The sequence below is a fragment of the Oncorhynchus mykiss genome, chromosome 15 (genome assembly GCF_057628025.1).
Source record: "Oncorhynchus mykiss isolate SJ-2025 chromosome 15, ASM5762802v1, whole genome shotgun sequence".
Classification (NCBI taxonomy): Eukaryota; Metazoa; Chordata; class Actinopteri; order Salmoniformes; family Salmonidae; genus Oncorhynchus; species Oncorhynchus mykiss.
In genome coordinates this window covers 49,228,686-49,372,864 of record NC_143036.1, presented here as the reverse complement: position 1 = coordinate 49,372,864, position 144,179 = coordinate 49,228,686, and the positions used below count along the sequence as shown (strand labels likewise).

Genomic DNA, 144,179 nt, shown 5'->3' with positions numbered 1-144,179 from the left:
ATGTTCTGTCCTTATATTAGCTAGTTGTTTAAGTAATACAGTGTCCTGTCTACTGAAAATAATGAAAACAAACGTGAGAATGTTTCTTCCTCCTCGCCAGTTTTGTTGTATAGGACTAAAAACATTAAAAGCATTAAAAACTGAGTAAAAACACTAAAAACATTTAGCTGTAGAAAGACCCAATGAAAACGTTGAGCTAGCCGGTCAACAGTGATGATAGCTAGCTTCCGATGTCACAACAACAAGAGCACTGAGGGAAGAGTTTTGTTGCTGGAGAAAGTGGAATCACTGAGTAAAAAAAAGTCTGGGAGTAAGGGACTGTCTAAAAAGTGTGAGAAAGAAAGATAATTAACTGAATATGTCTGCACTGGTTGGAAAAAAAGGAACATTTGATGAATCTGTGGAACAATGGGAGTTCTTACACGTAACGTTTTGAGTACTTTGTGTTGGTGGCAAATGGAATTAAAGCAGAAATAGTTGTAACAACATTTTTGACTGTTATGCGAGGAAAAAAATGAAATCTACTCCGCAGCCTAATAATGCTTGAAAAACCTGGTGATAAATTATACGATGAAATTGTGGCTACCTTAAAAGGATTTTTTTTTCCCCAAACCACTGATCATCGCAGAGAGATTCAGGTTTCATAAGATAAATCAAGAGGGGGAGTCAATCTCACAGTTTGTGGCTGTATTGAAACAGTTATCTGAACACTGGGAATTTGGGGGTTCACTGACTGACACGATACGTGACATGTTAGTGTGTGGCGTGCACAGCGAGGCAATTCAGAAACGCCTTTTGACTGAAAGTAACTTAACAATGCAGAGAGCAATAGAAGTGAATATGTCAATTGAAATGGAAATGGCAAATCAAGACACACAGCAGCTAAGTGGATCGACCCAAATGCATAAGATGTCTATGGATTTAAAAAAACAAGGCAGTAGGTCGCAAGCCATGCTATCACTGTGGGAAACCAGGTCACCAAGCAGAGGAGTGTTGGTGCAAAGACTTCGAGTGCAGAAGTTGTGGAAAAAAGGGTCACACAACAGAGACTGAAGGAGTACGGTCTGAGGGTCCGAAAGGACACATACGAGTTGTTCCTCAATAGGCACCTAAACACCTTCCTGTCGACCTACAGAACCCCCCCCATGCTACAACCAAAGTGGCACCCACGTCAGCCATGATGAAAAGGAAGTTTCGTACAGACACAACAGAGAGCACAGGTGGAGAGACGGAGCAAAGCAAAATCTTCAGAGCTGGAGGGAGAGTTCTTGCCCGGAACTACTGCAAAGGTCCAAAGTGGATACCAGCAACAGTGGTCGCACAAACAGACCCTGTGTCCTACACCGTTCACACACCAGAGAACATCATCTGGAGGAGACACGTGAATCAACTGTTGCCAGGAACCAACCTCAGAGATGACTCATGTCAAGTGACAAACTAAGATCAGCTACTGGAGACCTACCATGACTACGAGGCATCACCTGAAACCTACAATGCAGCAACCTACAAATTTGGAAAATGTTCCAGACCCACCTGAGCCAGCCAGAGTGCCTACTCAGATTGCTGTTGCACCATAGTCTGGGCATACACCATCACCACTCAGACTCAGAGACAATGTGACTGTAGACTCACGTGTACAGTGCCTTGCGAAAGTATTCGGCCCCCTTGAACTTTGCGACCTTTTGCCACATTTCAGGCTTCAAACATAAAGATATAAAACTGTATTTTTTTGTGAAGAATCAACAACAAGTGGGACACAATCATGAAGTGGAACGACATTTATTGGATATTTCAAACTTTTTTAACAAATCAAAAACTGAAAAATTGGGCGTGCAAAATTATTCAGCCCCTTTACTTTCAGTGCAGCAAACTCTCTCCAGAAGTTCAGTGAGGATCTCTGAATGATCCAATGTTGACCTAAATGACTAATGATGATAAATACAATCCACCTGTGTGTAATCAAGTCTCCGTATAAATGCACCTGCACTGTGATAGTCTCAGAGGTCCGTTAAAAGTGCAGAGAGCATCATGAAGAACAAGGAACACACCAGGCAGGTCCGAGATACTGTTGTGAAGAAGTTTAAAGCCGGATTTGGATACAAAAAGATTTCCCAAGCTTTAAACATCCCAAGGAGCACTGTGCAAGCGATAATACTGAAATGGAAGGAGTATCAGACCACTGCAAATCTACCAACACCTGGCCGTCCCTCTAAACTTTCAGCTCATACAAGGAGAAGACTGATCAGAGATGCAGCCAAGAGGCCCATGATCACTCTGGATGAACTGCAGAGATCTACAGCTGAGGTGGGAGACTCTGTCCATAGGACAACAATCAGTCGTATATTGCACAAATCTGGCCTTTATGGAAGAGTGGCAAGAAGAAAGCCATTTCTTAAAGATATCCATAAAAAGTGTTGTTTAAAGTTTTCCACAAGCCACCTGGGAGACACACCAAACATGTGGAAGAAGGTGCTCTGGTCAGATGAAACCAAAATTGAACTTTTTGGCAACAATGCAAAACGTTATGTTTGGCGTAAAAGCAACACAGCTCATCACCCTGAACACACCATCCCCACTGTCAAACATGGTGGTGGCAGCATCATGGTTTGGGCCTGCTTTTCTTCAGCAGGGACAGGGAAGATGGTTAAAATTGATGGGAAGATGGATGGAGCCAAATACAGGACCATTCTGGAAGAAAACCTGATGGAGTCTGCAAAAGACCTGAGACTGGGACGGAGATTTGTCTTCCATCAAGACAATGATCCAAAACATAAAGCAAAATCTACAATGGAATGGTTCAAAAATAAACATATCCAGGTGTTAGAATGGCCAAGTCAAAGTCCAGACCTGAATCCAATCGAGAATCTGTGGAAAGAACTGAAAACTGCTGTTCACAAATGCTCTCCATCCAACCTCACTGAGCTCGAGCTGTTTTGCAAAGAGGAATGGGAAAAATTTTCAGTCTCTCGATGTGCAAAACTGATAGAGACATACCCCAAGCGACTTACAGCTGTAATCGCAGCAAAAGGTGGCGCTACAAAGTATTAACTTAAGGGGGCTGAATAATTTTGCACGCCCAATTTTTCAGTTTTTAATTTGTTAAAAAAGTTTGAAATATCCAATAAATGTCGTTCCACTTCATGATTGTGTCCCACTTGTTGTTGATTCTTCACAAAAAAATACAGTTTTATATCTTTATGTTTGAAGCCTGAAATGTGGCAAAAGGTCGCAAAGTTTAAGGGGGCCGAATACTTTCGCAAGGCACTGTATATGTCGGCATTACCCTGCAAGAGAAAGATGACCCCCTGAAAGGTTGAACATCTGGTTCCGACTGATGATTCCATATGTGTTATTTCATAGTGTTGATGTGTTCACTACTATTCTACAATGTAGAAAATAGTAAAAATGTAAGAAAAACCCTTGAATGAGTAGGTGTTCTAAAACTTTGGACCGGAGACACACTTCAAAACCTTGTTTTGTATTATTAATGTTTTGTATGAATGTGCTATTCAGTGGTTTCTCTGGGCTATAGAAGTCAAGGCCAAATCCATAATTTTATCAAATACTTTTTTTATATGGTCTTTATACATAATGGGGTCCAACAGTTCTAAATCAAATAACAAAATTATCCCTTTTATGACCATCTTAAGACAAACATCTTAAGATCCCCCCCCCCCCCCTATCCCCTCCCTGGCTTAGACTTTTAAGAATAAAATGTGATCTCTGCCCACTGTATGAACCTAGTGTCCTACAGACATACTGCACTGTGCATTGCCCTGAATGGGATATTGACTGGATGCATTCCACTTTTAAAGAATACAAAGATATCTCAGGATCTAAGTTACATAAAACTGTATCAATCTTTAATGCTATGTGATGTAATTCTACAAACACACTCTTGAGGAAAGCACTTCATATGTCTGTGTCCCAAACGGCACCAAATTCCCTATATAATGCACTACTTTTGACAAAGTACTGCACTAAATACATATTAGGGTGTTATTTGGGACGGAGGCTATGTATTTTAAGACCAGTGTGTGTGATAGTGGTGCAGTGACCGTGAGGGAACATTCCGGTACTCTGTGTACCCAACATCAAGTGATGCCTCTCTGCTCTGCACTCAGCCACTGACATTATGTAATGTGTGAAGTAAGGGTTGCTCTTGTCTCGAGGGTAAGTGTGTGTGTGTGTGTGTGTGTGTGTGTGTGTGTGTGTGTGTGTGTGTGTGTGTGTGTGTGTGTGTGTGTGTGTGTGTGTGTGTGTGTGTGTGTGTGTGTCGGGTATTTGAGATGTGTGTGTTATGCTTCCTGCTTTGGATTTTCTTTTAGGAACATGTTGTGTAACCTCGTTAATGTCAGAGTTTTGGCGCTGCTTGTGTGAGCTAAAAACCAAGCATTCTGATTGGCTCTCATGGAGCACTCCCCCTTCGGAGCCCCCTCTCCTCCCTAGCCAGGGATACTCAGATACTCAGAGGCGGGATCACCATGGAAACTGCTGCTCCCTCTCCGTCGCCACCACAGTGTTCCGCTTCTGGAACACTCCAGCAAGAGCTCCGCTCTCCTTCCCTCCTCCTCCTCCTCTCATCTCCTCTCCTCTACTCTCTTCCCACACTCTACACTAGGAACCACCTGTCTGGTCTAGAGGATACCTCCCTCTATAAACTATAAACTAGTTTATAAACTAGACCTGTCTAACAGAATAGCTATTCTACGATATTTCATTCAATATTTAGCTGTTTATATGCACTTAAATTTGGCTGTTTCCTATATGCACTGTGTCCATGTGCTGTATACATTTATACTATTACAGCTGCTTTATTGTTCGCCTTTGAAAAATAGGTATTTTAACCTCAATTGGACTTCTTGATTGAAATAAAGGTTTTAAAAAGTATCTTTAGCTACTGTAGGGAGTGCTGTCTGGGTATCAGGTCTCAAGGTCTTGTCTTCTTTAATATTAAAAACCTTTTAAGATGCCGTCCCTAGGAGGGGTGCGTCACTTGAGTGGGTTGAGTCACTGATGTGATCTTCCTGTCTGGATTGGCAAAAATAAATAAAAAACATCAAAAATAAATGTACGTCTGGTTTGCTCAATATTAGGAATTTGAAACGATTTAAAGTTTTATTTAAATACTTAAGTATATTTTAGCAATTACATTTACTTTTGATACTTAAGTATATTTAAAACCAAATACATTTAGACTCTTACTCAAGTAGTATTTTACTTGGTGACTTTTACTTGAGACATTTTCTATTAACGTATCTTTACTTTTACTCAAGATAACATCTGGGTACTTTTTCCACCACTGCTAGTACCAAAGTCAATAGGCTAGTACTTTTGCGGTTCGTTAGGCCTACTCATGTTGTTGGCTAACGAAAAGTAAATGCGGACAGTTCTTCCAACATCTTCAATATGCGCCTTGTCGCCTGTGAGAAAGACCCGATGACGTGACGGGCATTGGCTAATAAGAATTGAGCTATTTATGATGGTGTAGGCTATATTACATGGATTTATTAGACTTTTTAAAATGTAGATGTTCCAAAGGTCTGCATCAGTGGCTTGTAGGCTACGTGTGGAAGCCAGGAGATGCTAAATGTGTTTATGTTAATTAATGGTAAATTGACGTGAGACCGGCAGTTATTTGCTTGACAATCACCAGCTGACAAAATGTCATGACTGCCACAGCCCTAGTCCCAACAAGGTTGGTCAGAAACCATCAAAATCAGCTCAATCCTGATCGAACAACCACTGGGACATTGGTTGATAGCTTCCCACACACTGTCTCACTCCTCTTCCAGGAAAAGCAAATGCCACGATAATATTCTTAGAAACGTTGTGATGATGAAGATTATGATGATTTACCAGATGCTTGGCTGACCCTGAACTATATGTGACTCACTTCTTCTACCGGTTTCCACACCTTTCTTCCCACCACCTCGCCTTTGCGTACAGGGAAATGTGACACCACAGTTATCATGGTACTGCCCCCTCCCATCCCTCCTCTACCGTAGTATCACCTCCCCTGCCTGCATGCCTGCCTATGTGCTGGCCTGCCTGCGTACCTAACTGCCTGCGTGCCTGTGTGCCTGCCTGCGTACATGCCTGCGTCATTACTCTTTCTGGCTCTGATGCTGCACAGTGAATAGCTGCTTAGGATTGTGGTTGCATCAGGGTTGGAAAAGGATGGACTTCAGGACTTGTAGGAGGAAAGAGAAAGCAGGAGAGAAGAGGCAAAGGAGCTGTGGAAAGGAGGTGCGGGGGTGGGGCTGACATGATGATTATGGCGGGGTGTGTGAGTAGGTGGGGCTGGAATGTGAGCGGGAAAGCCCTGCTGCTGACTTGCATGTGTGCGTGTGTGTGCGCGAGGAGACACCACACCCACAGAAGCACCCTGTAGAAACACCCGGTGAATACTAAGCAGGAGGGGACCCCTCCCACACACACAAACACACCAGTAAAACTAAACTAAGAATCAAATATTAAAGACAAAGAAAAATAGAAAAGAGAGTAAGGAATAAAATAAAGAAAGACTTTTGAAAAAAAGATGATGAATTAAGATATTGAGGTGTAGGAAATGTGAGCAGCAGTACGGATGGGTTGGCAGTGGTGCAGAGAGGAGAGTAGAGGTGCCAGGTGGAGAGGAGGGAAACCTGCAGTGCAACACTGTGAATAATTAATGGGTGTCTGACTAGAGAGAGAGAGAGAGAGAGAGAGAGATGGAAGGAGGTGAAGACAGAGCGAGAGACTGCAGCATCAGAGAGAGAGAGAGAGAGTGAGAGAGAGACAGAGCTAGAGAGTGAGACAGTACTAGTCTGCAGTAGTCTGAACTCTCTGTCCCCGAGTCTCATCACGTTCACACTGTCTCATTTCCTCTACGTCTCCCCCCAGAGCACTGCGGGAGACTCACACACACACACAGAGAAACACACACACACACACACACACACACACACACACACACACACACACACACACACACACACACACACACACACACACACACACACACACACACACACACACACACACACACACACATACAATGAGACACATGCACACACACTTTCCCGGAGGAACTGAGCCATACTGGAGACCAAATGGCATCTTTTGAAATCTATCTGTGTGATAAAGATTAACATCAGGATCAGATTGATATCAGCATCCATGCTTCAAACATACTGTGCACCATCTGTATCAGCATTACACATACGCAAGCAGACACAGCTTAACAGACACACAGGTCTGCACAGCATCACACACATCATCATACCCACAGTATTAGAAATAAAGCAGCCTAAGCGGCAGAGTCGCAGACACAGAGACTGGGAAGGCTTTCCACTAGATGTTGGACATTGTTGCAGGGACTTGCTTCCATTCAGCCACAAGAGCATTAGTGATGTCGGGCATTGTTATAGGGCGATTAGGCCTGGCTCGCAATCGTTAATCGAATTAATCCCAAAGGTGTTCGATGGGGTTGAGGTCGGGGCTCTGTGCAGGCCAGTCAAGTTCTTCCTCACTGATCTCAACAAACTATTTCTGTATAGACCTCGCTTTGTGCATGGGGGCATTGTCATGCTGAAATAGGAAAAGGCCTTCCCCAAACTGTTGGAAGCGCAGAATCGTCTACAATGTAATTGTATGCTTGAACGTTAAGATTTCGAACCATGAAAAACCGCCCCAGACCATTATTCCTCCTCCACCAAACTATGCATTCGGCCAGGTAGTGTGCTCCTGGTATCTGCCAAACCGAGATTCGTCCGTCGGACTGCCAGATGGTGAAGCGTGAGTCATCATTCCAGTGAACAGGTTTTTAGCGGATGCCAGGAGTCCAATGGCGGAGAGCTTTACACCACTCCAGCCGGCACTTGGCATTGCGCATGGTGATCTCAGCACTCGGCGGTCCCGTTCTGTGAGCTTGTGTGGCCTACCCCTTCGCGGCTGAGCCGTTGTTTGTCTTAGACTTTTCCACTTCACAATAACAGCACTTACAGTTGACCAGGGAAGATCTAGCAGGGCAGAAATTTGACAAGCTGACTTGTTGACAAGGTAGCCTCCTATGACGGTGCAACGTTGAAAGTCACTGAGCTCTTCAGTAAGGCCATTCTACTGCCTATGTTTGTCTATGGAGATTGCATGGCTTTGTGCCTTTATTTTATACAACTGTTAGCAACGGGCGTGGCTGAATAGCCGAATCCACTCATTTGAAGCGGTGTCCACATGCTTTTGTATATATGGTATGTACGAGAAAAAGGGAGAAGAGTGCTATTATCCAGATGAGGAACTCTCCTCTGCTCTCCTCTATCCTTTGTGACATTGTATCAAGTATGACTCACAAGCCTAGAAGTTGTCCCTCTCCATTCAGCCTGGCGGTCTCACACACACACACACACAGACACACACACACACACACACACACACACACACACACACACACACACACACACACACACACACACACACACACACACACACACACACACACACACACACACACACACACTGCCTGGTGGTGACAGCCTGGCTCTGGTGACATTTAGCTGGTGTACAAGTTTCCATCCCTCATGGCCAAGAATGGACATGTTCCTTTTCCTCTCCTCTCACCCTCCATGCCTCTCATCTTAGAATGGTAACGGGAACTGACTGAAGTGCTTCAGCTGTGGATGACCAAATATGGCGCTGCCCACATGAAGAAATACTATAGTATACCATGGTATGAATAATATAGTATTCACTGTAGTGTTTTGCTAACTTTACTGTAGTAGTCACTGCAGTGACAATATAGACAATAGACTTTTTATAGCCCGGCTACTGTTGTGAAAATCCCTCATGTATTTGTGTTACATTACTCAAAACAGCCGTACAGTATTTTTTTCATCAACATCTTTATGCTTTCATAAATAAAATAAATTCATGACAAAAAGACATTCAAATGCGGAAGTTTATATAAACTACATTTTTTATATAAACTACAACCTTACTAAGATGATCAATGTATTTGTTGTATCATCAATTTCTCTTGCCAAAACATCTTGATGGCCTTGACCAGTTCGTCTTTGCCTGTCAGCTTGGCAGTTACAGATTACTGTTCTCAGTTGATGCCAAACAAGTTTGATCGGATTTAAATCAGTAGACCTATATGTAGAGATTTTTTTATTATTATTATATTCTGTAGGCCTACCAAAGGTGTTGTAGGTCTTTTATTTATTTTTATTTAACCTTTATTTTACTACATACCTTTTGCTTTGTAAACAGCCAAACTTACCATCAAAAATAAAGTATGGGCCTTAGTGTAACCTTTATTTAACTAGGCAAGTCAGTTAAGAACAAATTCTTATTTACAAGGACAGCCTACTCCTTCCTCGTGCTCTGTGGGGATTCTTTAGCTAAATAGCCCAATACTGTACTGCCGACCATCATGTTGTACAGCGCAATATTTTCCATTCCATCCTAATGGAAACCCTGAGGTTTTTTCATTTTTCTTGGAATAGAATATCATACTATGAATCAAATGAATTAAGCCAGTACCATTCAATAGTTTGGAAGGGACTCCCAGGAATCCCAGTTCGACAATTAATGACTGATTTGTTCCATAAAGTTCCATAATTTATGTCCAAATAGCCACTTGTTGTTAGCGTGTTCAGCCCAGTAATCCATTTTCATGAGGCGTGAGCATTTCATCCAGACAAAAACTCAAAAAGTTTTGTTACAGTCCTTTAGAAACATGTCAAACGATGTATGCAATCAATGGTTAGGATGTTTTTAACATAAAACATCAATAATGTTCCAACCGGAGAATTCCTTTGTCTTCAGAAAGGCACTGGAACGAGAGGTAACTCTGTCGGGAGCGCGCGTCTTGAGACCGAGGCTCTCAGCGAGACCACTGACTCAAACAGGTCTCATAGTAGAATCCTCATTCAAGTTTCAAAAGACGGTTGACATCTAGTGGAAGCCCTAGGAAGTGCAACCTTATCCATATCTCAATGTGTACTCGGTAGGCCAAGCTTTGAAAAACCACAAACCTCAGATGTCCCACTTCCTGGTTGTATTTTTCTCAGGTTTTCGCCTGCCATGTGAGTTCTGTTATACTCACAGACATCATTCAAGCAGTTTTAGAAACTTCAGCGTGTTTATGATCCAATACTAATAATAATATGCATATATTAGCATCTGGGACAGAGTAGGAGGCAGTTCATTCTGGGCACGCTATTCATCTAAAAGTGAAAATGCTGCCCCCTATCCCAAAAAGGTTAAGGAGAAGTCTATCTTTAATTATTTGAACAACACTAGTATCTTTTATCAATGTTTATTATGAGTATTTCTGCAAAATCACCGGATGTTTTGGAATCAAAACATTACTGCACGTAAGGCGCCAATGTAAACTGAGATTTTTGGATATAAATATGCACATTATCGAACAAAACATACATGTATTGTGTAACATGATGTCCTATGAGTGTCATCTGATGAAGATCATCAAAGTTTAGTGGTTCATTTTATCTATATTTCTGCTTTTTGTGACTCCTATCTTTGGCTGGAGAAATGGCTGTGTTTTTTCGACTTGGCAGTGATCTAACATAATCATATGTTGTGCTTTAGGTGTAAAGCATTTTTTAAATTGGACACGATGTGTAGATTAACAAGATGTTTATCTTTCATTTTGTCACAGTCGTCCTCCTCTTCATCTGAAGAGGAGAGGCGAAACGGATCAGAGGACCAATATGCGGCGTGGTAAGTGTCCATGGTAAATCTTTAATAAAGAAAGTACTGACACTGCATACAAAACAATAAACAAATGACGACTGTGAAGCTACAAATTAGACCTGTGCTGACACAAGCCACTAACATAGACAATCACCCACAAACAAACAGTGCAACCCAGGCTACCTAAGTATGATTCTCAATCAGAGACAACTAATGACACCTGCCTCTGATTGAGAACCATACTAGGCCGAAACATAGAAATCCCCAAATCATAGAAAATCAAACATAGACTGCCCACCCAACTCACGCCCTGACCATACTAACTAAATACAAAAACAAAGGAAATAAAGGTCAGAACGTGACACATTTGCTGTATTGGACTTGTTAATGTGTGAAAGTTACATATTTCAAAAACATATTTCTGAATTTTGCACGCTGCCTTTTCAGTGGAATGTTGTCGCTAGAAAGGTTAATAAAAAAATTATAAAAAATACTTATTCAAAATGCAGATGTTGATTTAGTTATGGATCCATAACAAATTACTATGGGAATAAATATCAGTGATTTACATAAATATTGGAACAAAGTTGTCTAATGAAGGCAAACTATTTACAATCCTCCAATCCGGTAGCTTACTCCCGACCGTCACGTTGTACAGCTCCCTATTTTACATTCCATCCTAATGGAAACCCTGACTGTTTTGTTTATCTCTGAAAAGAAACACCATACTATTAATTAATCCCATATACTATGTTGTTACAAAAAAAAGTTTTTAAATTCTCTGGTAATGCCAATACAGAATACTATTAAATGCTTCTCAAAGATGCCCGCTGGTGGTCAAACTAGCAATAACTTGCAGTAACAGAAAAAAATGGCTTACAATTAAATTACGTGCCACAGAATGCTGAGGCAGTACGCAAGGTGTGCCTCAGTTTGACACAACTTTTAAAGAAGGAACCACTGTAGATACTACTCTGGTAAATATTCTCTAGGGGGAAACCAGATCATTATGGTAATGGCAGGCCAGGCCACCATCAGCCAAGGGATTTGTAATTAATTCAGTTATTATTATGTTCTCCACTTCTCCCATTTCCCCCAATTCTTAGAAACAGCACAGCTAGGAGAATAAGGAAGGCAGCATGTGACTACACACACAGGAACACACGAAAACACACACACACAATAAGATGTCATGGAAACACTGAACACATGAAGAGCCATGTGACAAGATGTTTGGAGAATCATGACAATAACAATATCTCCTGACTACTGAGCAGCAGCAGGCTTCTGCAACTACACGATAGCTACTAGCTGCTCTAGCAGAACATTGTGGAGAAAGAATTACGACTTGTAACAGGATTCTAGGATGCCTTCTGAAAGGCAGAGCAATGCTGTATGACACACACACACGCACATGCACTCACACACATACACACTCATACACAGAGTTAGAGGGTTGGAGAAGCTTAGCTCCCAGCTAAGACAAAGGCTACAGATGGCTCCTTTTTCCTTTGTTGGGGTTTGAGTTGGAGAGCTGAAGTGCACCAGCATATACACACCAAACCCACAAAAATAAATTGACCCTCCTACAAAACACTCACACACACACACGCACACGCACACACATACCAACCATGTCAATCAAAATCTCCCATCAAACACCAAATCATGGCCTACCCCCGCCACCCTTTACCTCACTTCACCCCTACACTACATCAGTGGTTCTCAAGTGGGGGTCACGACCCTAGAATACATGTTTTCATACATATTTTAATTGGCTACTAAATTATTGTCTCAAACACAGCTGCGCATCTTGATTGTTGACCAATGACTACACTTCGACCAACTAACCCATCCATGTGTATAGTTAGGGATGACATGTTGTGTGACTTTTAACACAATCACTGTGTTGGCACAACATGATTTGTATAAATGTTTCAACACATTTTGTGTCAATTCCTGTAATTTATATCTTAAAAGCTGAAAATCACACAACACACCCTAGATGTGTTCGATTATTGACCAATCACATTGTGGATCCGAAGTTTTCATGCATCTCCGTCGCAGCCCCACACCCTGACCCTCAAGCTCTGAAAAATGAAGTGACAACTGACAGCCTGGAGTGAGCCTCAGCCAGCCAGCTGGAGGAATAAGAAACAAGGTACATTTACTCGTTATCTAAATGAGGTGACCATTTGAGGCTAAAGCGGAGCCGACATGGCAACATTTTAGCCATGTTTTTACATGCACATTGATTGACTGATTAATATTATGCTACACAAAGATAAATAACATATATTTATCTAAACTAATCCTATCAGTTAGTTAGAGTTATTTGCACCTGCTAGTGGGGGGCAAGTTTTGCATTTGAAAAAGTTTGTCATGGACCCTCAAATCCTCAAAAAGTTCAACAGCTGTACCATTGAGAGCTTCTTGACTGGCTGCATCACTGCTTGGTATGGCAATAGCACTGCCCATGATCGCATAGTGCTACAAAGGTTGATGCGGACAGCCCAGGACATCAGTCTGGCCAGCTAACTGCCTTCCAGGACCTCTATATCAGGCAGTGTGAAAGGAAAGCATAGAAAATGGTTAGACTCCAACCACCCAAGCAATAGAATGTTCTCTCTGCTTCGCACGGCAAGCGATACCGGTGCATCAAGTCTGACACCAACAAGCTCCTTCTATGCCTGCCATAAGACTGTTAAATAGCTAACAACACTTTGCCAGATACGTCTCGGAGCAATTCCTATCTCATATGGCTTGGTTTTTGCTCTGACATACATTGTCAACTGTCGTGACTTTACTTTCATTAATTTGATTGTTAAATATTTCATCCACTAACTATGTTTATTTGTTACCCAATTAAATTGATAATGTAACAATTAACTCATTAGAATTTGGGGCACCACGGAATAAGTTTTTAAACTCTTTAAACTCTCTCTCGATTTAAACTCTTTAACTATTTAATTGATAAAGTCATCTTATTAATCATTACCTATTATAATATCATCATTCTGAACAGTCGTAACCTTCTTGGATCTGCAAAAACCCCAGCCTTGCGCATTATTCAGTAATGCACAAATTGGTTGAATCATTTATTTACGAGCTAACTAAATAATAACACAGAAAACACACACAACAAAGGTCCCTAATGGACTAACAAAATATATATACAGTGCATTGCGAAAGTATTTTGCCCTCTTGAACTTTGCGACCTTTTGCCACATTTCAGGCTTCAAACATAAAGATATAAAACTGTATTTTTTTGTGAAGAATCAACAACAAGTGGGACACAATCATGAAGTGGAACGACATTTATTGGATATTTCAAACTTTTTTTAACAAATCAAAAACTGAAAAATTGGGCGTGCAAAATTATTCAGCCCATTTACTTTCAGTGCAGCAAACTCTCTCCAGAAGTTCAGTGAGGATCTCTGAATGATCCAATGTTGACCTAAATGACTAATGATGATAAATACAATCCACCTGTGTGTAATCAAGTCTCCGTATAAATGCACCTGCACTGCGATAGTCTCAGAGGTCCGTTAAAAGTGCAGAGAGCATCATGAAGAACAAGGAACACACCAGGCAGGTCCGAGATACTGTTGTGAAGAAGTTTAAAGCCGGATTTGGATACAAAAAGATTTCCCAAGCTTTAAACATCCCAAGGAGCACTGTGCAAGCGATAATACTGAAATGGAAGGAGTATCAGACCACTGCAAATCTACCAAGACCTGGCCGTCCCTCTAAACTTTCAGCTCATACAAGGAGAAGACTGATCAGAGATGCAGCCAAGAGGCCCATGATCACTCTGGATGAACTGCAGAGATCTACAGCTGAGGTGGGAGACTCTGTCCATAGGACAACAATCAGTCGTATATTGCACAAATCTGGCCTTTATGGAAGAGTGGCAAGAAGAAAGCCATTTCTTAAAGATATCCATAAAAAGTGTCGTTTAAAGTTTGCCACAAGCCACCTGGGAGACACACCAAACATGTGGAAGAAGGTGCTCTGGTCAGATGAAACCAAAATTGAACTTTTTGGCAACAATGCAAAACGTTATGTTTGGCGTAAAAGCAACACATCTCATCACCCTGAACACACCATCCCCACTGTCAAACATGGTGGTGGCAGCATCATGGTTTGGGCCTGCTTTTCTTCAGCAGGGACAGGGAAGATGGTTAAAATTGATGGGAAGATGGTTGGAGCCAAATACAGGACCATTCTGGAAGAAAACCTGATGGAGTCTGCAAAAGACCTGAGACTGGGACGGAGATTTGTCTTCCAACAAGACAATGATCCAAAACATAAAGCAAAATCTACAATGGAATGGTTCAAAAATAAACATATCCAGGTGTTAGAATGGCCAAGTCAAAGTCCAGACCTGAATCCAATCGAGAATCTGTGGAAAGAACTGAAAACTGCTGTTCATAAATGCTCTCCATCCAACCTCACTGAGCTCGAGCTGTTTTGCAAGGAGGAATGGGAAAAAATGTCAGTCTCTCGATGTAAAAACTGATAGAGACATACCCCAAGCGACTTACAGCTGTAATCGCAGCAAAAGGTGGCGCTACAAAGTATTAACTTAAGGGGGCTGAATAATTTTGCACGCCCAATTTTTCCGTTTTTGATTTGTTAAAAAAGTTTGAAATATCCAATAAATGTCATTCCACTTCATGATTGTGTCCAACTTGTTGTTGATTCTTCACAAAAAATACAGTTTTATATCTTTATGTTTGAAGCCTGAAATGTGGCAGAAGGTCGCAAAGTTCAAGGGGGCCGAATACTTTCGCAATGCACTGTATATATATATATATGAGAGAGCGAGAGAGAGAGAGAGAGAGAGAGAGAGAGAGAGAGAGAGAGAGAGAGAGAGAGAGAGAGAGAGAGAGAGAGAGAGAGAGAGAGAATATATATGTGGTGGATAACATTCGTTTTGTACATCTACCCACTGACCATTCCCCACGTTCTTCGGTTTAAAATATTGTTCGGTATTTGCAATTACCTAACATAACTCCCTCTATGTATAGCTCTAGAGTCTAGACGAAAGTCATTCCTCAAGGTTGTATACATTCTCTCTGTGTGTGTGCGTGTCTCAGACACTCACACATACACACACTGCCTCTCACACGGGCCCACAGAGCAGAGAAGCAGTGTTTACTGGCCTACAGCTAGACATTGACCACTCAATACAAATATGGGTCTGTAAACACAGGGACTCCGGTTGCCCTGAATTATTTATTGCATTTCTCATTTGTTGCATTTCTACACAATTAAAAAAACTCTCTTTCTGCTGTTCTCCAAATAGCATTTTTAACAAAAAATGACCCCAGGCATTAATTATCACCGCAATATTAGGTTTAAAGGTCGGTGCAACTGTGTGTACAGTGTCAACCACTAACCACTATTCAACGTCATCGTAAAGTGACTCATTGACTGGAACGGATGATACATCCGGATGATACATTACAACAAGAAATGCCAGATAAATTCTACACATGCATTGAAACTAAAAAGCTAAGCTCATATCAAAGGACTTACTTGGGCCTACAATCGATAAGGATGCAAGAAGACAAACAAACAAGACCCAAAAATGACAAAAATCACGAAGTACGAAAGGAAAATCTACACATTCCTTTTTAAAAGGACATTAAGGCCGAGCCCATGATTCAGAGCTGTTGAATGGAAACCGCCTCGGTAGCCTACAGCAGGGTTTACCAAACTTGGTCCTGGGACCCTCCAGGCTGTACCTTTTTTTTTTTTTCCTAGCACTACACAGCTGATTCAAATAATCCAAGTTTGATGATGAGTTGGTTATTTGCATCAGCTGTATAGTGCGGGCAAAAATCAAAAAGTACACCTAGGGAGGGCCCAATGACTGAGTTGGGGACACCGTGGCCTATAGGTAGGAATAGTGGAGCTCTGTGTTGTTTTGCTGAATGGACAGCACCTCTGTCTAGTAGCCAGCTATATAATTGTTTTGTTTGTGGGCATTTAGAAATGTTTTGGGCACAGTTAGATAGCCTACAATGCCTATATGAAAATCATATTGTCACACAGATTTTTTTAAATGGTAGGTTAAATTGTAAATTGGCAATCCACATGAAAAAGGTTGCCGACCCCCTGCTGAAGGCTACAGTGGTTCCTCCATTAAAAGTTGTGAGCTTACACCGCGGGACTTAGAGGTACCCAGCATCACAGCTTCATTGCTCCTGACCACCACAAGGGGGACTTAGAGCACACATTATGCATTTGGGTCCCAGGGTTTTTATTTGACCAATCATATTGAGTGGTCCCAATGATGAATTTGATGTGAGCCACCAGTCCCTGGTAACTTTCTTCAGTAAAGATGGCTGACAAAACATTACGGGGGATGCAAATGTAAGTAATTATAATGTCATAATGAGTCAAGCAAAAAAAAAAAAGGAATATATTGGTTCATTTTGTGTAAGCTTGCCTTGCCGTGCAATGCAGCTGAAGCAACATAGCTAGCTAACGATTTACTTGCTTATTGTGTAGTGGAGGATAAAAATAACTGTATGCCTATAGATGTGTAGCTAGCTACAGTATGTAGCCGATCTGTGTATGGACCCTAAAACATTAGGTTCTGAACTAATATTTGTTAGGTTATGAACTTATGAACCTCAGCTATCGTAGTTGTTGCATCAACTTCACGTCTGAATGGCATTAATGAAACCTATGGATTGAGTAGAATATAATAACTTTATTGTGCCAAAGATGCAAGTCCTATATACACATACTGTAGTTATTACCACGCATGAGATTCCCACATTGTAGCCTGTACATTGAATATATTCACTGATCATGTACTCTTCCTTAGAAAATAAAGGTGTGGTTCAGGTATGAATCTCTGTGAGAATCTTTTTCAGTCATATCCAATACCAGGTGTATCAAACTCCATTCGTTGAGTGATGCTGTGTCTGCTGTGTCTGCATGTATGTATTACAATTATACACTTCAACAGTCAACAGTGTTTACCACTCCTACTCCTGGGACATCAATGATTACACATTGTAACTATGCAATAGACTAGAAACAGGATTTAAGTAAAGGCTGATTTGTAATTCACATATACAGAAAAAAACTATGCACATCTAACTCCCTTCATTTGCATTAATCTGAGGACACAGGATAATATTTCAATGAGATACTTAATTTCGACCAGTGGAGAATGTGAAATGCTTTATTGAAAGAAGTTCATTATCCAGGTGTTATAAATACATAATAAATGCATTATAATTATGATAATTGTAATATTATATTATAAATACAAGTTCAATCTGTACTTCAATGCACATATGGTGTGCATTATAAAACAGGGAAGAAAGACGAGGTGGGGAGAGAGGTGTAGAAGACAGAAAGGGAAAGAGGTAAGAACAGAGGCAGACAGCATATGATTAATAAATTATAGTGCTACCCTAATATTCTCTCAGTTCATCACAAGTACAGTGTCTCTAGCGGTGTCTCCTTACCAGCCTTGGGCCCCAAGTTGGCCTGAAGGTTATCTTAAGAGCGGGTGAGGTGGCGATGACGGGACTGGCTTCCTCTCTCACATCAAAACATACCTGCAGATGAGAGACAGATGAATAGAGAGCATGATTAAGCCTTGTTTGTTTTATTCTAACACAGTCCGTCATCATAATCATCAGGTGAAATGCAAAACTGACCTTGGATCATTAACTCTGGGACTACTACATCTCTATCTGCATTTCAATGTAAAGTATCTCTTTAATAATACTTCCTGTTGACCCAACCAAGTGACCTCTCACTTATGATCATGCTGTGCCCTCTGTGTCAGCCAATTCAGATGTGGGAGGGGTTCACCAACACAGCTGATTTAACCTAAAGGATTTAGGGAGAAGGGGGAGAGGGATGAAGTGAAGGTGTGTGTGTGTGTGTGTGTGTGTGTGTGTGTGTGTGTGTGTGTGTGTGTGTGTGTGTGTGTGTGTGTGTGTGTGTGTGTGTGTGTGTGTGGTCTCACCTGGTGTCCACACTAAGTGGTTACAGAGTAATTTAGGCTGAATAACAGACACATGAGGACAAGCAATACAAGATAATGTCATTATTAGACATAAATACCACTTGAAACTTGATGATTACTTGATCATTTGAATCAGTTGTGTAGTGCTAAGGCAAAAACAGAAATGTTCACAGGTGTTTGGAGCATTCCGATATGCCACAGCTGGTGAGGTGTCAGGTTCGCCTCTGTACGGCGGTGATTATTCCAACTCTCTGTGAAATGCTGCAGATGAGGTAGGAACACATATCCCACACAGAAGAGGTGGTTAGAATTCGACAGGTCAAAGTATCCTTCTTCATCCGAACTGTGCAGGTGAGACAGGTTCCATGTACAACAAGACAGGCAGAGAGGAAGAGAGAAAAAGAACACAGAACAGTTTAATTACCTCTGGTTATGGACACTTTTGCCAGCAATAAAGCTTCCACGGCCTGTTCCTCGGATAGTGAACATCTGTCAATATCTACATTTTCGACCCCTTGATCAGCTCGCACTCTGAAAGTAAAGAAAGTAGCTTATTTTTTTGTAGAAAACAATAACTGAGATATGACCGTTCAAACCTAATGCAGCAGATGTCATTTTCAGGATGCGTCAATACAGCACAGAAAGCTTAACACCAGACTGGTATTGTACAAAATAATATACTTGCCTGTTGTATCTTGAAAAAAAGCATTGGAATTTAAAGTGAAATGTTTAACCTATTAACCTGCTGCATTATTTATGTATTACCAGTTGAGGAACAACTCCAATTTCATACATCATTGAAAATGTGTCTAGGAATAAGTAAGAATAAAAAAGTTAAAATAACTTCTTAGATTTGATGGAGACATTATACATCTTAGTACCTTATCAATGTATGATTTGTATCAATGTGGACGAGAGACAGGGGAGCAGGAACAGAGTATTTTTGCCGAGCAATGCAACGAAGCTGGATCATTCTGGAAATGATTCCTGCACCAAGACTCCCTAACTCTTCGCTATTGTACGCAATGGCCCATTGCTCTGAGACTTCCTTTGACCATTCTAAAGCCCGCATGGGGGCATCTTTGCCTTAATGGCGCTGACTTTCTGGTCAAACTCTTCATCTGACATATCAGAATAGTATTCCCTGACAGACTTAAAGTGTTCTTTCATCCTTCTGTAAAATAAAAAAAGCTAAGCGTTACACTGTCATGAAATAGGATTATATATTGACTATGAAACAAATAGGACATGGTCTGCTTATGAGTTTCCACGAAAGACATTTAGATTAATTCAACTGAAAATGGCAAGAACAGGCGTTCGTAGCTAAATGCTTTTGGTTAGCTTGAGAATAATAACTGCATGATTTATCATTCTACGGCATGTACTGTATGTATGTATGTATGTATGTAATATAGTGCAATGTTGTGAACTGACACAGGCTATGTAAAAGTTGGACGGAAGAACGCCCAGTGCCACTTACCTGAGATGCCTTCATCACACTGTCCTTCTTCGTAGGTGTTCGCTATGACTTCCTTTGTGTCGGAAAGAAAGGCTGAAATGGCCAAAATGGAGGGTGGTTGATAGCGAAATTAAATTGGAGTTTTGTTTTCAAATACATTTTTTGTTCTCTAAATATTGTGGGGGAATAAAATGCATAAAGTTTTGCGCTCTATTACAAAACATTTGATTGCAAAATGTTTGTTTTTTTACTTTGAAGCATTGTTTTTGCTTTCAAAACAATTATTTTTGATTGAAAATAAAAAACGTTTTGCTCTCGACAAAATACATCCATTTGTTGCAAGTTGGGGAGGGGGGATAATAGCTGAACAATATACTATTCAACCTTTACTAAAGAATAGTCTAATAGCTGAGCTAGGTGTGAAAAAACCCTGTCCTATCACAGACCAGATTTGCCCTAATGACCAAGGGGGAGGCTAAAGCACTGATTATGCTTTTGGGTCCCAATGCACTACTGTGTTTCTAACTGACAATATAAATCAAATAATAAACTGTTAATTGTGCTCAACTTCAAATGAAACAAGCAGGGAGCAGGTTTCGAACCCTCAACCTTCTTGCCCAAAGACCAGGGCTTTATCGACTGTGCACCATAAGCATGCTCAAGCCGCAATCGATAGAGCGCGTCCTTGCGGTAGCTTGCTACTCAATGTAAGAAAGTAATGCCTTTTCAAATAAGTTACCTTACACGTTATGTTGGCTGACAATTTGTTAGCTACGCTGTCCTTACGAACCACATAGCATATCATTACTGCTGTGTGTACCGGTATGTTAGCTATCTACCTAACGTTAGTAGTTATACATCAAACTTGACAGTATATTAACTATAGGCTATCTAACTATCCAACGTTTATTGACTTGATTATTCCCATCATTCTAAGCTTAGCTAAATGGTATAGTTGATGTGTGTTCTCAATGGACATTCGAGTGCTTCGTAAATTCGCTGTGGCTATTTACTCCAATATCAGAGCACTCTTGTCTGAGTGTACCATAGCGCAGAATAATTAATTTACGACCGCTAAACACCCGTTGAATATGGCAAGTGTCACTAAATTTCGGCAAAAAAGCGTAATTAAATAGTTTCCAGCAGCACAGTTACAGTCACCAACGCTCTTTTTAACACCAAAAAAGGGTGAGTAAAAGTGTCTAATTTGTGTCTGGAAGTAGCTAGCAAGCTAGCCAACGTCAGCTTGGGTGCTTCACTGCCGTAGTAAGACCAGAAAGCTCAAATCAACACTACTCCTCGGCCCAAACGTCCAGTGTGCGCTCCGAGAGTGAAATTTAATCAGAGTGTTTTTGGTTTTTCATGGAATAGAAACACCATAATATTAATCAAATTAATTAAACAAGTACCAGTCAAAAGTTTGGACACACCTACTCATGCCAGGATTTTCTATATTTTTACTATTTTCTACATTGTAGAATAAGAGTGAAGACATCACAACTTTGAAACAACACATATGGAATCAGTTAAGAACAAATTCTTATTTACAAGGACAGCCTACTCCTTCCTCCCTGTCGGAGGATTGATCCCCAGTCCCCCATTCAGTTCGCAAGACGCAGGGATTCTTTAGCTAAATAGCCCAGTACTGTACTACCGACCGTCACGTTGTACAGTGCCATGTTTTCCATTCCATCCTAACAGAAACCCAGAGGGTTTCTCATTTTTCATGGAATAGAAACACCATAATATTTTCTAATTAATTAAGCAAGTACCAGTCAAAGGTTTGGACACACCTATTTATTCCAGGATTTTTCTATATTTTAATTATTTTCTACATTGTGGAATAATAGTGAAGACATCACCACTATGACATAACACATATGGAATCAGTTAAGAACAAATACCTATTTACAAGGACAGTCTACTCATTTCTCCCCAGTTAGGGGAATTGAACCCCGGTCTCCTGCGTGCCCTCCCCATCTCTGGTCATGCCAATATGGAAGATCAAAGATGCCCTCTGGTAGTCACCTAGCACTAACTTGCAGTAACAGAAAAAATGGCTTACAATTAAATGACCTGCCATAGAATGCTGCTGCAGCTTGCAAGTTGTGCCGCAGTATGACGCAACTTTTAAAGGAGGAACCACTGTATATGAAGCCACCCTTTGTGGAACAGAGCATACAGTGTACTATGACAGTGTCATTGTCTCCTGCTCTTCCCTGCAACAAGAAGAAGAGTGATGGAGTGCTGCATTCGATGACATGGCCTCCACAATCACGTGACCTGATTGAGACGGTTTGAGATGAGTTGGACTGTAGAGTGAAGGAAATGCAGTCAACAAGTGCTCAGCATATGTGGGAACTCCTTCAAGACTGTTAGAAAGGAATTCCTCATGATGTTGGTTGAGAGAATTCCAAGACTGTGCAAAGCTTTCATCAAGGCAAAGGGTGGCTAATTTGAAGAATTTGAAATATATTTAGATTTTCTTAACACATTTTTGGTTACTACATGACTCCATATACAGTGCATTGCGAAAGTATTTGGCCCCCTTGAACTTTGCGACCTTTTGCCACATTTCAGGCTTCAAACATAAAGACATAAAACTGTATTTTTTTGTGAAGAATCAACAACAAGTGGGACACAATCATGAAGTGGAACGACATTTATTGGATATTTCAAACTTTTTAACAAATCAAAAACTGAAAAATTGGGCGTGCAAAATTATTCAGCCCCCTTAAATTAATACTTTGTAGCGCCACCTTTTGCTGCGATTACAGCTGTAAGTCGCTTGGGGTATGTCTCTATCAGTTTTCACATCGAGAGACTGACATTTTTTCCCATTCCTCCTTGCAAAACAGCTCGAGCTCAGTGAGGTTGGATGGAGAGCATTTGTGAACAGCAGTTTTCAGTTCTTTCCACAGATTCTCGATTGGATTCAGGTCTGGACTTTGACTTGGCCATTCTAACACCTGGATATGTTTATTTTTGAACCATTTCATTGTAGATTTTGCTTTATGTTTTGGATCATTGTCTTGTTGGAAGACAAATCTCCGCCCCAGTCTCAGGTCTTTTGCAGACTCCATCAGGTTTTCTTCCAGAATGGTCCTGTATTTGGCTCCAACCATCTTCCCATCAATTTTAACCATCTTCCCTGTCCCTGCTGAAGAAAAGCAGGCCCAAACCATGATGCTGCCACCACCATGTTTGACAGTGGGGATGGTGTGTTCAGGGTGATGAGCTGTGTTGCTTTTACACCAAACATAACGTTTTGCATTGTTGCCAAAATGTTCAATTTTGGTTTCATCTGACCAGAGCACCTTCTTCCACATGTTTGGTGTGTCTCCCAGGTGGCTTGTGGCAAACTTTAAACGACACTTTTTATGGATATCTTTAAGAAATGGCTTTCTTCTTGCCACTCTTCCATAAAGGCCAGATTTGTGCAATATACGACTGATTGTTGTCCTATGGACAGAGTCTCCCACCTCAGCTGTAGATCTCTGCAGTTCATCCAGAGTGATCATGGGCCTCTTGGCTGCATCTCTGATCAGTCTTCTCCTTGTATGAGCTGAAAGTTTAGAGGGATGGCCAGGTCTTGGTAGATTTGCAGTGGTCTGATACTCCTTCCATTTCAATATTATCGCTTGCACAGTGCTCCTTGGGATGTTTAAAGCTTGGGAAATCTTTTTGTATCCAAATCCGGCTTTAAACTTCTTCACAACAGTATCTCGGACCTGCCTGGTGTGTTCCTTGTTCTTCATGATGCTCTCTGCGCTTTTAACGGACCTCTGAGACTATCACAGTGCAGGTGCATTTATACGGAGACTTGATTACACACAGGTGGATTGTATTTATCATCATTAGTCATTTAGGTCAACATTGGATCATTCAGAGATCCTCACTGAACTTCTGGAGAGAGTTTGCTGCACTGAAAGTAAAGGGGCTGAATAATTTTGCACGCCCAATTTTTCAGTTTTTGATTTGTTAAAAAAGTTTGAAATATCCAATAAATGTCGTTCCACTTCATGATTGTGTCCCACTTGTTGTTGATTCTTCACAAAAGAATACAGTTTTATATCTTTATGTTTGAAGCCTGAAATGTGGCAAAAGGTCGCAAAGTTCAAGGGGGCCGAATACTTTCGCAATGCACTGTATGTTATTTCATAGTTTTGATGTCTTTTGTCAAGCCCTGATCAGTTTCATCTGTTCCTGTGATTGTCTCCACCCCCTCCAGGTGTCGCTGATTTTTCCCAGTGCATTATCCCTGTGTTTCCTGTCTCTCTGTGCCAGTTCATCTTGTATGTTTCCAAGTCAACTAGCGGTTTCCCTGTTCTCCTGATTTTTGCATTCTCCCTTTTCTAGTCCTCCTGGTTTTGACTTTTGCCTGACTTTTTACCGACCTGCCTGACCATTCTGCCTGCCTTGATCACAAGCCTGTCTGCCACACTTTGACCTTCTGGACTATGATCTGGTTTTGACCTTTTTACCTGTCCACGACCATTCTTTTTCCTACCCCTTTGGATAATTAAACATTGTAAGACTCCAACCATCTGCCTCCTGTGTCTGCATCTGGGTCTCGCCTTGTGCCTTGATAGTCTTCACTATTATTCAACCATGAAGATAAATGTAAAAATACAGAAAAACACTGGGATGAGTAGGTTTGTCCAAACTTTTGACTGGTACATAATAGATAATATATACACTACAGTTCCTTGTTTTGGAAAGAAAAGCACATTTTCTGTACATTAAAATAACATCAAATGGATCCGAAATATAGTGTAGACATTGTTCATGATGTAAATGACGATTGTAAACGGCTGATTTGTTTAATCTAAATAGGCGTACAGAGGCCCATTATCAGCAACCATCACTCCTGTGTTCCAATGGCACGTTGTGTTAGCTAATCCAAGTTTATCATAATAAAGGGCAAATTTCTCCTTAGAAAACCCTTTTGAAATTATGTTAGCACAGCTGAAAACTGTTGTGCTAATTAAAGAAGCAATAAAACTGGCCTTTAGACTAGTTGAGTATCTGGAGCTTCAGCATTTGTGGGTTTTGATTACAGGCTCAAAATGACCAGAAACAAAGACCTTTCTTCTGAAACTCATCAGTCTATTCTTGTTCTGAGAAATGAAGGCTATTCCATGTGAGAAATTTCCAAGAAACTGAAGATCTCGTACAACGCTGTGTACTAATCCCTTCACAGAACAGCGCAAACTGGCTCTAACCAGAATAGAAAGAGGAGTGGGAGGCCCCGGTGCACAACTGGGCAAGAGGAACAATACATTAGAGTGTCTAGTTTGAGAAACAGACGCCTCACAAGTCCTCCACTGGCAGCTTCATTAGATAGTACCCGCAAAACACCAGTCTCAACATCGACAGTGAAGAGGCGACTCCGGGATGCTGGCCTTCTAGGCAAAGTTGCAAAGAAAAAGCCATATCTCAGACTGCCCAATAAAAATAAAATATTAAGATTGGCAACAGAAGACAGACACTGAACAGAGGAACTCTGCCTAGAAGGCCAGCATCCCTTAGTCGCCTCTTCACTGTTGACGTTGAAACTGGTGTTATCTTTTGTTTATTTTAAGTCCCATCCTTCAGCTCCACTCAAACCCTCCCATCTCTAAACACCATAGCGTTTTGATTTCTATTTGCCATATATTTTTCAACAGTGCTGTGATGTTTCACCAAAGTTCTGAACCTTTCTATTCTCATAGTTTCTACAGATTGTAAATGAAAGATAAAAAAAATTGATAAGTATATTATTTTATTATTAGTCGATCGACAATGACTTTTTAAAATCACCCAGCACTGCTCTTTGCAGAGTTCGCTCCAGGTAAATATTGCAATTCTTCAGCCATTCCTGAACCTGTGACCAAAAAAAAGCTAACGCGGAAGTGGGAAGTTTACATACACATTAGCCAAATACATTTAAACTCAGTTTTTCACAATTCCTGACATTTTAGCCTCATAAAAATACCCTGTCTTTTGTCAGTTAGGATCACAACTTAATTTTAAGAATGTGAAAAGTCAGAATAATAGTAGAGAGAATTATTTATTTCATCTTTTATTTCTTTCATCACATTCCCAATGTGTCAGAAGTTTACATACACTCAACTAGTATTTGGTAGCATTGCCTTTATATTGTCTTCCACAAGCTTCCCACAATAAGTTGGGTGAATTTGGCCCATTCCTCCTGACAGAGCTGGTGTAACTGAGTTAGGTTTGTAGGCCTCCTTGCTCGCACACACTTTTTCAGTTCTGCTCACAAATGTTCAATGGGATTCAGGTCACGGCTTTGTGATGGCCACTCCAATACCAATACATTTCTTCAAAAAGTACGATCTTTGTCCCCTTGTGCAGTTGCACACCGTAGTCTGGCTTTTTTATGGCGGTTTTGGAGCAGTGGCTTCTTCCTTGCTGAGCGGCCTTTCACGTTATGTCGATAAAGTACTCGTTTTCTGTGGATATAGATACTTTTGTACCTGTTTCCTCCATTATCTTCACAAGGTCCTTAGCTGTTGTTTTGGGATTGATTTGCAATTTTCGCACCAAAGTACATTTATCTCTAGGAGACAGAACGCGTCTCCTTCCTGAGCGGTATGACAGCTGTGTCGTCCCATGGTGTTTATACTTGTGTACTATTGTTTATACAGATGAATGTGGTACCTTCAGGCATTTGGAAACTGCTCCCAAGGATGAACCAGAAATGTGGAGGTCTACAAGGTCTGATTTCTTTAGATTTTCCCATGAAGTCAAGCAAAGGGGCACTGAGTTTGAAGGTAGGCCTTGAAATAAATCCACAGGTACACCTCCAATTGACTCAAATTATGTCAATTAGCCTATCAGAAGCTTCTAAAGCCATGACATTTTCTGGAATTTTCCAAGCTGTTTAAAGGCACAGTCAACTTAGTGTATGTAAACTTCTGACCCACGGGAATTGTGATACAGTGAATTATAAGTGAAATAATCTGTTTGTAAACAATTGTTTGAAAAATTACTTGTATCATGCACAAAGTAGATGTCCTAACCGATTGTCAAAACTATAGTTTGTTAACAATACATTTGTGGAGTGGTTGAAAAACAAGTTAATGACTCCAACCTAAGTGTATGTAAACTTCCGACTTCAACTGTACATATGGACAGTACTACAACAAATGATCTAATGATTCTGTCTCTTCGCAGCAAAATCTGCAGAGCTGGGAAGTTTAAAAAAGTTAGCCTAAGCAAGTAATTGTTCATGATTTACATTATCTCATTCTGTCACTGCATGACAATTTACATTTGTTATAGCCTACATTTGTTGTTGCATTTTTGCTGTTGCATTTGAATCTAGTCTACTTTTTTTGTCTACTTTAAATTGTGGGTCTTGAGCTAGGTTATGGCAACTGCAATACCCTGCCATACCCAACAGACGCCCCTGGGAAGGGCAGCCCCTGTGTTACTACTGTGTCAGTCCCACGTGCTGGATGGAAAATTTCAACACTAACACATGCTTCTGTGTTCCTAGAGAGAGAGAGAGAGAGAGAGAGAGAGAAGCCAGGCAATATGGATTAAATTAGCCCTATTATCCTAATCATAATCTCTACATGACAGACTGCGCTGGAGGACCACAGAGAGCAGAGGGGAAGCAGAGAAAGGACGACAAGAGAATAAATTAGGAGGGGGAAAAAGGGGGGAGAGAGAAGTAGAGCAGCGAGAGTGGTTTGGCTTCCAATGAACAAAGGACTTATTATCAATCAGCTTTGATGCATAAGAAATCAATTTCTTGATTCCTCCTATCTCAGTCCCCCTGAAGAAGCTACTCAGGAAGGAGAGGATGATTATTGGAGAATGAATGGAGTGTGTTACGCCCCTGTACCATGTACAAGGGGCTCTGAGACCTAGTGAACAGCGCCATATGAATCTAATCCATTATGATTCATCCATTATTGCTCTGAGGGATATGTGTGGGTGTCACATGAACCATGACAGCTAGTGTAGTGTGACGCGACATGACCCTGTAGACTAGAGATGCATAGTAACGAGAGGAGGGGGGTTGTCCTATCTCTGTTTGGGTTGTAAAGAATGATAACTACCTTCTTTGTAGTAAAATGCTCAACTTTTTTGGTTACTTGATGTGGTTTATCAAATGTGTAAATGTAGCCTACATATGTGTAAGATAGGCCTACATTTGAAACGACTCACTTTTGACTGACAGAGGTCTGAAAAGGGTTGAGTGATGGGGGACAGATGATTTTGGGAGTAAATGGGTGTGACCCTGTCGCCCTACTGGACAGGCTCTGTGTCACTGTGGTCCTGAAGCTCATACAAACTCAATCCATCTGTCAATCATACAGGCCAGAGTGGGAGAGGCTGCCTGTCTCACTTCAGATAGAAGAACAATGCACAGGCACACAAAGAAGAAGCAGACACTTCTTACTAGAAGTAAGGGTGTGCATGCCTGCGTGTATGTGTGTGTCAAGTGCATGTGGCATGCATCATTTGGGAGGTGAATATAATGAGGGGTGTGTTCCTAGAAGGGAGGCGGCAGGCCGTGACACATGGGATCCTTTTCACTGCAAAAGAAAGAAAAGGAGGGAAAGAATGAAGTGAAGGGAAAATCCCCAATGGACCTTGAGAAGATGGTGAGGTGAAGGGGGAGGGGTTCAGGAGTCGGAACAGATGGCAGGCCAGGCCGCCTCCCCCACCTTTCCCCCTCCTGGAAAACTTAGAAATGTTGAGCAGGGGCAATTAGTGGCAGAAAAGGCAGGGGAGGGGGAGGCACAGATACAGTACACACACACACACACACACACACACAATGGCATATTAGCAACAGGCATTACAGTCACAGAGGGCCACTCCATCATCCCCCCCTCAATGGGGCTATAGAGCACCTCCCTCCCCCTCCCTGTCTCCAGTGGTGCTCACAGCTCCATTAGCCCACCAGAGACAGGTGCAAGGTGTCACCTGTCACTCAAACCTCCCCCACCCTCCTCACCCTATAGCACTTCTTATCCTTCACTCACTGCCCCCCCTTTCCTCTAACCTACCCTCATCCCCTCCTCACCCCCCTTCTGCCACCCTGATGATGACAAGACGCAGCCCTCCATAACCTCCTATATACTCTGCTAGTGACAGGAGAGGTGAGGAGAGGTGAGGAGAGGAGAGGAGAGGAGAGGAGAGGAGAGGAGAGGAGAGGAGAGGAGAGGAGAGGAGAGGAGAGGATGCAATAGTGTGAATATTGGAAAAAAAGCTCTACTATAGTGAAGCCACATAACAGGTACAGCGGCACAACACCTGAAGGTGATTATTGTATATTACTATAAACCCAAACAGAACCCCCTCCTCCTCCTCTTCTTCCTCCTTTTCCTCCATCCCATAATGGTTCAAGCCCCAGTTTCCACAGCAATTACCAGCAATCCATCAGCAAGCAGGCATTAATGGCCCGGCCCCATGGGAGTTGTAGGATAATTTCAAAATATTTCCCCAGAGGGACTACTACTGAAATGTCCAACGCCTACAGGTGTCCCCGGGGTCGTGCTCCTCGTAAAGTCCAAGGGCCACAACAATGTCCCAAATGTGACAGGAGAATGTAGGGATGACAATCAAAAGCAGGAGGGGAAAGGGTTTTACAATCAACCACTATCACAGAGGCTTTGATGCCCAAATGATGTTCATATTTTCTTATGATACTTTTATTAATTGAATTAGCTAGTTTTTTTTGTGATAATCAATTGAGATAATAATAATGACAGCTTTATTTTAGTACTTTTCATACATTGTGATCCTCAAAGCAATGACATGAATATCGCACGAGAAGAAGGCCCATACAAGGCAGGTGTATGCGGATATTGGAGGAAGCATTACTATGTGCAGCATCACACCTTCAGATGATTCTTGGCAGCCGGTTTTGCAGCAAGTTGAGTTGAGTTGAGTTCAGCTACTATAAGATTGTGCTGCTACTGCTGTTCTGTTCTCCATCCTCAGTACTGTATCTGCTGCCAAGCTTCATCTTCATCCTACTCCTCCTGCTGCTGGTACTCCTACTGTCATATGGCCGGATCTCAAATGGCACCCTATTCCCTACATAGTGCACTAATTCTGACCAGGGCACGTTTGTACTATATAGAGAATAGGGTGCCATTTGGGACAGAGCCTGTGAGAAATACTACATCATAAATACCATAAATACCATTACGATGAAAATAGTCAATGATGTATGTAAAAAAAAAAAAAAAGAAGTGCTATATAGAACCTAAAATGGTTCTTTGGCTGTCCCCATCGAAGAACCCTTTGGAGAACGCTTTTTGATTCCAGGTAGAAAGAACCCTTTTGGTTTCATGTAAAACCTTTTCCACAGAGGGTTCTACCTGGAACCCAAATGGGTTGTACCTGGAATCAAAAAGGGTTCTCCAATGGGGACAGCTGAATAACCCTTTTGGAACCCTTTTTTCTAAAAGTGTATACGGCTGTAATGAAATATCTGAGCTGCATGTGTCTCCATATACTCGAATACTTCCTCTAAGTCCAAATGGCAATTTTTTAAAATCAACTTGTTTCTTCTCTTCTTTTTTCTCCTCTTATCTTCTCCTCTCCCCTCTCTTTCTCTTTCTTTCTCCTCTCCTTCCCCCTCTCCTTCTCCCCTCTCTGTCTCTCTCTCTCCACCCCTTTGTGTGTGTTGATGCAGTAGCCTAGCAGTGTGTCCTGGCACGGAATGCCATTGTGCTGCCTGCGCTAGGAGGGCTCACGGAGCTGTGTGAAGCTATGCCAAGCCCACCACCAAAGCACCAAGCAGTCATTATCACCCTGGGTCTGATGATAACCATAGGGCTTGTAGAGAGCTGGCACAGGGCCTGGGATGCATCCCAAATTGCACCCTCTTCCCTGTATAGTGCACTACTTTTGACCAGAGCCCAGCCCTGATGATAACTATGGGGCTTATGGAGTGTTGGCTGGCAAAGAGCTGGCTCTGATACCCACTACACCCCCAGCTAGGCCCCAGCCGAAGGCTTCTTATAGCCAGCTCGTCTTACTCTGCCCGCTGTCAGCCTCCCTCAGCAGCATAATCACCTCATATTATACTCCCTCTTATCCTCTTTCTTACCATAGGTACACACACACACATGCATAGTTGCGCTCACACTCATTCAAATACACACATTGAAACATATACGCACACACTATAACCTCCTCAGTCAAAGCCTATCTACCTTCTTGCTAGAGAAAAGCTAACCTTCTTATGTTGGCCCAGGGTTTGGTTTATAATTATCATCTTATTTATCCCCTCAGTCAGCCCACTGAGTTAGTCAGTCAGTCAAATCTTCAGGGATTAACAAATAAATTACAGGTTACACGCATGCTGATCAACAAAAGGCCATGAAAGAGCATTAGCCCCTCTAGGCAGCTGACCTCAGCGGAGCTCAACATTGTGGCCACAGTGACCCCTGACCTTTGTGTAACCCCGGCACATGCCACACACTCCTGATCCTTGAGCTGTGTTTGTTGTCACGTTAGCCATGTGAACGCACAATGATAACTGGCAACCTCCGCTCCCCCTGCGACTTTCCCAACTGCTCCCCTCATACACGTGATAAAATGGTACACGTTAGCTGCCTCATCCTAACCTAACCAGGTGGTAGTGAATATTTCCTGTAACAAATGGCATTACTTAAAATAGGTCAATCTGGCCACCAGGGAGATATTTTAAACCTCCAAATTCAAGGATGACTTTGTTTCCCTTCACTTGGTCTGTCTCAGGTGCGGAGTGCCAGTATTGTACTCAAAAGGGTAACAACATATATGACAAAATCCTGTGTTTTTGCTTTTCCATTTCACGCACATCCATGTGTTTTTATGGAGAGAAGAGAAATGAGATCCTTACAACATGTAAGTTTATTGTACATTGTAACAAAAATAGTCTAAGAACTTTATAAACTTGTAAAATAGCTGTTAAGTGCAGATTTCTCCATAATGCTAGGTGGCAAACAACATTAAATCGACCGTTGGTTTAAACCCTGCTCGCAACAAGCGAGTTCATATGTATATTTTTTTTTTTACATTGTTTTCAACGTACATATTTGACACACATGATGTATGTTTATTTATACAGTAATTGTTATTCAACTTATCCTCACCTAGGATTTGAACACATAACCTCCTGGTTAACAGCATTCCAATCTTTCTGCTATGCCACCACACTTAATAGCTGATTTCGCCTGTATTCCTACACTTTGGACTGAATCTCAGCTTTGTTTAAAATAAACAACAACTGGCTGCGTACTCGTGCCGCGAGTGTACCCTATGACATGTGTGTGTGTGTTGGGGGGGGGGGGAGTCTGGTGTGTGTGCTCATGCAGGTTAGGCTATGTTATGTGAGCTAACTGCTAGCTAGCTAGTCGTCCATCTTGCCCCATTGCAATGGGACATTTTCTGATCAAGAGAAGAGCGCGGGTAGAAATTGAAAAACCAGACCCGAGGGGGCCAAAGAAGAAGAGGGAGATAAGAAAGATGAGTCGGAGAGAGAAACTCGTGAGCCACGACGTGAGGGAGCACCAGAGCAGTTCGTCACTGCTAGCTGCTCCACAGCCACTGTTAGCTGCACTGGTAGCACAGCCACCTGATTTAAGCCAGTCACCTGTTGAAGAACCAAGGCACCCTCTTTTTCAGCATTATCCAGCCACAAAAGTTGGACAGCAGGATCGCTACTTCAATCGTAGATGATATGAGGATTATAAATGGCTGGAATATTCTATTTCAAAGGACCGTGTTTTCTGCTTTGCATGCCTCCACTTTCAACGTCCAGGAAACCATGGTGGAGAGAAGGGGGCATTTACCCACAATGGCTACCAGAACTGGAAGAAGGCCACACACGTTTGTTCAAGACACACAATGTTAGTGTGGAGCATGAATATGCAATGGCAGCGTGGAATGAGTGGACTATTCAGAAAGAGTCTAGCTCAACAATATGCAATGCTCTGAGTGATGGACATTCGAAAGGGGGTATATGAGAGCAGTCGTGGAGTCATTGCGTTACTCTGCATACCAGGGACTTTCACAGAGAGGAGACATAGAAAACGACATGGCCGTCAACCAGGGGAAACTTCCTTGAACTTTTACAGGTCATAGACAAATTCGACAAAACAGTTGCACAGATCTGGATCTGGATGGAACAAGAAGACACATGCATATTGTCGACCAGTCGGCCTACAAGTATTTTTGCAATATAAATAAAAATCCCTTAGATTGTGGTGGTAGCCACCTCGTTCTACACCAGTGGACAAGCATAGGGTAAATGCACTTTTCATGTGGCTGCACTGTGGATATTATTACTTTCATTTCTGACGTTGTGATAGACATTTCATCCGTAACATTATAACCAATGCACAGCAGGACGCATGTGCTGAAGTCATTCACCTTTGCCACGTGAAAGACGTTTTTGTCGTTGTGGTCACTTGTATTAGGATTACAGCTATTTTGTTGAATATTCTTTGGCCAAATTCAATTAAAAACTACATTTATATAGAATGTGCTGTGTGCCATATCTGCTTTTATTGAAAAAACTAGTCAAGTCATAAAAATAAACTATTTTCTTAGCACCCCCACGTATTGTTCAAGCCCCCCCCCCCCGTGCCTGAATACATCTGTAGCCATATCTCTTTTATGATATCCACTGATGACACATGCACACACGCACGCACGCACGCACGCACACACACACACACACACACACACATATACACATATGCACACAGCCACACACACACATACACATATACACATATACACATATACACACACACATATTCACACACATACACACACACACATACACACACACACACACACACACACACACACACACACACACACACACACACACACACACACACACACACACACACACACACACACACTGATCTGGCTGCACTGTTTACATGGGGATGACTCAGAGGTTCCTTTAGCTCCATTTGTTCAGATATACAGTAATAGGATTTACCTATGGGCCAACTCACTCAATTTGCCTGTTGTGATGTGGTTTATTGATTGAGTGCCTCACACTAAGTAAGACAGTAACACAAAGCTTTGCTTTGTGGAACATTCCCATCCCTGTCAACAGCCCCTCACACACCTTCACCACCACTGCCTCACCCCTTCTCAACCCTCACACTTCCTCCAATCTCAATAAGCATGTCAACTCTCTTCCTCCAGCACCTCACCCCTGTCAACTCTCACCCCTTCAGCCCTAATCACCCTCTCCTCAACCCTTCACCACTGCCTTAATTTCCTCATCTGCTAAATTCCTGCTGTGTGACATCAATGTCCCCATGCAGCAACATGAGTGACAACCCGCTATGCTATCAGTTATCTATCCGATCTCCTTGTTTGTTTGATTGTTTTTGAGTACAGCTCTCCTGTTAGCGCTAGCGGTTAGCATCAGAACAGATTCCAGACTTTTCAGGCTGGAACAACATGACAGGGGGCAGAATGCCTGGAATGCTGAAAAACACAGATTAGCTCATTCCTGTTCTGTTGTCTCTGGACTGGAGTGGATGGGCTTGTGATTCTAAACTCTATTGTGTGGTGCTCAGGGCTTAGGACATCAGCGGCTGAACTCAGGGCCCCGGAGTGTGGGGCCACAGGACCTAAACCCTAAGCACTAAACCATAGACCATTGATCATATCCCATACATAGTGTTAATTTCAATATGTAGAGTTTCTTTGGGGCTTAGGACATCATGGCCAACTGAGAGCCCACAGCCCATAAACACAAAACACTAAACCCTGAACTCTGCCCACTGACCAGCCTCAATCCAAACAATATTTCAATATGTAAAGTGTGTCTTCTTGTCATCTGACTGAACCCACAAAGATGATTCAACGACTACATGTCAACAGTCTTAAGTGCCTTCCTGTCGTTGATTACTTTTCCATTACATCTTATTTGTTCCAGCCTGTACGTTTCCATTCGATTAACCACTGACATGTGCTATACAAACATAAATGGCTAGAAGAGTATTTTTTTTGACAGAAAAAAAACACAGAAGGCATGGCATTTGTGTACTGTTTTCTCTCTGTCAATAGTAATCAACACTGCCACCTTGTGGTAGATCTTTGCAGTTGTAAGAAAATTCGAACTATTCTCATAATATCCTGTAGATTGCACCATTTCTTAATAAAGAGTAAAAATCTATATTATGACTTCACTCAAGTATAGTATTCTATCCGATGTAACCACCACTTTTTAAGGGTGTCGGAAACATGTAAACTGTTTGCAAGTTTCATTGCTGAAACCTTTCACTACTGTGTTTCACATTTCACTGACATATGAAGCACCAGTATAATATTCTAGACACTAAAGAATCTCTCTCTCTCTCTCTCTCTCTCTCTCTCTATCTCTCGCCCCTATTTTACATTTGACCCTTCCTGTTCCTGAAAAAACAGGTAGCAAACAGAACCTGACATTTAGTACACTTCTTCCTCCTTTGCAACAAATGAATAGTTGTTCACATTCTTCCACCAACAGTATATAGGCCTACTGTAGTAGTTTGTCATATCTCTGATACTGTTTTAATCGTCACGGAATCATTCATTCAGTAACTTAAATGTAAACTCTGTTATCGTTGATAAGTCACTCTGATAATTGCATTCTGTCAAAATGAATTTCCCAATCACATGAGTAGTCATGTTTTACCATGTTATTTATGTAACCTTTATTTAACCATCAGTGAGAATCTATGGCCTATTATAGGGGGCACGTACGTCAAAACAAATCAGCCGTATTTGAATTTCCTGCTTAATTCCTGATAATCTCTTACGTGCTGAAGTGATCTGTGTATGCATGTTGATTCAAGAAATAATGTTATTTTTATTTTTTATCTACCTTACCAGACAGTTATTTGCACATCACAATTAACTACATACACTTCATCCCACAAACAAGGAAATAATCCATCCCACAACCTAGAAATAGAATCAATTCACTGCTTTCAGGAAGTAGTTCACAGGGTTGGTTTCTGCCAATGTGCACGTCAGACAACACTGCACGTCACCAGTAACGCAGACGGAACACTGCTCTCTTCCTGGTATCCTAGTTAGGTGGACCCTAGTTTGCGTGTGTCATTCATTTGCCTATGATATTCTCAGGGAAGTTGTAGAAACAAATGAGGTACAGTAATTCTGAATCAATTAACTTCCTTTTTTTCAGAGAATAGGCGATAAGACTCCCATGACCTGGCTCCATTTATACAATAGAAGTCTGTCTGATGCTGTGGTCAACAGTGGGAGAGGATGAGCAATGTGGGGGAGGAGAGGATGTGTGGTATTTTTGTCTGTCTTTGACAGTTGGATCTATCTCGATAGTCTAAATCAGCTTCCTTCGTCATCTCTTCTCCATCTACACAGATCTGAAATCACAGGTGAAGGCAACAAGTTGGTTGCTGACTGGGCATCTGCTGTCACCTTTTCCTTCACTGAAGGAAAGGAGATGATATAGTCATGTTGGACTATTGAGAAGTACTCTTGGATTTAGCAAAGTCATGTTTGTAGGTATAGAAAGACCATTCAGAGGACTGGAATTTCAACCTCCTCCACTTTGTGTATGTTTACCAATGTTTAAACTGTGGTAAAGGAACTCCATCACAGCTCAACTCAAGGAAATCCCAATGCTGAGTACACAAAGACAACACAGAATTCTGGTCAATCTGACCAGGAAGCTCATTTACTATACTGGAATTAAATGCTTCATCATTCTACTTCATGCCCACATGGTGGCTCAACCCTAGCCCTAGGCTCAATCCAAACCCTTACCTTAGTGTAAACATTTCCCCACACGTGTCAACTACACTGTTAAAATGAAGTGCTTTGTACCAAAACTAGCTGCAACTGAGCTGCCACCAACTTGAAGGAGACAAAACTTGAACTTTGCTGGAGTTTTGAAACACATCATCTTGAGATGTTTTAAAACATTGTAACACCACTGAATCAACTGTTGTGCAACACCTTGCCAGGGACTGGGAGCACTAACAGAAAAGGTTGAAACCCTATTTTGGTGTTTCGAGTCCTGTTCAGTGCAGCATTAAATACCCCCTATGTTGGTGGTGTTTCCACTCATTAAAGCTTCTAAACACCATTATGATGTTTTGAATCTTGTCTAGTGCATAATTAGATATTTTTTTCTGAAGCGTCTTAATGTTTAACATTATTTCATTGTTTGCCTTTATATACAATTTTGGCAGGCATTGCCAAGCACAGTTTTCAATCTACCAGCAGGAGCTGGCAATGGATCTGTATTAATTGAAAATGATACTCATCCACTGCCAATCAACAATGTGGGAACTGTTGCTGTCCACATTGAGCGTACATTTTTCTAACGGTTTCGATATTCGTTCCTCATGATCCATTTCACCTCATGGCACAGCAAGCTTAATACTAATATAGAAATATACTTTTCTTTCTTCAAACATGCATAGAACATTGTGTGAAAGAATCATGAAGTCAAAACATTTGGAATTACCCACAATCCTATAAAAACAGAGTCACGTGGCAAGATAGTGAATGCAAGGCGATTAAAACCAAAGACTTCCAATGAGTTCAATCACTCTATTGTCTCTAGCTTTGGTTATCCTCATGAAAGATGCTTACATTTTGAGCAACATGTTAAAGATGCACTACACAGAAATCACTCTGCCATTTCCTGGTTTGCTAAAATTCTAACAGCTCTCCTAATTTCAGTTTATGTGACAAAACAAGCAAGTATTGTGTAGAGAATCATTGCACAATAACCAAAAATATAGTTTGGTGTTGTGCTAAATCGAAAGTAAAAGACAAAAGCTAAACTTAAGAACGGGTAGCATAGAAATACCCCTTTTAGAAGAAATCTACCGCTTCTTAGACTTGCGTTCAATGATAATGACATATCTATATCACACATTTCTATGTGAATTTGGTCAGGTCACCCAAAAAGGTATATATTGCAGCTTTAATTAAGATGGATTTACATTATCTTGGTCAAATGAAATGAACAAATCATTGAAACCACGTGCATACATTTTTTAAAATACATTTTGGGGTTATTTTTAACACTTTACTGAGACTGTTATGAAATGACAGAGGGATTACAGATGGGTGGTAGAAGGGTTGGAGTGGGGAAATGTTCTTTGGGGAGAGTTGTGACCTGTCTAAGTCAGGTGCGACACCGCTAGACTAAGGCTCTGCACGACTTGCATTCATTCCCTATTAGATCATTTATTAAAATTAAGTTTATTAAAAGCATGTTCATTAAGACATTTTTCTGGGTTGAATTGAAATTGACATATTTTGTTGGTTGTTTTTTTGAGTCAATTTCAATTCACCCCAGAATAATTTCCTACTGTGTGGTTGAGCGGGTGCAATTTCAACGAAATGTACCATCTTACCCCTCCTTTCTAAACTGTCCAAATAAAGCTCAAAAAAATAAAGGTGGAATTCCACAAAAAAATATTTCCCATAGGCCTTTGTCAATCAATATCTAGGCTATAACGAATTAGAATTTCTAAACTATTCATTTCATGAGAAACAATGTATGTGTTTTGATGCTGCTTTTTACATGCACTGAAACCGTAACGTTTTTTCACCACGCTCTCTTAAAAACACCAATATTCAGGTTGAAGAACCAATTTGGGTGTTTCACATACTCTGTATTAAAACACTTACATTGGGTTTACATTCAAACACTCCCCAAACACCAGATCTCAGCTTGGGTGGACTACTTTTCATGATTTCATTACACAATCATGGTGTTTTGAGACTTTTTATTTTTACAAGGTAGACTCCATTGTGTAGGTTAAAAATCCAAGAAATAATTATGCAAGAAAGATAATGTATTGGTTTTCTTAATTTAACACTGAGGCAGGTTTGCTCAGGACAGCATAAAATAACTAGTGCTGGAGGGCTTTTATTACAGTTCTTCAAATGCACAGAAACACAGAAATGGCAGCAATATGAGTTTTTCTAGAATATAAATGCTAAATATTACAAAACATGTATTACAACCATCACATACATCACATACAGTAACATTTTTCCTCATAAAGTTCAAGTTAAACATACTGTACACACAACACAAAAGCGTCTGAAATGTCAGTCATAGTCAACTCCTGTAGGCAGTCCCACCACAATAAACCGATAACTTATTTTAGCTTTATAACTTTTTATTGGCTTCTTGTAACAAGTCTATCTATTTAGGCTTAGGCCTAAGTGCAATGTTCAGCCTGTGAATCATGTCAGTAAGTCAGTGTTAATTTTGTCAACAACTAATTACTAGGGTGATCAATTCGAAAATGCAATGCTTAAAATGCTCAATTGATACGCAAACATTATAAATGCATTTATATTTTCATATAGGTGCACATGATTCATGTCACGATAAAATTGCAATGTTAAAATGAAAATTGAAAATGGTTTATTGAAAATTGGAAACGGTAAACAGAAATTCTAAAATGATTAACAGAAAATGGTCAATGCAATGTAGAAAGTGGTTTTTTTTATATTTTACAACTGCCCATTTAGCATGTTCTATTGTCTTTTCTTTCTTCATTTTCAACCTGTATGCAAATTGCTCCTTGGAGGTTTGGACCAGGAAAGAAACACAACACCACCTGCAGTTGTACATTTTTGACATGTCATGCGCTCTGTTAACGATGGGATTCAAACCTGGTGTCTTGTAAACAAAAATAACATCTTAGCCTGCTAAGGCAAAGCTTAGGCAATGTAGCTTGGGGAACCAGACTTTGGTTTAGCGGACTAATCAAACCAAATAAAATTTTATCGGTCACATACACATGGTTAGCAAGTGTAGTGAAATGCTTGTGCTTCTAGTTCCGACAGTGCAGTAATATCTAACAAGTAATATAACAAATTCACAATGACTACCTTATGCACACTAATGTAAAGGGATGAATAAGAAAAAGTACATGTAAATATATGGATGACCAATGGCCGTGTGGCATAGGCAAGATGCAGTAGATGGTATAGAATACAGTATATACATAAGAGATGAGTAATGTAGGATATGTAGACATTATTAAAGTGACTGTTTGTAAAGTGAAGAGTGATACCATTATTAAATCCATTATTAAATGTATTAAAGTGGCAAGAGATTTGAGTCTGTATGTTGGCAGCAGCCACTCTATGTTTGTGATGGCTGTTTAACAGTCTGATGGCCTTGAAATAGAAGCTGTTTTTCAGTCTCTCGGTCCCAGCTGATGCACCTGTACTGACCTTGCCTTCTGGATGATAGCGGGGTGAACCGGCAGTGGCTCTGGTGGTTGTTGTCCTTGAGGATCTTTTTGGCCTTCCTGTGACATCGTGTGCTGTAGGTGTCCTGGAGGGCAGGTATATTGCCCCCGGTGATGAATTGTGCAGACCACACTACCCTCTGAAGAGCCTTGCGGTTGTGGGCGGAGCAGTTTTCGTACCTGGCGGTGATACAGCCAGACAGGATGCTCTCGATTGTGCATCTGTAAAAGTTTGTGAGTGTTTTAGGTGACAAGACAAATTTCTTCAGCCTCCTGAGGTTGAAGAGGCGCTGTTGCGTCTTCTTCACCACGCTGTCTGTGTGGGTGGACCATTTCAGTTTGTCCATGATGTGTACGCTGAGTAACTTAAAACTTTCCACCTTCTCCACTACTGTCCCGTCGATATGGATAGGGGGCTCTTCCCTCTGCTGTTTCCTGAAGTTCACGATCATCTCCTTTGTTTTGTTGACATTGAGTGAAAGGTTATTTTCCTGACACCACACTCCGAGGGCCCTCACCTCCTTCTTGTCGGCCGTCTTGTCGTTGTTGGTAATCAAGCCTACCACTGTAGTGTCGTCTGCTGATGATTGAGTTGGAGGCATGCATGGCCATGCAGTCATGGGTGAACAGGGAGTAGAGGAGAGGGCTGAGAACGCACCCTTTTGGGACCCCAGTGTTGAGGATCGGCAGGATGGTGATGTTGTTTCCTACCCTCACCCCCTGTGGGTTGCCCATCAAAGTCCTGGACCCAGTTGCACAGGGCGGGGTCAAGACCCAGGATCTCGAGCTTAATGACGAGTTTGAAGGGTACTATGGTGTTAAATGCTGAGCTGTAAAAACATTTTTACATAGGTATTCCTCTTGTCCAGATGGGATAGGGCAGTGTGCAGTGTAAGATTGCGTCGTTTGTGGACCTATTGGGGTGGTAAGCAAATTGGAGTGGGTCTAGGGTATCAGGTAGGGTGGAGGTGATATGATCCTTGACTAGTCTCTCAAATCACTTCATGATGACAGAAGTGAGTGCTACGGGGCGATAGTAATTTAGTTCAGTTACCTTAGCTTTCTTGTGAACAGGAACAATGGTGGCCATCTTGAAGCATGTGGGAACAGCAGACTGGGATAGGGATTGATTGAATATGTCAGTAAGGATGCGGCTAGGGATGCCGTCTGGGCCGGCAGTCTTGCGAGGGCTATCACGCTTAAATGTTTTACTCAAGTTGGCCATAATGAAGGGGGGCCCACAGGCTTTGGTAGCGGGCCGTGTCAGTGGCACTGTATTTTCCTCAAAGCGAGCAAAGAAGTTGTTTAATTTGTCTGGGAGCAAGATGTTGATGTCCATGACGGGGCTGGTTTTCTTTTTGAAATCCATGATTGACTGTAGACACTGCCACATACATCTCGTGTTTGAGCTCTCTGTAGTCAACAACCTATTTTTCCTGATGAAACTAATGATGAGATGAAATGCTCTGGAAAAAACTATAACTATTACCAATTACTTTTAATTGTAAAATGTAACGAGGCGAGAATTCCACGTGAGACAAATGGACATTCAATTTCACATGAAACTCCTTTAAATCTGTTTTGTCCAATTATAAGCATGCATCCCTGTGCAGAATATATAATGCAATCCTCTCATTAGCCGATAACATCTTTCTGTTGCATGGGCTGGTTGTATTGATCTGGCTCTCCCACAAAAACAGCTCCCAGTCACTTTAATCACTAATCTCGGTCTCTCTTTTGAGCTGATGCGCAGACAGGATACTTAAATTGTAACAAACTAACCTCAATTAGAAACAATAATGTATTTTAAATCTTTGCTTTAATTTTGGTCATTTTTGCTCTGATCACATCAGAAGCTCTATTGTGCCATGTGCACTTTTATTCATCTGTGTTGGCAATAGCGAAGTGCAGTTGCTTTTTCCAATTGGGAAAACAAATGATTTTTGCTGAATATTAGGAGTATAGTAAATCTTCTGGCATTGTGGGAAAGCTCAGATTCTCTTATTTTGAAGGAAAGCACTGTTATTTAACCAACTCTGATGGTTATTATATGGAGAAAATCGGATCTGCATTTTTCCTGGGGACCCGACGCTCGCTCTGAACGTCAACACGCATCGCTTGCGGTAATGTTTTAGAAACATGAGGAATCTTTCATATCAGTGAGATTTTTTTTTTTAAAGTGAAGGTTAAATTACTACACCTTTATAGGGTTAAGATTGGTGCTCCCACACGGCCATATCTCAAAGTTACAGCACTTGTTTTACGGAAGACTTAGGAAAACATCTGTGCTCATTAGCTATCTAGCATGCTCCGAACACTTGTGTGTAAGAATAACTGGGGGGGGGAAGTGTAGCGGAAGTGTAGTTTGCCGAATGGAGACACACAGCTTATGGATCTGTGCAAATCTGGTTAAGTAAGTGTATCTTTTTTATTTGAAAGATTCATTCTCTCAGATATGAATCTGATGATTATTGACGTTTCTAAAAGCTAAAACACAGCGATAGGATTGTAGTTCCCATGGAGCCAGTCGTGACCGAAGTTAACAGCTGAATATCCTACAGAGAAGGGCTTTTCAGAGCTAAGTGTGCACATGATGCAAGTAAGAGGTAAATATGAGTTGTTTAAATGTAGAAAAAAATGTGCAGACTAAAATGTGACTAAAACTAGACTGAAATTGTTCCGGGTTTTCGTCGACTGAAAATAACAAAAATTAACGAAAGATTAAATGACAAAAATGTAACGAAGCTCAAATCTAATTTAAGACTAAATCTAAGACTAAATTAAAACTGCAGTAAGTTAGCCCTTTCGCAATTTTCAAACGGAAGAGTGTAAGGTATGGGCATCTCTTTATGGAGAGTAGTCTGGTCTTGGAGTCCTGGGGTGGCGCGGTCAACAGCAACAGCATGAGATTCTGAAAAGCATGCGGTATTATTAACCATGGCGACATACACTGAGTATACCAAACATTAGGAACACCTTCCTAATATTGAGTTTAACCCCACATCCTCACCTCGCCAGGGCATGGACTCTACAATGTGTCGAAAGTGTTCCACAGGGGTGCTCCCCACTGTTGTGTCAAGTTGTCTGGATGTCCTTTTGGTGGTGGACCATTGCTGATGCACACAGGAAACTGTTGGGTGTGAATAACCTAGCAGCATTGCAGTTCTTGACACAAACTGGTGCGCCTGGGCACCTACTATAAATATATACCCTGTTCAAAGTCACTTAAAATGTTTTCCTGCCCATTCGCCCTCTGAATGGTACACATACACAATCCATGTTTCAATTGTCTCAAGACTTAAACATCTTTTTTTAGTGTCCTCCTTTTAATCTACACTGGTTTAAGTGGATTTAACAAGTGACGACAATAAGGGATCTTAGCTTTCACCTGGATTCACCTAGTCAGTCTATGTCATGGAAAGAGAAGGTGTCTTAATGTTTTGTATACTCGGAATATAATTCTTTGTGTGTCTATATTGGGTTAGGGTAAAAGCTAAGATTGGGGTTACGGTTGAACCAGGTTGTGGACATGACGCTAGGGCTAAGGTAATGGTTTTGTTTGAGGCTAAGGTAATGGTTCCTACATGAAAAAATACTAGTTTACTATAGAATCCTACAGTACATACTATTTAATTCTATAGTAAACTGAAGTATACTGTAAAATACTATACTACACACTGTAGTATCCCTAAATCACGTGTAGTACTTATAAAATATAGTAGAATGTTTTAGTATACTGAAGAATACTATAGTAAATACTATTTAATTTGCATATACACATTCCCCTCCCCATATCGCAATTTGTGCCACCCATGAGTGAGAAACCTACATGCCAAGTATAGACCCCCTGTTCCCTACAGCTTATAGAATATAATAGAAGCTCTGATCTATTGGATCTGACCTCAATCCTACCCACAGATTGTGGAAAATGTGCTCTTTTAGTAGTAGTGGGCATTACAAATTCAATTCTGTGAGCCGGCACATTTGGCTTCCAAATGGCTTTTCATTCAAAATGCTTCTAAATTGGCCTAGAACCAGGGAAGAAAGAAACAAATCTACATTGTAAATCTCAAATGGTAGGCTACCATTATGTCAGATTGTGAAATGCTCCGTCAATGTTTTTTACCTGGCCAAATTATTAGAAGGCGGGGGGGGGGGGGGGGATGAATTGGACCAGATTGAGGCGTTCTCCCCACTACAGTAAATATTACAGTATAGAACAGTCTGCAAAAACACTACATTACTATAGTACATAATACCAGTTTTTTACTACAGTATTTATACAATAGTTAACAGTAAATACTACAGTAAATACTGCAGTGAATACTACAGTAAAATCTAAAAAAAAACACTTCAGTGAATACTAAAGTATTCATACCATAGTATACTATAGTATTTTTTCATGTGGGTTGAACCGGTATGTGGACATAAAGCTAGAGTTGGGGCTATGGTTAGTGGATGCACGGTAGAATGGTCTTACCTGTTTGTTGTTTCAATGTACAGACCCCATGCCGTCCTTTTCTGTGCCTCCTCTGGTGAACTGTAGACAGACAGACAGACAGACAGACAGACAGACAGACAGACAGACAGACAGACAGACAGACAGACAGACAGACAGACAGACAGACAGACAGACAGACAGACAGACAGACAGACAGACAGACAGACAGACAGACAGACAGACAGACAGACAGACAGACAGACAGACAGACAGACAGGCAGGCAGGCAGGCAGGCAGGCAGGCAGGCAGGCAGGCAGGCAGGCAGGCAGGCAGGCAGGCAGACAGACAGACAGACAGACAGACAGACAGACAGACAGACAGACAGACAGACAGACAGACAGACAGACAGACAGACAGGCAGGCAGGCAGGCAGGCAGGCAGGCAGGCAGGCAGGCAGACAGACAGACAGACAGACAGACAGACAGACAGACAGACAGACAGACAGACAGACAGACAGACAGACAGACAGACAGACAGACAGACCGTGTACACAATCAGTCAGCACCCCATTTAAACCTGGGACATTAGTGCACTGTGCTAGCTCGAATTGATTATTTTCAGCACAGTTCCAGCAACTACGATTGATGCTGCCTAACCAAGCCAGTGCAGAACATCTTGGCTCTGCTTTAGATGACTGTGAAAGGGGTAGTTATCATTCACTCAGTTAGGGAGAGGTGGATACATACCAGTTATTAGGGCTTTGATGACTAGAGCTGCCACTATGACAGCAGCAGTGAGACAGGCCACAGCTGGCACCACTACCCAGATCAGCTCCAAGTAGCCTTGCAAGGCCGGAGTTTGCCCAACCATGGCAGGGGCACGGGCACGGCCACGGGCATCAGCTAGGTCCGCTTTGAAAAGCAAAGAGAGAGAAGCAGCAGTCAGAATCAAAGCTCTTTGCATGGTGGATTTCAGACAAAAGAAAAGGAGGACTCTTCAATGTATACTTCAGTGTGTTTTACATAAACAGTGGTCGTACACTTTGACTTCAAGCACCTTTTCAAAGCCATAGGATGTTTGTATCTTTATATCCTTCTGTGTAATATTTCCTAATACAACCTATTTTCCGTTTGAAACCTGAGTGGTTCGTGAATGTGTTGAAAATAAATATTTTTTGCTGGTATGAAGAATTCCATCATGTTAGCAGTGTTTCCTGAGCCCTGTCCATAAATCCTGTTAAATAGAGTGGAAGCATTGACTTTTTCCACATGTTGTTGTGTTACAGCCTGAATTTAAAATTTATTACATTTAGATTTTGTGTCACTGGCCTACACACAATACCCCATAACGTCAGTGGAATTATGTTTTTCAACTTTTTTACAAATTAATTACAAATTAAAAGGTGGAATATCTTGAGTCAATAAGTATTCAACCCCTTTATTATGGGAAGCAAAACTTTGCTTAGCAAGTCAGATAACAACTTTCACAGTGTTAAACATGAACATGGTGAAGTTATTCATTACACTATGGACAGAGAGGAAGGAAAACACTCAGGGATTTCACCATGAGTCCAATAGTGACCTTAAAACAGTTTAATGGCTGTGAGAGTAGAAAACTGAGAATGGATCAACGACATTGTATTTACTCCACAATACTAACCTAAATGACAGTGAAAATAAGGAAGCTTGTACATAATACAAATATTCCAAAACATGCATCCTGTTTGCAATAACACCAAAGTAAAATTGCAAAAAATGTGGTAAAGAAATAAACTTTATGTCCTGAACACGAATAATTATGTTAGGGGCAAATCCAATCCACATATTACTGAGTACCACTCTTCATATTTTCTAGCATGGTGGTGGCTCTTTCATGTTATGCGTATGCTTGTCATCAGCATGGACTAGGGAGATTTTTACGATTAAAATATATGGAATAGAGCTAACCGCAGGCAAATTCCTAGATAAAAAACAGGTTCAGTCTGCAGATATTGTACAATCCAGGTGTTTAAAACTCTTAGAGACTTACCCAGAAACCCTCACAGCTGTAATCACTGCCACATGCGATTCTAACATGTATTGGCTCAGGGTTGTAGATTCTAGTGTAAATTATATTTTTCTGCATTTCATTTTCAATAACTTTGCAGAAATGTCAAAAAACAGGTTTTCTCTTTCCCATTATGGGGTATTGTGTGTAGATTAGTGATTTTTTTGTTTGTTTTTGTAATCCATTGAATTCAGGATGTAACAACAAAATGGGGAATAAGTCAAAGGGCATGAATACTTTCTGAAGGCACTGTACATTTAGCGTGTTCAGTCTTGTTCAACACACACACACACAGCCTCAAACAAAAAATACTTAAGCTGTGAAGTCAACAGTGTTTGTATCAGATAGGGGCCAAGGCAAGGTGTGCATGCCAGGATTACAGTTTAAAGAAGGTGGAACGCAGCTGAATAAGAGAAAACCTGCCTCCTTGAGAATTTTGAATGAGTTAATGCAATGAAAGGGGTAAGGGGAACCACACAAGCGTGATGAGTAACCTTGCCTGAGGCTTACTAGATTTCCTGACTACTTGCGTCAGTTACCATTGCCAATACCTTGGCTTTAGCTCAATGGGCTAACATGGTTTTGTGGGCTAACACGGTCTTGTCGGAGACCCTGTAGGAACCCAGTCGGTCACTCGAGACTGAATGGTCACAAGGCTGAACTCAAGAGTTTTAAATGAGCTCCCTTCTTCTTAAAAACCCCTGTACAATAGGTCAAAAAGTCACACAACACTCACAGCATCGTATATGGCAATGAAGGATGGTGACAGCATACTTTACGTTAAGCCTCTTCACCTGTCGAAATAGAATATGCATCTATCAATCAATATCAAAATGCCTGTGAAATCTATACATGTAAAAAAACATTTACATGGACAGTATTCATCTTACCTGGACACAGGTGTTTGGTAGGCATACGTCCACAGTCAGGTTGAGATTAGCGGATTTCTCCTGCAAAAGGAAGACATAAAACATTTTAGTATACTTCAAAACACTCGCCTGTAAAAGGAAACAGAATACAAAAACATGTCAGTTAGCATTAGAAGAAGAAACAGATTCCCTTACGGCTTCTGTTGTACTTCTGTTCAGGTGTGTCCCCTCCCTCTCTCTCTCTCTCTCTCTCTCGAGTATCTTTCATGTACTACCTGGTATTGTGTTTGTCAGTTCTTCACAGTATTAGACTAGCGGTTAAGAACATTGGGCCAGTAACCGAAAGGTCACAGTGAGGACATAACATTATAAAGACTGCTTGTGCAAAATGTTACTGTGAAAAAAGTGTGGCCTACTCAAACGCTGACAATCATAACTCGACATTCTAATGAAGTGTTTTAATCACACCGGTTTGAGCCTACGCTGCAGGGACCACTTTTGAATGATTACACCCATGTATTCGTACACATTCATCAAATTGGAAATGAGCTATTATCATGCTGGTTAATGCGATGCATGTCTGTTGAATTTGGAAAAATCGGCCCCACCCCACCTACTCAGCCAATCAGGAACTGCTACTGCGTTGTGGCTGTGGTATACTGCATACTTTTTACTAAAAGGTACATGCTAAATAGTATGCAATGATGAGTAAAGAGTATGCAGTTTAAGTATGTAGTATGCTAGTATGGGTATTCGGACACAGCCACTGTCTCTGTGTCCTGAATTGAAACAGAAAAATTACACAGAAAAAGCTTTCTTTTTGTGGGAGCACTCAAGCCCGTTAAGTCTTGGATCAGATGTGTATGAACCCTTTGTTTCAGACAGGTTAATGTCTGAAACAAAGGTGATGCTGAGTGGTGATGCTGTTACACAGCCTGTGAAGATACTGTGAGACACTGGGGTAGCCTATCCTTCATTTTGGAGGGTGCATGTAGTCCAATCGGACCACGGTTCTAATTTCATGTCAGGTCTTCCAGCAAGTGCTTCAGCAGTTGGGGGTTACCCATTGCCCCTCTTGTGCCTATCACCCAGAGTCTCAAGGTGCTGGAGAGATTTCATCAGACTTTGAAGTCTATGTTGAGAGCTTATGGCTTTGGGTTCGAGAAAGACTGGGATGAAAGGGTCCCTCTAGTGCTATTTGTAGCACGGAACGTTGTTCAAGAATCTGGGGTCACCGTTGTAAGCTCACTTTTCAGTCCCTTACCCCTATAAAGATATTTTCAAAAATATCTGGATTACCTCATCGCCACACCCGAGCGTAGGGGAAAAAAAACTACTGTGTCATGTCAACATGTTGAAACCATACTTCTCCTGCTGTGATCGGGCGGAGAAGTCGGTGGAAACCGGTAGACACCGTGGACTATAGTCTTCCTCAAGAGCATGAGGAAAGCCCAGTATTTCCTTGAGAGCACGAGGAAAGCCTAATACACTCTGTGCCTGTGGGACGGTTGAGTAAAGCAGAGATTCTGGAAAACCTGAAGGGCTTTTTGGCACACTTGTCTCCGGATGTGTAGCGAAGTGAACCCATTGTGCTATACCCGCAATAACATCTGCTAAACATGTGTATGTGACCAATACATTTTGATTTGAAAGGCAAAATTGTTGTTCTGCTTTTAGAATATCAGGGTTTAGTTTCAGATGTGCCAGTCAAATGTTCTAGAGCATGACACGTTGGGGACTCGAGTGAATCCTGAAAAGAGGGAGAAACTCTGTAGTGAGGTAGAATTCATGCTTGAACACGGCATTGCACTGCATTGCACAACATGGCAACAGTCCGTGGAGTTCACGCTGCATATTGGTACATCAGCTGGATGGGTCTCCGCGCTTTTGTTCAAATTTTCTCAAACTCATTGCTGTTACTAAGTCAGACTTGTACCCTTTTCCCAGGGTCGATGATTGTGTGGACCGTGTTGGTGCTACTAAGTACGTTAGTAAGTTCGATCTGCTGAAGGGATACTGGTAGGTCCCTCTAACTGATCGTACAAAAGAGCTGTCTGCTTTTCTCACTCCTGATGGTTTGTTTTCCTACCTTCATCTTCTGTTCGGGTTTCGAAATGCCGGAGCCACGTTTCAAAGGCTCATGCACATCATGCTACATGGTCTGGAAAATGCTGAGGCATATTTGGACAATGTGGTGGTATTCATGCCACCTAGACAGAACACCTTAGTTTAGTTTAGTTCTGCATCTGCCAACTTGAATGTTAAACTGCCAAAGAGTGAAATCGCCCAAGCAACAATGAAGTATTTCTGGAAGGTGGCGGAACAAGGAAAATTCTGACCGGTCATGGCAAAAGTGGAGACCATCAATAGCCTTCCTGTGCCAACTTCTCGCCAGGAACTGCACCAATTCTTGAGGATGGCTGGCTACTACCAGGCATTTTGCAAGAACTTTGCACAGGTTGTTGCCCCACTTAAGGATTTTACCAGTCCCAAAGATATTTTCCATTGGAGCCCAGACTGTCAGGCAGCTGTTGAGAAGACAAAAACCCTTTTGGTCTCCGCACCAGTGCCTGCTACTCCAGATTTCCGTCATCCATTCTCTATGTACACAGATGCCAGTGCCAGCAAAGTGGATCTGGGACGATTCCGTCTGAGAATCGGAGCACTCGGCTGAGAGTCAGACTCCGCCTTCCGCAGTATTACTTATGGCTAGGATGCAGGGATTGAGCTCGGGCCAGTGTAAGTTGTATTGTATTTGTTTTGCATTGTATTTATTATGAATACCCATTAGCTGCTGCCAAAGCAGCTACCGTTCCTGGGGTCCAGCAAAATTAAGGCAGTTTATACAATTCTGAAACATTACAATACATTCACAGATTTCACATAGCGTGTATGTTATCATGTCTGTGTGTGTGTGTGTGTGTGTGTGTGTGTGTGTGTGTGTGTGTGTGTGTGTGTGTGTGTGTGTGTGTGTGTGTGTGTGTGTGTGTGTGTGTGTGTGTGTGTGTGTGTATGCATGTGTCTGTGCCAATGTTTGTGTTGCTTCACAGTCCCCGCTCTTCCATATGGTGTTTTTTAAATGTAATTTTACTGCTTGCGTAAGTTACTTGATGTGGAATAGAGTTCCATGTAGTCATGCCTTTATGTAGTACTGTGTGCCTCCCATAGTCTGTTCTGGACTTGGGGACTGTGAGGATACCTCTTGTGGCATGTCTTGTGGGGTATGCATGGGTGTCTGAGCTGTGTGCCAGTAGTTTAGACAGACAGCTCGGTGCATTCAACATGTCAATACCTCTCATGAATAAAAGTAGTGATGAAGTCAATCTCTCTTCCACTCTCAGCCAGGAGAGATTGACATGCATATTATTAATATTAGCTCTCTGTGTACATCCAAGGGCCAGTCACGCTGCCCTGTTCTCAGCCAATTGCAATTTTTCTAAGTCCTTTTATGTGGCATCTGACCACACAACTGAACAGTAGTCAAGGTGCGACAAAACTAGGGCCTGTAGAACCTGCCTTGTTGATAGTGTTGTTAAGAAAGGCAGAGCATCGCTTTATTACAGACAGGATTCTCCCCATCTTAGCTACTATTGCATCAATATGTTTTGACAATGACAGTTTACAATTTAGTGTTACTCCAAGCAGTTTAGTCATCTTAACTAACTCTCAATTTCCACATTATTTATTACAAGATTTATTTGAGGCTTATGGTTTAGTTAGTGTTTTGTTCCAAATACAATACTTTTAGTTTTAGAAATATTTAGGACCAACGTATTCCTTGCCACCCACTCTGAAACTAACTGCAGCTCTTTGTTGAGTGTTGCAGTCATTTCAGTCGCTGTAGTAGCTGACGTGTATTGTGTTGAGTCATCCGCATACATAGAAACTCTGGCTTTACTCAAAGTCAGTGACATGTCATTAGTTACATTGAAAAAAGAAAGGGGCCTAAACAGCTACCCTGGAGAATTCCTGATTCTAACTGGATTATATTTGATAGGCTTCCATTAACCTCTCTGAACCAGCCATCCCGGATCCGGTATAATTGTCATCAGCAACGCAGAATAGCATAGCGCCACAGTCAAATAATATTACTAGAAAATATTCATATTCATGAAATCACAAGTGCAATATTACAAAACACAGTTTTGCCTTTTGTTAATCCACCTGTCGTCTCAGATTTTGAAATTTTGCTTTACAGCGAAAGCAATACAAGCGTTTGTGTAAGTTTATCGATCGCTCGACAAAACAATAAGTACACTTAGCATCAGGTAACTTGGTCACGAAAATCAGAGGAGCAATCAAATTAATCGTTTACCTTTGATGATCTTCGGATATTTTCACTCACAAGACTCCCAGTTAGACAGCAAATGTTCCTTTTGTTCCATAAAGATATTTTTTATATCCAAATACCTCCGTTAGTTTGATGCGTTATACCTAGAATCCACCGGAAAGAGCGGTCACGACAACGCAGACAAAAATTCCAAATTATATCCATAATGTCCACGGAAAAATGTCACACGTTTTTTTATAATCAATCCTCAGGGTGTTTTTCAAATATCTATTCGATAATATATTAACCGGGACAGTTGGCTTTTCACTGGGACCGGGAGTAACAACGGCCTACTTTCTCTTTTGCGCTCAACTCACTCTGAGAGCCCCCACCTATCCACTTACGCAATGTGGTCGTTCACGCTTATTCTTCAAAATAAAATCCTGAAACTATGTCTAAAGGCTGTTGACACCTTAGGAAAGCCATAGAAAAAGGAATCTGGTTGATATCCCTTTAAATGGGCAATAGGGATGCATAACAACAGAGAGGTTTCAAAAACAGGGGCACTTCCTGATTGGATTTTCCTCAGGTTTTAGCCTGCAATATCAGTTCTGTTTAACTCACAGACAAAATTTGGACCGTTTTGGAAACTTTAGAGTGTTTTCTATCATAATCTGTCAATTATATGCTTATTCTAGCATCTGGTCCTGAGGAATAGGCCGTTTACTTTGGGAACGTTATTTTTCCAAATAAAAATAGTGCCCAATAGCTTCAAGAGGTTAAAGAACACCCTCTGTGTTCTGTTAGACAAGTAACTCTTCATCCACATTATAGCAGGGGGTGTAAAGCTATAACACATACGTTTTTCCAGCAGCAGACTATGATCAATAATGTCAAAAGCTGCACTGAAGTCTACTAAGACAGCCCCCACAATCATGTTATCATCAATTTATCTTAGCCAATCATCAGTCATGTGTGTAAGTGCTGTGCTTGTTGATTGTCCTTCCCTATAAGCATGCTGAAATTCTGTTGTCAATTTGTTTACTGTAAAATAGCATTGTATCTGGTCGAACACAACTTTTTCCAGAAGTTTATTAAGGGTTGGTAACAGGCTGATTGGTCAGCTATTTGAGCCAGTAAAGGGGGCTTTACTATTCTTAGGTAGCGGAATGAATTTAGCTTCCCTCCGGGCCTGAGGGCACACGCTCTCTAGTAGGCTTAAATTGAATATGTGGCAAATATGAGTAGCAAAATCATCTGCTATTATCCTCAGTAATTTTCCCAAAAAATCTATTTTAATTCCAGGTTGTAAGGCAACAAAATAGGAAAAATGTGAAGGGAGGTGAATACTTTCGCAAGCCACTGTACTTAGGCCAATTCTGGGCAGTCATTCATTTTGATTCCGGGCCGAGTCCGACACCCGCTTCTGGGCCGATTCCTCATTGGGATGAAAACCAGCACTGCTAGGGCGAGTGAATTGGTCAGAGTTTGGGTGGGGGCTGAAGCTTAAGATGATTATTATGGCATTACACACGGTCAGTGTGAACCAGAGTGACTTGACACAGCAAAGAGCCAAGCAACGGAAACGACACAGGACATCTTATTTAATGAAAGGGGTTTCTGCCTTAAAATTCACCCATGTATACTGGTAAGAGTCTAGCTACAGTTTCAGATATTATACTTTTCTTTCAACAGAAAGTTGTTTTCATTGCAAGTTAAAGCATATTGTTGACTAGCTAACATTGAACCTATTTGGTTAACGTTAGCTAGCTATGACAATCGGTTTTTATTGCTAATACTCAATGGACTGGGATTATGGTTCATTGTTTAGGAATCGATGGCAACACTTGATATGTGAAGCACAAACAACACGTTTTGATTATTTCATTGACCTCCAACATGATTGGCACTACTTTTATTGATCTCGCATTACTTCTGTATTTTCCAGAGGTATGTGTAGTGTGTTATCATTTTAACTTTTTTTATTTTAAACTTTCCAAGATTATGTTTCTGTATGCAGTGTTGCTGGTCTGCACATTTGTAGGTAAGTGAAACTTACCTGATAATGAGGCATTATGTCACATTTTATTTTCATTAACTTATCTTATTGTTATTTTGTTGTTTGCATGTGCACTATCCTTCTGACCCCATGCAGCCAGGTCCCATCTACTTTTTAACTCCTCGTAAGTGTGGCTTGTTTGGTGTCACAACAAGTCAACTACGTGATTGATGAAGGCATGTCATCCAGCAAAGGCAGCAGTGCAGTCATGAACACATGTGGACCTGAATTGTGATAACTGCAGTGGCCAAAACAAGAACTCTGGTATTGTGCCTGGTCGGATCATTCACAAGGTCCACCACAGTCTGGACCTTCACTTCCTGATCGCAGGCAACACCAAGTTTGCCCCCGACTGGTGCTTCAGCCTTTTTAAATTTTTTATTTATTTTACCTTTCTAGGCAAGTCAGTTAAGAACAAATTCTTATTTTCAATGACGGCCTAGTGGGTTAACTGCCTGTTCAGGGGCAGAACGACAGATTTGTACCTTGTCAGCTCGGGGATATGAACTTGTAACCTTTCGGTTACTAGTCCAACGCTCTAACCACTAGGCTACCCTGCCCAGCCTCATGAAGCAGCGCTTCAGAAAGACCAGAGTGAACACTTTGTCTGAGATTGCTGGTGTTGTGAAGGACAGCACTGTGATGGGTCAACATCCCACAGCTGGTTGGACTGGAGGATGGTACGGTGCTGGTGGAAAGCTATGGCTGGCAACAACACCTGACTCCGTACTTCAGGCCGCTGCCACAGTTCAAGCAGTTCCAGCACTTCAGGTGAATATCATTTTCAGTGCATTGTATGAGGTTATTCTTCTTATCTAAACTTGGGAGGTGAATTGATGTAGTGCAAGGTTATAATGTCTTAATTTCTTTTATTTCCTGTTTTACAGCTTCATTGCTCTTGAGCCTGGTGTTGTTGTCGCCAAGGAGCGTTCAGACTATCGGGACCAGGTTTCAGCTGCTGCGCAATGCTGACATCCTTCCTCCCATAGATGGTCTGCCTGTACAACCACCACCTGGACTGGACACAGCTAGACAAACTTATGTTTTTGAGAAGATCAGGGAGTTTTGCGACGAAGAGGCTATGGACATCACATGCCTTGCACCAAAGTCAAGGGCAGGACAGAAACAGACTCTCCGAATATAGCTTCCCTTGTTCATGCGTGGTTCGGACAGACCAGTCATCAGCACTATCTGCGGTGCCTCTATTCAAATGATTCTCTCCTAACACACACGTCATTCATTCCTCCAACTATTTGTTTTATTAATCCTGCAGCTCAGTCACTTTACCCCTGATTGTATGCATATAACTACCTCCTCTATCACTGATATTGTTATTGTTCATGTACATACTTATATTTACACTATTTATAATATTGCTACTATGCAAGTAACCATTTGGCTGTACCATTTACACCTTCTGTGGAGACCCATCCACTTGGCAATATGTGGCTGGGGTTAGAGCATTTCTTTCACATGACCCATCAATTTGGTGTGTCTGGGTAAGCATAATCTAATATTTATAAAATATTTTTATCTGGACACTTTGTTTACCTGTCATTTTTCCTTATTGTAGGCTACTACTTTTAGTCTTAATCTTTACTACACTACTCACGGTTTAGCGCATGACCTCACATGTGAATCCTTAAAGAGATGGGTGGAGCTGGCTTAAGAGGGCGTGAACAATGCTGAATGGGTGTAGACAAAGGAGAGCTTCCCAGGTACCAAAACATTCAAAGGCCATTTTCTCAAAAGTGAATTTACAAGTTTATCAACTTTCAGAATTACTTTCCCATTGTTCCTCAAATGCAGTCTCTACTTTTACATCTGTCAAGCATGGAATTAGCTGCCAAACGAGATTACATTATTGCTCAAGCTACATACAGTATGTTTTATAATTGAGGCATGATGACAATTGTTGACACTGTTTTTCTGTTTGACAATGTGCACAGTTGTGTGCCAGACTGATCCCCTGGTTATGAACGGATGCTGGGACCTACCAGAAAGAGCAAATGTATCAGAAGATGTCCAGCAGTGTGGTTTAGTGACCTCCTCCCAAAAATTCATTCACTCTTCACTTGCTATTTTCACAGCTTTTCTGTGGAATGCCGTTTGGGACTTTGAGTGTCAAAAAGACAATACATGTCAAATAACACTATCTGACATCTTAAATAACACAATTCTATTATAGACTGTTGTGTGTGCTGAATTTTCCTGTGCAAGCCAAGCTCCACCACTACGATCAGTAGCACTGTCAAAGAAAAGTCTGGAAATAAGCACAACCGGCCACGAAGAATGTGTTTACAATACCGTGTTGGTAATAAGTCATTATTTGTTCGACCGAATGGGAAAAAGTCTGTGTGAGCATTTGAAATAAGATCAGGATCAATTGAGCAGGATCAAAAATGTTTGCAAATATCTTTGATACAGGTGTTATTAGCATCTTCTGAGGTAGCTAGCAATCTTTAGCTTTGTACCTAGCTAGCACCAATGCAACCAGCCTGAAAACAATGACCAGTAGAAACTGCAATCATTTTCAATATTTTTAGCAATGGTTTAGGAATCCATGTGAGTAAGTACTAGCTAGATAGCCACTTGTTGTTGAACTCCAGTTCATGAAAATAACTAGCTAGCTTTTTTCCCAACGTCGTCTTCAGAGTTGTCACTCTAAAACATCCACATTGTATTATTTTTCCTCTGGAATAGTGTTCAATACACATAGTATGTTGACTGGTAGAATAAATGTGGCTCAATTCAATGGTTTTAGAGTCCTGCAGTAAGAGCTACGACAATAATATTCCCTGGGTGTCACTGAGTAGACTCATACCCCATCTCATTGATCCACAATCCATAGGTAAGGCTGTACAGTGAAATAAGTATGACCCCAATGCAATTCTAAAGTCTAATACGTCCAGTGTGATTTCAACAAATTTTTCTCAAATTAACAAATGATTGTCTTTTGTTGAATTTATATAACAACATTCCAACCTCGTTTTGCATGATCTATTCAATTATGGCATAATTCCACTATTTATATTCATTTGCATCACTGTCAATGACACGCAAACTGCAAATTCCATTATTGTGGCTATTCCTTATTGTGGCTAGCTTCACATAGGTGGGTCCGACCACCAATAATCAAATAAGAAATATCTTGTAAATTAGAAGTATTTTAGATGATGACACCTAGCTAGGTAGTTAGTTAGCTAACTATAGCTACTGAAACAGATAGTTGTTTTGCTATGTTTTTGGGAAATAACATTGTTTGCATCCTTCAGCTAGCTAGCTTTTTTTTATGACCAGCACTGTCCAGAGCTTGGGGAAGTGTGTCTGCGCTCCTTCGGAAGCTGCGCGAGACAAAACTTTACCAGCATTCTGGCATACGTATCGGTGAATCGTTGTGACTTATGAAATACGAGTGATAGTGTAATCAATGTGTAATAACTATGTAAAAAAAAATGTATGAACGTGTTAAATTATGTGACATGCAGTCATATTCAGGTCCTGATTGGTCAACAAGCGTATTTGACGCGTCAAACAGTGTGATTTGACGTGTAACTTTTTTGACGCTGAAAGATCCAAACGGCGTTCCAGACCTCAGAATAAAAGTAATTTCGATTTTCAAGTGCATTAGCAAAAAGTTTTGTCCTTTCTTTAGAACAAAATGCAATTGACCACTTGGCTGTCTATTACATCACACTGTCACAGGCCCTCCCAGTCAATACCACCTCATACGATTGCCTGCTACAGTTGTTCGAGAGACGCCCAGTTTTCACAGGCTCATCATTTTTACAAAATGACCCACTTCATTACTTTGATACATTTGGTAACCCAACTGTGAAACATAATTTCTGTAAACTGACATTATTTATTGCTTATTTTCTACTTCTTAAAATGTCCATATAATGTCCAGGGCATAACCTAGCCTGTGGCCACCATTCAATTTAGCTTTTAATTATATCTGAAGTGTAATAGAAAGGTGGAATGGAGCGATCAGGTTGGTTTCACCAGGCTAATCATAACCCAGTAGGTGTGTGTGTGTGACCGACCAGTATCTTTGATGAAGGGTCATCAGGAGCTGATCTATGTTGCTTTGCCAATCAGTGGGGCTCTGGCAAAGACCTCACCTCTTGCCTGCTCACCAACGGTCATCGATCGGGAAATCAGAATTTGGTAGGTTTAGTCTGACTTCAACATAGTATGTTTGTGTCAGATATGAACTATCTCTAACTGCCATAGTTAGAGATAGGTCTTATCAGAACAGTGACTGTGTGTATGTGTTGACAGATGCATGAGATTCAGAGAGACCTGGCACTCAACACATCCACCATGAGGTGATTACTGATAATACAGTACAGCACAAAGGTATTGTAATAGCAACACCCTTTTCATTCCATGTGTCAACTCTGCCTATTTCTACAGATGGACTGGATATGATTTTGCCAGACGGCAGCCTCAGGCACTTGACATATTCAAACATAGTACCTGTTTGTGTGTCAGATACAGTATCACCTATCCTCACTGCCATTGGTAATAGAGTGACTATGGAGACATTGAAGATTAAGTCCAGACTGACAAACGGGCTTGATACCGATGTATCTGAATGGAGAGAGACCTGGCACTCGGCATGAGCATTTTACAAGACAAGTTTTACCTGTATTGTCTTTTTTTATTATTGATTTGAATGTATCAGTCAATATGGGGAGGGAGAAACCCTGTGTATTCTCCAGCAGGATCAGTGAACTCCTGGTGTATACGGGACACCACACAGGAAGATATGACAAGGTAGCTCCATTACCACCAGACAAAATGTTGATAGGCACAGTATCTGTATCAGCTGGGAATGACATGAAAGGTGCACATTGTTACATTAGCAGAACACTGATGCTATTGTATTATGGAAAGGGTTGTTTATTCTACATGGACCTGAATGTTGTCAAAACATGTAGTTTAGAATATCTACACAAATTCAGCAATTTCATTATTCTCATATTGTTCTGTAGGCTACTGTCCTATTCAAGCTTCCTCCAGAATCTCACCATACTGTACATCTGCCTGTAGTTATTGAACTCTACCTGCAGGATGTGTCTTTGTTGTGATTGAGTAGGGGGAAACAGCTGTGGGCAAGGTTCTGACAGATGGGTGTGTCTTGGTGGTGGTACGGAGCAAATGAGTTTTGCATGGCCTGTCATGGCCGCCAGTATTTCTTCAGGAGCAAGCCAAAAAACGAGGCCAAATCAGCGGGTGTAGTTCCCCTTTAAGTTGATTATGCACGCTGATTGGAGTCATCCTCAGTGGTCAGGATGTGTTGCACCTGACGCTTCGTTAAGTTTCACCTGTGCTGGCACAGGTGATATTTAAGAGCTGCAGAGCCAATGCTCCAGTTGGCATGAGAGATGTTGGAAGAGCTAGGCTGCAGTTTAACTCTCAAAAGCCTATGACTAGAAAGATGAGTGTTGCGGTAGATATCTCAGATAGGGGGGAGTGAGGCCTAAGAGGGTTTTATAAATAAGCATCAACCAGTGGGTCTTGCGATGGGTATACAGAGATGACCAGTTTACAGAGGAGTATAGAGTGCAGTGATGTGTCCTATAAGGAGCATTGGTGGCAAATCTGATGGCCGAATGGTAAAGAACATCTAACCACTCGAGAGCACCCTTACCTGCCGATATATAAATTGTCTCCATAATCTAGCATGAGTAGGATGGTCATCTGAATCAGGGTTGGTTTGGCAGCTGGGGTGAAACAGGAGCGATTATGATAGAGGAAACCAAGTCTAGATTTAACTTTAGCCTGCAGCTTTGATATGTGCTGAGAGAAGGACCGTGTACCGTCTAGCCATACTCCCAAGAACTTGTATGCGGTGATTACCTCAAGCTCTAAACCCTCAGAGGTAGTAATAACACCTGTCGGAAGAGGAGCATTCTTCTTACCAAACCACATGATCTTTGTTTTGGAGGTGTTCAGAAGAAGGTTAACCCTGTCTCCCTCTTTCCTAACCCCTCCCTCTCCCTTCTCCCTCCCACTCCCCCCGCCTCTCCTTCTCTTTCCTAACCCCGCCCTCTCCCTTCTCCCTCCCACTCCCCCCGCCTCTCCTTCTCTTTCCTAACCCCTCCCTCTCCCTTCTCCCTCCCACTCCCCCCGCCTCTCCTTCTCTTTCCTAACCCCTCCCTCTCCCTTCTCCCTCCCACTCCCCTCACCTCTCCTTCTCTTTCCTAACCCCTCCCTCTCCCTTCTCCCTCCCACTCCCCCCGCCTCTCCTTCTCTTTCCTAACCCCTCCCTCTCCCTTCTCCTCCCACTCCCCCCGCCTCTCCTTCTCTTTCCTAACCCCTCCCTCTCCCTTCTCCCTCCCACTCCCCCCGCCTCTCCTTCTCTTTCCTAACCCCTCCCTCTCCCTTCTCCTCCCACTCCCCCCGCCTCTCCTTCTCTTTCCTAACCCCTCCCTCTCCCTTCTCCCTCCCACTCCCCCCGCCTCTCCTTCTCTTTCCTAACCCCTCCCTCTCCCTTCTCCCTCCCACTCCCCTAGCCTCTCCTTCTCTTTCCTACCCCCTTCCTCCTCTCAACTTAAGTTAGTTTGACTGTATCAGGCAACTCTAATGGGCATCCATGGTGGGTGTTAAGACCCTACTCTAGCTTGGCCAGCACTCAGTAGGCACCCCCATTGATGCCTTTCAGAACCTATTTTAAAACCCCACCTGGTTTAGTTTTGGTTGTCAGTGACTCGTTTGTTAGTTCCCTTTATGTTGAGCAATGATTTTTGGTTGGTTATTAGGGAAGTAAGTCGTACAGTCAACACAGCTCCTTGATACAGCAGACTTCATAGTAAGCAAACACCCTTATTTTTTTAAATAATAAGTACTGTTGCCTATGATAAGAATTAGGTGCAGATAGACATGTATTTACCACATGTACAGGGAGTGTGTGTTCTGGGTGGCATGCAGAGGTCCCCGTCTTCACACACACATGAAGAGAGAGGGGTGCTCTGACCCGTGACGTTAAAACCAGCCCCAGCTGGTCGACACCCAGGTCCCAAGCTGGAGAGCAAGGCAATATCATCATTCAACATTACTTACTGTATATACAGTGCCTGCAGTATAGAGCCCCACAGTGGAGGTGTCATAATACCCATAAAACCTTGTGGTCAAACAGGGAAACTTTCAATAGCTTTTCCACCATTAATTTCTCCCATAGGGGATTTTAGAAACACTTAAAATAAGGCCTGTGCTTCATGTAGGCTTACCCTGGCGTGGCGTATTGATAACCATGTAAATCTCTCTCGGACAAAGTGACTTTTATCCATATATTCGACTCGATTTACTCAGACTTGAAAATAGTAATTAGCGTCAAAGTAGACATGCAAAACTACAAATCCCTGCAAGCTCCTGCACGTCATCTCTGGCCGATACCTTTACTTTTGGTATTGTGTCAATTTAAAACTTGCACAAGACCGTTCACAGAATTGTCCATCGAGAGATTCTTACCTTTGCCTCAATTTGGCAGGCTCGTCCAGATCATCATGGCATTTGTAGTTCATTATGATAGCAAATGAGCATTTCAATTTGGGGGGAGGGGGGTAAATGGTCAATACAGGCAAATATACTGAAAAAAGTCACCTTCTCCTAGAGAGATTTACACGGTTATCAAAACATCACACCAGGGTAAGCCTAAACGAAACGCAGCCCTTATTTTAAGTTTCTAAAATCCCTATGGGAAAAAAGAATTGTGTAAAAACGACTCTATATTGGTAATACTAGATAACAGACCTGGGTTCAAATAGTATTTTTTTTTATTTCAAAAACGTTTGAGAGTTTGATGCAGCATGCCTGGAGTGCCATATGGATGGGGTTTGCACTTCTGGTACTATTCCATTGGTCCATTGTGTCAGACAAGTTCAAAAAATGCTATTTGATTCCAGGTGTGCCATAATATTGCATTAGTGTAAAGACTGATACTAGAGTGTGTGTGGTTTCTTATCCTTGGGTGTTATGGGTTTGGCTGATATACAAACTGTGGTGCCCGTTTCCACTTAAAAGTCCGTCATTCACAACTTCAGACGGATCACTCATGATAATTATATGCACACTATTTACAGAGAGCTATTACCTTGGAAATTCCCATCTGCAAAGGGGCACCGGATCCAGGATCCAGAATCTGTTGTAAACTGTACATAAAACAGCCAGGAGCATGCATTTGTTAGATAAATTTGTTCTGCACACTCAAAGGGGATATGTACAGGAAAGTTCAGATAGTAAGTGCATTCAGTTGTTGAATACACCACAGGCGAAGGTGGTGTCTTACCTTCATGCAAAGCTGTGGGTGTGGATCCACTGTGGAGAATGTTATCTGAAAGGAAAGTTAAATGAGGACTTGAATCTATAATAGTTCTTGTAAAACAGTTATCTGGTGATATAGCCTTGGTGCCTGACTGTTTCTATGTCATATCAGTCTTTTGTCTTTGAAACAGCCCTTTAACTGTGAAGGAGTTCAGAGGTACAGATGTGAGGCTGATTGATAGAGAGGCACCTAACCTTCTCCCTGTTGAGGGTCTGTGATGAACCAGCCAGATCGTCACACTCATCGTCCCCTTGTTTTTGGCACAGTGAGATCACCGCAACAACAGGACACACCGGTTCCCATGACAACAACTCCTCCACCGGGTCAAAGTTAATGCCGGACCACAACTCCTTCAGATCTTTGGAGAAAAGAGACGCGGTCAAAAGCAATGCACTGACAATCTTGCAAATTTCACAATCAACCAATTAATAAAACATGCAGTGTAACAGAAGTTGAAGGACACTCACTGTCTCTGAAGGGAAAGACTTGAACTCTGGGTGCATCAGAAGTGGCAGACCAGCCCTGTGGGATAAATATATATATACAGTGCATTCAGAAAGTATTCAGACCACTTGACTTTTTCCACATTGTTACGTTACAGCCTTATTATAAAATGTATTAAATAAAACATCCTCATCAATCTACACACAATACCCCATAATGACAAAGCGTAAACAGGTTTATAGAAATGTTTGCAAATGTATAAAAAATATAAACTTATTTGAATAAGTCCTCCGACCCTTTGCTATGAGACTCGAAATTGAGCTCAGGCGCATCATTTTTAATGCTCCCGAGTGGCGCAGCGCATCTCAGTGCAAGAGGTGTTACTGCAGTCCCTGGTTCGATTCCAGGCTGCATCACATCCGGCCGTGTTTGGGAGTCCCATAGGGAGGCGCACAATTGGCCCAGTGTAGTGTGGGTTTAATTTTAAAAATCGTCCTTGAGATGTTTCTACAACTTGATTGGAGTCCACCTGTGGTAAATTCAATTGATTGGACATGATTTGGAAAGGCACACACCTGTCTATAAAAGGTCCCACAGTTGACAGTCCATGTCAGAGCAAAAACCAAGGCATGAGGTCAAAGGAAATGGCCGTAGAGCTCCGAGACAGGATTGTGTCGAGGCACAGATCTGGGGAAAGGTATAAAAAATATTCTGCAGCATTGAAGGTCCCCGAGAACACAGTGGCCTCCATCATTCTGAAATGTAAGATGTTTGGAACCACCAATACTCTTCCTAGAGCTGGCTGCTCAGCCAAACTGAGCAGTCGGGGGAGAAGGGCCTTGGTCAGGGAGGTGACCATGAACCTGATGGTCACTCTGACAGAGCCTCTGTGGAGATGGGAAAACCTTTCAGAAGGACAACAATCTATGCAGCACTCCACCAATCAGGCCTTTATGGTAGAGTGGCCAGAAGAAAAAGCACATGAAGGGCCCACTTGAAATTTTCCAAAAGGCACCAAAAGACTCATCACCATGAGAAACACGATTCTCTGGTCTGATGAAACCAAGATTGAACTCTTTGGCCTGAATGCCAAGCGTCACATCTTCACCATCCCTACGGTGAAGCATGGTGGTTGCAGCATCATGCTGTGGGGATGTTTTTCAGTAACAAGGACTTTGAGACTAGTCAGGATTGAGGGAAAGATGAGCAGAGCAGAGTACAGCAAGATCCTTGATGAAAACTTGCTCAGGACCTCAGACGGGCGAAGGTTTACCTTCCAACAGGACAAAGACCCTAAGCACAAGGCCAAGGCAATGCAGGAGTGGCTTCGGGACAAGTCTCTTAATATCTTTGAGTGGCCCAGCCAGAGCCCGGACTTGAAGCTGATCTAACATCTCTTAAGAGACCTGAAAATAGCTGTGAAGCAACGCTCCCCATCCAACCTGACAGAGCTTGAGATTATCTGCAGAGAAGATTGGGAGAAACTCCCCAAATACAGGTGTGCCAAGCTATTAGCATCATACCCAAGAACACTCGAGGCTGTAATCGCTGCCAAACGTGCTTCAACAAAGTACTGAGTAAAAGGTCTGGATACTTGTTTAAATGTAATATTTTTTAAGTTAAAAGAAAAAAAAATTGCAGCAATTTCTAAAAACCTTTTTTTGCTTTGTCATTATGGGGTATTGTGTCTAGATGGATGAGGGAAAACATCAATGTAATCCATTTTAGAATAAGGCTGTAACGTAACAAAATGTGAAAAAAGTCCAGGGGTCTTTCGAATGCACTGTAACGCCACAATTTCCACAATACAGTCCAGATCGTCATAGACATTTGATTACATAAAGGTCAAACAAGATTATCTAACAAGAAGATAAATATTGACCTAACTAGATAATGATCAGTTAAACATCTTTACCTCGATGCAGAGACAGGGCAAAGGTGTAGAATACTGCAGAGTAGTATTCTTCAGCACATCCTCCTTTCTGATCTGCGGAGAGGGAACAAGGGTCAGACCTGGGTTCAAACATTATTTGACATATTAGTCTACCTGGAGTGCCAGATGGGCCTGATTTGCAAATTTGCCACTATTACAAATGAAGTTGGAAGTTTACATACACTTAGGTTGGAGTCATTAACTCTACCACTCCATAAATGTCTTATTAACAAACTATAGTTTTGGCAAGTCGGTTAGGACATCTACTTTGTGCATGACACAGGTAATTTTACAAGGAATTGTTTCCAGACAGATTATTTCACTTATAATTCACTGTATCACAAGTGGGACAGACGTTTACATACACTAAGTTGACTGTGCATTTAAACAGCTTGGAAAATTCCAGAAAATTATGTCATGGCTTTTGAAGCTTCTTTTGACATTGTTTGAGTCAATTGGAGGTGTACCTGTGGATGTATTTCAAGGCCTACCATCAAACTCAGTGCCTCATTGCTTGACATCATTGGAAAATCAAAAGCAATCAGCAAAGACCTCAGAAAAAAAATAGGTTGAACCAAAAAGTCTGGTTCATCCTTGGGAGCAATTTCCAAATGCCTGAAGGTACCACGTTCATCTGTACAAACAGTACAAGCAAGTATAAACACCATGGGACCACATATCCATCATACCGCTCAGGAAGGAGACACGTTCTGTCTCCTAGAGATGAACATACTTTGGTGCGAAAAGTGCAAATCAATCCCAAAACAACAGCAAAGGATATTGTGAAGATGCTGGAGGAAACAGGTACAAAAGTATCTATATCCACAGTAAAACGAGTCCTATATCGACATAACCTGAAAGCTCAGCAAGGAAGAAGCCACTGCTCCAAAACCGCCATAAAAAAAGCCAGACTACGGTTTGCAACTGCACATGGGGACAAAGATTGTACTTTTTGGAGAAATGTCCTCTGGTCTGATGAAACAAAAATAGAACTGTTTGGCCATAATGACCAATGTTATGTTTGGAGGAAAAATGGGGAGGCTTGCAAGCCGAAGAACACCATCCCAACCGTGAAGCAAGGGGGTGGCAGCATCATGTTGTGGGGGTGCTTTGCTGCAGGAGGGACTGGTGCACTTCACAAAATTGATGGCATCTTGAGGTAGGATATATTGAAGCAACATCTCAAGACATCAGTCAGGAAGTTAAAGCTTAGTCGCAAATGGGTCTTCCAAATGGACAATGACCCCAAGCATACTTCCAAAGTTGTGGCAAAATGGCTTAAGGACAACAAAGTCAAGTTATTGGAGTGATCATCACAAAGCCCTGACCTCAATCCTATAGAAAATTTGTGGTCAGAACTGAAAAAGTGTGTGCGAGCAAGGAGGCCTCAAAACCTGACTCAGTTACACCAAGCTCAAATTCACCCAACTTATTGTGGGAAGCTTGTGGAAGGCTACCCGAAACGTTTGACCCAAGTTCAACAATTTAAAGGCAACGCTACCAAATACCAATTGAGTGTATGTAAACTTCTGACCCACTGGAAATCTGATGAAAGAAATAAAAGCTGAAATAAATCATTATCTCTATTATTATTCTGACATTTTCACATTCTTAAAATAAGGTGGAGATCCTAACTGACCTAAGACAGGGAATTTTTACTAGGATAAAATGTCATAAATTGTGAAAAACTGAGTTTAAATGTATTTGGCTAAGGTGTATGTAAACTTCCGATTTCAACTGTATATTGGTTCCATTGTGCAAGGCAAGCTCAATCAAGCCCAGGTAAAGTACTTAATTTCAAATGGCATTGGAATCCAGGGTCTGATCGAGTATAGCACAACTGATTTATGATGCCTGTCTCATACCATCTGGTTGAGGCATTTCTATGACCTTCCTCTTCCCTGTGTTACTATCAGAGTATGCACAAAGTATAGTGTTGACTATCACCTCTTTTACAACACTTACTGGCAGTGGGAGGAGTGCCTCAACATTATCAGTGCCTAGCCTGGAATCCACACACTGCTTTCATTTCACTGAGTGAAACAATAGTGAAATATACATTATGGATTCCAGGCTAACCAGGGTCTCACAATTTGAACATTAACGTTTACTCTTTAAGGTCTCCATCTCCGGGAATCTTACCAGTGCGTTGGCCCCTGTGTCTCTACAGGTGTAGTCTTTTCTGTGACACAGTCTCAGGTGATAGTCTTTATCCTCCAGCATGTCTGAGACAGACACAGCCAGCTCCTTTCTGTCTGAGTCCACAGTGTACGCTAGCCTCCCAGCTGTCATAGGACACAGTTAGTCAGTAATCACACAGTCAAGGGAAATGAGTGCACTGCCAATATCTGTAGGCTGATTTGTACACAAGGAAATACAGAATGAGTATATTGTTGTCGGGTTTGGCAAGGCAAAAATGTAGCCTTGTTGAACGCAGAAATAGTCTGTCATTGTAACCCATGCTAAGGGATATCTAGAGTGATTCAATTGTTGTGAACTATAGAACAATAGAGAAATAAAATCTATCAAACTTACTGATGCATTCTGGAATGTTACTCCGAAGATCTCTGCTGCTACATTCTGAAATATAGTTTAAAACCAAGTTAAGGTTTGTTCTCTGTGAAACAAACAATGCTTCGACATATGATCATTGTGTATGCACATTGAGTAAGAGCATGACTACCCTGCTGATCAAGCTGGTCTATGCTGTTTTGCTCAGCAGGGTAGTGTGACTTTCGGTTAGGAAATGAGGGTTTTATGACATTTAAGTGTTTCTGCATTAGACATTTGCTGACTCACTAGTTTTGCTTATGAACGCCTGCAGTGTCAGTTTACTCACCCAACTCAATAGCTCTTAAATAATCAAAGTACAGTCAGGTTTAACCAACATGATCCATTGGGAATCTGTGTGTGCAAGATGCTGAAATGGCGATTTCAATCAATCGGTTGATATTATGGCCACCTAATCATCTCCCTCATTCCTAATTGGCATATATCCTCACCTCTACACCATGCTAGCTGATGTGTAGTGAGCGTTCTGGCACAAGATGGTTGCAGTAAATCACCTGTGAGTGCCACACATTGTTGCTGGAAGAGGTAAGTTTCCCCTGTATTATGTAAAGCGCTTTGAGTACCTCAGTTAGTAGAAAGGCTCTATATAAATCCAATCCATTATTAGTATTATTTTTATTCACCATTGATCACGGTCCTCATCCTCACCTGGGACTTGGTAAGTGCTTGTCCAGGTGACTCCACAGTAGCTTGGATTTGTCTTTAGAGAGACGTGAACGTATTGACCTGGCCACACCTCAGAGCAGTCATTCTGAACCTCCAACTTGAGAAAGAGAGAAGGAAAAGAAACAAATAAACATACCAGCCATTACAAGTGTTCTTAAGCCAGATCCATATCTGTTCCTATCAATAGAGAAGTGTTTTTGTTGCCACAAGCACACATTAATGTACAGAAATGTTTTGCTTGGCTTTGATTAACAAAGTGTAATGTTCACAAAAAAAAAATATCTGACTGTACCTGTTGTCCCTCCAGTCTCTCTGTAGTAGTGTGTAGTAGTTTGTAGTGTGGTAGGGTGCATGGTGTGGTAGTGTACTACTGTACCTGCTGTCCCTCCAGTCTCTCTCTGGCTACTCTGGGGAAGCTGACGAGCCTACAGATTTCCAACATCATCCCTGCGGTGACAGTGCATATGGAGACGCCATGGATGTGCTCTGAGGAAAAGTACCATTAAAAAAATCACGAGAAAACAAGCTATACAGGGTCAGTACAAGTACCGTAATTACAGTGTATATGTGTGTGTGTGTGTCAGGGTTGAGCTCTATTCAAATAGAATGCAGTCAATTCAGGAAGTAAACAAATATGACATTTCAATAACCAAAAAAAGTTATTCTCAATAAATTGAAAAGTAGAAATTATTTATTTAAAAACTTTTTAAATGTCAGAATTTTTTTATATTTAAATTTGAGCACTTCCTGAATTGGCTGCCTTCAACCTGTGTGTGTGTGAGCGTACGTGCATGTCACATGCGCTACAGGAAGCAGCGTGACCCTGAATCAAAGGGCCAGATAAGATATTATCGCAGGGGTTTCCCCCCTCAGGCCACCATCTCGCTCTCAGCTGTACAGAACTGACTATGGAAGTACCTACTATGGCTCCTTTCATAGTAGTCTATCTGGTTTCAGTGGTATGCTGTTTTCACAACATAGGTTGCATTCCAAAAACTTAACAGAAACACCCTCTCCCCTCAGCTCTCAAATTAAGTGGACACTTCTGATGACATGCTATGACGTCTGACGAGCTTACACTTGCAGGGCAAGGGAGGAAGGAATGTTTTTTTTTTAAATGGACCACCTTCGTCAGGAAATGTGTCACTCGTTCGTCCCGCGACGATTGTGTTTTCAGCCACCGGTAGCTTGTGGGTGCTTTTTATGCGCTACAGTCAATAATGATTGCATGTCTACTTGTATTAACTATATCATTATTAATATATGCCTACTGTATGATAGCTAGAAAATGAATTAGCTGACTAACGTTAGCCTGCCTAGCTGGAACCTCTGAAGAAGGAAAATGTTTTATTTCTACAATTTCCAAAAGCTAACCAAACAAAAACATGATTACTTTTACGATAAGTGTTTGTGCATTAGTAGCACAATTTCTAACTTATTTACATTTGTTTTTAACTTACACTTGAATGTTGACTCCATATTGACATTGAGATTTTACGTTTTGTCTGACTTTAATTAGCGGATGTACAAACATCGCGGTTTGAATTATGGGGCAGACTTTTAACCCTCCATAACTGTCTACAAGACTATTGCAGCTCAGTGGGTGTAACATTTATTGACAATTTTGATACCTTCTGGAAACAAAGCTCATGTTGTAAATAGGATGGGATCCACCCAAATCATTCAGATCCCAGATCCTTCCACAGCATTTTAAGGCTGCGTTGAGACAATTACTTATCAATGATCCAAGCCCAGCTCATTTATCCCTACCATTGTGCCGCTGAGTTGTCATAATGTTTCAGCAAATGTACATTATGCCAGCGGTGTTGGAAGGCACAATGTAAGTAACCTAATTGATGTCCCTCTTACTGCTCTGAATGCCTCTGCTGATCCCACAGCCTTTGTATGCGGTAATCATGTGCCTATGAACCAGAGTGATACTGTTAGCACTGAGGCGGTGTGCCCTAGTAGGAAGTCCACTGTGTGCAGCACTAACACAAATAACATGAGCATGTCTACCTCTGCTAAGCTTCCCAGTAGGCAATAAAAACAATCAAGCATCCCAGAAAACTGCTAAAAATAGCCCACGTTAGCACATGTACAGTGGGGCAAAAAAGTATTTAGTCAGCCACCAAAAGTTCTCCCACTTAAAAATATGAGAGATGCCTGTAATTTTCATCATTCATCACTTCAACTATGACAGACAAAATTAGAAAAATAAATCCAGAAAATCACATTGTAGGATTTTTTATGAATTTATTTGCAAATTATGGTGGAAATCAGCCAATCAGGATGCTGCCTTGTAGGCTGTTTCATATGTAAGGCTCTGCCGACAGCCTTCAAGGCAGCATTCTGATATCAGCCTCAGAGGCTACTATTGAGTCTGATCACCCTGCAAGGAATAGCGCTCTCCCCCTGGATTAGATGTGCATCTAACTATAAATTACTTTGACAGCTAATCTGCCTGCAATGAGCATTACCTATGAAACAGCCTACAAGGCAGCATCCTGATTTGTTAGCCTTTAAGGCTAAAATTTAACCTGATCAGCCTATCAGGAATGGAGCTCACCCACTGTAAATGCAAATGATCCACTAAACACGGTGTCCCTTAAAATACACATATCTGTTATGCAAGCTAACAACCAGCATAGATAACAAGCTAGCTTCCTAGCTAACAAGACTACCGAGCTAACTCACAAGACTAGCCAAGTTAGCTGCGTGGTTCTTTGCATGCAATGGCTCTGGTCTTTGGGGCAGCATGCAGCCCGGGAGACAGTGCTGGCTCAGGCATTGTTCAGGGCTTACATGCCCCGCATTGCGATCAATGCAGCCACAGGGCTCGTTGATTAAGTGGTTATCGTGCACCTGAACAAATTCATGGGTAATGCATGATACTTTTGATTATCTCGTGACCTCGACATGTAGTGATAATGAGTGTGTAGTGATAATGAGATAAATAAGTTATCTTGACATAACGAGGGACCAATTTTTTTGAATATGTCCTCTCTGGACTTCCCGTAAATTCTTGACGTTGACAAGGCAGAAAATATTTCAACATGAAATCTCAAAACAGAGAGCCCAACCTACCACTGAGCTGAAGAGCAGTGTGAACTCGAAAGTGAAGAGAGCACTTCTGTTTCCCCTCACACCTCATCACTGTGGACAGGCTGACGTTGTGGAAGACAACACTGGTGTTGAGGCCTGCTTTCTGGGTCCTGCATGGGGCAAAGGAATCTGTATGGGGAAACAGGAGGTTAAAGTCAGTGGATGTATTCAAGTTCAAGCTTTTTTCCATAATAAATTCATTGGAAATCTTACTCACATTCAAAATAGCTAAACTTTCAGGACAAATGTATACAAATATACAACAACCAGCAATATCTAACAGCCAGCAATGTAGTGACAAGAAAGGAGTCAACTCTACTCATACTTCATGTGAAAGCCCTGACTACTACCTTATCAGATGATAGATATCAAATCAAATTGTAGTCTACTTGGACTATGACTATTGTACTGTATGGGGGGTCCATGCTTCAATGAACAAACCTGCAAAAGTTGTATCACTCAGACCACCCATACCTCAAACATTGGAACTGGATCCTTGTATTGTAAATGTATTTCAGACCTCAATTTATATCTGATCACAGGACCCATCAGAGATTTACCATAGTGTCATTGTCAACACAATCAAGCACACACACAGAGTATAACAACATTGTTTGTAATGGGTATATTGTAATGCACTCACAGTGGGTTTTACTTTTGCAATGGAGGCCCTGCAGAGAGAAGATGAAAGACAATGTAAGATATTTATTTATGCACTTGATATACTCTTTATACTACTTATACACATTATACACTTAAGAGAGTACTCACAACCCCAGCTGTGCAGTACAACAACAAAAAACAAGCCCAGCTGGCCACTATTCCGGCTAACAATTCTAGGGAGAGAGTACGTTTTTGTAACATTACCCGTAATGTTCCCCTAATGTTTGATTGTCCAGTTTTCCATTAGTTAGAGGTACATTATGTAAGCAAAAACCGTCTGAGAACCTTTTTCAGCATGTTTGTGTTTGTGTGAACATTCCCTCAAACAGAACATATCTAGAATGTGGTTACAATGTTCTCAGAATATACAACAATGTTCTAGACGCGTTTCATGGGAAGTTTCAAGAACATTTGCGTCCAGTTTTCTAAGGGTTAGGAGAATATTGCAGGAACATTTGTGTATCAGTTGTCAGGACATCGCCTGATTGTCCCAAAGAAAAGTTCTCCCCCCAAAAAATGTAATTACACATTGTTGCTATTGCCAAGTCCATCAAGGCCCTGATTGGTGAACCACTGATCTTTTTTGTCTGTTGGCAAGGTTATGGATACTGACACACACAATGCTTTTCACTTACATATTTGACAAACATGATTACATTGTGCATGTTCATTTCTACAGTCATTATTATTCAATATGTTCTCACCTGGGATTTGAACTCATAACTTATCAGTTCACACCATTCACATCTTTTTACGCCACCATGCCTGTCGGTTATCAGTTCATTTGACTATTCTCTCATCTTTTACTTATTTCCAACAAAGACAAAATGCAGTAAATAGGAATTTGGTTTTAAAATCTTTGATCTGTTGTATAGGCCAGGTACAGTATATTATCTGATAAATGTGGTATTTTGTTTCCTGACATTGTCCCGAAGCCACTCCTGCGTTGTTTTGGCTGTGTGCTTAGCCTCTCTGGGATAGGGGGTGGTATTATCACGTCCAGATGAAAAGTGTGCCCAAAGTAAACTGCCTGCTACTCAGAACCAGAAGCTAGGATGTGCATATTATTAGTAGATTTGGATAGGGAACACTCTGAAGTTTCTAAAACTGTTTGAATAAAGTCTGTGAGTATAACAGAACTGATTTGGCAGGTGAAACCCCGAGCACAATCCATCCAGGGAAAACATTTCTTGAGGTTAATCTGTTTTCCATTGGTTTTCTATGGCAAGCCCATTTTAATAGAAATATGCTTGCAGTTCCTATAGCTTCCACTAGATGTCAACAGTCTTTAGAAATTGGTTGATGTTTTTCTTTTGAGAAATGATGAAGTAGCCCTGTTATTTTCCTGCGTCACTCCAGGTGCACTCTAATGTTTTGGTGCGTGCGACCTGGAACGTGCTTCACTTTGTTTTCGTCCGGTATTGAACGCAGTTTATTTTATCGATTTTATTTACGTAAAAAAATACCTAAAGTTGTATTAGGAAAGTTGTTTGAAATGTTTGGACAAAGATTACAGGTAACTTATGAGATATTTTGTAGTCATGTAGTGCGAGTTGGAACCAGTGTTTTTCTGGATCAAACGCGCCAAATAAATTGACATTTTGGGTTTCAGACGTGGCTGTCATATGCCTTTTACTGAGGAGTGGCTTCCGTCTGGCCACTCTACCATAAAAGCCTGATTGGTGGAGTGTTGCAGAAATGGTTGTCCTTCTGGAAGGTTCTCCCATCTAGACAGAGGAACTCTGGAGCTCTGTCAGTGACCATCAGGTTCTTGGTCACCTCCCTAACCGAAGCCCTTCTCCTCCGATTGTTCAGTTTGGCTGGGCAGCCAGCTCTTGGTGGAGTCTTGATGGTTCTAAACTTTTTCCATTTAAGAATGATGGAGGCCACTGTGTTGTTGGGGACCTTCAATGATGCAGAAATGTTTTGGTACCCTTCCTCAGATCTGTGCCTCGACACAGTCGTGTCTATGGAATATACCTTCGACATTGGGGCTTGGTTTTTGCTCTGACATGGACTGTCAACTGGGACCTTATATAGATAGGTGTGTGCATTTCCAAATCATGTCCAATCAATTGAATTTGCCACGTGTTCTCCAATCAAGTTGTAGACACATCTCAAGGATTATCAATGGAAACAGGATGCACCTGAGCTCAATTTCGAGTCTCATAGCAAAAGGTCTGAATACTTATGTAAATCCAATTGGCACAATAATAAAAAATCCCCATCAAAATCGGTCAGTTTAAGCTACAGATATGTTTTTGTTGCATGGGCTGCATCTCAATCTATAACCCCTGCCAATAGCCCGGTCTCATAAACTAGACGTAAAATCCGGGACACTCAAATTAGTATGATACGTTACATTTGGTATGGTCACATAAGACAGGTGGTTACTTAAGGCAAAAACGAAAGTAGGATGGATGGGTGTGTGTATAACGGGAACGTCTAGCAACACAAAGGTTGTGAGTTCAAATCTGATCACAGATTACTTTTGCATTTTAGGTCATTAGCAACTTTGCAACTACTTACTACTTTTTAGCTACATTGCAACCATCTTTTTCAGGACCCTGTTTTTCAAAGATAATTCGTAAAAATCCAAATAACTTCAAAGATCTTCATTGTAAAGGTTTTAAACACTGTTTCCCATGCTTGTTCAATGAACCATAAACATTAATCAATTAATTAATTCAAATTAATGAACATGCACCTGTGGAACGGTCGTTAAGACACTAACAGCTTACAGATAGTAGGCAATTAAGGTCACAGTTATGAAAACTTAAGACACTAAAGAGGCCTTTCTACTGACTCTGAAGAACACCAAAAGAAAGATGCCCAGGGTCCCTGCTCATCTGCGTGAATGTGCCTTAGGCATTATGCAAGGAGGCATGATGACTGCAGATGTGGCCAGGGCAATAAATTGCAATGTCCGTACTGTGAGATGCCTAAGACAGCGTTACAGGGAGACAGGACCGGACAGCTGATTGTCCTAGCAGTGGCAGACCACATGTAACATCACCTGGACAGGATCTGTACATCCGAACATCACACCTGTGGGACAGGTACAGGATGGCATCAACAACTTCCCGAGTTACACCAATAACGCACAATCCCTCCATCAGTGCTCAGACTAACCGCAATAGGCTGAGAGAGGCTGGACTGAGGGCTTGTAGGCTTGTTGTAAGGCAGGTCCTCACCAGACATCACCGGCAACAACATCACCTATGGGCACAAACCCCTCGTCGCTGGACCAGACTGGACTGGCAAAAAGCGCCCTTCACTGATGAGTCGCAATTTTGTCTCGGATTCGCGCTTATCGTTGAAGGAATGAACGTTACACCGAGGCCTGTACTCTGGAGCGGGATCAATTTGGAGGTGGAGTGGCCGTCATGGTCTGGGGTGGTGTGTCACAGCATCTGAGTGAGCTTGTTGTCATTGCAGGCAATCTCAACGCTGTGCGTTACAGGGAAGACATCCTCCTCCCTCATGTGGTACCCTTCTTGCAGGCTCATCCTGACATGACCCTCCAGCATGACAATGCCACCAGCCATACTGCTCGTTCGGTGTGTGATTTCCTGCAAGACAGGAATGTCAGTGTTCTGCCACGGCCAGCGAAGAGCCCGGATCTCAATCCCATTGAGCATGTCTGGGACCTGTTGGATCGGAGGGTGAGGGCTAGGGCCATTCCCCCCCAGAAATGTCCGGGAACTTGTAGGTGCCTTGGTGGAAGAGTGGGGTAACATCTCACAGCAAGAACTGGTAAATCCACGAGGAGGAGATGCACTGCAGTACTTAATGTAGCTGGTGGCCACACCAGATACTGACTGTTACTTTTGATTTTGACCCCTCCTTTTTTCAGGGACACATTATTCCATTTCTGTTAGTCACATGTCTGTGGAACTTGTTCAGTTTATGTCTCAGTTGTTGAATCTTGTTATGTTCATACAAATATTTACACATGTTAAGTTTGCTGAAAATAAATGCAGTTGACAGTGAGAGGACGTTTATTTTTTTTACCCTTTAACCAAACTTCTAAACTCTAACCACAACCCTCAACCCTAGCCTAGCTAACGTGAGCCAACTAGCTAACTTTATCCATCTAGCTAGAATTCGTAACATATCATACGTTTTGCAAATTAGTAACATATGGAACTTTTGCTAATTCGTAAAGTATTGTACATTTTGCAAATTGTAATTCGTAACATATAATACAAATTGGTTGATGGACATTTGCTAATTAATACATAACATTTTAAATGTAACATATCATACTAAATGAGGTCGCTCAGATTTACATAATATAATAATACGAAATGCTCAGAAACCAGCATCTGCTGTGAAAGTTGGCAGAGGTAAAGTGGTGTTTTTCAGACCATGAGACATCCCGAAACTCGGTCTTCTCACGAAAACGTCTGTAGCATCCGAATGGAAATACCCCTCTATGGAACAACAAGACTCTCACGAACACGGTGTTCTCAGTTTTGGTCTACAACTCCCACAAGCATCACGGGACTCGTCTGAAGTCCGTACAGCCTATCTGCATACTTCTGTCTGTAGCGTCCGAACACACTAATATGACCCCTCTATTGAAAGGTGAGTCTCTCACGAACACATACATGTCGGTTGTTTCGCTTCGAGACTAGTCTGAAGGTAGCTGGTCAAATTCAATATTTCATCGGATTATTGTTTTCGATCTTTTTTAATAGCTTAAGGGGTTCCAGAGGAGGCTGGTGGGAGGGGATATAGGAGGAGGGGCTCATTGTAACGGATGGAATGGAATTAATGGAACGGAGTCAAATGTGGTTTCCATATGTTTGATGTGTTTGATAGTGTTCCATTTATTCCATTCAAGACATTACAATGAGCCTGTCCTCCTATAGCTCCTCCCATCAGCCTCTGATGCGAACACAGGCAGAAAGTATCAAGGCTAACAGAGGAGTATACTACAAAGCAGGATCAATGAGCTAGCCAGATAACATTGACAAGCAACCGGAAATAACTATTTTATAGCTCATATTCTTGATGATGAATGTTGGGATCACAAAATCCACCAAATTTGCTAGCGGTGCTAATGCAGATGTAGGATCTAAATTTGATCCAGTTTACAGCTACAGTACAGCAGGAAAATAGTCCTGCAGCAACAGGAACTTGAAATTATTATATGGATTGTAATTCATGGACATTTTTTGTAGCGGTTGATACATTTTTTGTTTGGGCAAAACCAGTCTGACATTTTAAAGTGGAAATTCTGAAATGTAGGAGCCTTTTCAAACCTTGAATACAGTACAAGTCTGCATTTCATGGAAAGGCAACAGAAGAGGGATCCAATTAAGATCCTACATTTTGTAGCTCTTAAAATACTGCATGTGATTATTTTTTTTTAAATATAATTTTACACACTTTATATCTGATTCTGGGATTCGTCATTAAAGTTCAGAATGGAGTATATATTTCATATAAATATATTATATCAAGATTTTAAATAACACAGCTACCCTTTCAAAGCCTCCTGCGACCCAATTTGGGTCTCCAACCACCAGTTAAGAATCTATCCAGTGCGTGATATAGGGTCGTTTTGTAATCGTTAAACTACATCACAATATTGAAGTTTCAAATGGTCAACACACCTAAGTGATAACTCTTCATGTCCTACACTCAGCCACTGTGTTTCACTGTATTAAATGTAAAAGTCAGAGTATAGTCAGAGCCACTTCCAAATGAAGTGATGAACTCTAATGGTGTAGCAACTCTACAGAATCATTATAATCCTTTACTTTGTTTGGTTGCCATGGTTGCTCAGAATATATGGGGATTATGATATCAAGGTTCTATTACGTGCAAGAGGGAAAATATGATACACTGATACTACAACCTATTGGTCATTGGCCATTGGCCATATGACAAACACGACTCTCACTTCTGATTACTGATAACAGTACAGTATGCTCTGTTTGTAGTTAAGCTATAGTCTGTTTTTAGAAGCAATAGTAATAATATTAGCAGTAGTATTCAAAGTGAAAGCAGCTATGCTGCTCATAGACACTTGAGAAGTGTTTGAAACAGAAACAGTGTTTCCTCAGAAAGATACAGGAAGGGTGATTTCCTACCTTGGAGCATCTGGTTTTACATTCCTGGATCCTCTCCATTCCTTCCCCTTGGGCCAGAGAGAGCCCATAGAGAGACACCATCAATATAGTAGTTAAAATCATCTTCTTCACTCCCAGTCCTGCGACCTCACTATAGTGCTGAAGTCTGTTCATAGTTTGGTTGGGAGAAGTCTTCTTTCAGGTATGCTGGTTTGGTATTGTACTCTAGCTGTGTGAGGCAGGCGGCTGGTCTGTAGCTAACCCTGTCTGTCACTGTGCCTGTTCCAGTAAGGGATGGTTGTAGTGTAGTAGATGGTTCACAGACAAGAGAGACAGAAGCCCCACAGATGACAAGTAGGGCGATGATTGCATTTTAAATAGAGGGAAATCTAGAGCCTGCCCACAAGGCTCTCTCCCTCTCCCTATCCCTCTCTCTCTCTCTCTCTCTCTCTCTCTCTCTCTCTCTCTCTCTCTCTCTCTCTCTCTCTCTCTCTCTCTCTCTCTCTCTCTTTCTCTCTATATATATATATATATATATATATATATATATATATATCTTTCAGTTATTCTTAACCACTTAATTGTTTGAAATCTGATTTCTTCTAAACATTTCAAGACACTAGACATTGCCCAGGTATATTGGCGACAATATTGTGCAATGTATCAAGGTGGGGCAGCTTTTAGTATTTATTTTCTGTCAGCAGAATTATTTCCTTCAGGTTCCTAAAGAAAGTATTGCCTTTAGAGTCAGATATTTTATGGGCTACATGCAGTAGCTAGTATTACTACTGCTATGGGTACTTAGTCCAAAATATGTTACAGTATTGCTATTGTAAGAAAATCAAACCAGTAACTCATCATACAACAAAAATATAGATTGTAATTTGTCCATGAAATGTAATGTTTATGCATTGCCGTTATGAATAGACTGGTGCAGATTATGCAGATTATGAATAGACATAATCTGCACGTGAGGAATTTGTCATGTTTGTGAAGGAAGTGATCTGTGGAGTGTGAAAACATCCTTACAGTACACACACAGTACCTACACTGCACTGTATCAATGTTGCTATGTCCACAGTAATCTCAGTTAACCCAGAACTAACATTTTGCGTAATTTGTACCTTTTACGTTTACGTATTCTGTCCACGAGAGATTGTCTGCAGTGCCATTTTGCCATTTCACGACAAATGTTTGCATCATAGAGGAAAATGCCTGTTACATCCTGAGACACCTGTATTACCTGTAGGTTTAGTATAGAGCATGTTTATAGAAAAGAGCACGAAAAGGTCCTCCTGAGTGGCGCAGACCGTAACTACCACTGCATCGCAGTGCTTGAGGCGTCACTACAGACCCTGGTTCGATCCTGGGCTGGGTCGTAGCTGGTCGAGACCGGGAGACCCATGAAGCGGTGCAAAATTGGCCCAGCGTCGTCCGGGTTAGGGGAGGGTTTGGCCAGCTGGGATGTCCTTGTCCCATTGTGCTCTAGCAACTCCTGTGGTGGGCCGGGCGCATGCTGACATGGTCACCAGTGGTACAGTGTTTCCTCCGACACATTGGTGCAGCTGACTTCCGGGTTAAGCGAGCAGTGTGTCAAGAAGCAGTGTGGCTTGGCAGGGTTGTGTTTCGGAGGATGCATGACTCTCGACCTTCATCTCTCCTGAGTCCAGACGGGAGTTGCAGCGATGGGACAAGACCGTAACTACCAATTGGGGAGAAAAAGGGGTAAATTAAATGTAAACATGTATGAAAGAAAAGAGAGGAAATTATGGTCCTAGTACACAGGACTGTATTGGTTGCTGTGTACAACTTGACAGGAAAGACCACTGAAAAACTGAAGTTTCTAAAGGGCAAACCAATTATCTTCCATTATTGAAATGCCACCATCAATCAGAACCATATACAGAGATATATGGCTCTGGCTACCATTGATTTACATCTGAAGTTTCATCGTCATGGAAGGCTTTGATGAGATAAACTGGAAAAGGAAACACAGACATGTTCCCCTGTTTATCTCAGACAGTGATTGCAGTCATACAAATGTTGTCATAACGCATTCACAATCAAACCATTTAAAAAAGGAACATTTTTCAATAAACAACATGTCGATGTGTGCCTGTAACCATGGTGAGAATGACGCATTTTCTTTTTTCAACCATAAAGCCCCCATGGCAGCTGCTGACAGAAATGAAAACATCTCGAAATACCTGCAGAAGATGCACCCGGGCTATATTCAAACATCTGTAGCATAGTGCAGCCATACAGGTAAAAATGGAAGAAAGAAGGAAAAAAACGAAAGCGAAAGAGAAAAAGAAAGACGGGACCCTCTTTGAACTTCTGAAGGAAATCCCATGTTTCTGATGCTTGGAAAAGAGATAAGATGTTGACATGTCCTCACAGGTGTAGTTGTATGGGCTATCCCCATGTACCCAGGAGCAATATATTACTGGAAGTTGATGTTCTTCTCTAGCCTTAAAATCGAATCAAATTTTATTGGTCACGTACACATGGTTAGCAGGTGTTATTGCGAAGGTAGTGAAATGCTTGTGCTTCTAGTTCCGACAGTGCAGCAATATCAACAAGTAATCTAACAATTCCACAACAACTACCTAATACACAGAAATCTAAGTAAAGGGATGGAATAGGAATATGTACATATAAATATATGAATGAGCAATGACAGAGCGGCATAGGCAAGATGCAATAGATGGTATGAAATACAAAGCAAATCAAATTTGATTTGTCACTTGCGCCGAATACAACAGGTATTCGACCTATGACCTTACAGTCAAATGCTCACTTACAAGCCCTTAACCAACAATGATTTAAGATGTTCCGAAAAAAAGAAAATAAATAAGTAGAAAATAGAAAATAAAAGTAACAAATAATTAAACCGCAGCAGTAAAATAACAAGCGAGGCTATACGCAGGCAGTACCAGTACAGAGTCAATATGCAGGGGCACCGGTAGGTCGAGGTAATTGAGGTAGGGTAGAGGTGGGTAGAGTTAGAGTGACTATGTATAGATTATAAACAGAGAGTAGCAGCAGCGTAAAAGAATGGTCTGCGTAGCCCTTTGATTTGCTGTTCCGGAGTCTTATGGTTTGGGGGTAGAAGCTGTTAAGAAGCCGCTTGCCATGTGGTAGCAGAGAGAACAGTCTATGACTAGGGTGGCTGGAGTTTTTGACAATTTTTAGGGCCTTCCTCTGACATCATTATTAAAGTGGCATTAAATAAAGTGACAAGTGATCAATTTGTTAGAGTGGGCAATGTATGTAGGCAGCAGCCTCTCTCTGTTAGTGATGGCTGTTTAACAGTCTGATGGCCTTGAGATAGAAGCTATTTTTCAATCTCTCTGTCCCAGCTTTGATGCACCTGTACTGACCTTGCCTTCTGGATTGTAGTGGGGTGAACAGGCAGTGGCTGAGGTGGTTGTTGCCCTTGATGATCTTTTTGGCCTTCCTGTGATATCGAGTGCTGTAGCTGTCCTGTAGGGCAGGTAGTTTGCCCACGGTGATGCGTTGTGCCCACCACACTACTCGCTGGAGAGCCCTGTGGTTGTGGGCGGTGCAGTTGCCATACCAGGCGGTGATACAGCCCGACAGGATGCTCTCAATTGTGCGTCTGTAAAGGTTTGTGAGGATTTTAAGCCTCCTGAGGTTGAACAGTCTCCTGTTGCGCCTTCTTCACCACACTGTCTGTGTGGGTGGACCATTTCAGTTTGTCCATGATGTGTACACTGAGGAACTTAAATCTTTCCACCTTCTCCACTGCTGTCCCGACGATGTGGATAGGGGTGTGCTCCCTCTCCTGTTTCCTGAAGTCCACGATCATCTTCTTTGTTTTGTTGACAATGAGTGAGAGGTTGTTTTCCTGACACCACACTCTGAGTGACCTCACCTCCTCGCTATAGGCTGTCTTGTCATTGTTGGTGATCAAGCCTATTACTGTTGTGTCGTCTGCAAACTTGATGATCGAGTTGGAGGAGTACAGGAAGGGGCTGAGCATGCACCCTTGTGGGGCCCGAATGTTGAGGATCAGCAAGGTGGGGATGTTGTTTCCTACCTTCACCACCGGGTGGCGGCCTGTCAGGAGGTCCAGGACCCAATCGCGCAGGGCAGGTTTGAGACCCAGGGCCTCAAGCTTGATGATGAGGTTGCAGTGTACTATGGTGTTGAATACTGAGCTGTAGTCAATAAACAGCTTTCTTATGTAGGTATTCCTCTTGTCCAGATGGGATAGGGCAGTGTGATGGCGATTGCATCATCTGTGGACCTATTGGGGCGGTATGCAAATTGCGGTGTGTCTAGTGTGACAGGTCAGGTGGAGGTGATATGATCCTTCACTAGTCTCTCAAAGCACCTCATGATGACAGAGGTGAGTGCTACGGGGCGATAGTCATTCAGTTCAGTTACCTATGCCTTCTTAGGTACAAGAACAATGGTGGCCATTTCGAAGCATGTAGGGACAGAAGACCAGGATAGGGAGAGATTGAATATGTCCGTAAACACACCAGCCAGCTGGTCTGCGCATGCTCTGAGGATGCGGCTAGGGATGCCGTCTGGGCCTGCAGCCTTGCGAGAGTAAACACTTTTAAATGTCTTACTGACGACGGCCAGGAAGGAGGGAAGCCCACAGTCCTTGGTAGTGGGCCGCGTCGGTGGCACAGTGCTATCCTCAAAGCGGGCAAGTAGGTGTTTAGTTTGTCTCGAAGCAAGACGTCGGAGTCTGTGACTGATTTTCTTTTTGTAGTCCGTGATTGTCTGTAGAACCTGCCACCATACGTCTTGTGTCTGAGCCATTGAATTGCGGCTCCACCTTCTCCATGTACTGACATTTCGATTGTTTGATTGCCTTGCGGAGGGAATAACTACACTGGTTCGCGCTTTCAGTTTTGCGCGAATGGTGCCATATATCCACGGTTTCTGGTTAGGGTAGGTTTTAATAGTCACAGTGGGTACAACATTTCCTATGCACATCCTTATCAACTCACTCACCGAATCAGCATATAAATCTATATTATTCTCTGAGGCTACCCTGAACATTTCCCAGTCCGAATGATCAAAACAATCTTGAAGCATGGATTCTGATTGGTCAGACCAGCGTTGAATGGTCATTGTCACTGGTACATCCTGTTTGAGTTTCTGCCTATAGGAGTGGAGAAGCAAAATGGAGTAGTGGTCAGATTTGCTGAATGGAGGGTGGGGAGGGCCTTGTATGCATTGCGAAAGATAGAGTAGCAGTGATCCAGTGTTTGCCAGCCCGGGTACTACAATTAATATGCTAATCGAATTTAGGTAGCTTTGTTCTCAAATCTGCATTGTTAAAATCCCCAGCTACAATAAATGTAGCCTCAGGATATATGGTTTCCAGTTTTCATAAAGTCCAGTGTAGTTCCTTGAGGGTCGTTGTGATATCAGCTTGAGGGGAGATATACACGGCTGTGACAATAACCGACAATAATTATATTGGGAGATAATACGGTCAGCATTTGATTGTAAGGAATTCTAGGTCAGGTGAACAGAATGACTTGAGTTCCTGTATGTTGTTACAATTACACCATGAGCCATTACTCATGAAACATACACCCCCTTCTTCTTCTTCCCAGACAGATGTTTATTCCTGTCGGCACGACGAACAAAGAATCCCGGTGGCTGTATCGACTCCAACAGCATGTCCCCAGAGAGCCATGTTTCCGTGAAACAGAGTATGTTTCAATCCCGGATGTCTCTCTGCAAAGCAACCCTTGCCCTAAATTCGTCAATAGCATGTAAGTGATGTAATTAATAGCATGTAATGATGTTGGGAAGAGAGACAGATAATAGGTTGTCAGACAGGTCCTTGTTTTATGATCTCATATAATTATGGTTCCGTGACTGTGAATGGGAAAATTGCATGTGTGAGACCATTGAACCCATTATTATCTGAAGGCTGCAAGGGACAAGGGGAAATTCTTCAGGCGTAAAGGATGTCTTACTGGAAGTTGCACATATTTTCTATAGATTTAAGCATGTTTGGTTATGGTGCTTGGTGCAATATCATCCCCTAGGGTACACAAAATGATTTGTAGTGATGTAAGTATTTTGTAAACATCTTGAAAAGTACCTTAATCAGTCTTATCTCTCTGTGTAATGACTCCATCTACTGGATATGGCTGTGTATTACATTGTGTTTCTAGAAAGGTACAGTAAGAGGTACAGTGTGTTGGTCAGCATCAACCTGTCATTCAGGGCAGGTGGGGCAAAGGCTGTTTTGAGCCCCACCTGTTTAGGAAAAAAGCCTCACCATTTTGCATATTATTTTGGCATTAATAAGTGTCAAATATCAGTTTGACAACAATGCAAAAAATATAATAAAAAGTTTGGGGTCACACAAATGTCCTTGCTTTTGAAAGAAAAGCACCTTTGGAACCATGTGTTTGAAGTATTTGAAAACATTCCACCAATTCCTCTCCAGCCGTTACCACGAGCCTGTTCTCTCCAATTAAGGTGCCACCAGCCTCCTGTGACTTACAGTAAATATATACACACATTAAAATACAAAAACACAGCCATGGGAAGCACAAATAAAACATCCCAAATTACCCAGAAAAACAGTTACATTCTTCCACAAATAAGTCACCCAATAATACTTTAAATTGCCCGAGGGGCATCAGAATATCAAGATGAAATATATTTTGAATTTTGTTCCAGCAATACGGTGCATTAAAACTAAAAGCAGATTTACCTCGCTCAGTGGAGACCCTAGGAAACTCAAGAGTTAACCAATCCCGTTAACGGGTTAGGCAACTCAGGTGCCTATACTTCAACTGCAAAGTTAGATAAGATGGAAGTTTATGAAGTAGGGCCTTGTAAACATAAAATGAGTAATATAGAGCTCTACGGGTCTTTAGCGAAGTCCAGCCAACCTTTCGATACAAGATGCAGTGATGAATATCAAAAGTGTCTCCTGTAACAAAATGAAGGGCACGATGGTAGATGGCATCCAAAGGTTTAAGAGGAGCATCAGAAGCACTTTGATAAATAATATCACCATAATCAAGAACAGATAAAGGTTCACTGAATAATCTGCTTCCTACTGCTTAGAGAAAGGCACTATCTGGTTCCGTAGAAAAAGACAACTTTAAATCCTAGCTTCTTAAAGTTAAACATCAAATCTATATCATATGGACTTGATGAAGCTGCCCGACTAGAGCTACCTGCTGCAGAAAGGTAAGATTTGTCCATCACTTTATGTAGAATACTTAGCTAGATCTTCTGTCGGCTGATGGTGTGAATTGACTGAGAAATAATGAACCAATGTTACTGTAAATGGTTACATATCTGGAAGTTTGCATAACTAACTTAGCAATTGCTTACACATATAACAATATCCAGTCAAGCTACAGACCAGGGGTGTCAAACTCATACCGTGGAGGGCATAGTGTCTGCACTATTAAGACCTGGACAATTAAGACCTAGACAACCAGGGGAGGGGAGGGGTGAGGGGAGTTCTTTAATAATTAGTGACCTTAATTCATCAATCAAGTTCAATTGTGTGTGTGTGTGTGTGTGTGTGTGTGTGTGTGTGTGTGTGTGTGTGTGTGTGTGTGTGTGTGTGTGTGTGTGTGTGTGTGTGTGTGTGTGTGTGTGTGTGTGTGTGTGTGTGTGTGTGTGTGTGTGTATATATTCTGAATGTTCCCGCAGGAGAAAAGCACAGTATGGCATCTGAGCTGATCATCATGAATGTCATGTAGTCATCAGCCAATACAGTAAGTTAAAATAACACTTTTAATTGGTATGGGTATACTAAACCAACGTCTTTTCCTACTCACTGAAGGCAGATGTAGGCTATACCCTTCAGTTGTGAACACGACTATTGCTGTGATAATTGGCCTACTTCTCTGAATGTACTGTATACAGGTGTAGGATCACCCTGTTGTTGCAGGAAATGTCATGCACAGCAGGAAATGCAAACTTGTACTGTATTCAAGGTTTAAAAAGGCTGAAATTTCCACTTTAAATATATCACTATTCTTGGACTTCAGCTGAGACCCTCCTCTCCTTCCCCACCCTTCAAAGAAATACCCCAATTTACATTTTCTGTTAAGCATGATGCTCTCAAAGTGTGTCTCTCCATTTCTCTCATGTCGTGTGGTTTTAGCTCACTCTCTCTTTCTCTCCAGGATACATCAGGGGAAGTTTTTTTTCTGTTGGCACCAATCCCATGCTGACAGGCTGCCAAGTCAACTACTTTATCCCCCTCATACTAAACTTTGCTCACTCTTGTTCAACTGCCCTTTGATTAAATCAGTTAAATTCAATGTTCAAGTGTGATTTTTACTGACCGTTGACAGATAGAGGGATATGGGTGTGGGGGGAGAGAGTGTTGTGGAAATATTCGCTCAATCATATTTCTCCGATACCGGAACTTGTAAATTCAAATAGACTTTATTACAAAGTAACAAGCCGAGCTGGCAAACGAACCAACTACCGGACTCAGTCTGTCCACTCCTTTTATACAGTTTCTTGCTTATACAAGTTTCATAGTCCCTCCACTTTATGCTAATAACCATATCCCCTTGGCTTTACTCCACTATTGTTTCCAAATCGAAGTTCTTTCCTCTAGGCGGGGTTTCCCCTCCCCTCTAGTTCCTTGGATCAATTATAATGGTGGCACACCTATACATTATTTCCAGAAAGTAATAAGTGCAGATTACTACAAGCAATTATAAGATTGCTACATGCCATTATCAGACTATAATATTACTACGGGCCATTATAGGATTAAGTACAGCCTAACTATAGGCTATTATAGAATTATACCAATAAGTATACTTAATCCCAGGATTACATATAGTGCCTTTGCTTACTTCCTTTAGTGCTATTTAGCCTCTTAACAGAAAACACCCATAAGAGGTGGATAGATGGGTGTAGATGGGATTGGTTGAAGAAACTCCCTTTCCCCCTACCTCCCTTCCTTCTCTTGATAAGTAATACAAGTGAATGAAATTGCTGCATATATCCTGTGATCCAAAATCAAATCAAATATTTTCTACGTTACAAGCTAAGACAAAATTATATTTCATGATATTACTTTGTCTTTACACATCTATTTACTAGCGCTTCCTGTTTTTAAGCCTGTTTGCACATTTTAAGGTAAAGCACTTTGAATGAAGTATCCAAAATGTGACACTGGCTGTATTATTATGCATATCAGGCTTGAGGCTATAGCCCACGAACAAATGACCAGACAGGATACCCCACACTCCTCCAGTACACTATTTTCCCCGTCCCCACTTACTTGCACACATACAATTCAAGAAAGATCTGTGTGTATTCACAAAGTCTCTCATTAAATGGTCTGCGTCTCAATTTCCAGCAACAGGGTGATCAAATTACGATCCGACACCTGTATACACTGAGTATACAAAACATTAGGAACACATGCTCTTTCCATGAAATAGACTGACCAGGTGAATCCAGGTCAAAGCTATGATCCTATATTGATGTCACCTGTTAAATGTACTTCAATCAGTGTAGATGAAGGACCAGAGACAGGTTAAATAGTGTTTTTTTTAAGTCTTGAGACATGGATTGTGTATGTATGCCATTCAGAGGGTGAATGGGCAAGAAAAAACATTTAAGTGCCTTTGAACGGGGTATGGTAGTAGGTGCCAGGGGCACCAGTTTGTGTCAGGAACAGCAACGCTGCTAGGATTCTTATGCTTAAGTATCTCATGTGTATCAAGAATGGTCAGAATGGACATCCAGCCAACTAGACACACCTGTGGGAAGCATTGGAGTCAACATGGGCCAGCATCCGTGCGGAACGATTTTGACACCTTATAGAGTCCATGTGCCATGAATTGAGGCTGTTCTGAGGTTTTCCTAATGTTTGGTATTGTTGAAACAATAGTTGTATTCACAACTGAAGAGTATAGCCTATGTCTGCCTTTCAGTGAGCAGGAAAGGATGTAGGTGATGTATACACATACCAATAAAAAGGCTTATTTTAACTTATTGTATTGCCTGATGTAATTACATGAAGTTCATGATGATCACATGAGATGCCACTGTGATTTCCTGCTGCGGGAACATTCAGAACTCTCTCACACCACAAACACACACGCACAGATCAGCTCTGACTATTGCTTGATTGGATATTGTTGTATGTGTAAGCAATAGCTAAGTTAGCTAAGCAAAGTGCCAGATAGGTAACCATTTATAATATCTGCTGTTCATTATTATTCAGTCAATAAACACCAGCAGCTGACAGAAGATCTAGCTAAATTGGCTTCAGAAAGTAATGGAGAAATCTGGCCTTTCTGCAGCAGGTAGCTCTGGCCGGGCAGCTTCATCTTGTAGCATGTTGAGGGACTAACTCACTTCCACTAGCTATTACTAGCTAGCATGTCTATAGTCAGTAACCAGGTGGGGCTAGCTAGCAACCTGCTAGCTAGAGCAAGCCAACTGTCACGCTGGTATAAAGAATTTTGGAGACAGATGCAGGAATACACAATAGGGGTTTTTAATACACCCATAACAAACATGTATACAAAAACACTGGGCTGTACCCAAACAAAAGAGTGAGGGTAAACCTCGTTGAACGCCATGGGACGATACCCGTAATACACAATATATATAGCACGCAGCATAACAGCTGCACCAACGTATAGGTACTCACACCACCAACAGACATGGGAACAATAACCGACAAAGACAGAGGGAACAGAGCACACATATAACATACTAATCAGTGGGAATAGGGGCCAGGTGTGCACAATGAAGGTTCCAGAGGGATCCATGACACCAACTTTGATCAGCTGTTGTTGAGTTTGTTATATTGGCATGCTAACTTAATCTTAAGTTCTGCATTTTAGCTAACATAAGTATGTTTATCTTCCTGTCACACTCACACAGTCTAATCATTTCTTTGTGCTGTCAACCCAGACTGTAAACACACACCCTAAGCCATTTGAATATTCTATGAGGGGGCGTGTACTTGTGTACTTGCTATTTGTTTTTCATTATTCCATGTCCAACCAATTTCAACAATATAAATGAGAAAGCAAGTCCTATCCGATTTTCATTTTTCAAATTCAGAAACCAAAAAAGAAAATGAGCTGTTTTCTGTTTTTCCATTTTTGACTCGACAATCAAAATAACAAAACGTACACGGACCTTGGAGGTCTGGAGAATTTTGTATTGCAAAAAACAGTTTAAATATGGGCCAAGATTTTGTTTGGATGTTACATTTCAAGAACATGCCTGTTGGTTCTATGTTCGTCACTGTTTTCAGACTAGGAAGGACACATTTTGCAGAGAGTTGTTCCATATGCTGGTTTGCAACATTGCAGAAAATGGAGAACCTGGAGGAAAAACTTAAATCTGTTTTGTCAGAAGTGTGCTTTATACACAAAATCGACATACTCTAAAGATATTTGGAAGGGGTTTTACAGTTTCTCAGTCGCTTTGGTACATTTTTCACATCATCCCTTACATGTGCAAAATAATAAGTGCATTTCTCAGAACAATTTGTACAAACTGCAATATACAATAGAAATGTTTCTAAAGCTAGTCAGTCACTAAAAATCCTTAGTACATCTCTCAACAGTAAATATTCATGCCAATGATCATGTCAGTGTCATCAGAATGATAAGTCATTGAGTCATTGTTCACGGACAAGGTCGTCAAAATGTTTAGGCATGTTGTCAAGGTAACTGTGTACTTTGACAGTATTACCTGATGTAAACTTAGGCTACAGTTTGGATGACAGTTACTGTATTGAAAATGCACAAGGCTGCACTTCTATGGCATATATCAATTTCAACAGTACTATTTACATATTACTGTATGTGGGTTATTGATTGAAAGAGACTGGACAACCCAAGGGGCACAAAGGAAAAAAAACTAAATTAGAAAGAAACACAGGAAACCACCCCTAAGGCACAACTTTGCCCGCAGCACTGTTGTGCTGTCTCTACACATCCAGACGTTCCTGTCTGTCGGCCCACATATTCTCATCCACATCACACCGGATATTTTCCCTTCCAATGCAACGTGGAAATAATATTTTTGGAATGCCTTATCCATCCTCTGCAGGTGTCTACTGTGATGTCCTCTCATGCTGCATCCATTGCAGCCAGCAGGGTCATATGTGTGTGTGGCTGACGATCGTACACCTTCCACCTCCATGCTGAAAATAACTCCTCAATTGGGTTAAGGAATGGTGAATAAGGTGGGAGGAATCCTATGAGCATCCTCGGGTGGGTCACAAACCATTGCCTTATGATGTTTGATCGATGGAAACTCACATTATCACAAATGACCACATACTTTGGCAAATCCTCTCTAAACAGACCCCTCTCATCATCAGGGATGAGAGCCCTGTAGAGAGTCTCTAAAAGGTTGAGTAGATGCTGGGTGTTGTATGGCCCTAAAAGGGGGATATGGGTTAGGACATCATGCTCCGAAATAGCAGCATACATGGTGATATTTCCTCCCCTTTGGCCTGGCAAATCCACAGTAGCTCTGTGACCGATGATATTCCGACCCCGCCTTCTGCATTTGGTCAGGTTGAAGCCAGCCTCATCCACGTATACAAAGTTGTGAGAGGGTTCACTTGATTCCAACTCCATTATACGCTATATCCCAGAACACACAGTTGAATTTGTTTTGGTAAGGAAGAGTGACATAAAATGTACATATATTGCATGTTCCTTCCACAGCAATGGAAATGTGTGCCGTTTATGCTTACTGTACTATGTATCACTATAAAATGTTGCTGTAAAGTAGTTACATAGATATATGTTTTACCTGTACATACTGGTACCGTAGCTCCTTAGGAATGGTACACGGTACAGCTGTTTCGTACTCATCTGGTTTCTATGCAGCACCCTGTCGATGGTTGAGATGCTAACCGTATGGATGTTTTCAAAGACATCGTTGTCTTCTATAATGGTCCTTTGTATTTCCCTGAGTCTCATGGCATTGTTTGCTAGGACCATGGTGCAAATAGCCTCCTCCTGTTGAGGTGTGAAAAGGCATCCTCTGCCACCGGTTTGAGGTAATCTTGCAGTCCTATGTGGGGGAAAATGCAGTGATGCATCGCACACTTTCACATAGACAAAAACTATGCGAACACACATTTTACTGTAAAACATACAGGTGGGTGCATGTAAGGTGCAGTATGTATCTGTATAGAGTATATTTCTGTATGCTGTGGGGTTGTCTCTGACAGGTTGTAGACGTTGTCTACAATGCTCAAGATCCCAGGATAAGTGATACTTTTGACCCTCAACTGTTAGTCAACCCTATAGCTCAGTGCTCGTGCGGTGGCCCTGGCGACCAAATCCAGCAGCTTGATAGGCTGGAATCACATGACTCTGTTAATCGCGAGTGTATTTCCGCGTCCACAAGAGGACTTTAGCTCTCTCTCCAGCGGCTTTGAATAAAATCCTGAATAGGAGAAGGTATTTTTTGCATCCTTCGCGCTGTCGTCGAAACGTGTCGCCGAGCTGGGGGGAAATTCGGGAAAGGGGAGCCGCGCTGGAGCACCGCACAGCACCGACACACGACGCGGCACGAACATGCTCACTCGGGTTAAATCTGCGGTGGCCAATTTCATGGGAGGCGTTGTGGCTGGTGGCGCTGAAGGTGACTATTCCGGATCAGAACTGCCGCTGAAATTCCCATACACGAGACCCGAGTTCCTAGGACTGACCCAGGATGAAATCGAGTGCTCCGCAGATCACATAGGGCGGCCGATTCTCATCCTCAAAGAGACGAAGAGATTGCCATGGGCCACTGGTTACGCAGAGTAAGTACATTAGCCTAAACTGATGTACCCTATAGATACGTCCATCTTCCAAGATTTGTCAACCCTTTCTTTAGTTTCATTGCAAGGCTGCACCCATAGCCCATCTCTGCCTCAGCATCCGCTGCCTTTTACAGATAACGGTTTTGGAACTAGATTCAAATGCGTGCCACGTAATAGAATGAAACACGTTGGCTATTGCCTATCGTAGATGTGTTGTGTGTCACAGTCCAATATGTTATTCGCATGAAACAGAGAGAGAGTGTATGCATGTATGAGGATGGAGGAGAGAAGACAGCATCTGGGAATTATCATGTTATTTATGGCCATGGAGTTTGCGTGCCACTGACAGCTCCTTGCCTGCCTGCTCCCACGCACAGCTCAGCTCAGACGCATGAGAATAAACCTTCCAATGTAGCCTGCTCATCTGTAGATAGATGTAGGCCTAATATAAATTCCTTGTGTAGACCCATGCATTTATTGGAAACGAAAACAATCCTGAAGTCCAAACTTAAATGTGTGATAATAGCGAAGTGTTTGCCACAATAGCTCATTGAAATAGGCTAATCCTTTGTCTTTATGCAGTTATTTTATACTGCACACTATTATGCTGATTTTAATGGCCCACATGTTTCATTCTCCCATTTATCGCCTGTTCTCCGCAAGTCAACATCAACAGGGCGAAATTCCATCAGATCTCACTCAGTTACATCATCCAATATGCAGCAGTTTTCCACTTCAGAAAAGGGGGCTAGCTCTCATCAGCCCTGGGAGCTGGGTCTTTACCAGTAGCGGTGTGTGAGTAAAATCACTGGGGTAGCCAAACAACCTATGTGTTGTGACAATTGCATTGTTTGCTTTATAAATTGTTAGTTCATATGCCTTGTGACCTTGATATATATATATACACACAGTGGGGCAAAAAAGTATTTAGTCAGCCACCAATTGTGCAAGTTCTCCCACTTAAGATGAGAGAGGCCTGTAATTGTCATAATAGGTACACTTCAACTATGACAGACAAAATGAGGAAAGAAAATCCAGAAAATCACTTGTAGGATTTTTAATGAATTTATTTGCAAATTATGGTGGAAAATAAGTATTTGGTCACCTACAAACAAACAAGATTTCTGGCTCTCACAGACCTGTAACTTCTTCTTTAAGAGGCTCCTCTGTCCTCCACTCGTTACCTGTATTAATGGCATCTGTTTGAACTTGTTATCAGTATAAAAGACACCTGTCCACAACCTCAAACAGTCACACTCCAAACTCCACTATGGCCAAGACCAAAGAGCTGTCAAAGGACACCAGAAACAAAATTGTAGACCTGCACCAGGCTGGGAAGACTGAATCTGCAATAGGTAAGCAGCTTGGTTTGAAGAAATCAACTGTGGGAGCAATTATTAGGAAATGGAAGACATACAAGACCACTGATAATCCCCCTCGATCTGGGGCTCCACGCAAGATCTCACCCCATTGGGGTCAAAATGATCACAAGAACGGTGAGCAAAAATCCCAGAACCACACGGGGGGACCTAGTGAATGACCTGCAGAGAGCTGGGACCAAAGTAACAAAGCCTACCATCAGTAACACACTACGCCGCCAGGGACTCAAATCCTGCAGTGCCAGACGTGTCCCCCTGCTTAAGCCAGTACATGTCCAGGCCCGTCTGAAGTTTGCTAGAGAGCATTTGGATGATCCAGAAGAAGATTGGGAGAATGTCATATGGTCAGATAAAACCAAAATATAACTTTTTGGTAAGAACTCAACTCGTCGTGTTTGGAGGACAAAGAATGCTGAGTTGCATCCAAAGAACACCATACCTACTGTGAAGCATGGGGGTGGAAACATCATGCTTTGGGGCTGTTTTTCTGCAAAGGGACCAGGACGACTGATCCGTGTAAAGGAAAGAATGAATGGGGCCATGTATCGTGAGATTTTGAGTGAAAACCTCCTTCCATCAGCAAGGGCATTGAAGATGAAACGTGTCTGGGTCTTTCAGCATGACAATGATCCCAAACACACCACCCGGGCAACGAAGGAGTGGCTTCGTAAGAAGCATTTCAAGGTCCTGGAGTGGCCTAGCCAGTCTCCAGATCTCAACCCCATAGAAAATCTTTGGAAGGAGTTGAAAGTCTGTGTTGCCCAGCAACAGCCCCAAAACATCACTGCTCTAGAGGAGATCTGCATGGATGAATGGGCCAAAATACCAGCAACAGTGTGTGAAAACCTTGTGAAGACTTACAGAAAACGTTTGACCTCTGTCATTGCCAACACGGGGTATATAACAAAGTATTGAGATCAACTTTTGTTATTGACCAAATACTTATTTTCCACCATAATTTGCAAATAAATTCATTAAAAATCCTACAATGTGATTTTCTGGATTTTTTTTCTGGATTTCTTTTTTTTTTGTCTATCATAGTTGAAGTGTACCTATGATGAAAATTACAGACCTCTCTCATCTTTTTAAGTGGGAGAACTTGCACAATTGGTGGCTGACTAAATACTTTTTTGCCCCACTGTGTGTGTGTATATATATATATCATATTGGTCTCCCGAGTGGCGCAGCGGTCTAAGGCACAGCATCTCCATGCAAGAGGCGTCACTACAGTCCCTGGTTTGAATCCAGGCTGTATAACATCTGGCCGTGATTGGGAGTCCCTTAGGGCGGCGCACAATTAGCAGAACGTCGTCTGGGTTTGGCCGGGGTAGGCTGTCATTGTAAAATTGAATTTGTTCTTAAATGACTTGCCTAGTTAAATAAAAAAAGACAAGAAGAAGATACAGTTGCAGAATAAATTCAACCACACCTTTGTTTCATCACAAAACTGGAGAGCATAGTTGGTGAAATCCACCAACCATATTGCATGTAGCAAACAGTTACATGACCTATAGAATGGACAAGCAAGTTCATGTTTCCTGAAATTTACAGACTACAAAACATCTATTGATTTAGAACCATGGAGAATTATATATATATATATACCGTTGAAGTCGGAAGTTTACATACACTTAGGTTGGAGTCATTAAAACAAATTTTTCAACCACTCCACAAATGTCTTCTTAACAAACTATAGTTTTGGCAAGTCTGTTAGGACATCTACTTTGTGTATGACACAAGTAATTTTTCCAACAATTGTTTACAGACAGATTATTTCACTTATAATTCACTGTATCACAATTCCATTGGGTCAGAGGTTCACATACACTAAGTTGACTCTGCCTTTAACAGCTTGGAAAATTCCAGAAAATTATGTCATGGCTTTAGAATCTTCTGGCAGGCTAATTGACATCATTTGAGTCAATTGGAGGTGTACCTTTGGAAGTATTTCAAGGTCTACCTACAAACTAAGTGCCTCTTTGCTTGACGTCATGGGAAAATCTAAAGAAATCAGCCAAGACCTCAGAAAAAAATTGTGGACCTCCACAAGTCTGGTTCATCCTTGGGAGCAATTTCCAAATGCCTGAAGGTACCACGTTCATCTGTTCAAACAATAGTACGTAAGTATAAACACCATGGGACCACGCAGCTGTCATACCGCTCAGGAAGGAGACGCGTTCTGTCTCCTAGAGATTAACATACTCTGGTGCGAAAAGTGCAAATCAATCCCAGAACAACAGAAAGGACCTTGTGAAGATGCTGGAGGAAACGGGTACAAACGTATCTACATCCACAGTAAAACGAGTCCTATATCGACATAACCTGAAAGGCCACTCAGCAAGGAAGATGCCACTGCTCCAAATCCGCATAAAAAAAGCCAGACTACGGTGTGTAACTGCACATGGGGACAAAATCGTACTTTTTAGAGAAATGTCCTCTGGTCTGATGAAACAAAAATAGAACTGTTTGGGCATAATGACAATCATTATGTTTAGAGGACAACGGGAGAGGCTTGCAAGCCGAAGAACACCATCCCAAACGTGAAGCACGGGGGTAGCAGCATCATGTTGTGGGGGTGCTTTGCTGCAGGAGGGACTGGTGCACTTCACAAAAAGATGGCATCATGAGGATTGAAAATTATGTGGATATATTGAAGCAAGTTAAAGCTTGGTCGCAAATGGGTCTTCCGAATGGACAATGACCCCAAGCATACTTCCAAAATTGTGGCAAAAGGGCTTTAACTCTTTGAACCACCCATCCCGTATCCGGGATAATTGTCATCAACTACGCTAAATAGCATAGCGCAACGGTCAAATAATCTTACAAGAAAATATTCATGAAATCACAAGTGAAATATAGCGAAACACAGCTTAGCCTTTTGTTAATCACCCTGTCGCCTCAGATTTTGAAATTATGCTTTACAGCAAACAATACAAGCATTTGTGTAAGTTTATCGATATATAAGCAAAACATTATGTACACATAGCGGCAGATAACTTGGTCACGAAAATCAGAAAAGCAAGTGGATGTTTTCACTCACAAGACTCCCAGTTAGACAGCAAATGTTCCTTTTGTTCCATAAAGATATTTTTTATATCCAAATACCTCCGTTAGTTTGATGCGTTATACCTAGAATCCACCGGAAATAGCGGTCACGACAACGCAGACAAAAATTCCAAATTATATCCATAATATCGACAGAAACATGGCAAACGTTTTTTATAATCAATACTCAAGGTGTTTTTCAAATATCTATTCGATAACATATCAACCGGGACAGTTGGCTTTTCACTAGGACCGGGAGGAAAAATGGCTACCTCTCTGTTTTGCGCAAAAATCACACTGAGAGCCAACAACAGACCACTTACGCATTGTGGACGTTTACGCTCATTCTTCAAAATAAAGGCCTAAAACTATGTCTAAAGGCTGTAGACACCTTAAGGAATCCACAGAAAAAGGAATCTGGTTGATATCCCTTTCAATGGGCAATAGGGATGCATAGAAAGACAGGGGTTTCAAAATAAGAGTCACTTCCTGATTGGATTTTTCTCAGGCTTTTGCCTGCAATATCAGTTCTGTTATACTCACAGACAATATTTTTACAGTTTTGGAGACTTTGGTGTTTTCTATCCTAAGCTGTCAATTATATGCATATTCTAGCATCTGGTCCTGAGAAATAGGCAGTTTACTTTGGGAACGTTATTTTTCACAAAAATAAAAATAGTGCCCCCCAGCTTCAAGAGGTTTTAAGGACAGCAAAGTCAAGGTATTGGAATGACCATCACAAAGCCCTTACCTCAAAAAAGCGTGTGGGAGCAAGGAGGCCTACAAAGCTGACTCAGTTACACCAGCTCTGTCAGTAGGAATGGGACCTAATTCACCCAAATAATTGTGGGAAGCTTGTGGAAGGCTTCCTGAAACGTTTGACCCAAGTTCAACAATTTAAAGGCAATGCTACCAAATTCTTCTGACCCACTGGGAATGTGATGAAAGAAATAAAAGATGAAATAAATAATTCTCTCTACTATTATTCTGACATTTCACATTCTTAATATAAAGTGGTGATCCTAACTGACCTAAGACAGGGAATTATTATTAGGATTGAATGTCAGGAATTGTGAAAAATTGAGATTAAATGTATTTGGCTAAGGTGTACGTAAACTTCCGACTTCAACTGTAAATCAGAAAGAATCAGAAATACAGTGTAAACATTGTTAATGTTGTAAATGACTATTGTAGCTGGAAACGGCAGATTTTTAATGGAATATCTACATAGGCGTATAGAGGGCCATTATAAACAACCATCACTCCTGTGTTCAAATGGCACGTTGTGTTAGCTAATCCAAGTTTATCCTTTTAAAATGCTAATTGATCATTAGAAAACCCTTTTGCAGTTATGTTAGCATAGCTGAAATCTGTTGTTCTGATTTAAAGAAGCAGTAAAACTGGCCTTCTTTAGACTAGTTGAGTATCTGGAGCGTCAGCATTTGTGGGTTCGATTAGGCTCAAAATGGCCAGAAACAAATAACTAACTTCTGAAACTCGTCAGTCTATTCTTGTTCTGAGAAATGAAGAAGAAATTGCCAAGAAACTGAAAATCTTGTACAACGCTGTGTACTACCCCCTTCACAGAACAGCACAAACCATATCTCAGGCTGGCCAATAAAAATAAAAGATTAAGATGTGCAAAAGAACACAGACACTGGACAGAGGAAGATAAGAAAAAAAGTGTTATGGTCAGACAAATCTAAGTTTGAGATCACAGAGAAGATCCGAACACAAGATGCAGAAAAAATGAATAGATGCTGTAGTAGTGCTTGACGCCATCTGTCAAGCATGGTGGAGGCAATGTGTTTGTCTGGGGGTGCTTTGGTGCTGGTAAAGTGGGAGATTTGTACAGGGTTAAAGGGATCTTGAAGAAGGAAGGCTATCACTCCATTTTGCAACGCCATGCCATACCCTGTGGACGGTGCTTAATTGGAGCCAATTTCCTCCTACAACAGGACAATGACCAAAAGCACAGCTCGAAACTATGCAATAACTATTTAGGGAAGAAGTAGTCAGCTGGTATTCTGGACTGGACAGCACAGTCACCAAATCTCAACCATATTGAGTTGTTGTGGGAGCAGCTTGACCGTATGTTAGTAAGACATGCCCATCAAGCCAATCCAACTTGTGGGAGGTGCTTCAGGAAGCATGTGTTGAAATGTCCTCAGATTACCTAAACAAATTGACAACTAGAATGCCAAACGTCTGCAAGGCTGTAATTGTGGCAAGTGGAGGATTCTTTGACGAAAGAAAAGTTACAAGGACACAATTATTATCGCAATTGAAAATCATTATTTTACAACCTACAACTGTTACTGTAATTTAGTTATTCCAATATGTTTTCATTAACCTTTTGTGACTAGGGGGCAGTATTTTCATTTTTGGAAAAATAACGTTCCCGTAGTAAACAGGATATTTTGTCAGGACAAGATGCTAGAATATGCATATAATTGACAGCTTAGGATAGAACACACTCTAAAGTTTCCAAAACTGTAAAACTATTGTCTGTGAGTATAACAGAACTGATGTTGCAGGCGAAAGCCTCAGAAAAATCCAAACAGGAAGGGACTCTTATTTAGAAGGCTCTGTGTTCCTATGCGTCCCTATTGAGCAGTGAATGAGATATCAACCAGATTCCTTTTCTATGGCTTCCCTAATATGTATAGAGTCACAATACATAGTTTCAGGTTTTTATTTTGAAAAATGAGCCTGAACGTCAACATTGCGTCAGTGGTCAGCTGAAGTCTCTCAGTGTTTTGCAAAGTAAAGGACAAATGCGGCCATTGTTTCTATCATACTAAGAAGCCACCAGTCCCGGTTGATATATTATTAGATATTTGAAAAACACCTTGAGGATTGATTGTAAACAACGTTTGCCATGTTTCTGTCGATATTATGGAGCTAATTTGGAATATTTTTCGGCGTTTTCGTGACTGCAATTTCCGGGCGATTTCTCAGCCAAACAAGAACAAACGAAGCTATTTCGCCTACAAAAATAATATTTTTGGAAAAAAGGAACATTGGCTATCTAACTGGGAGTCTCGTGAGTGAAAACATCCGAAGCTCATCAAAGGTAAACTATTTAATTTGATTATGCTATGCTAGGCTATCGATAAACTTACACAAATGCTTGTCTAGCTTTGGCTGTAAAGCATATTTTGAAAATCTGAGATGACAGGGTGATTAACAAAAGGCTAAGCTGTGTCTCAATATATTTCACTTGTGATTTTCATGAATAAGAATATATGTCCGTTGCGTTATGCTAATTAGTGTCAGTCGATGATTACGCTCCCTCATGCGGGATGGGGAGTCACTAGAGGTTTTAAACACTACATGAAAATATCAATTATATACTAGAATAAGACAAACCAATACATGTATGTACACACGATCAACTTCAATGACTGTTCTAACCTACATCAGAATCTTAACTCTACTTATTAGGATTTTCTGTTACAATCTTCATGAAAAAACAGTCTATACATTGAAACAAGAAACCATCTAAATTCCCTAAACATCAAATATGGTCTCCTCGCGAGTGAAAGGATCCGGATTTTTCTATTATGTCCGGAGCCATGCATTCATCATTCCACGGGTCAGAGCTTAGAATGGGTCCATATTTCACCATCTGAAGTGTCATTGATTTCTCCAGAGTCCTGGAAATGAGAACTTTCACACACGGAATCAAAACACATCCACACAAAACTAACACAGTCACACAGGTGAAGGTAGCCCATAACACAGTAATCATAACATTTTTCCATCTTCCAAACACACTGTCAACCCAATTAGTCAGAGAAGTATCCACCCCTGAGTTCACTGCCAACTCGTGAGCCAGGGTGTGTAAACCAGCCAAGGCATAGGCAACTGATCCATCCGGTGCTGTGTCATCGGCTTCCAATCTACCTCCATACACTTCCACCCTTTTCAGCCTGTAAACATATCCAAGACTGTTCTATTCTGCCAAGCCATTCATTACATCTATGATATAATTGATGAAGCACTGTGGATTTTAATAGATATAATTGATCCAATCCACATTCTCATTGAGAGTGGACCACCAAAAAATACTTGACTCTAATCCTGCCAAGATCTGATTTCTAGCTTTGAACTCGTCTGGCACCCCCCGTGGAACCACGGAGGCGGAGTACTTATTTTCTCCCGTTTGGTCAACTTTATGTCATGATGTTGAATGAGTGTGAAAGGCATTCTCAAATGTACCAGTACACATACCCCTGTCCAATTAGCCAGTAATACTCGGCCATAACGTCATTCCCCCACACAACCACCAGATGTCAGCCCTGGGCCTCCTTATCTTACTGAAATCCCCAGAACTCAACCAGCCTGCCAAATCACTCATTTATCGCATCAGAAGTAACATTATCTGTCCTATTGCAGGTACTGATTTCCCCCACATATTTCTCCCACAGTCTCCACAGTCTCCCCTTGCCTCTGTGAAAGGAGGAAGCTTAGATTTCAGAGGAACATGTGGATATAAATAGTGCAAATCCATATAACTGTTATTATCTGGCTTTCCTGCTTCCATGAATAACTTTACCATACAGGCCATTCCCTTAGGTGAATTAATTCCATTTAATGGAAAAGGGATGGTTGTCAACTGAGGTTTTGCTGTGACACAAGCATAGAATTCTTCTTTAGCTACTGATCTGGCCGTATATTTAATCCACTCTAACCAGAGGTTAGAATCCCCATAACCAGTTTCCATCTCAATTACTTCCTTAAGATCTTTCATCTGAACTATCCACACCGGCTCTTGGCTCTGGACAACTCCACAGTCAGTATCTGCTTTGTCAAGGGGACTCTGCTTGTATTCTGCTGACTATAGAGCAATTATCTGCTCTAACTTTTTCTACCCAGAATGCACTAGATTATCAACTGAAACCCTTACTTTCACTACACTCCATCTTCTTCCATACTGGGTATGTAGATTTATGTAGCCCTCTCACATGATGTGAGCTATAACCTGTTTCCATGAACTACACAGGGACTTGCATAGATGTCTTCCATAATAGCTGCTCTTAGTCCTGAACTGCCAAGGAGTCAGAGGCCCCATTTGGTCTACATAGAACTCCTCTGAGACATCCTTCCCAGTCTCATTCTCACTTCCTGTATATCCAGATCAAGTGATCTCTTATGCTTGGTTAATACTAAATCCTCATTGTCTAACTACCTGTCAATATTACCCTCTGGCCTTCTCGGGGTTCATGGTGTACCAGGAATAAGGCTCCCACAACCAGACAGCTCAGGATGGCCAGCCCACCTATAAAGCCCCACCCTCTCCCAGAGAACACATCATCAGCTAGAGCCAGACACACTTTCACTTCTATGAACAAACACAGGGATGGAATGACATCTTCATTCGAGAGATGGCCCCCGGAATTCTGTTAATTCCAGTTCTCCTCTCGAACACTGTTATTGTTCGACCGTGTCATTGTGTCTTATCCTCCCACAGTGTGATATGAATCCGGGTAGCTCTTTCAGCTAGCTGTCACCAGGAGTCCTTGGTATGGTTCCCCCAACAGGCCTCAGGGACTGGATTGAGTGACTTCACCTGTAATTCACCTGTAGTGCATAAAATCTTGGACATACAGGTTGGGTTAACAAACAGTTTCTCATTTGTTCTATCTTCAACTTCTATACCTACTTGTTAGCTAAAAAAATGTTTTATTAGTTTATTATCCAGTAGGCCACATCCTATGCTAGACCACAACTTACCCATCCCCCCTTTGATACCTGGCTCTGCCCAGGTAACAACCTTGCCTGCTCTAAACAATGACTTAGGTAAGATTAGTAAATTATCCTTATGTCTGACATCATCATGTAGGAGCGCCCCTTTCATTCTCCACGTGTCCAATTCTCCCTTGGGCATCCATTCATATCAATCCTGTACCAATTCTCTGTCAAGTGTCTTATCTACTTTAACTTCTTGAAACTCTGGGGGCGGTATTTCATTTTTGGATAAAAAACGTTCCCGTTTTAAACGGGATATTTTGTCACGACAAGATGCTCGACTATGCATATACTTGACAGCTTTGGATAGAAAACACTCTAACGTTTCCAAAACTGCAAAGATATTGTCTGTGAGTGCAACAGAACTGATGTTACAGGCGAAACCCAGATAAAAATCCAATCAGGAAGTGCCGCATTTTTTGAAACCGCTTCACGTCAATGACTCCTTATATGGCTGTGAATGGGCTACGAATGAGCTTACGCTTTCTACGTATTCCCCAGCATTGTGACGTATCTTTACGCATTTATGTTGAAGAATAGCCGCAAGGGACCACATTGAGCAAGTGGTGATGGCTCCCTCAGAAAATCTTGCGTAAAGTACTGAGGTAGCCATTTTTCCAATCGCTTCTTATGAGAAACTAATTGTCCCGACGGATATATTATCAAATAGATATGGGATAAACACCTTGAGGATTGATTCTAAACAACGTTTGCCATGTTTCTGTCGATATTATGGAGCTAATTTGGAAAAAAGTTTGGCGTTGTAGTGACCGCATTTTCCGGTCGATTTCTCATCCAAATATGAAGAACAAACGAAGCTATTTCGCCTACAAAAATATTATTTTGGGAAAAAATGAACATTTGCTATCTAACTGGGAGTCTCCTGAGTGAAAACATCCGAAGTTCTTCAAAGGTAAATGATTTAATTGGATTGCTTTTCTTATTTTCGTGAAAATGTTGCCTGCTGCCAGCAGAGCCTAGCATAGCATTATGCCATGATAAACCTACACAAATGCTTGTCTAGCGTTGGCTGTAAAGCATATTTTGAAAATCTGAGATGACAGTGTGATTAACAAAAGGCTAAGCTGTGTCTCAATATATTTCATTTGTGATTTTCATGAATAGGAAGATTTTCTAGGAAGATTTATGTCCGCTGCGTTATGCTAATTAGTTTGAGGCGATGATTACGCTCCCGGATCCGGGTTAGAGAGTCACAAGAAGGTAATTTATAAGAACATTTCGATGGGCACAAATCTATCGTAATTGTCTCTTCATTATTATTTAGAATTCATTAGATTTAAGTAACTGTCTCGTCTTTGATTCAGCATTTTAATTACGACTCTATTCCCAATACATTATTCAAACAGATCATTTAGTGAACAGACATCGTCTTGTATCACAATTCACTTCGTTATTATTTTAAACTGAATGAATTAGTCTATTAATTTAACCTAAACAATCTATTAACGTTCAATTTATCCCTTCTATCAATTTGAACCAAACAAGCTATTAAAACGTTCATTTTATATCTTATACAAACACTAGCGACCATATCTTTCTCGGCAAAACATACAATTAGTTAAATTACAATCAAAAACTCTGAATTTAGTCAACGCCTTGGCTGGGAACCGAACCCGGGACTCCAGCTTGGAAGGCAGCTATGCTCACCACTATACCACCAACGCTATGTAAATGACTAAGATTATCCGCAAAGAGACCCATTTTACAATTGTCTGTATTCGTAACGCCGGCATCGGGACAACAGAAAATAGCCCTAATTTAAAAGCCCAAAGTTTTCTTCAACGAGGATTATCATTAATCTCGCTCTCTTTGTATCTGACCCCTTTTTTTCCTCCGATTGTCACCTCTGATCTTCCCCTCAGTTAATTAAATTACAATCTTGGTGGTGACGTTTGCAGGGAGTGTTACACTCCCGGGCGAAATGTCCAGTTTCGTTACAATTAAAACATTTCATATTTCTCTTTTGACTCACCTTATCCACTTTTCTCGACTTTTTTCCTTTGTCTATTTCTATTATCCCTCGCTCGGCTTCAGCAGGCTTCACATATATCGGTGGTGATATTGCAGGTAGCTCCTGCAGCCGTATTCTCACAACCACTGTTTCATCGATAAGATTACCTCTGTGTTCTTGGTATACTCGAGAAGGATATAGTTTGTTACCCTCACCCCCGCCCAATTGGCTAACTTTTTCATCATCGGGAGCGGAGGGCAGTGCATCTTGGCTCTTTTTGGGGTTTCCTCCTATTTTCACCCTCAACTCTCTTTTTTGCTTCTGAAAGCCAAACTCCGGCTGTGTATAACCCCTGTTTATTCTGCTTCTTCACATTGTTTCCACATTCCTTATGTATCTGCTTTATAAGCAACTCTAATTTTCAACATTCAGACTCCCATCAAATTCATACCGCTTACTCCATTTTGGACAGAATTCTATGTTTCTCTTATCTTTCTGCTCCATCCACCGTTGGTCCCCTGTTAACACCGGGACCTCCTTTGAGGATTTACTTCCCATGTTTGATAAATCCTTGCCTTTACTAGTAGCTATGGTATTTAATCACTTATCTATGCCTTTCTATTTTTTACCTTCTATATGTGTGTGTATTACTATGATCTATAAATGTGCTATATACCGTTACCTAGTTACAATCTATGTGTATGTATTTCTATGATTCTCTTCCCTGGAAACTTATCCATAGCGTTGCTATCGACCGGACATTAGATCTCACTTCCACATCTATCAGTTATTACCCAGGGGACACACATCCCTGGTTAAACTCCGGTTGTATTTATCCAATCTCACTTCGCTATTTTGAGTTTCCCTCCCACTCCTTTGGATATTATTTTTTTCAGTATTGAATAGGTTCAGTTATTCCGTTCGCCTAGGATTACCCTGCCTTCTCAACAAGCCTAATTTATCCTCATTTAGGTATGTCTTTTGAATTAATGGTTATCCTATTTGTACAAAACAACCGTCCTATCTAACAAAACTTACTATATCCCACCCTTAATAACCCTTCGGCTTGCAAAACCAGGATCTATTAAGTTCTATTTTAGTTACGGTAGTGCACCTTTACCACAGGTAATTTCAGACCTGTCACACACAATCCTTGTATATTGGTCATACAAGTAACCCAACACATCTGTTTGGAATAGCGAAGCTACTATTATTGATCAATTCTAAACCTTTTTAGAACAACAAATCAAAGATAACTTTCATCATTCCTCCCAAATTCGAGAATAAAGACTATTTACCGTCGTCCTGTAGACTGGGAAAAGCAATGCCGGTTCGATTCCGTCACCTTCTCTGTCGCCCTTAGATCTAATACCGGCCTGTTCTTTTAAACCTGAATTCAGAGGCCAGGTCTTTAAATAACGAGTCCAGACCCGTCTGTGCACGGCTTTCGGCTCTCCCTTCGGACGACAGAGGCAAGTTTGTGGAATCTGCTCGTAGGACCAATTGTTACTGTAATTTAGTTATTCCAATATGTTTTCATTAATTGAATTCCCTTAATCTATTTTATGAGAATTTGTAAGATTTTTGTTTGCATAAAATAGACCGAGACCAGTCTTATCAATAATAGATAATAGAATTTATTATCGGAGCGCGCTGCACGTTACCACGAGCAACAGTTTATATACAATAACATGACGTCATTTCATTGCTAGAATGAATCCCCTCCTCCCGACCTAGAATTAAGTGAGTTTAAAAGTTAATTCCAATTCACTAACACACACACAGAGGACACACAACATAACTGAATTAACTCTTGACCCCTCACCATTATTGATCACCACTTAGCTGACAGTTCTAATTAACAGAAAACCTAGGAATGCACTCACTGCCTTATCTAAAACACCCCAGAGCTAAGTTTCGTCGGTTCAACCATATTTTAACTACCTTATCTGCTTACTTAATCCACAACCCATTCCTCTCTGCCTAGTTGGAATGGTGTTCATTAACTTTAATTACTCCTTGTTTGTGTCGCACAATCCCTTCTTATGAGCTCATATTGTTAATCAGATATAATAAAACAGAGTATAAGTTTACTTAGCTACAGATCCATTTAAAATTAGAATATTGTTTAGTCATTTATTCATAATATTCCTAACATCAACGTCTTGACTATATTTCCTATTGGTTTTGCAACTAATTTCATGTATGTTTTCATGGACAACAAGGACATTTCTAAGTGACCCCAAACTTTTGAAAGGTATTGTATATGGAACATGCATCTGTTTATGTATTGTACATGTGTACCTCACTCAGCTTTCAACTCAGGTTGCATGGCCTTAACTTATGTATGGAATACTATGTGATAGCACCTATGTGTGTAACCGTATATAAAGTATGCTAATGTTTGGTGTGAATTGTGATAGACAAATCAGAATTAGTTAGATAACATTGATAAATAAGATGTTTTATTTACATAATAATGCTTATGTGAGATATTTGTCATTAGGATGTCTTCTTTTTGGATGATACTGTTGGCAGTTTGCAGTTATCCCTTCTCTGCTAGGGCTCAGTTACTTGGGGCCCAGAGAGGGGAGAGGTCAGGTTAGTCTTATCTGTGGATGTGTCTGTAACTATTCTTAAATCATGTGAAGGGATGGCGTGATTAAAGGGGAACCAGTTAGTTGTCTCCACAATGTCTGTGTGCCAGTCACTCCTCTCCGTGAGCTTGTCCAGGAGGGATTGTATTTGAGATGGGGGTATCTAGAATTGACAATTGATATATGCCATTGGACGAGGTAATGTTTTGGTACTATGGTGTACCAAGAACGAGAACTAGAACCTCGTTTTAGGAGAGCAAACTGAACGATAATTTATAGCTAATGCTGTCTGGCTATGGGATACTCCTCTCTCAAGTAAAGTCTTCCTTTGTAATGTTCTTAAGATCTGTTATTCGTCATGTGAGTTGAGATGGGTGTGTCTTGGCTATAAATTATACTAAGAACTGTTTTGTAAGCACTCTCAGAGAATTCATTTATAGACACTGAATTGATCTGAGAGTCACAGGGCTATGGTGAAGCTCATATAATGAAATATGGACTTTATGATATAACTCTGACTTGTGTGTGGTTTGCTCTCTCATGATTTGGTAATACAGGACATTTCCACGACAGAAGGCATTTGGGAAGTGGTGTAAAGTACTACTTAATTATTATTTTTTTTGGGGGGGGGATATCGGTAAATTACTTTACTATTTATACTTTTGGCAACTTTTACTACATTCTGAAAGAAAATAATGTACTTTTTACTCCATACATTTTCCCTTACACCCAAAAGTACTCGTATACATTTTGACAAGAAAATTGTCAAATTCACACACTTATCAAGAGAACATCCCTGGTCATCCCTACTGCATCTGATCTGGCAGACTCACTAAACACAAATGCTTTGTTTGTAAATTATGTCTGAGTGTTGGAGTGTGCCCCTGGCTATCCATCAATAAAAATAACTAAAAACTCTACCGTCTGGTTTTATATAAGGAATTTGAAATGATTTATACTTTTACTCAAGTACGACAATTTAGTACTTTTTCCACGACTGGATGTGGCTGGGGGTTATAGTGTTTCTTTCACATGATCCATAAATTTAGACAAGTGTGTCTGGGTAAGTGTCATCTAATATTTAGAAAATATTTTTATCCGGACATTTTCTGTTTGCCTGGAATTTTTCCTTATTGTAGACTACAACCACTTTTAGTCTTAATCTTTCCTACACTACTCACTGTTTAGCACATGACCTCACATGTGAATCCTTAAAGAGATGGGTGGAGCTGGCTTAAGAGGGTGTGAACTATGCTGAATGGGTGTTGACAAAGGTGAGCTCTCCCATAGGTACCAAAACATTAAAATGCCCTTTTCTCAAAAGTGAGTTTATAAGTTTATCAACTTTCAAAGCAGAATTACTTTCCCATTGTTCCTCAAAAATGCAGTGTATGATATAGCATTTTGTAGCTCGGAGTCTCTACTTTTATCCAATGCAACAACAAACAAAAAACATTTCAAATGTTGCTACATAAGACTAATTTGAGCCGGTCAGTCACATATGCCCTTTTTAGTTATCCTACATTTTTGACTTAATGTACAGAGAGAACACTGTAAGATTGGCCCATGTTCTGAATTCTGTCCCTGTACATTTCAAAAGTGCTGAACAAATAGTTATATTGACTCCGTCTGTCCTAGCTCGTTCATTAATGTCTTAATCAAAATTACGGATTGCCTCTTATTCGCTTGTTTCCCCCTTATGCCGTAGTTTGTACATCTCAATTGTCAGTAGAAACCATTGGCATTCCGCTACTCCTCTGTAACATATTTTGAGGCGTGCTTTGTATGAGGCTATATTTGTTGTACCCATTAGTGTGACTGCTGTACCCCACAGAATACAGTGCAATACCATATTTTTTTTAATCTAAAATCTTTGATCTGTAAATCTACAGTAACTTCCTGGCTACTGTGCTGCCAGTAATTTACTGTAATTCAGCACTACCCCACAGACTACAGTACCATGCTGTATTTTTGGTATCTGAAAACCTTTTTCTCTAAATCTACTGTGATTTACTGGCTACTGTGCTACCAGTAATTTGCTGTAACTCAATAGCACCACACAGAATATAGTAAGTACCAAACGGTATTTTTTGGAGTGCCAAAAACATTTTGAACATTAGTGGGTGGATGATATTGTTGTTTCTGTCTCATTAATATGTTTTGAGGCGTGCCTTGTGAGGGGCTATATTTGTTGTGCTGTTAGTGAGAGTGTTGTACCAATTTAACGGAAATGTGGTAGTAGTTCTCCAACAATGTAATGTGTATAAGGAACATATCAGAGTGGCGGCAAGACTCAAACCGTAAATGGTTGAGTGTTTAGTCCCTGACACTTTAGAAGCCTTTGTTAAGACCTTTACAAGTGCAAGTGATATAAAGCACCACATATTATTGGTATGCTGTAATATATGATTACATATTCACTGTTAGCAATTGCTGTAATTTTATTACATTACTATTTAACAAAGTACTGTATTATTTACTGCAGCATTCTGTAAATTACCGTGCACAGTGGACACATTTTGTGGGAGGGTAAAGAGTTGCTGGCTCATTAACCAATTTCGAGGCATGCCTTGTAAGTGGCGCTATTTGTTGCAACCATTAGTAAGAATCATGTACCAATTTTAATTATATATAGTAGCAGTGCCCTAACACTTTTGTATGGTTATAGGGGACAGATTGAAATGTCAGCAAGGTTTAAACCTTTAGGTTGAGTGGTTTGCGCTGTAATCACTGCCAGTTTGGGAGCCTTTGTTTAGGCCTCTATAACTGCAAGTGATAGTAAAACCAAATATTCTGTAATATACAAATGCCTAATAGCCGACCTGCTTGCACCAATCCCATGCAATTACAGTCAACTACTGTTAAACACTAATATTAAGTTTACAGTAGCATTTAATTTCTACAAGTATAGTAGGATAATTTTACACTATTGTGATGTCCTTTTAATCAACCTTAGTTTAATGCACTGATTGTATATTGATTTGGACAAGAGCGTCTGCTAAATTATGTAATGGTAGGAGGGCTGATAATCGGCAGTAATGAGTAATCTGACAATTTGACTGTCTGATCTGGAAGAAACTGTGGGGTTCATCCAGACTACTCCATACCATTGTTTTTCTCCTTGTGACCTTCTGGCTGTTTTCTCAATCATAACCTCACACAATCCTTGGAGAACAGCCACAAGAGTAATCACATTGTGGCCTAGCATCCCTGAGACTCATTGAGCTATCAGTGAAGAGGAGAGAAGTGTTTGACTGACAGAGGTGACACTATCTCTCTCGCTCTGTCTGACCCTTGGGTGATTTTCACACACACAAAGACACACACACACACACACTCACACACACACACACACACACACACACTCACACACAAGGTTTCAGAAACAAGGTTTCTGCTCTGAGCAGTAGATATTGAGTATGGGTGATGCTGCTACATTTGCAGAGCAGACACCCACAGACTGGTGCTACAGTGAGGTTCAAAAGTATTTGAACAGTGACAGTTTTTTGTTGTTGTTTTGGCTTTCTACCCCAGCACTTTGTTTTTGAAATTATACAATGACTATAACTATAAGTGCAGACTGTCGGCTTTAATTTGAGGTATTTCCATCCATATTCCCCCATTTTAGGGAACCAAAAGTATTTGGTCAAATTCACACACATATATATATATATATATATATATATATATATATATATATATATATATATATATATATATATATATATATATATATATATATATATATATATATATATATATATATATATATATATATATATAAACACAGAATATCACAAAAGTGAGTACACCCCTTCACATTTTTGTAAATATTTGAGTATATCTTTTCATGTGACACTGAAGAAATTACACTTTGCTACAATGTAAAGTAGTGAGTGTACAGCTTGTATAACAGTGTAAATTTGCTGTCCCCTCAAAATAACTCAACACACAGCGTTATGCTGTGTCAGTTGATGATTAAGCTCCCGGATCCGGGATTGGTTGTTACAAGAGTTAATTCATGTCTAAACCGCTGGCAACAAAAGTGAGTACACCCCTAACTGTTCGAAGAAGTATGGGTCATCCTGATTTTGACCCTATAGATTAATGAGCCAAATCTCTTTTTCATCGACTTTCATATTCAAAAAGATCATTCCTAACTATTTGCACATTCAGATCAAAATTTATGTTAATTAATATCACACCTTTTGAGTTCCTTTGTCCATGACATAAAATTATTTCACCACCCCATTCCTTTTTCCACACAACTTCATCTAAGGATGTGATATAGTTTCCTGTAAACAGTATATGTTATATTCCTTTTCTTTTAGCCACGTAAAGACTGATCTTCTTTTTTATAATCTGCTAAACCGTTACAATTATAAGTAGCTATACTTATTTCACCCCTTACCATAAATAGATACTAGTCTCAGTCTAAATTGACCATAATTAGTGCTTGTAAAGTTACTGCCATCAGAGGTATTATGTCAACTAGAGCTTTAAAATGTCTGATATTTAGAATTCAAGAAATAGGTTCTAGCAATATATGTTTTATTCTCTTGCCTGTTTGCCTGTGAGCCAATGCCACAGATGTTAGAAAAGTGAGACAAAATATTGTGTGTAGTAAATCTGAGTAAGTTGAAGTGAATGATATTGGATGTGATTTAGTGAGAGTGTGTACGATGTCTGTATAAGAGTAAGACTATAATGCGTGCTGTCCAAATAAATAATAACCCCGCCAATTTGCATGGTTGAGTGTCTATGTGTGTAACATGTAGTGCGTATAGCCTTAATATTCATGATGATAATTGTAATCAATATTGTATCACCATCATAGTTGAAATTAAATGTGCTTAAGGTAAAAGGATGAAAACTCATGAAAAAACTCTTAGATGGTATCTCCTTATAGGGGAAATATGAGTCAGAGCTGTGCGTTTGCGCCCTCATGTTTATCATTTGTTGCCTGTACGGCTGTAACTTCTTCTGGATGCTTTTACAAGACCAGTGAATTTTTTTTCCTGCTACACTCCTAGAAACGAAGGTTTAGATTTGTTCTTAAAGGGGTACAAACACTAGTCACTGTAGTGGTACCATGTAAGATACACCTTTGTACCTTTTAGTTATAGGTACATAATACTTCAGATTTGACCTTTCTTACATATAGGCCACAGGTACAGAAGAATGCCTTTATAATAGGTACATTTAGCCTTTGTAGGGTACCACCACAGTGAAAGAGCCATTTATTTATTGTAAATGGCAAAAATGTACCTGTGACCACTCTACCATAGCCCACTTAAACTGGTACAACACTTCCACTAACGGTTGGCTAAAAATAACTGACTGAAAGCCACGCCTCCAAAATAATTTCCCAGTGTGCCTTGCCTTTTTAAGTGAATTGTTAATTACCACTCATGACTGTTTTTTGTGAAGGTTCTTAATTCGTTCATTTTCAGTCCTGTGGCCTTCACCAAGTGAGTTCCTAGGCAAACATCATTCAGATGTAACTCTTTATGACAAATTACATAGCGCATAAGGCCTTATTTTGAGGCCTAGATTTACCCTAATTCAGTGGCCTGAAACTCATGGTTTACAGGTCATATCAGGCTTGTAAGTAGTTACCCTACCTGCAAGTCACATTATACTGCTAACAAAGTTATGTGTAATTCCTATTGGACTCCAGCCAGAGTTAGGCTATCCAACAGTTGGAATTTGTATGTCTGCCAGCGTTAGAAATATACAGGATATTACCTAAGCCATTTAAACTGGAACTATTTCAGTAACTGGTGCAAAATATCCAACTAACTGATTGGATTAGTTTAGAAAAATATATGTTATTTATCTTTGTGTAGCATAAGATTAATCAATCAATCAATCAATGTATATGCAAAAGCACAGATATTCAACAACAACAAAAATCGACTTTATATAGAGCATGCTGGGAAATACATATTTGCCATTTAAGATACCGCCACAGTGACAAAGCCGTTAGTTCCTTTTAAGTGGAATAAAGTCCTCACTGTACTTTATGGTGGGTATTGAGGGTTCACAAAATATGTTTGTACCCTGGGAAACAGAAATGTACCTTCACCTTGGAGTGTGATTGTTCCATTTTTGTATTAAAAATATTGGTCACAGAAATGAACCATTTATACTAGATTATCCATACAAGTACCCAAAAAGGTACCAAACAGAACCATGTGAGATCATTGTGTGCCTCTGAAGATACATTATGTGTATTTTGATCTTTTTGTACCTCAGGGCCCAGTCTTTAAAATGTTATCTAATCAAATGTTGGCACTTGGATAGGATTAAATGCATAGAAATACAATGAATAGAATGGGCGTATCATTGACTATAATTGGGACTCCCATTCTATTAATTCTATTTATATGCACTTAATCCTATCCGATTCCTGAAATCCAAATCAGAAAACTTAATTCTTTGGAAAACTGGGCCCAGGGAACTATTTGTAGTTGAGTTGAGTTGAGTTGAAGCGTTTTTTGATAATTGATGTTAAAGGTTTAAAAATGGCATGTTTATTAAAACCCTTTTTTTCAATAAATTATTCAATTGTTTGAAAACACTGTATGTAAGCTTTTTAAATTATAGCAAAGTCAATCTGTCTAATGGTAGGGTGGGGTATGCAAAAGGGTTCAACTTTGAGCACCTCTATATCCTTAATGTTTTTGGCATTCAGTTAAAAAATGTAACTTTCTGACCATTTCTGACCAAATAGAATGAACCCTTACCCTTATTTCTAAGAGTGTAAGTAGCTAATCCTGTGTGTTTGGTATGTGCTCCCCTCTCCTCCAGGGTGATCAACGCAGGTAAGAGTTCCCTGAATGAGGACCAGGCGTGTTGTGAGGTGGTGGTGGTGAGAAAGAGACCAGGAGACTCCACCACCCCCATTAAGACCCCCACCGCCAAGAGAAGATCCTCGCTGCCCAACGGAGAAGGCCTGGGGTTGAAGGAGAACAGCGCTGTGAGAGACAGAGGCAAACACACACAGGCACACACACACATGGGTGCCCATACATGTACAGTGCATTCGGAAAGTAGTCAGACCCCAATTACTTTTTCCACATTTTGTTACGTAACAGCCGTATTCTAAAATTGAATAAATAAAAAAATGCCCCCATTAATCAACACACAATACCCCATAATGAAAAAACCAAAACAGGTTTTTAAAAATTTTGCAAATGTATATATATTTTTTAAACAGATACCTTATTTGCATAAGTATTTAGGGCCTTTGCCATGAGACTCAAACCTGAGCTCTGGCACCTACTGTTTCCATTGATCATCCTTACGATGTTTCTACAACTTGATTGGAGTCCACCTGTGGTAAATTCAATTGATTGGACATGATTTGGAAAGGCACACACCTGTCTATATAAGGTCCCACAGTTGACAGTGCATGTCAAAGCAGTAACCAAGCCATGAGGTCAAAGGAATTGTCCGTAGAGCTCAGAGACAGGATTGTGTTGAGGAACAGATCTGGGGAAGGGTACCAAAACATTTCTGCAGGTCCAAAAGAAGGTCTCAAAGAACACAGTATCTTCCATCATTCTTAAATGGAAGAAGTTTGGAACGACCAAGACTCTTCGTAGAGCTGGCCGCCAGGCCAAACTGAGCAATCGGGGGAGAAGGGCCTTGGTCAGGGAGGTGATCAAGAACCCGATGGTCACTCTGACAGAGCTCCAGAGTTCCTCTGTGGAGATTGGAGAACCTTCCAGAAGGACAACAATCTCTGCAGCACTCCACCAATCAGGCCTTTATGGTAGAGTGGTCAGACAGAAGCAACTCATCAGTAAAAGGCACATGACAGCCTGCTTGGAGTTTGCCAAAAGGCACCTAAATACTCTCATCACCATGAGAAACAAGATTCTCTGGTCTGATGAAACCAAGATTGAACTCTTTGGCCTGAATGCCAAGCGCCACGTCTTCACCAACCCTACTGTGAAGAATGGTGGCTGCAGCATTATGCTTAGGGGATGTTTTTCAGCGACAAGGACTCTGTGACTAGTCAGAATCGAGGGAAAGATGAGCATAGTAAAGCGAGATCCTTGATGAAAACTTGCTCCAGAGTGCTCAGAACCTAAGACTGGGGCAAAGGTTCACCTTCCAACAGCCAAAGACCCTAAGAACAAAGCCAAGTCAATGCAGGAGTGGCTTCGGGACAAGTCTCTTAATGTCCTTGAGTGGCCCAGCCAGAGCCCGGACTTGAACCACGATCAAACGTCTTTGGAAAGACCTGAAAATAGCTGTGCTGTGACGCTCCCCATCCAAGCTGACAGAGCTTGAGAGGATTTGCAGATAATCATTTGAGAAACTCCTCAAATACAGGTGTGCCAAGTTTGTAGCGTCATATCCAAGAAGACTCGAGATTGTTGAAGCACCTTTGGCAGCGATTACAAAGTACTGAAGTACTGCGTAAAGGGTCTGAATACTTATGTAAATGTGACATTTCTAAAAAACATTTTTTTGCTTTGTCATTATGGGGCATTGTGTGTAGAATAAGGGGGGGAAACAATTTAGTCAATTTTAAAATAAGGCTGTAACGTAACAAAATATTGAAAAAGTCAAGTGGTCTGAATACTTTCCGAATGCAGTGTACAAACACACACACACACTCTGTTACGTCCGTTGTTAGAAGGAGACCAAGGTGCAGCGTGGTAGGCACACATTCTCTCTTTATTTGAAAACGTAACACCGGGAAAAAACAATGAACACAAACCGAACGTAAAACTAGTTGTGCATAAAGCAACAAACAAAGACATGATCCCACAAAACTCAAAAGGAAACTGACAACTAATATCTTGGGAAACAAACACACCAACATAGAAACAGAAAACCTAGAATGCCCACCCTAATCACACCCTGACCTAACCAAATAGAGAAATAAAAAGGCTCTCTAAGGTCAGGGCATGACACTCTCTCTCTCTTCCACACATTCTCTCTATCTATGCGTAAGCACATAGACACAGTTGTCTCTTTCCCTTAATCCATGATACTGTTGAGATTTAACCAATAGGCCATGCACATCCACTGGCCTTTCTTTTTCTCAGAATCCTATACCTTGTCTAGAGACGATGTCAGTGGTCTCTGGTCTACTGCTTCCTGTGTTGCCTATTGCCCTGAGCAGGCCGGGGGTGACTGTCACTCATCCAGTGCCAGCAGGCACATCACAGCGCTGCTCAGTGATTGGTTTGACCTCTGTAGCGTACACATGTGGTTGGTCAGAGTGAGTCATGATGCGTTACTCCAGTATTGCTGTCTTATAGAGCGAGTTCGTTACATGACTCCTACAAAATTACAAAACAAACCGAAATGTCTTAACACCAACATTTCAGCTTTGTTTTTCATTGCTCTTATCCACTCATGCAATACATTCCCTTCATCTTTTCTGCCATAGTTTCAATGCTTTTGTATTTGAAGCAGCAGGGTACACATGTAACCTCCAGTTGTTTGATGCCATAATTGTCTCCACTCTGATATAATTGCCTCACCTTTTTTTCGCAGCTGTTGAATGGGGCTTGTTGCAAACCCACAGTGTGCACACACACACACACACACACAGAGAGCGAGAGAGCGAGAGAGCAGAACTCAATAACCCTTATGTACTGAATGTTCAACAGGGGTAATTTGTCATTCAAGCAACTCTTTCTCTCCCATTTGATTACTTAGTTCTCTGAGAAGCTGTGCTGATATATCTAATAATAGCAGGCAAGTCCATTGAAACACTAGTGTGGGTGAATGAGTGGGGATGGTTTATTATGTAGAGTTTAATGTGTATACACTTATCCTCTGATCCCCTTCTAGGGCCAAACAGACAGGTTTGGCTCTTGGCCAGAAACACATGGGCCTGGTACTACATTGACTGGCACGATAGATTTTGTACATACTGTATTAAAGCAACAGTTGGCCAGTTATAACTACGGTAGTTTGATTACCCATTTAGAAATCCTCCCAAATGAAGGATGAACTGTGATTAAACACCATGAAAATAATCAGTTTAAATTAGATTAAGCATATTAATCTGATATGCTCCCGCCGGCCACCTCCAGGAAAATATTTGATGAAATTAAACACGCAATAGCCTCCTGAGTGGCGCAGTGGTCTAAGACACTGTCTAAAGCACTGCATCGCATCACTACATACACCCTGGTTTGAATCCAGGCTGTATCATAACCGGCCGTGATTGGGAGTCCCATAGGGTGGCCGCACAATTGGCCCAGCGTCGTCCAGGTTTGGCCAGTGTAGGCCATCACTGTAATTGACTTGCCTAGTTAAATAAAGGTTACATTTTTTATTTCTTTTTCTGATAGCAAATCAATGCTATTGAAAAACAGACTACAAAGTATCCATTCTATTCTATTTCTAAGCAAACATATTTATATTGTCCCCCACCCACACACACACACCCCTACAGGACTCAGAGAGTCTGGTATTCTACTACTGGGCATTGTTTGACGGCCACGCCGGCTCCGGGGCTGCAGTAGCAGCCTCCAAGCTCCTCCAACACCACATCGTCGAGCATCTCCAGTCTGTCATCGAGGTCCTAAGGAACCATGCCGTTTTACCGCCCACCATCTTCGGTGAGGAGTCTAACCACCACATGACCCCCGGGATCCACCGGGCCACCCTGACTCGGGCCGCGTCACTCCGTGGAGCCGCTGGCGCCCCCAGCTCCCCCTGCACCCCTCCACCACAGAGGTTCTTCACAGAGAAGAAGATCCAGCACGATAGCCTGGTGATGGGAGCCATGGAGAACGCCTTCAAGGAAATGGTGAGTATCTGCCATGGCTGTTGTTGTTGCGTTGTGTGCATCTCAGTGAGACGCTATTGTTTGAGGGAGAATATCAGAGTTGTGGAGATGTTGCCTCTGTCCTGGTTAGATACCTTGTAGGTATTTTTCCTCACAGACCTCTCCCTTCCACCTCAGCCCCGACCCGTCATCCCACCACCACCTTCACCCATTTCTTTACCTAACGTTTAATTGATTACGTGATTTAATTAAACCTTGCAACAATTAAACCATTAATAACCTGGGGCACCACGGAAGCATTCATTTATATAGAGCTGTTATCTCCTGATTCCACTCTCTTAAAGTTCTGAAGATCTTTTGTATCAATAGCAGTCAATTATTAATCGTCACCTCGATCGGTCTCATTCTGATTGTCGTAAGTACTTGGTTATCTGCATGAACCCTAGTTGAATCAGAAATACACACAGAATCACACAGAATTACACCGCCTGAAACGTGGCCAATAGAAGTATGTTTATTTTCACATTTACATTTTGTTCATTTAGCAGACACTCTTATCCAGAGTACATTCAACTAAGGTAGATAAACAACAACATATCACAGTCCTAGCAAGTAAGACGTTTCTGTAACCGTTACGGATTAAACAAACAACTAGAGCCGAACAGTTTTTTCTAGTATACATCGTTTTTCCTATACTGACCACTTTTGTGTAATTCCTTGTTCTGCTGAGTTTCTGATTATCGCCACGGTGTGCTTTCTGTGTGTTTTTATACAATTTATTTTACGCACCAGTGCAATAGTCTGTCTTTTACGCACGCAACTCTGATAGAGTATCTTTTACCCATGTCCTTTGTATACATTCCTGTGTGCTATTTTTCGTGTTGCCTTCATTTTTAATGTTTTTCATGACGTGATAATGTTGTAGATTTGTTTTGTATATAGTTATTTACCTGTCATGTGACATTTACCTGTCCCCACCCCTATTTCTAGACACACGTCAGCTCCTGTCCACAACGCTGACTAATTTTTGTATTAAATAGATTTTATAATACAAGTATTTTGTAGTTTATTTTGAGACTATGATCTTAATGGTATTTTGTCATTGTATTTTGTCATTTTTACCCAGCCCTGATTACAGTCAGTTACCAACAGCTGTTTTTTAGGCAGCTAGGCAGCTTCCTCATAGTAAAGCTAGGCTTTACTCATAGTATTTTTTATATTCAGACTCAACGCTCCTCATCGCTCAGAAATGGTATACTGTATATGGCCTCTAGATGGCAATATAAGTTCATTTAGGATGCTCTCAAGTCTCCCACCCTGAGCTTCTTCCCATGTAAATTTAATCTGCCTTACTCAAGCAAATCAAATCATCAAATCAAATGTATTTATATAGCCCTTCGTACATCAGCTGATATCTCAAAGTGCTGTACATAAACCCAGCCTAAAACCCCAAACAGCAAGCAATGCAGGTGTAGAAGCACGGTGGCTAGGAAAAACTCCCTAGAAAGGCCAAAACCTAGGAAGAAACCTAGAGAGGAACCAGGCTATGTGGGGTGGCCAGTCCTCTTCTGGCTGTGCCGGGTGGAGATTATAACAGAACATGGCCAAGATGTTCAAATGTTCATAAATGACCAGCATGGTCGAATAATAATAAGGCAGAACAGTTGAAACTGGAGCAGCAGCACAGCCAGGTGGACTGGGGACAGCAAGGAGTCATCATGTCAGGTAGTCCTGGGGCATGGTCCTAGGGCTCAGGTCCTCCGAGAGAGAGAAAGAGAGAAGGAGAGAATTAGAGAACGCACACTTAGATTCACACAGGACACCGAATAGGACAGGAGAAGTACTCCAGATATAACAAACTGACCCTAGCCCCCCGACACATAAACTACTGCAGCATAAATACTGGAGGCTGAGATAGGAGGGGTCAGGAGACACTGTGGCCCCATCCGAGGACACCCCCGGACAGGGCCAAACAGGAAGGATATAACCCCACCCACTTTGCCAAAGCACAGCCCCCACAACACTAGAGGGATATCTTCAACCACCAACTTACCATCCTGAGACAAGGCTGAGTATAGCCCACAAAGACCTCCGCCACGGCACAACCCAAGGGGGGGGGGGGGGGGGCGCCAACCCAGACAGGATGACCACATCAGTGACTCAGCCCACTCAGGTGACGCACCCCCTCCAGGGACGGCATGAGAGAGCCCCAGTAAAGCCTGTGACTCAGCCCCTGAATAGGGTTAGAGGCAGAGAATCCCAGTGGAAAGAGGGGAACCGGCCAGGCAGAGACAGCAAGGGCGGTTCGTTGCTCCAGAGACTTTCCGTTCACCCTCCCACTCCTGGGCCAGACTACACTCAATCATATGACCGACTGAAGAGATGAGTCTTCAGTAGAGACTTAAAGGTTGAGACCGAGTTTGCGTCTCTGACATGGGTAGGCAGACCGTTCCATAAAAATGGAGCTCTATAGGAGAAAGCCCTGCCTCCAGCTGTTTGCTTAAAAATTCTAGGGACAATTAGGAGGCCTGCGTCAAGCTTATCCCATCTCATGTTCCCCTAACATTTAGTAAGGCTAAGGCCAGTGAAACTGCCTGCATTTTGAAGAGCCTGAGGCTCAATCACCCAGGAGCAAGATACTGTAACCTTTAAAGAGCATTACCTGCTGCAGGGCTCAGTTAAACTATCCATCAGGGCAGAAAAGATGTATAGTACAGTAGTATGGGAGACTGAGTACACTGGTAGGCTTACTCCGGCTGACCTTACTGTATGCGTTGGCTGTTTAAAAAAAAAACTCATACCGACTTAAACTGTCTTCCAACTAGAGGTCGACCAATTATGATTTTTCACCGCCGATACCGATTATTGGAGGGCCAAAAAAGCCGATACGGATTAATCGGCCAATTTTTTTCAAATGTATTTGTAATAATGACAATCACAACAATACAGAATTACCACTTATTTTAACTTAATATAATACATCAATAAAATCAATTTAGCCTCAAATAAATAATGAAACATGTTCAATTTGGTTTAAATAATGCAAAAACAAAGTGTTGGAGAAGAAAGTAAAAGTGCAATATGTGCTATGTAAGAAAGCTAACGTTTCAGTTCCTTGCTCAGAACATGAGAACATATGAAAGCTGGTGCTTCCTTTTAACATGAGTCTTCAATATTCCCAGGTAAGAAGTTTTAGGTTGTAGTTATTATAGGAATTATAGGACTATTTCTCTCTATACCATTTGTATTTCATTAACCTTTGACTAATGGATGTTCTTATAGGCACTTTAGTATTGCCAGTGTAACAATATAGCTTCCGTTCCTCCCTGGGCTCGAACCAGCAACACAATGACAACAGCCACCATCGAAGCAGCATTACCCATGCAGAGCAAGGGGAACAACTACTAGAAGGCTCAGAGCCAGTGACGTTTGAAACACTATTAGCACACGCTAACTAGCTAGCCATTTCACTTCGGTTACACCAGTCTCATCTCGGGAGTTGATAGGCTTGGAGTCATAAAGAGCGCAATGCTCGACACACAACGAAGAGCTGCTGGCAAAACGCACAAAAGTGCTGTTTGAATTCATGTTTACGCGCCTGCTTCTGCCTACCACCGCTCAGTCAGATACTTGTATGCTTGTATGCTCAGTCAGATTATATGCAACGCAGGACACGCTAGATAATATCTAGTAATATCATCAACCATGTGTACTAGTTAACTAGTGAATATGATTGATTGTTTTTTATAAGATAAGTTTAATGCTAGCTAGCAACTTACCTTGGCTTACTGCATTCACGTAAGAGGCAGTCTCCTTGTGGAGTGCAACGAGAGAGAGGCAGGTCGTTATTGCGCTGGACTAGTTAACTGTAAGGTTGCAAGATTGGATCCCCCGAGCTGACGAAGTGAAACTGTCGTTCTGCCCCTGAACGAGGCAGTTAACCCACTGTTCCTAGACCGTCATTGAAAATAAGAAGGAGTTCTTAACTGACTTGCCTAGTTAAATAAAGGTATAAAAAATAATTAAAATAAAATAAAAATCTGCGTATCGGTGCCCAAAAATACCGATTTCCGATTGTTATGAAAACTTGAAATCGGCCCTGATTAATCGGCCATTCCGATTAATCGGTCGACCTCTACTTCCAACCCCCACAGAGTTTGAAAGGATCTATTTATTGTTGCATATCTTTACTTTGTCTCAGAATGTCCTGCATTTCCCAGCAAAAAATGTATGTACTCTTTGAACTCCGGTCTGGTGGGCGGGGAGAGCATTATCATGGCAGTGCCCTTAGCTGCCCCGTCTGTGCTGTTCAGAGTCATCAGATGGCCGATCAGCATCCAAGCAGAATGCGTAGGAGAGAAACCCCTACTTAGCTCCTCTCTCCCGCCCAGACACCTTCTGCACAGACGGCACACACAGCAAACACACACACCTTTCACAGTTCAGTGCATCTGCTTAGCCCCAGATCACTGTTTCTTGCCTTTTAGTTTATTATCTTCCTTAGAAACCTCTGAAGAAAGTCTTATTGCTTTAACTAGGTGTTAATTGCATGTTATATTTGTATTATGTCACCTATTAGTTTCAAAGATTTTTTGGGGGGTCAAATTAAAAGCCAACATGTTATTAACTATATTCACATCTAATTTCAGGTTGACTAATGTGTGTGTGCGTGTGTTTTCAGGATGCCCAGATAGAGAGGGAGAAGCAGGTGTATAACATCACTGGAGGATGCACAGCACTGTGTGTTGTTTATCTGCTTGGAAAGCTATATGTGGGAAACGCAGGAGACAGCAGGTTAGTGTGTGTGTGTTGTATCTATCCTGATTTGATCCTGAACTGCTTTGTCCCAAAAATACGCAAACCTACTCTTAACATATTGGTGGTATGCTAGGCTAATCTAACATGTCAGTGTTTCCCCTATATTCATTTTGTTAATATTTCTTCCAAGAGGCTCTTTTTAAAGGGATAAGTGTGAGATTTTGGCAATTAAGGTCAATGTACTCGCCCCCATGGAAATCGAATTAGCACAATACAAAAATCCACATAAAAATCCCTCAGTTTAAACTGGAGATATTGGATTTTTTTCAGATTGGATGAGTCTCAATCCATGGATCTGTGACAGTGCTAGAGCAGTGTTTGTCAGACCATGAGACATCCCAAAAATCTGTCTTCTTACAAAATCGTCTGTTGTGTCCGAACGGTTTGGACTACGAACTATTATGACCCCTCTATGTAAAGGTGAGAATCTCACCCCCACAAGCGTCTTGGGTCCAAAACAGTTTGGGCTACACGCTAATGCCCACAGGCCTCACAAGACTCATCTGAAGGTCCTCACTACCTGTTCAAAAAAATCTATGAAAGTATATATGGAGACAGTTTAGTGCCAAAATAAGCGGTTAGATACATGAAAAAAACAAACAAAAAAAAAATATATATATATATATATATATATATATCTTATATCTCAGATATAGGACAGACACTTCAGAACAAACGTCCTCTAGATTTTTTTGGGGGGGGGGACTGTCTGTTGTTCCATGTATGGAATCTGTTATGCAATTGCATTTGTATGGGCTAAAAGCAGTAAGTCCCCCCCCAAAAAATTCAGCAACTAATTGTTGGTATCTTTTTTTTTATACTTCAAGCAGTCTTCAAAATCAAATAGCAAAAGGATCCTTGGTATGACCTTCCATGTAGCTTAGTAGAACCCCCTACCCCAGTTTAGATAGGCCTTAGACTTTAATGGGTTAGTACAATATTTTGTTTCTACTTACCCAGAGTCAGATTAATTCATGGATACCATTTTCATGTCTTTCTGCATGCATTTTGAAGGAAGTTAGCTGTTTCTCTAGACTTCCAGTCATTTTTCCAATGCTATGTAGCATTGGCTCGCAAAACTACCTTCAACTTCCTTCAAACTGCACACAGAGACATAAAACTGATATCCATGAGTTAATCTGACTCTTGGTAAGTAGAAACAAAGTATTGTGCTATCCCTTTAAAATATAGGAAAAAGTGAATGTAGGGGAAACACTGACATCTTAGACTAGCCTAGTGTACCGCCAGTATGTTATGAGTAGGTTTGTGTATTTTTGGGCCAAGGCAGTTCAGGATCAAGCTCTCGACTTAGTGCAAGATTTTGGCAATTATCTATGAATTTGGAAATTCATAGTGACAGGTTACAACATACTGTACCAGTCAAAAGTTTAGACACACCTACTCATTCTAGAGTTTTTATTTATTTTTACTATTTTCTTCTTTGTAGAAAAATATTGAAGGCATCAAAACTTTGAAACAACACATATGGAATCATGTAGCAACCAAAAAAGTGTTAAACAAATCAAAATATATTTTATATTGGAGATTCTTCAAAGTAGCCACCCTTTGCCTTGATGAAAGCTTTGCACACTCTTGGCATTCTCTCAACCAGCTTCATCTGGAATGCTTTACAACAGTCTTGAAGGAGTTTCCACATATGCTGAGCACTTGTTTGCTGTTTTTCCTTCACTCTGCAGTCCAACTCATCTCAAACCATCTCAATTGGGTTGAGGTCGGGTGATTATGGAGACCAGGTCATCTGATGCGGCACTCCATCACTCTCCTTCTTGGTCAAATAGCCCTTACACAGCCTGGAGGTGTGTTGGGTCATTGTCCTGTTGAAAAACGAATTATAGTCCTACTAAGCGCAAACCAGATGAAATGGCGTATCACTGCAGAATGCTGTAGTAGCAGTGCTGTTTAAGTGTGCTTTGAATTCTAAATAAATCACAGATAGTGTCATCAGCAAAGCACCATCACACCTCCTCCTCCATGCTTCACAGTGGGAACCGCACATGCGGAGATCATCCGTTCACCTTCTCTGGATCTCACAAAGAAACGTTGGTTGGAACCAAAAATCTCAAATTTGTACTCATCAGACCAAATTACAGATTTTCACCAGTCTAATGTCCATTGCTCGTGTTTCTTGGCCCAAGCAAATCTCTTATTATTATTGGTGTCCTTTAGTAATGGTTTCTTTGCAGCAATTCAAACATGAAGACCTGATTCACTCAGTCTCCTCTGGACAGTTGATCTTGAGATGTGTCTGTTACTTGAACTCTGTAAAGCATTTTATTTGGGCTGCAATCTGAGGTGCAGTTAACACTCCTTTCCTGTGGCGGTCTTCATGAGAGCCAGTTTCATCATAGTGCTTGATGGTTTTTGCACTTGAAGAAACTTTGAAAGATCTTGAAATTTTCCAGAATTGACTGACCTTCATGTCTTAAAGTAACTCTTTGCTTATTTGAGCTGTTCTTGCCATAATATGGACTTGGTCATTTACCAAATAGGGCTATCTTCTGTATACCACCCCTACCTTGTCACAACACAATTGATTGGCTCAAACGCATTAAGAAGGAAAGTAATTCCACAAATTAACTTTTAACATGCCACACCTGTTAATTGAAATGTATTCCAGGTGACTAGCTCATGAAGCTGGTGGAGAGAATGACAAGACTTAGTGCAAAGCTGTCATCAAGGCAAAGGGTGGCTACTTTGAAGATTCTCAAATATAATATATATTTTGATTTTTTTTAACACTTTTTTGGTTACTACATGATTCCATATGTGTTATTTCATAGTTTTGATGTCTTCACTATTATTCTACAATTTAGAAAATAGTAAAAATAAAGGAAAACCCTTGAATGAGTAGGTGTGTCCAAACTTTTGACTAGTACTGTATATGTTTAGCAAACAGAGTGAACAGTGGCGCGAATGAGTGCCCTACAGTGCAGAGGCATTCATCCGTTTTATTTCAGGTGGTCCTACATAATTACATTTTCATGCATTTTGGCTACATTTGCCATCCCCTGCTGAAAGAATATCTGTGTGTACATTATTAATTGTACCCTTAAGTGCTGAAGGCACCATAATATATTGTGTTGTAAATGAAAGAGTATGTGTGGAGAAGCCTGGCAGTTACAGGATGTCTAAATACCTCGGGTCCACTGACACTGTACTGTACGCACCCAGGAGTGAACATAATATTATGCTCAGTGAAACCAGTCAAATCCAGGTATATACTGTACTATATACTATATACTGCCTACATGCACACTGTAAAGGGGTTACCACGAATTTGACAGCAATTTACAGGCAGCTCAGTGGCAAGTAAAATTAAGTATTGAATATTACAGTACACCTACTGTAATATAAATACGGTATCAAAGCAAGTACTGGGTAATGACACAGTACAATACCATAAAATTGACTTTATTATACTGTAAAACAAAGTCAATGCTTCCTTAAGAGAAGAGGTGTTTGTATTTCTGTATTTTACTATGATTACAAGGGTTTGGTTCAAGCAGGTTGGCTGCTAGGGAAACTGACTTGCCTAGTTAAATAAACGTTAAATAAAATCATATAAAAAAATGAAAGGAAATGTGCACAATCCGTATTTTCTTTTGATGTTTATATTCTGGTAGAATGTACCCCAATTGGTGGATTTTCACCATTCTGCTTGTATTTTTTATTTTTTATTGTTATCTTTATTTTGTGTGTGTGTGTGTGTGTGTGTGTGTGTGCTCATGCGTTTGCGTGTATCCCCAGGGCGATCATTATAAGGGACGGGAAGGTCATACCCATGTCCACAGAGTTCACTCCAGAGTCAGAGAGACAACGGCTACAGTTCCTGGTGAGAAGAGAACCGTGGCTCACTTTTTTTCATGGACACCAGTCATTTACATTTATAATATATAGCTAGCTATGATTATAAGTCAGGATACCTTGGACTCTGCTTGAAAGGTTACAGTGTGTGATTCTATACAATATCATGAGACTCCCTTGTTGATTTTTCTTTAGAGCTTCAAGGATATTTTAGAAATGTCTGACAGATTGCCTTGGCTGTCAGGGCATAGATGGCCCTGTCTGAACATAGCCTACCTAATGTAATTTAACCTTTTCTGTCTGTGTGCAGGGCTTCATGCAGCCTCACCTATTGGGAGGAGAGTTCACCCATCTGGAGTTCCCCAGGAGAGTACAGAGGAAGGAGGTGGGCAAGAGGATGCTCTACAGAGACTTCACAATGAATGGATGGTCAGTACACTTCATCTACCAGATTGAATCCTCCCAATTTGTTACAAAACACATGTAAACTCAACAATACAGCCTTCTAAAAGCAGTCTCTGTATGGGTATCTTTCCATCATCTTTATCCACTGTACTGTATGTAGGCCTACCTATAGTTATTGTGCGCCTGTTCTCTCTACCCTATATAGCTATACTTATCACCCTCCTTTTTTCTCTCCCTCTCCATCTTTATTCATACCAAGTATCTATCACTATTGCTCCCCTTTTTCACTCCATCGTAATTCACCCTAAGTATCTCTCCCTCTATCCCCCCCTTTACTCCCCTGGTGTGTGTGTCAGGCACGGTGCTGTGTGCAGTACTAGCATGGTTGCTAGGCCCACCAGGCAGGATGGGCGGTGCTCTCTCTGTTTTGTGTCTCTGCAGTGTGTTAAAGGGATGGATGGTGTGTGCCTAGTGCGTGTACAGACACCCTTCCTCCTTGTTCTTTAGATGAACCGTGGAGGAAGGGGTAAGAGAGAAACAGGGGGAGAGACAGAGGGAGGTAAAGAGATGCATGGGTAGGGGAGAGGATGAGAGAGGCTGCATGTGGCTGGTGCTACAGTGTGGAGCTCCTTTATACAGTGGTGAAGCTCTGCTCTCCTGGGACACAGCATGCAGCTCAGTTTGGACCAGGATGGACAAGACAACTCACTGTGGGGAAGCAGGCCATGTCTCATAATGCGTCACACCAAATCCACTTCAGTATTCAACATGTGTCGGGGTCCCCAGGATGTCAGGAGATGCCTTCAATACCGGTCACTAGGGGCAACGTAAGCACCTATTACCATGGAGGAATGGCTTAAACCACGCTACGACTCCGAGGATCGCGGGTTCAATCCCGGTGCTAGGCACTCGTTTAAATGTTTTCTGTTTTAACCCTGTCCCTTACCTTATCCAGTTTGAATTCATGTTTAACGTAAAAGGGACATTTCACCCTGGCTCTGCATATAGTCATTACTATGTTAACAACATTAAGTTTTTGTCATAAACATAAACAATGATCCATACCACAAGCATTTCACTGGTAGTCAGGAAGTTTTGACTTCCTGTGTATTTGTCTGCTCATATGGAACCACAAAGTCCGACATTCATAGCGAATGCAGATACCGCTCCGCTAGGTAGATGGGGCGTGCCACAAACTTGGATTTAGATGGTGTTGTTACTTCGAAAGAACAACACACAGTAATCTCAGTACTTCTCTATACCAGATTTCTTGGGGAAACGTTTGATAACGTTTGTCATCATGCCAGTGTGGTGTTCTGTGCTAATTAAAAATGAGTTATCTTTCACCGTTCTACCTACCAGAGATTTACCCTGATGCTTCCAGTGGCTTGTGGCTATGAGGAATGATGTTTACGGTGACCAAAGATTATCAGAGGGATTTTTTTAGGCTGAATTGATGGGGAATTCATTTCGACGCCAACTTTTTTTCCTTCACAACAAAACAGAAGATTCTCAATTTATGGTAACCTACGATTAGCTAGCTTGCTAGCCTAGCTGGACTAAATTAGCTAGCTCGCTACAGTACTATATTGAACTCTGAAAGCCATCAGTTAAATCGCATAGCTATCTTTTGGATACATACAGTGGGGCAAAAAAGTATTTAGTCAGCCACCAATTGTGCAAGTTCTCCCACTTAAAAAGATGAGAGAGGCCTGTAATTTTCATCATAGGTACACTTCAACTATGACAGACGACAAAATGAGAAGAAAAAAAATCCAGAAAATCACATTGTAGGATTTTTTATGAATGTTTTGGGAAATTATGGTGGAAAATAAGTATTTGGTCAATAACAAAAGTTTCTCAATACTTTGTTATATACCCCGTGTTGGCAATGACAGAGGTAAAACGTTTTCTGTAAGTCTTCACAAGGTTTTCACACACTTCCTGGTATTTTGGCCCATTCCTCCATGCAGATCTCCTCTAGAGCAGTGATGTTTTGGGGCTGTTGCTGGGCAACACGGACTTTCAACTCCCTCCAAAGATTTTCTATGGGGTTGAGATCTGGAGACTGGCTAGGCCACTCCAGGACCTTGAAATGCTTCTTACGAAGCCACTCCTTCGTTGCCCGGGCGGTGTGTTTGGGATCATTGTCATGCTGAAAGACCCAGCCACGTTTCATCTTCAATGCCCTTGCTGATGGAAGGAGGTGTTCCCTTAAAATCTCACGATACATGGCCCCATTCATTCTTTCCTTTACACGGATCAGTCGTCCTGGTCCCTTTGCAGAAAAACAGCCCCAAAGCATGTTTCCACCCCCATGCTTCACAGTAGGTATGGTGTTCTTTGGATGCAACTCAGCATTCTTTGTCCTCCAAACACGACAAGTTGAGTTTTTACCAAAAAGTTATAATTTGGTTTCATCTGACCAAATGACATTCTCCCAATCTTCTTCTGGATCATCCAAATGCTCTCTAGCAAACTTCAGACGGGCCTGGACATGTACTGGCTTAAGCAGGGGGACACGTCTGGCACTGCAGGATTTGAGTCCCTGGCGGCGTAGTGTGTTTACTGAAGGTAGGCTTTGTTACTTTGGTCCCAGCTCTCTGCAGGTCATTCACTAGGTCCCCCCAACATCTCCCATGTACTTCCTGATAAACTCATTCACTGTATCGGTATATATTATTTTCTGAAGCTACTCTGAACTAATCCCAGTCCGCAATCTAGAAGCGTGGATTCCGATTGGTCAGACCAGCGTTGAATAGTCCTTACCATGGGTGCTTCCTGTTTGAGTTTCTGCCTATAGTAGGGGAGGAGCAAGATGGAATTGTGGTCCAATTTCCCGAATGGAGGGTGGGGGAGGGCCTTATATGCATTCTGGAAGGTAGTATAACAATGGTTGAGAGTTTTAGCAGTGTGAGTACAACAATCGATATGTTGATAGAATTTCGGGAGCCTTTTCCTCAAATTTGCATTGTTAAAATCCCCAGCTATAATACATGCAGCCTCAGGATATGTGGTTTCCAGTTTGCATAAAGTCCAGTGAAGTTCTTTGAAGGCCGCCGTGGTATCGGCTTGAGGGGAGATAGACCACTGTGGCTATTATTGACTAAAATTATCTCGGGAGATAGTAAAGTCGGCATTTGATTGTGAAGATATTCTAGGTCGGATGAACAGAAGGACTTGAGTTCCTGTATGTTATCACAGTTACACCATAAGTCATTAATCATACCTCTACCCTTCTGCTTCCCGGGGAGATGTTTGTTCCTGTCGGCGCGATGTACTGAGAATCCAACTGGCTTTACAGAGTCAGACAGTATGTCTCGAGAGAGCCATGTTTCCGTGAAGCAGAGTATGTTACAATCTCTGGTTTCTCTCTGAAAAGCAACACTCACCTTGAGCTTATCAACTTTATTATCCAGAGATTGGATATTAGGTGGGTGATGTGCACGCTTCCTAAATTGGACCAGAAGACCCGAGTATCTCTCCTCCGCCGGTGTTGTTTTGGGTCAGCCTCTGGAATAAGATAAATTGCTTTGGGGAGAGCATCAAATGATCTGCTGCAGGGAAGTCGTAATGCCAGCATTTGTTCTGGTGAGTTACAGCCGTTCTAATGTCCAATAGTTCTTCCCGGCTGTATGTAATGACACAAAACAATTCCTGAGCTAAGAACGTAAAAATAGTACATAAACAAACAAAATACTGCAGAGTTTCCTAAGAGCTAGTCGCGATGCTACCATCTCCTTCGGCGCCATCATTTAGCTCCATTCAACCCCCCTCCCATCTATATCTGAACACCATTCATGTTTGATTTCTATTTTCCATATATTTTTCAACCGCTCTGTGATGTTTCACAAAAGTTCTGAACCTTTCTATTCTCAGATTTTACATATTGTAAATAAAATAAAATGTTTTGCTAAGAGTATTATTATATTATTGATCGATTGACTATGACTTTTTAAATTACCCAGCAGTGCTATTTGCAGAGTTAGCTCCAGGTAAATGTTGCAATTCTTCAGCCATTCCTGAACCTGTGACGAAAAACAAGCTACATATGGACAGTACCAAAATAAATGATCTAATGACTCTGCCTCCTCGCAGCAAAACCTGCAGAGCTGGGAAGATTGTATCCTCCATATATATAACATTCTATTGGTTGCAAGAAGTTCTGAATCAGCTGTTGTTTTGCGTGTCAATTCATAAACCATGTGCCATGGAATCGGTACATTGAAAATCTCTTCCCAACTGTTTTGCAATTTATATGGCACAGCTGTCAATTTTTTGGTCCTTAAATGAAATTGGTATATATTTTTATTCATCACAATTTTCTTTAACCATTTATCTTCTTTAATGCAGGGCCGACAGACAAGTTCCTTACTTTTCCCCCTTCTACTTGCCTCCTCCATTTTTGTGGTAATGCTGCAATTAATTGGTTGTAATTTTGGGTAGAGCAGACATTTCCATATGTCTGTGTTACCTGCATGTGTGGCATAACTCCACCAGTCCTATTTATGATCAAATTTACAAAAATGATACCTTTTTAAAAAATTTGATTGAAAAATACTTTTTTTTAAAATCAATTAGCATATTTGAGTTTACCCACAATATTTGTTGTAATATTTGTTCTGTCTTTTCATGTGGATTAAATTGAAATTGCAACCAACTTTCTAAGGCTTGTTTAAAAATAACGATATTTTGTAGATTTCGTTTTCTAATAACCGAAAGTGAGCAGTTGTAATCTGAACAAAAGGAAAGAGGCCATTCTTGAACATGGGGTGAGACATTCTTACTAATTTACTAGAGAACTATTTCAGATTTAAGTAGAACTTTTGTTTGATTGATGCCTTTAGTGAGATGCTTTAATATTTAATGATTTATGCCCTCCGAATTCATATTCGTTATATGAATAGGCCCTTTTCATTTTGTCTGGCTTGCCATTCCAAATAAAGTTGGATATTTTTTGTTCATATAATTTAAAAAGCAGGTCACTTAGGTGTAGGCAAAACCATACGCAAATAGGTAAACTGTGATATGACTAAAGAGTTAATCAGGGTGATTTTTCCACAAATACAGTGCCTTGCGAAAGTATTCGGCCCCCTTGAACTTTGCGACCTTTTGCCACATTTCAGGCTTCAAACATAAAGATATAAAACTGTATTTTTTTGTGAAGAATCAACAACAAGTGGGACACAATCATGAAGTGGAACGACATTTATTGGATATTTCAAACTTTTTTAACAAATCAAAAACTGAAAAATTGGGCGTGCAAAATTATTCAGCCTCTTTACTTTCAGTGCAGCAAACTCTCTCCAGAAGTTCAGTGAGGATCTCTGAATGATCCAATGTTGACCTAAATGACTAATGATGATAAATACAATCCACCTGTGTGTAATCAAGTCTCCGTATAAATGCACCTGCACTGTGATAGTCTCAGAGGTCCGTTAAAAGCGCAGAGAGCATCATGAAGAACAAGGAACACACCAGGCAGGTCCGAGATACTGTTGTGAAGAAGTTTAAAGCCGGATTTGGATACAAAAAGATTTCCCAAGCTTTAAACATCCCAAGGAGCACTGTGCAAGCGATAATATTGAAATGGAAGGAGTATCAGACCACTGCAAATCTACCAAGACCTGGCCGTCCCTTTAAACTTTCAGCTCATACAAGGAGAAGACAGCCAAGAGGCCCATGATCACTCTGGATGAACTGCAGAGATCTACAGCTGAGGTGGCAGACTCTGTCCATAGGACAACAATCAGTCGTATATTGCACAAATCTGGCCTTTATGGAAGAGTGGCAAGAAGAAAGCCATTTCTTAAACATATCCATAAAAAGTGTTGTTTAAAGTTTGCCACAAGCCACCTGGGAGACACACCAAACATGTGGAAGAAGGTGCTCTGGTCAGATGAAACCAAAATTGAACTTTTTGGCAACAATGCAAAACGTTATGTTTGGCGTAAAAGCAACACAGCTCATCACCCTGAACACACCATTCCCACTGTCAAACATGGTGGTGGCAGCATCATGGTTTGGGCCTGCTTTTCTTCAGCAGGGACAGGGAAGATGGTTAAAATTGATGGGAAGATGGATGGAGCCAAATACAGGACCAGTCTGGAAGAAAACCTGATGGAGTCTGCAAAAGACCTGAGACTGGGACGGAGATTTGTCTTCCAACAAGACAATGATCCAAAACATAAAGCAAAATCTACAATGGAATGGTTCAAAAATAAACATATCCAGGTGTTAGAATGGCCAAGTCAAAGTCCAGACTTGAATCCAATCGAGAATCTGTGGAAAGAACTGAAAACTGCTGTTCACAAATGCTCTCCATCCAACCTCACTGAGCTCGAGCTGTTTTGCAAGGAGGAATGGGAAAAAATGTCAGTCTCTCGATGTGCAAAACTGATAGAAACATACCCCAAGCGACTTACAGCTGTAATCTCAGCAAAAGGTGGCGCTACAAAGTATTAACTTAAGGTGGCTGAATAATTTTGCACGCCCAATTTTTCAGTTTTTGATTTGTTAAAAAAGTTCGAAATATCCAATAAATGTCGTTCCACTTCATAATTGTGTCCCACTTGTTGTTGATTCTTCACAAAAAAATACAGTTTTATATCTTTATGTTTGAAGCCTGAAATGTGGCAAAAGGTCGCAAAGTTCAAGGGGGCCGAATACTTTCGCAAGGCACTGTAGGTATTTTCCTTTCCATGGTAGCAAGATCTTATCTATTTTTGTTAACTTTCTATAAAAATGTATTGGAGTGAGATCATTTCTTTCTTTCTGAGTATGTCCACATCCCCGTCAGACCATTTTATTGGTAAACTACACAGTAATGTAAAAGTTGAATTTTTTTGTGATCTAATAAGTAATATAGTACACTTTTAATCCAGAGAGGTTATCAAAATAATCTAGATCCTCTGAGGCTGTGGAGGGATTCTAATTGTGGTTTTAAAAGAAAACATGAATCATCAGCGTACAGCCACAGATTTCTAATCTCTTAATATTATTGTTGGATCTAATTTTAACAGCTAACATTTTGATGCCGATAATAAATAATATGCCTGTCACGACTTCCGCCGAAGTCGGTTCCTCTCCTTGTTCGGGCGGTGCTCGGCAGTCGGTGTCGCCGGTCTCCTAGCCATCACCTATCCACTTTTCATTTTCCATTTGTTTTGTCTTGTCTTCTCACACACCTGGTCTTTATTTCCCTCATTACATGTTGTGTATTTAAACGTCTGTTCCCCCCATGTCTTTGTGCGGAATTGTTTATTGTAAGTGCATGTGCACATTTTCTCTGGTACGCAACGGGTTTTGTACCCATTTGTTTATTGTTCTGGTTTCCGGTGGTTTTATGTATAAAACTGCTCTGATGATTACCCAGTTTTTCTCTCCTGTGCCTGACTTCCCTGCCGCCAGTTACGCAGTCACTTACAATGCCGATAGTGGACAACTTGTTTTATATTTTTTGCAGTATTTCTTAAGTGACTTGTTGCAAACAGAATACATGTTTTGGAATATCTTTATTCGGTATGGACTTCCTTTTTTTCACTCTGTCATTTAGGTTAGTATTGTGGAGTAATTACAATGTTGTTCATCCATCCTCAGTTCTCATATCATTAACATGACCATGCAATCAGTGCGATCAGTATAAAATAGCCACAAGCATGACTAGATTTTTTTTCAGATCTTGCACCTCCCCTTCCAATACACTGAAAGTTGTCATAGGGTGCATTGTTTGTGGACACTTATTTGTGAAACATCTCACTGACCTAGAAATCCCTCGGACATGATCAAAACAAACCCATGGTCCCCCAGGGTGAAATCCCCCTTTTAACCGTCTCTAAACCATGAGCTACAGCTCAGAGGATTGCGGGTTCAATCCCAGTGCGAGGCCCTCGTTTGTATTTTTTCTGTTTTAACCCTATCCCAAACCTTAACCTTTACATTAACCAGTCGGAACGAATGCCTTAACTCAACAGTTAAGTTTTTTGGCTAGACGAGGAGGGGGAACTTGTTCAGTATCACTCTCCATTATATGGATGTGTACTGGTATTTTTTGAAGCTATTGCTCTGCATTGTGACCCATAGAGAAACTGTACAATACATTTTATTATATTGTTATTGTTATTATTAGAGTAGTCAACATGATCTGCCCTTCCAGTGTAGGAATAGAGGAATAGAATGAGATTCTCTTTATTTCTATTCCATCTTTGGTATTGTGTACTACTGCAATGTTCTTTGTGTCCCAGTCACAGTAGTAAACAAGCCTTCATAACAGTCTCCCAGTCACTAACCACATTTCCTCCACAGTTTTTATGCTAGTAAATTCCTGGCACATAAGAGAAAAAAACAAGACGTGTAATGGAAACAGGAAGTGTCGGTACAATTTCATAAATGTTGACAGACAATTTGTTCGTTCGACATTATATTTTTGTGTAGGTAAAATGAATAATGCAACGAAATGTACATAGAACCACAATCATTTCAAGGTAAATTTGCAGTCACGCGATATTACTTTGTGTGCGAATTGAAAAAGCATGCACAGTTTAGGCTACAGGTTGGTGAAAGTGCACGGTGATGAGCTCAATGCTCCTTTCCAATAAATATCAAGGGTCTTAATTTGTATGATGATCGATGCTTAGCTGCCATTAACAAACAATTATCCATCCCATGTCCACTTTATCAGCGAACTGTTGTCTAGAGAGCATGTGCGAAAACCAGTTTGGGCAAGTTTGTCATTTATCACAAAAGAAAAAAAAAACGCGATTTGGTTTGGGGTATTATCAAATGTTTTACCCGCAATTTGGTTTGGGGTATTATCAATTTCATCCATTTATTTAGTAGGATTATGGTAACATTTACTTTTTACAGCATAATACAGTCAATTCTACGGTATTGTAATGTGTGTCATTACACAGTGCTTGCATTGAGTGTATTTAGATTACAATACGTGTACTGCAATATGAAATACAGTAACTTACTTGCTAGTGAGCCGCCTGGAAATTACTGTGAAATTCACGGAAACTCCTTTTTAACCTTTTATTTAACTAGGCAAGTCAGTGAAGAACTAATTCTTATTTACAATGACGGCCTACCCTGAACAAACCCGGACGACGCTGGGCCAATTGTGCGCCGCCCTATGGGACTCCCAATCATGGCCGGATGTGATACAGCCTGGAAACGAACCAGGGACTGTAGTGATGCCTCTTGCACTGAGATGCAGTGCCTTAGACCACAGTGTGTGTATGTGAAACTAGAGGAAGGGTCATGATTAAACTTGCTGACTGTGGCTCTGAAGAACCATAATGGCTCCCTGGCCTGTTATAAAGCAAAGAAGGAAAAACTACATGAACTCTAACATAATTGAAATATCTCTCTGAGGTCTCCATCTGCTTCCCTCGTTCTCAGCTGATTTTTACTGTTTCTTTCTCCGTCATCTCGCTCCATCTCTCGCTTTCTCTCTCCACCTCGCTCTCCCTCTCCTCCCTTCAGCGACAGGTATAATGAGGACCATCAAATACAGTGTGTGTAATGCTCAGCGCTATAAACGCTGAAATACAAACCCATTGTCTCCTCTTTCCACACAGGGCATATAAAACCATAGAAGATGAGGACCTGAGGTTCCCACTTGTCTACGGCGAAGGGAAAAAGGTTGTTTGTGTGTGTGTAACGTGCGTGAATGCGAGAGAGTGTGTGTGTCTGTGTTTAAATGTGGATGTGAACAGAATTTATAACAGAGTTTATTACATAGGAAAAAAGTATGTATATCTTAGTTTAATAGTACACTAACTGGTGTCTTTAAAACTCTTCCTCAGGCCAGAGTAATGGCCACCATAGGCGTGACCAGAGGTCTGGGTGACCATGATCTTAAAGTCCATGATTCCAACATCTACATCAAGCCTTTCCTGTCCTGCTGTCCAGAGGTAAATCCAATTATGATGCACTGTGTGTAGCATCCTGGCACCATTCCACACACACACACAATCTTGTACAGTGCCTTGCAAAAGTATTCATCCCCCTTGGCGTTTTTACTATTTTGTTGCATTACAACCTGCAATTTAAATTGATTTTTATTTGGATTTCATGTAATGGACATACACAAAATAGTCCAAATTGGTGAAGTGAAATGAAAAAAAATACTTGTTTCAAAAAACTCAAAAAAATAAAAGCCTGGAAAGTGGTGCGAGCATATGTATTCACCCCCTTTGCTATGAAGCCCCTACATAAGATCTGGTGCAACAAATTACCTTCAGAAGTCACATTTTTAGTTAAATAAAGTCCACCTGTGTGCAATATGTGTCACATGATCTGTCACATGATTTCAGTATATATACACCTGTTATGAAAGGCCCCAGAGGAGATTGGAGTATCTGTCCATAGGACCACTTTAAGCCGTACACTCCACAGAACTGGGCTTTAAGAAAGAGTGGCCAGAAAAGCCATTGCTTAAAGAAAAAAATAAGCAAACACATTTGATGTTCTCCAAAAGGCATGTGTGAGACTCCCCAAACGCATGGAAGAAGGTATCTGGTCAGATGAGACTAACATTTTTGGCCATCAAGGAAAACACTATGTCTGGCACAAACCCAACACCTCTCATCACCCCGAGAACACCATCCCCACAGTAAAGCATAGTGGTGGCAGCATCATGCTGTGGGGATGTTTTTCATCGGCAGGGGCTGGTAAACTGGTTAGAATTGAAGGAATGATGGATGGCGCTAAATAAAGGCATATTCTTGAGGGAAACCTGTTTCAGCCTTCCAGAGATTTGAGACTGGGACGGAGATTCACCTTCTAGCAGGACAATGATCCTAAGCATCCTGCTAAAGCAACACTCGAGTGGTTTAAGGGGAAACATTTAAATGTCTTGGAATGGCCTAGTCAAAGCCCAGACCTCAATCCAATTGAGAATCTGTGGTATGACTTAAAGATTGCTGTACACCAGCGGAACCCATCCAACTTGAAGGAGCTGGAGCAGTTTTGCCTTGTAGAATGGGCAAAAATCCCAGTGGCTAGATGTGCCAAGCTTATAGAGACATACCCCAAGAGACTTGCAGCTGTAATTGCTGCAAGAGGTGGCTCTACAAAGTATTGACTTTGGGGGGGTGAATAGTTATGCATGCTCAAGTTAGATTTTTTTTGGTCTTATTTCTTGTTTGAGTGAAACAATCTTCAAAGTGATAGGAATGTTGTGTAAATCAAATGATACAACCTGGAATTAAAATAGATTTTTGGGGGGTTTGTAAGGCAACGAAATAGGAAAAATTCCATGGGGGGTGAATACTTTTGCAAGCCACTTTATCCAGCTCACGCCTTGTGCACACATTATAGCTCAGTTTATGATCCAAGTAGCTCGACCGAGTGAAAGTGTTGTTTTTTTCAGTGGATTGGCTAACTGGGTTTGTAACAGCGAGTAAAGACAAAAGTTATCAGACTCGTAAATAGTTCAAGGAAGGAAAGAGCGATGCATAATATTTTGGGCCTTGCTTGGTTCCTGGAGTACTTTTGCCCACCTGACTCTGGTAGTTTCACAGCTCTTCATCTCACTCATAGTCCATCCATTGAGTCCGTCTCATTCAGTCTGATTATTTGAAGCTCTTTATTCATTACACAGGCAGTTCAACCAGGGTCTCTCTACCTCTCTCTCTCATATTATGGTGCCATTATTATAGTGTTATCGTCTTTAAATCAAAGGTAGAGAGAATAGCTACAGTAGCCTGCTCCCACACAGTTGTATGGTATGATGATAGAAGAGTTGGCTAAAGCACATACACTACGGGTTCAGGGTATACAGTACCACAGTTCCTCTGTCATGGTCAAACCAAGGTTGTCTGACATCAGACAGATCCTATTCGATTATATATGTAATTGGTGTTCTCTCCTGAATAAGACCCTGTTGTTTGTTACAGGTGAAGGTGTACAATAGGGTTCCCTAACTGGTGGGCAGGCCGCAGGTGGTTTTATCTGGCACCGCCAAGTTTTCCCATTTTTATTGTTGGACATAAGACTTTCAAAAACACCAGGAAATTAGCTCCAGATGATTTAATTTGGGAAATGTGTTCCCAAGTATAATAGAGATACACATGATTGTATACAAATTTAAGCAAGTTTTGAAATGATTATGTTTTATAAATGTTCGGGCTTCTTGCAGTCGGGCCACGGCTGAATCTAGTTGATGATCCCTGGTGTACAACCTGTCTCAGTACGAGCATGGTGCTAACTCAGTCTGCTATTGTTGTTATTGTGCACAACCTGGCCCATTTTGTTGTTATTCTTTCTAGGTGACGGTGTACAACCTAAACCAATACGAGCACGGTGCTGACGACGTCCTGGTGATGGGAACAGATGGTCTTTGGGACGTCCTCTCCAACAAGGAAGTCAACGAATCAGTCTCCACCTTCTTGGCCAACTGTGACCCTGACGACTTATACAGGTGTGTCTGTGTGCAAGTGGACCTGCGTGCGTGTAAAAGTACATTTTTTTGTATTATGCAATTTTGTAAATTGAGTAAACATCCAATATCTTACAAAGTAAATACAACTATTGACAGTGGACCATTTTTGCCAACACACCCCTCCACTTCATGTCTGTGACCAGGTACACGATGGCTGCTCAGGATCTGGTGATGAGAGCGCGGGGAGTACTGAAGGACCGAGGCTGGCGGATCACTAATGAACGACTGGGATCTGGAGACGACATCTCCTGTTACATCATCCCTCTGATGTACGGAAACCGCCAACCCTAGAACCACCTACAGGCCATGAATGGAGCAGACTCATATCTCTATGGCAGGCTCCCTCCTCAACCAGCAGTACTGTACCCCTCTCTTTTTGACTCTCTCTCTCTCTCTGTGTCACCCGCCTCTCAGTGCTGTACTATAAGTGATAATCCTTCAAGATGTTACAATGTTCCCTTCTTCCCTAAACAGGTATGAGCTTCAGATTGTGGTATGTGACCTGAGATCCCAGTCATGTGATGCTGACCTGTGCAGCTTTGTTTCCTGCTTTGCCACAGTGTGGCTTCAGAGGAGTCACTTCCTGAAGCACAGTGTTTCTTTCAGACCTACCAAGGTTGAGTACAGACAGGTGTTTGTCTGGCAGAAAGTGGTTTTTACTAAAAGTATGTTGTTTTGTAGTATGTAGTTTTCTAAAACATCTCACTCGTCTCAACTGGAAAGGGAGGCTGAACTTAGTGAAGATCACATTTTTTGACTTGATGTAGCTTATATAATGAAGATTCTGTATCCTTCACCATAATCTGACTGAGCAAGGTGCAATAGTTTACTATGGTACTGTTTGTGTATGACTTGATCTTGTTTTTTCTCATTGGTGTAAAAATGGTCATAGTCATTCAAAAAACAATAAGTTAAAGAGTTCTATCTTATAATGTATTCATAGACCAAGACCCACGTTCTGTTACAAATCTTATGATGTAGCTGTATATTTATTTCTGTTAGATCATTATTTTAGGCTGATAATGTTCAAGATGTTTATTTGCATGTAATGCTGCTTGCTTTGGGAAATTGATGGAGATATAGTGGTTCAGACTGAGCCCAAAGAAAAGAGATGTCTTTGCTGAAGGACGTTTTGGGGTTTCATATACTCAATGGAATATTAAGTATGTTGGCCTACACCATTGCCACTTCAGTTTGTGCCAGTCTATGCGTATTTTACTTTTCAATATTGTAAGAGGATTTATTTATACTGACTGATGTATTGTCACACTTGATCCTTGAATTCAGTGCCAGTAATCCACTTACGTCATACTGCACCTTTGTTTTATTATTTTTCACTCATACCATGATAAAACATATGAATTGATGTAAACATACCCTATAATTTCCGACATGTTACATTTTGGTGACATTGTCAGCTTTGATGTATTGTTGATGGTGGCTGAAGTTCTGGATGAAGTTTTCACAGATGCCGTGCTCGAAGATGGTTTCCTAACATAAGATACTAAGTTCTGGCTCTTGACTCTGCTATCTACCCATCAGACAATGTGCTACGTTTAGGGCTATTTCCAATCAGATCTGCCTTAACCCACGATAGCTGACAACTGCATAGCAGTTTGTGTTTTTATTTAGATTTAGATTATTTTTGAGGTGTAACATCGTTGGAGCTGTCAAATCAGCAAGTGACTCTCGGCATTATACCTATCGCAGACATTGCCATTGGACGCACAAGTCGCATTAGTATAAATCCCATGCAGCCTTGTTGTTTCAAGCTCAAACATTGGAATGTGTGCTGTAATCTACACCCCAATTAGGCTGAAATCAAGCCTTATTAATTTGTTTAATGAGTTTCAATTTGAGTGTCACTTTCTATATAGCCTACACTTTCTCATTCTGAACTTCTAATGCGGGTGGGGTGTATAGACAGGTGTGGTTTGGTGACATGATGAGAAGAGCTGCTCCAACGCAGTTACACCTCTGACATCACCTAAACAAAAGCAAGGAAATTGCTATGCAGTTGTCGGTCATGGCAGGTTTACGCTGAAACGGATTGAATAGGCCTGAAAGGTCTTGCACAGTCAAAATCATGTTTATGAAATTTGATGATATTTGGATGAAACCAGATCAAAGTAGGATGACCAAAGTATGAAAAATGACTATTGCTTCTACATTGATGAAAAGTTTGATCATATAGTTACTGGTCCATTCCCCCGTTTGGATTCAGGAGGCAGATCATTAAGGGCTTTTTGTGACATTACAAAATCCTCTCATTTTAATACACCAATTTAAATATGTATCGCCTTGTAACCAATATCGCAGAGGGGAGTGGTTTAGGTAGCTAGTCTAGTGGTGCTACAATTTGACTGCAGCATGTCTGCAAATACAATGAGGTTTCCCCTATTCATCTAAGGCAAATATACTTCGGTTTGTACTTTCATCTGTGTCTGGTGTTAGCTAGGAACTGGCTAGCTCGGTCTTCAGCTAGCATGGAACAAAAGCGGGGGAAGGGTTCCCCAAAACTCAAGTAATTACACATGTCAAACGGGAGATTCATCTCTATTAACTAACTATCGTTAACTAACTATCGTTAATAGTCATGCTATATGGACATTGCCTGACTCCCGGACAGTAAAAAGAAAAAAGATACACTCATCTAGTCCCGGGTCAGACCACCCTTTGCCTCCAGAAGTTTGAATTCCTTAGGGCATGGATTCCACAAGGTGTCGGAAATGTTCCACAGGGATGTTGGTCCATGCTGACGCGACAGCACCACGCAGTTGCAGCAGATTGGACGTGGGCACGTGTGGTACGTTCATGCTGTGAACAGGTTTGGTCAGTGACAATGTTCAGATACGCTGTGCTGTTCAATCGTTGCTCAATTGGTATCAAGGAACCTAATATGTGCCAGGAAAACATTCCACACACCAGTACATCACCAGCCTGTACCGGTTGACACCAGGCAGGATAGGTCCATAGACCCATTCTGCTTACGCCAACTCCTGACTCAACAGGAACTGGGATTCCTCGGACCAGAGGATGTTTTTTCACTCCTCAATTGTCCTGTGTTGGTGATCGCGTGCCCAGGGGAGCCGCCGCTTCCTGTTTTTAGCTGATAGGAGTGGAACATGGTGTAGTCATCTTCTGTAATAGCCTATCCTTGACGAGGATTGACGAGTTGTGCTTTCCGAGATGCCGTTCTGCACACTACTGTTGGACTGCGCTGTTATTTGTCTGTTTGTGGCCATCATGATAGCTTGTACGATTCTTGCCATTCTCCTTTGACCTCTCTCATCAACAAGCTGTTTTTGCCCACAGGAATGCTGCTGACTGGATATTTTTTTGTTTGCTGCAACATTCTCGGTAAACCCTAGACACTCGTTTGTGAAAAGCTCAGTAGGGCGTCCGTTTCTGTGATACTGGATCCGGTGCGCCTGGCACAGATGATCATACCATGCTCAAAGTTGCATAGGTCACTTGTTTTAGTCATTCTAATGTTAAATTGAACAGAAACTGAATGGCTCAATGCCTGTCTGCCTACTTTATATAGCAAGCCATGTGACTCAGTGTCTGTAGGAGCATTTTTTGTGAAACCATGTGCCATTGCTTTGTGTATCAGCAAATTTACTTGAGATAATCTCACCGCAACACTGCGTCCATGTTGCTTGACATACAGTTGAAGTCAGAAGTTTACATACACTTAGGTTGGAGTCATTAAAACTTGTTTTTCAACCACTCCACAAATTTCTTGTTAACAAACTATAGTTTTTGCAAGTCGATTAGGACATCTACTTTGTGCATGACAAGTCATTTTTCCAACAATTGTTTACAGAGATTACTTCACTTATAATTCACTGTATCACAATTCCAGTGGGTCAGACGTTTACATACACTAAGTTGACTGTGCCTTTAACCAGCTTGGAAAATTCCAGAAAATTATTTAATGGCTTTAGAAGCTTCTGCTAGGCTAATTGACATCATTTGAGTCAATTGGAGGTGTACTTGTGGATGTATTTCAAGGCCTACCTTCAAACTCAGTGCCTCTTTGCTTGACATCATGGGAAAATCAAAAGAAATCAGCAAAGACCGGCAAACATTTTTTTAAAGACCTCCACAAGTCTGGTTCATCCTTGGGAGCAATTTCCAAACACCTGAAGGTACCACGTTCATCTGTACAAACAATAGTACGCAAGTATAAACACCATGGGACCACGCAGCCGTCATACCGCTCAGGAAGAAAACGCGCTCTGTCTCCTAGAGATGAACGTACTTTGGTGCGAAAAGTCAATCCCAGAACAGCAAAGGATCCTGTGAAGATGCTGGAGGAAACAGGTACAAAAGTATCTACATCCACAGTAAAACGAGTCCTATATTGATTGACATAACCTGAAAGGCCGCTCAGCAAGGAAGAAGCCACTGCTCCAAAACCGCCATAAAAAAAACCTGACTACGGTTTGCAACTACACATAGGGACAAAGATCATACTTTTTGGAGAAATGTCCTCTGGTCTGATGAAACAAAAATAGAACTGTTGAGCATCGTCATGTTTGGAGGAAAATGGGGGAGGCAAAGCAAGCCAAAAGAACACCATCCCAACTGTGAAGCACAGGGGTGGCAGCATCATGTTGTGGGGGTGCTTTGCTGCATGAAGGACTGGTGAACTTCACAAAATAGATGGCATCAATAAATGGCAACATCTCCAAACATCAGTCAGGAAGTTAAAGCTTGGTTGCAAATTGGTCTTTCAAATGGACAATGATCCCAAGCATACTTGGAAGGCTACCTGAAGCATTTGACCCAGGTTAAACAATTGAAAGGCAATGCTACCAAATACTAATTGAGTGTATGTAAACTTCTGAACCACTGGGAATGTGATGAAAGATTTAAAAGCTGAAATAAAGCCTTCTCTCTACTATTATTCTGACATTTCACATTCTTAAAATGAAGTGGTGATCCTAACTAAGCTAAAACAGGGAATTTTTACTAGGATTAAAAATCAGGAATTGTGAAAAATTGAGTTTAATGTAATTGGCTACGGTGTAAATAAACTTCCGACTTCAACTGTAGGCTTTTTTCAAGAACTGTCAATAAAGGTGAGCTCCCCACCCACTCAGCCTATTAGCTCCCTGCCCACTCAGTGTGTCTTTTCAGGCTTCCTGGCTGTTTGACTTGAGAGAAAAAGGAGTTACTCAGATATTGAGCATTGTTATTGTAGAAGAAAAAACACACACACTATATATATATATATATATACACAGTGGGGCAAAAAAATATTTAGTCAGCCACCAATTGTGCAAGTTCTCCCACTTAAAAAGATGAGGCCTGTAATTTTCATCATAGGTACACTTCAACTATGACAGACAAAATGAGAAAAAAAATCCAGAAAATCACATTGTAGGATTTTTTAAATGAATTTATTTGCAAATTATGGTGGAAAATAAGTATTTGGTCAATAACAAAAGTTTCTCAATACT

General features: G+C 41.2%; 2 protein-coding genes across 2 annotated transcripts; one reads left to right on the top strand and one right to left on the bottom strand.

Annotated features, from left to right (window-relative positions):
• Positions 1 to 39,034: 39,034 nt before the first annotated feature.
• On the bottom strand, positions 39,035 to 78,342 carry il17rel (interleukin 17 receptor E like). The gene is made up of 18 exons (XM_036944446.2): positions 77,921 to 78,342; positions 71,797 to 71,824; positions 71,136 to 71,282; positions 68,425 to 68,534; positions 68,031 to 68,145; positions 67,347 to 67,391; positions 66,954 to 67,096; positions 64,794 to 64,865; positions 62,902 to 62,956; positions 62,629 to 62,792; positions 62,399 to 62,443; positions 62,204 to 62,261; positions 61,004 to 61,134; positions 47,795 to 47,854; positions 47,641 to 47,698; positions 45,605 to 45,769; positions 44,898 to 44,957; positions 39,035 to 43,328 (listed from the first exon to the last, which is right to left on the bottom strand). The coding sequence occupies exons 1-18, from the start codon at positions 78,071 to 78,073 to the stop codon at positions 43,198 to 43,200; spliced, it is 1,740 nt and encodes a 579-aa protein (XP_036800341.1). The 5' UTR covers positions 78,074 to 78,342; the 3' UTR covers positions 39,035 to 43,197.
• Positions 78,343 to 91,100: 12,758 nt separating this feature from the next.
• Positions 91,101 to 143,228, top strand: LOC110490153 (protein phosphatase 1H). Its single transcript, XM_021563362.3, has 10 exons — positions 91,101 to 91,697; positions 113,258 to 113,426; positions 116,877 to 117,233; positions 121,894 to 122,006; positions 125,799 to 125,883; positions 126,166 to 126,284; positions 135,842 to 135,905; positions 136,070 to 136,177; positions 138,536 to 138,687; positions 138,852 to 143,228. Exons 1-10 carry the CDS (start codon positions 91,468 to 91,470, stop codon positions 138,997 to 138,999), a joined length of 1,545 nt encoding a protein of 514 aa, XP_021419037.3. The 5' UTR covers positions 91,101 to 91,467; the 3' UTR covers positions 139,000 to 143,228.
• Positions 143,229 to 144,179: the final 951 nt, after the last annotated feature.

Excerpts from the sequence above, each read along its gene's own strand:
- il17rel (XM_036944446.2), bottom strand. The coding sequence starts at position 78,073 with ATGAACAGACTTCAGCACTATAGTGAGGTCGCAGGACTGGGAGTGAAG. Across the intron at positions 62,444-62,628 it reads AGACCCTCAACAGGGAGAAG|ATAACATTCTCCACAGTGGA; the intron begins GTTAGGTGCCTC and ends CTTTCCTTTCAG. Across the intron at positions 44,958-45,604 it reads CATCAAAGCCCTAATAACTG|TTCACCAGAGGAGGCACAGA; the intron begins GTATGTATCCAC and ends GTCTGTCTACAG.
- LOC110490153 (XM_021563362.3), top strand. The coding sequence starts at position 91,468 with ATGCTCACTCGGGTTAAATCTGCGGTGGCCAATTTCATGGGAGGCGTT. Across the intron at positions 125,884-126,165 it reads GACAACGGCTACAGTTCCTG|GGCTTCATGCAGCCTCACCT; the intron begins GTGAGAAGAGAA and ends GTCTGTGTGCAG. Across the intron at positions 135,906-136,069 it reads TCTACGGCGAAGGGAAAAAG|GCCAGAGTAATGGCCACCAT; the intron begins GTTGTTTGTGTG and ends ACTCTTCCTCAG.